The sequence below is a fragment of the Schistocerca serialis genome, chromosome 8 (genome assembly GCF_023864345.2).
Source record: "Schistocerca serialis cubense isolate TAMUIC-IGC-003099 chromosome 8, iqSchSeri2.2, whole genome shotgun sequence".
Lineage (NCBI taxonomy): Eukaryota > Metazoa > Arthropoda > Insecta > Orthoptera > Acrididae > Schistocerca > Schistocerca serialis.
The window spans coordinates 307389146-307510342 of NC_064645.1; the positions used below are offsets into that span (position 1 = coordinate 307389146).

General features: G+C 40.9%; 1 protein-coding gene across 3 annotated transcripts; it reads right to left on the reverse strand.

The window, feature by feature from the left end:
* Window positions 1-222: 222 nt before the first annotated feature.
* Window positions 223-98737, reverse strand: LOC126416324 (vacuolar protein sorting-associated protein 35). Of its 3 annotated transcripts, XM_050083990.1 has the most exons (16): window positions 98263-98558; window positions 98119-98155; window positions 94401-94602; window positions 91868-91991; window positions 81651-81849; window positions 81214-81408; window positions 74271-74354; window positions 64885-65097; window positions 58160-58308; window positions 40599-40806; window positions 26134-26243; window positions 24498-24666; window positions 19579-19758; window positions 18941-19180; window positions 6920-7063; window positions 223-2075 (listed from the first exon to the last, which is right to left on the reverse strand). In XM_050083990.1, the coding sequence occupies exons 2-16, from the start codon at window positions 98125-98127 to the stop codon at window positions 1896-1898; spliced, it is 2406 nt and encodes an 801-aa protein (XP_049939947.1). In that variant the 5' UTR covers window positions 98128-98155; window positions 98263-98558; the 3' UTR covers window positions 223-1895. The 3 variants fall into 3 exon arrangements, with proteins under 3 accessions (XP_049939947.1, XP_049939946.1, XP_049939945.1); XM_050083989.1 differs by lacking the exons at window positions 98119-98155; window positions 98263-98558 and adding an exon at window positions 98600-98737; XM_050083988.1 differs by lacking the exon at window positions 98263-98558 and having other exon boundaries at window positions 98119-98224.
* Window positions 98738-121197: the final 22460 nt, after the last annotated feature.

Here is a 121197-nt window from a genome sequence, read left to right on the forward strand (position 1 = left end):
AAAAGGCAAGACTGAAAAGGCACTAATGAGAGATGCACCATAATTTTGAGCTGATTATTTCACATGGAAATAAGACTTTAAGTGAAACTTATTTAAAATATGGGGAAAATTGGGGAAAAAAAGCTGCACATTTCGTAGGAAATTTATGTCCCAATTAGATCCTTGGGATAAGCAAATGCAAATAATGTAACTTCAAAGGGGGGGAGGGGGGGGGGGGAGACGTGAGCATACAATTGTCTAAGGCATATAAACTGCCATTGGAAGCAGTATTCTATGATACTGTTTTGATTAACAAATATGCATTTACTGCTGACATCCACTTTACATTAGATTTAAAGTTTGGCAAGAATCATTCACATGCACACAATTAAGTTTCCAATGGCAAGATGATGTGCTTTTTGACATATGAACATAATCAAAAGGGAAACAATATGATCAACAGAACATTTTGCAGGACACATCACGAAACCTTACATTTACAGTGACTTAATAGGTAAGAATTAAGTGTGTGTGTGTGTGTGTGTGTGTGTGTGTGTGTGTGTGTGTGTGTCAAAATTTAAAAATCCTACAATCTGCTCTAAAACTCAAATCCCATTTAAATTCTTTCATAATAAGTCACCTAAATGAAGAAATCGTTAGTTCTGCAGCATATATAGACTTCTTTAATTGATAATTTTTCATATAGCGTGCCACAAATGTAGGCAGTGACTTCACTATCACCTGATTGCAAAGGTAATTTCTGCTCATGTGAAGAAGAGGCTTTGACAACCCCAGGAAAATTTGGTAAGAAGTTTTAATGTATTTTAACAAGGGAAAAATTTAATTGTTAATATCCCACTCAGTCACATGAATTATCAGCTAAGGTCAAGTGATATGGATAAGGATTGTTGTCAATACACTTTGAAGAACATATAATGTGAAAATGTTGATATAATTAGAATGACATTACACAAAATAAAATGACTGTCCAAACTGTATTAATTGAATCACAGTAATAATACTAATGCCACTGCTAAGAAATAAATGAGTATGATAACAGTGTTGAAACCCATGCATGAAGCTGCCAGACCCACATATGTGCAACCCCCCTCCCCCACTACACACACCTGTGCATGTTGATTGGTTTTTATTTATCTTATGTTTTGAGATTCCTTGGCTTCACAACAGATTTCTTTCTTATCCACATAGACTTTGTCCATATATATTTTTGAGGACTGCAGTGTGGAAAACTTCTGCACCAATTGTAATTAGAGCTTTTGCTTGTTAAACAGGAACTAGAGTGTTCTCTAGACCCCTGACTAGATTTCTGACATACATTAACGAGATAAAGAATCACAATGTTAAAGATATTTTGCACGAATTTTAGCAGAAATTTGAAATCACATCACATTATCAGTCAGAGCATTGCTAATCACTGTGATTCAGCTCAGTTACTCTTATCACCAATTGTGCAATCAGAAAAAGACTTACAAGATTTTTTATGCAGGTTTCGCTGTTGTTTAATCCTTCATGATGAGGAAGTTCAACTTTAACAATAATTATCGACAACTGTAAAAATACCTTCCCACATCAACAAAAGTTAAGCATCATTCCATAAACACAACACCATCAGTTTCAAAGTTTCACAGACAGACATATTCTAATATTACCAAAACAATACACAGTTGTGTGTCACTGATCAGGCCATGGAATTTTGTACTTGACAGTTGCTAGGAAGTTTATTATGAGACAGCAGAAACAAATCTGTTGGAGATTGTATCACACCAACATTGCACCATCAATGATAACATCTCCAAAGCAAATATTTGTATACACGTTATCCACCAAGTCAAATCAATTACCAATGGAGACCTATAACAGCATGTTCAGACAATCAATATGCCACCCAAAATGAACTAGATAGCTAGTCCCTCGTAAGAGGGACCATCAGATTCAGGAGATTCTAGTCGCATGCGAAGGTGATCTAATGTATTGCTGAGGTGTTTTGTTATCTGGTCAGTTTCTTCACTAGCTTCTAGATTTGGCAGTTCCTCACTGATCTTTGCAATTAGTTGATTCAGCATTGTCACAGTAACCTGAAACAAAGAGTCACTTGGTAAATTATGTTTTCACCAATCCTCACCCTCATAGTTAACAAAAAGCAAACCAAATCCCTCATACAAGCTCTATTCAGAAAATAATGGAACTATTTTCCAGATGATGTTATTAATTTTACAGATTATTGGTCCTTCTCCTCTTCAAAGTCCTCCCATCACCTGTTTATACACTTAACCTAGTGATGTTGCCATTTCATGAAGCAGTCCTCGACAGCTTTATTCGAGATGGCCTGAGAGATCTGCGATGAATTTGCTTTGACATCCTCAATACGCTGAAAACAGTGGCCTTTCAGCACTGATTTTAATTTCAGAAAGAAGAAGAAATGACAAGGACCTAGGTATGGGAAGTGAGGCCAAGGACCTAGGTATGGGAAGTGAGGCCAAGGACCTAGGTATGGGAAGTGAGGCCAAGGACCTAGGTATGGGAAGTGAGGCCAAGGACCTAGGTATGGGAAGTGAGGCCAAGGACCTAGGTATGGGAAGAGAGGCCAAGGACCTAGGTATGGGAAGTGAGGCCAAGGACCTAGGTATGGGAAGTCTTGAAACTCATTTGCACAACTGCATGCAACATAGATCACCATCTCCACAAGCTTATTTCAGAAGATGTAATATTTCTGTAGTAGTTTTCCCCAGTTCGATGCAAAATTTTATGTTGCACCATTGCTCCAGAAAATCACACATTTGAAACAACTCCACGAACACATAAAATGATGCACTCAAATAATGATATCAGGAAAACTAAATGAGGTAATAACACATTGTTATAAAAGAGGTAATGTGCAAGGTAGTGTTGCCAACCGTATATCACTAAGTATCTCTATTGGCATGCATTTCAAAATGTTCAGTTATTTTCTTTATAGACCTCATAAGCGTTGTGCATAGTAAAATAATTTATTAATGATTTGGTTCAGCTGTATTGCAACAGAGAGGTCCCGATAAACTCTCATTCCTTCACCCCTGGCCAATGGAAGTAAAAGTATTCTAGACCCACAAAAAAATTTCAGACTTTTTTCCTTTTTTGGGTGGGGGTTTACTTATGATTATACAGTGGAGTCTTGTTAGCACATCCCTTCCCTTCCTCATAGTATTTTCATTTTTGGAAGTCCCAGTCCCAATTGAATTAAACACACATCAAAATATCTTGTTTATACATTCTCTCTCCCCACTTAGCACATTAAAATTTGGTGGTATCGGTCCTGTTTGGCTATTGCAACTTTTTCCGCAGAGTGTTTGGAAGTGGACATTTGCAGCTGAGGGGTGAAGAAATGTGTGGGGAGAGACAGCATATTCAGTGCCGGCAACTTTGTGTGTCCTACAGTTTTGGTGTTTGGTGTAGTAGTACTAGTAGTGGCGTAAGGAAGTAGTTTGTATAGGATGACAATAGAATGACTTCCAATACTACCAACAAGTGCTGGCTGGAGGCAGGGGCAAGTTGTAGAGGCCAAACAAGAAACTATTTATTAACATGTAACTCAGTCACTGGTGTTCTTTGTTCATATTTAGCATTTAACTATCAGCCTGTGATTCCTTTCTGTACCGACGTGGACAGAAAGACAGTGAGATAGTTAACTGAAGGAAAGTGCAACATTATTTAGGAAGTGACAAAAAATTCTCTTCATGTGAAGCATGTTGATATTGCACGAGACTTTTACTGAGCAAACAAAAAATGATTGACGCAATATGTTTGGAAGGAGGAAATGGCTAACAAACACGAGCGTACGATGGCAGTTTCCAGAACTGGAAAATGTGCTACTGAAGTGGATAAAAGAAGCTCATGCCTTGAGAGTATTTCGACTGATGGTACTGAAGTTCATGCTACAGCAATATATCTGGCACAAAATCTGGGACTCTCAGATTTCAAAGCATCCAATGGTTGGATCGAGAGTTTGAAGAACTGAGACAATTTACCTTTTAAATGTGTTTTGTGTGAGGCTTGAAGTGTAAATACACTGTTCAGTCATGGAAAACTAATCTTCCACATCAATCATTGAAACGTACAGTCCCAGTGATGTTTTTAATTCAGATGAAATGGTTTTTTTTGTCACTTTCTGCCTGACAAAAATAAATAAATAGAGTTCAGAGGCGAGAAATGTCACAGGGGAAAATTTAGTAAAGAGAAACAGTCTTATCATGTTGTAATGAAAGTGGAACATAAAAGCTGGTGCCTCTAATTGGAAAGGTGAAGAGTGCACAATGTGAAAAACTGTGTGGACATTTCAGTGTAACTATACATTTACCCATGCTTTCATATTAAAGACAACTACATTCGAACTATTCATGCATGCAAGGCTGGGTGTTGGAAATAAGGAAATCATTCTTTTTACTGATTAGTGTGCAGTGCATCACCAAGATATGTTGTACCTGTGTAATATAAATGTAGAGTTTTTTCCTCCTAACTGTACGAGTCACCTTCAGACACTCGACCAAGGCAGTATAAAATGACAAACAAAAATACAAGAAGATTTATGTACACAGGAATTTGGCCTGTTTTCATATTACAATGAGAAAGGTAATGATCTTGGACACCATGCATTTTGTAAGACATGGGATTCCGTACAATAGAGCACAGTCTCAAGTTGTTTCAAAAAGGCTGGCTTTCATTTGGTACTTACAGAAGACATCACGCCAGAAAATGAAGGAATTGCTGCTGAACAGTGACAGCAAATAATGGGGCAACAACAAAACAAACACTGATTACCTTAGTTTTGATGCATATGTTTGTGACAAAGGTGTGGCCACCTGTCAGTCCATGATAACTGATTAAGTCTTGAAGAAACAGATGGCAGAGAAACAACAAGAAAGTGAATATGTGGAAGAACCAGAAACATTGCCAGTTTCTACACTATCGAAAGCTACTGAAGCAATGGACTTAATTAGGCATTACATGCCAAGTTCTGAAGTCAACAGAAGTGATGACTATATTAACTACAAAATTAACTACAATATTAAAATTAGGACAAAAGATACAGTCAACTATTGATATGTTCTTCAAACCTTTGTGACGACAGGACTATGTACTGTAAGATGTACAATATACCGATAGTTTGTTTTAAATGGCAACCCCTATTCAAATACCAGTAGAGATTTACTAATGTAACTATGATGCTAAATGAACACATTAGAATACAGAAGCATAAATTTAGAAAATATGGTGACTTTTGCTGAATCCAATATGTCAGATTTGTATATTTCTGCCACCAACTGGAATGCGCTAGTCATATGACACAAGAAACTCGCCTCTAGCCTACAGAGTAAACTCGCCTCTAGCCTACAGAGTGCAAACCTGCCTGGTAACATGATATTTAACTTTATTAATGAAGTTGGAACATGTTTAAATTGTTGTTTCAAAATATGTATAATAAGGGTATGGCAGTTATGTGTCTATTCTTAAAAGTTTTTTCTGTGACTGATATAGTGACTTATAGTAGCTTTAAAATTTTAGTAAACCATTCTCAAAAAGATCCTTACCTAAGGGCTGCAAGTGCTGATAAAAATAAATACTGTATTTTAAAACGGTAACATTCTTCAGCCAACTGGCACTAGTCCTTTGTGCTGGGAAAATATTACATTAACCTCTTCCCAGAATTAGGAATGAGTGTTAGCTGCTTGAAGAATGTGCCCTTTTGAAGCTGCTCATTTGTATTGTTCATGGTAGAGCCTAGGCAGGGTCCTTTATTAGATTTGTTATACTAATGTTTAAATTATATTCAGTCACTTCACTTGTCGAAGAAAAAAAACTGTGTGTGGATATGTTACTCACCATAACTTAGTTATACGTATCTAGTAACATTGGTGTAAACTCGTCCCCGCTTCATGAATAAATATAAACATCACATTCCAGGTTTGTATTCTGGACTCTAGAGGCTACGCTCTCATGTTACATGACTTCCCTGCATTTCAGTTGGTTGATGGCAGACATTTGTGTGTCCAACATGGATTTAGCCAGTGCTTTCAGATTTTTGTTCCGTGCATACTAATGTGGTAATTATGAGAATTTCTGGGTGTGATTTTCTGAACATATTTCAGAAAGGTGTATTCTGAATTATAATTTTTTGAGTTAGCTCATATCCTCAATTATGGGACCTTTAATTCTGCATTCTCACAGTCGAAAAAATCAAATCATTACAAATTACATATTTTTCAGAAGTATGTTCTGCCACTTATGACATTCAATATCTGGCATCCCTTCAAAAATGTGCATTAAGATTCCACTGTACTATAAAATTACATTTGCAACACACATTCTTTCTGAGACAACTGTAAAATAAAACTCAACTGACACAATAAATGAGCAAATTGCTATGGCTAATGGGGTCATTAAGTTTGCCTGTAATCAGTAACACAGAAATGTTCCAATGCTCAGCTCAAACCTGTTGTTTAACTTTGTTACAGCAACTTGAGAAACAATGCACCAAGTTGGTAGTCTCACTGAACCTGTTACTTTCACCAACACTCTTTGTAGATTGTTCAGATAGCTTTCAAGACCTTTTCATAAGTGTCTTATTGAAAGAAAACTGGTTGAGATTTGTGACATAACTGCTGCAACCCTGTACTTACTTGGTACAGATTGCTGTCTTTGACATGTGTGTGTGATATTCATTCGTGACAAGTCAGTTTATGATAGAAACTTGCTTGGTATCGGTATTACTTCTCTGTATGTCCTAACCCCCCCCCACCCCCTCTCCCAATGGTTTCACTGTTTTTCCTTGCTGAACGTATGCACAAGGAGGGCCACAAAGGTATAATGCTTAAAAATAAAAATTCTAATCTGGCAGTACAAGATTATATGTCAAAATATTATTTGAGAATTTTTATGGTGGTACCTGTTCACATCCCTTCTCATAGAAGTATATGTAATGATTGAGCAATTCAACAAAGAGCTGCATCTGAACCAATGGATCCATGCACTGACTGCTGATCCGAACACCTTTCTTCAGGCATTCCAAAACACGCCTTTCATCATGAATCTGAAAGTAAAGAGTTATTTTAGCTGAATTACAGGAAAATTATAAGAAAATATCTAGATTTTTTTCTGTGGCAAGCACAATCCAAATTCCTTTCCCAATTATTTTCAAACAGCAGCAGCTAGTTCTCCAGCTTTGTTCTTAGGGCAACATTTTTTATGACATGTATGAAATTACATTGCCATCATGAACAAAGTGTTGACACACACACACACACACACACACACACACACACACACACACACACACACACACACACACACACAAAATCAGATTCACTTGAAAAAATTACAAAATTATGGGATAGAATTGTTTGGCTAGTTTGTGTATCTTAATACAAAGATCTTTGCCTTCCTTTGTCCTCACAGTGGGTAGGTGTGTCTCATTCTAGGGTCTGAGTGAACTGCCTTTACTTTTTTTTCCCCTCCACAAGGAAGGCACTAATGGTTCCAAATAGATTATATAGGGTGCCTGCATTAAACATACAATAATATAAAATGTAATAACTTCAAATGTAATTGAGATTCATTGGCAGTTTGTTTGTTTTCTGTGTTTGCTTGCGGCAGCTGATACTGGCTGCACATGTAACTACTTTGCTTCACATAAGGGCGTCTGTAGTCATGTAAACTTCACAGCAGCAGGTGTTCTGTGTGCTTTCTCTTGCAGAGGTAACATCTATTACACGGACACAATCCTTGGCACAAGTACTGGTTGCAACCAACTGGCAATGTTCACATTTATATGGCAATCAAGAAATAGGACAAGCAGCTTCGGGGAAACTGGAGGTTTGCTCTCGATGGGGAGAGGTAGTCCATCAATTACATGGCCCCCTTGAAGTTCAGACATTATCCCAATGTGTGTGTGTGTGTGTGTGTGTGTGTGTGTGTGTGTGTGTGTGCAGCTAGCATTCTAACATTACCTCTGTAACATTTGGAACAGTTTCAACTGAAGTTGGTAAACATGCGACTTAATACCAGGAGACAGTTACCATGTAGGTAATACACACCTATTTGTGAAGATGGAAGGGGGGGGGGGAGTGGGAATGTAGTAATATGTAGGCAACATTCTGGGGTGTCTGAAACAACTAAAATTAAACTTTGACTTATGAAATGGAAAATAAATTGTTATGGTAAGATGTCTCAGTGCTCTTAGGGGTGGGATGCAGTGGTGCATGTGAAGCAGGTGAAATGCAAAAACGTTCAGAAACAAATTATGGGGTTGTTGTTGTTGTTGTTGTTGTAGTTGTAGGAGGTAGGGTAGGACTCATAGGAGATGTGGGTAGGGAAGGATAGTGGATGAAATTTCAAAATAACTGATATTAGTAATAAATCCACAACTTCTCATGTCACTGGGCTGTTTAGCAATCATTCTCATGACATTTGTGATGGTGTGGATAGAGTATAATATAAAAACAAACAAACTGTGGTAAAACTTGCTGCGAAACGCAAAGGTCCCGAGTTCGAGTCTCGGTCGGGCACACAGTTTTAATCTGCCAGGAAGTTTCATATCAGCGCACACTCCGCTGCAGAGTGAAAATCTCATTCGAGAAACTAAGTATTAGTGTTGCATCCATAAAATTTGCATATTGATCCTGATGACAAATTGTCTACACAGTTAGGTAGTGGTATTGGATGAGGGTGGGATGGGCCAGCTGACATTTAAAGCATAAATTGTGACATGCATGGGGCACTTTCAACTGAATTTTGTACACATGTCAATATGTAGAGAAACATTCAGTTTATGACATGCCTAACACCAAACGACGTGGGGGTGGCAAAGTGGTGACATGGAAAAATAACTGAAAATGAGTGATATTAATATGTCACGTCTATAACCTTCAAGGTCATTGGTTGCATTTTGATAGTTCCAATGACATTTCATCCCTACTGACAGGGCAGGTATAGTGGGGGTGACATGTCAAAATAATCTAAATTAGAGGTGAATCTGAAGTTTTTGAGGCTGCTAGCTGGTTTGACGAAAGCAGGGACATTGTGATACGTAACCGAACCGTCAGTTAGTTAGTTACAGAAGACAAGTGAAATTCTCAAACCAGGAACTCTTAATTAGTGAAATGGTGGCAAAATAACATGAAGTAAGGGAGTATTTTTGTGAATATCCAGGGAAAAAATGTGTGTATAGAAACAGGTGGTGGTTTGTAATGAGAATTTCTGAAGAAAAATTAGAAACAGTTCCACCTGTGAATTTTGTTGTCTTTATACCACACAGTCGTAAAATTACATACAAGGATGGCACTGATTAAGAAAATGGAGATACAAATGTGAGAAATGACAAGAAGGGGAAAAAAAGAAAGTACTGGTGACAATTACAAACGTGTGCATTGAATCAATCAGTTTAACGAGAGAGTCCTTGCAAAGACGTGGAATGCAGAAGAATAACTATAGAAAACTGATTGTTGGAAATATTTAAGTTGCAGGGGCCATAATAATACAGAAATTGTTGAGTGCAGCTTATATAGGCACGAATACTGATTTCTACAAATTCACTTACTCTGTTTATGAGATTTGAGACAGACTCATGGTTTGATATACAACAATGGATAAATAGAAATATTAAGGAGGAGGGAAGTTGAACCCAGTCCATGCACTAATTCATAGGTGGTGAGGCGTAGCGCCTTCGCTTCGCTCCTGTCACTTGTTAGGACGATACCGTTATCGGTATGAGTCATCGACAGATGTCACCAGCTGACATGGACCTGAGTTACAGAGCTGCACGTAGTTGTATTAGTAGGCGGCAGAGGTCATTAGTTGATGGACATTGATAGCAGCCGTAGTCAAAACAATGTTGTAAAGTTATGTCTGACTAATATTTAATGTATTTGCATAATTATAATTGTTTTATATGTGTAGTAATTAGCAGTTTGTGTGTGTGTTGTATGAGTGAAGAAAAACAGAAGTAAATGAAAATTGTTTTGTTTGTTCACGAAGTACCAGCTAAACTATACAGGGGATTTACTATAATTAAATGTGCAGTCAGTTTATGGTACTAATAAATCGTGAGTAGAACACAAATTCATCGGTAATTTCGGAAGGAGTAATTTTATATTTGATACTTTTCTAAATTTATTTATTTAGCAATTGCCATAGAAAGAAATGTTTTACTATGATTGGTCATTGAAGTAAAGCACAGGTTAGCGCGGTATAATACTACAACCTGATTGCTGTTTGTGATATCAGCCAATCAGAAAAATGCAGGCTCGTGCCAATGTATGCTGGGAACAAAGCCTTTGGTGTGATCTAGGAAAAGTTGGGGCTGAGGGTTCAAACTAGTAACATCTCATTGAAAGCAGTTCCGACGAAAGTACTGTATATCGTGGAAAAATGCTAATTACGAGTTCGCGAAGTAGTACAAAGTGTATTTAAGTGAACGGTATAGTGAAAGTCATGTGGAATTTCTGACGGAATATCAAAATTATTGCTTTGGCGTGTTGTGCGATCTAAGACTGGAACAGGTATTACGTGTAGAGCAGAGTGCACAACATTTGAGTGAGCATTTTCATAACTAAACGATCTAGTGAACTCTATTAACTTCGGTAACGGGTGTAAATACCATAAAGTGTGTGATTGTGGTGTGCATGGAAGCTTTACATTGTGTAGACACTTAGTACAGACTTGGCAGTATTAACTGTGATCTTTATCGTAAAAATACACCTGAAAAATTTACATTGCCAAGTTAAAACTTTTATTTCAGTAGCTGGCCACATCCCATTTATCGGACAATTCTATGTATGTTGCGACCTGCAGTAGACAGTAGTGGTCTAGTATTTTCTACTACAGCTTTTAGCTAGACAAATGAACATTGCTGGACATTGGCAGGGCGGTAAAAGGAAACGTGCCGCGCCGCAGTGGGAATTGCTAGAACTTTAAACATGCGATGAAGTCAAGTAGGTATGTTTTGTTGGTCACATTTGTTGGGGTTGGTAAGTGATTTTGATACATGCATGCCAATCAAGTTATGTATGCACTTAAATTCTACATCATTAAACTAGATTTAACAGTTCATGTGTGTACTGCCAGTTAACAGTGTCCAGTAGATACACTATTTCAGTGATCAGACATGTGGCCATTGTCAGGTGTTCTGATGAAATGACCCCGTGGGGGCAGAAGACTGACTATTGTACTATCCCCTTGTGGATCGCACTGTTTGCCCATGAGCACGCACTGACAGGGCATTGTGGCTGCGGCAGCATGCAAGTGGGCATCCCACCTGCCGTGGCTGCCAGCTCATGTCGGCACCTCATCCACTGTGGCTGCCAGTTCCTTATGTCTGCTGAGTGTTTTCTTAATCAGACCAAGTGCTGGTTGCCAAGCCTTGCTGAGACTTTACCTGCATTCTCAGTTGACAAGATTGTCTGTGGTGCATACTGCAATGGTCTCTCTAATCATGCTGCCTAGTATTTCAAAGTTTATGTTCAAATCCTGGTGTGTGTGTGTGTGTGTGTGTGTGTGTGTGTGTGTGTGTGTGTGTGTTTTCTGCTGCACGAATCTTGGACAAACAGTGCTCTGTGACTGCCAACTTGTTGGGATACATCAGCTGAGTGTGCTGCTGGTGTTCCTGGCATTGATCTTCAACATCCACACCCATACTCTGCAAACCACCACAACTTGCACAGCCGCCATTCCATTCACACACGGAGCATGGGAAGAATTATTGTTTTAATGCCTCTGCGCACGCTGTAATTATTCTAATCTTGTCCTCATGATCTCTATGTGAGTGAATGTAGAGTAATCATTTACAGTCAGTTCTTGAAACTTTGTTAGTAGACTTTCTCGGGATAGTTTACATTACCTTCAAGAGCCTGATTACTGTGACTCTCTCCCACAGGTCATATCAACCTGTGATCATTTGTGCCGCCTTTCTCAGTATATGTTCAATATCCCCCACTTGTCCTTTTTTCTACAGGTCTACACATCTGAGAAATATTGTAGAATGGGTCACACAAGTGATTTGGAAGCAATATCCACTGTAGACTGACTGCACTTACACACTATTCTAACTGTAAATCGAAGTCTACCACTAAGCCTACATGATCATTCCATTGCATATCCCTATGAAGTATTACACCCAGGTATTTGTACGAGTTGGCCAATTCCAACTGTAACTCACTGATATTGTAGTCATAGGATACTACAGTTTGTTTTGATTTGTGAACAATTTTTCATTTCTCAACATTTAAAGCAAGTTGCCAATCTTTGCACCACTTTGAAAACTTATTAAGATCTGACTGAAAATTTATGCAGCTTCTGTCAGACAGTACTTCATTACAGATAACTCATCTCCAAAAAGTGTGAGTTACTATTAATATTGTCTGCAAGGTCATTAATATACAACATGAAAAGCAAGGGTCCCAACACACTTCCCTGGGGGACACTCTAACTTACTTCTATATCAGACGAGGACACTCTATCCAAAATTTTAGTTCCTGTCTCATTCTTTAGGGGCTGAACACTAACTTTGGTGCTACTGACAGCCTTTACATACGACCAGAATTTCTTTGGGTTCTGCGAAGGATCACTTGACAATATTCTGCTACGGCAGTCATTGAAGGCATCACGTATTGCTCTCTTGACAGCCAAACATGTTCCATTCAGCATATATCTATCTATAGCCCTAACGTTTTGTTTTAGATCTATTATGCAGTAATCTCTGTTTCTTTAGAAGCTTCTTTACAGTAACTGTATAGTATGAAGGTTCCCTTCCATTATGAACTGTTCTACTGGGTATGCATCTATCGAATGCATAGTCAACTATTCTTTTAAACTTGAGCCAGAGTTCCTCTATAGCCTCCTGACCTGTGCTGAAAGTTTCAAGTTTCTTATTAAGATACGACACTACCGATTTTTTATCTAGTTTACTGTTTGTTTGGGTTGTCCTTTGTACTCTGGTAATCATTGTTGCCATAACTGTGTCATGGTCACTGGTAACAGTTTCAATATGGACATACTCAAAGACATCAGTTGTATTTGTTGCCATTAGATCCATGATGAGAAATGAAAAAGCAAGTATATGGAGATAAGTCAGATGAAAATAGATAGTTGGGTAAAAAGTAAGTAAATTGCTTATTATTTCAAAAGTTATCACCTTAAATATTAATACATTTATCCCATTATCAGAGACAACTGTCACTACAATGTTTGTGGTTTCGTAGAGAACCCTGATTGTACCCAGAAATCAGTGCCTACGAATACCTTTCTTCAGGGCTCTAAAAATGTGGAAATCACATGTGGAGAGATCGTGACTGTATGGAGGATGTGTTAAGGTTTCTGAGCAAAACTTCTGCACTGTAAGCTTGGCAACTTTTAGGTGGGTATTATCCTGCAACAGAATGGTGCCATCCCTCAACATTCCTGGGCCTTTTGTACTTGATGGCATGCATAATTTTTTTTTTTTTGCAAAGTGTCCATGTACCTCTGTGTGTTAATTGTGGCATTTTGTTCGACACAGTCAATGTGCAGAGCGCACTCTTGCATTCACAGGAAAAGGTCACCATAACTTTCCTGGGCCTTGTGTGCCTGCTGTTTGAATTACACTGCAGAAGTTTCACTGGGAAGCCCTTACACAAAACCCAATCCACACAGTCCTGATCTCTTCTCTCCCCATCAAATTTCCATATTTTCTGGAGCCCTGAGTTATGATATTCACTGCCATCAATTTTCTTTGGACAAAGAGGTGCATGGCTGGGTACAATCACAGTTCTGTAGGCAGCCGCAAACTTTTTCAACTGGCCATTTCATCTCACAGAGGAATAAATGTGTTAACAGTTATGGCAATTACTTTTGAAATAACAAACAGTTTACTAACTTAATTTTTTTCAAACTGTTGCATTTCACTTGACTGTCCCATTATAGGTTTCTATGAGCAACAAATTTCTTTTCTGAAAGCAGTTTGGTTTTACTTGGTATTCCAATATACCTTGTTATTCCCCATTCTTTTGGATACAAAACCCTATTTTACAGCATAATCTTTGTTCAATGTGACCGCCTCATGCCACCTTACTGGGAGGGCCGGTATGTTCACATGATACCATTCTACTCGTTGACGTCAGAGCTAATGTCTTGCTGCATCAATAAGCTCCCCACCATTCACAGGAGATTTTACAGTTTTGCACGACCTTGTTGCGATGATGAGAGGCACCTCACCCAATGACTCACTGTGCTTTTGTTCACTGCCAGGTCTCTGAAGACATTTTGCAAGCACCTATGAATATATGCAATGGTCTAGTTTTCTATCAAAATGAACTCAATGACAGCTCTCTGATTAGAACGCATCTCCATTAGAAGGCTACATATAGCATTGCCACGTATTGTGAACTTCGTGAAACTCTAGGGGCTGTGTACTGTTCCACAATGTCCCACAGCAAATTCTATGTTTTTCAACTGGAACTAGCTGGGGGGGGGGGGGGAAGTTGCATGACTTATTGAGTGGCCCTTTTACAGTTAAACTGTGCTCAAATTGGCAAGTGTAACTTAATTGTTAGTAATGATCTGAAAGGTGTGTTCAATGCCAATAAAGGGGACTGTGTTATAATGGGCTACCTTCAAAATCGCTAGCAGTTTGAGGTAAAATTGCACCGGCGGAAAAATGTCCAAGGAAAGACTCACTGTACTGCAGTGTGGAAACATGTTACATGAAATGGAGAAGCCACTGGTGACTGTAAAGATGGTAAAACAGCATTGTTTCAAAAACGTATACCACCCAATAGTAACATTATCAAATGTGAAATTCATTTGGTTCCCTTCAGGTTCAACCAGAGGGTTATTTACATGTGTCATTATAGGCGATTACTGTTGTGTTCTCTTATTCTTGGTGTTGAAGAAGGTGAAAGTGCATTTACTCTTGCACAGTCAGTTTCTGTCCTGGATGCAGTAAATTGGATTGGCTTGGCAGTAAACGAAATAAAACCCCAAACTGTCGCCAAGTACTTCAACAAAGCGGGGTTTGGGGGTCACGAACAAGACGCTTCTGTGGCCATCAAAGTTCAAGAAAATGCAGCAGCAATTGCTGAATTAATGAAAATGTGAAACATTTCATGTAGTGCAGACGATTACATGTGAAGTGGTGACTCTCAACTCACTTCACATTAGCTTCAGCAACAGATTTAATAGAAATTTGTAATGCAGAGGATGATGATGATGAAACAAAGGAAGAAGAAGAGGAGCAAAATGATATCCATAGAAAAATAATATGCCTGAAGAAGCCATTGCATGCATAAACAACGTTATGCAATTTGCAGCAAACACAAATTCTCCCAACATATTGGAACTATTGTATGGTGCAAAAAATTGCATAGAACAAACAATTTTGAACAGGAAATTAAAACAAGTTTCCCTACTTGATATGTGGCAAAAAAGAGTGAAATGTAAGGGAATAATATGTATGTACATACAGTAAGAAATGGATTTAAAGTTCAAGTAAAAATATACAGGGCTATTACAAATGATTGAAGCGATTTCATAAATTCACTGTAGCTCCATTCATTGACATATGGTCACGACACACTACAGATACGTAGAAAAACTCATAAATTTTTGTTCGGCTGAAGCCGCACTTCAGGTTTCTGCCGCCAGAGCGCTCGAGAGCGCAGTGAGACAAAATGGCGACAGGAGCCGAGAAAGCGTATGTTGTGCTTGAAATGCACTCCCATCAGTCAGTCATAACAGTGCAACGACACTTCAGGACGAAGTTCAACAAAGATCCACCAACTGCTAACTCCATTCGGCGATGGTATGCGCAGTTTAAAGCTTCTGGATGCCTCTAAGGCGAAATCAACGGGTCGGCCTGCAGTGAGCGAAGAAACGGTTGAACGCGCGCGGGCAAGTTTCACGCGTAGCCCGCGGAAGTCGACGAATAAAGCAAGCAGGGAGCTAAAAGTACCACAGCCGACGGTTTGGAAAATCTTACGGAAAAGGCTAAAGCAGAAGCCTTACCGTTTACAATTGCTACAAGCCCTGACACCCGATGACCAAGTCAAACGCTTTGAATTTTCGGCGCGGTTGCAACAGCTCATGGAGGAGGATGCGTTCAGTGCGAAACTTGTTTTCAGTGATGAAGCAACATTTTTTCTTAATGGTGAAGCGAACAGACACAATGTGCGAATCTGGGCGGTAGAAAATCCTCACGCATTCGTGCAGCAAATTCGCAATTCACCAAAAGTTAACGTGTTTTGTGCAATCTCACGGTTTGAAGTTTACGGCCGCTTTTTCTTCTGCGAAAAAAACGTTACAGGACACGTGTATCTGGACGTGCTGGAAAATCGGCTCATGCCACAACTGGAGACCGACAGCGCCGACTTCATCTTTCAACAGGATGGTGTTCCACTGCACTTCCATCATGATGTTCGGCATTTCTTAAACAGGAGATTGGAAAACCGATGGATTGGTCGTGGTGGAGATCATGATCAGCAATTCATGTCATGGCCTTCACGCTCTCCCGACATAACCCCATGCGATTTCTTTCTGTGGGGTTATGTGAAAGATTCAGTGTTTAAACCACCTCTACCAAGAAACGTGCCAGAACTGCAAGCTCGCATCAACGATGCTTTCGAACTCATTGATGGGGACATGTTGCGCTGCGTGTGGGAGGAACTTGATTATCAGCTTGATGTCTGCCGAATCACTAAAGGGGCACATATCGAACATTTGCGAATGCCTAAAAAAACTTTTTGAGTTTTTATATGTGTGTGCAAAGCATTGTGAAAATATCTCAAATAATAAAGTTATTGTAGAGCTGTGAAATCGCTTCAATCGTTTGTAATAACCCTGTAGAAATGCCGTGTTATTCGTTAATTAGTGCCATGTTATTTATTAATTAGTGCAATAGTCTAGTGTTTTATTGTCCAATATACATTAAATGAACATTTACTGTGCTGGAGTGAAGGTACATAAATACAGTAAATGCATAATTAAAAATTATGGCAACAACAGGTGAGAGTGGGACTCCCTGCATACCAGTATCAGGTTCAGTATGGGCACTAGGCAGAGGTATGACCACCATTCCTGGACCTCAAGGTCAAGAGAAGAGCAAATGGCACTGTGAACCACAGTTTGTACTGCAAGCAAATACACACCGACCTGTACCTACATGCAGAAGACTGCCAAACACCCTGTGCAGTACACAATGTGTGCACCATCTCAATTACACACTGTCTCCCCCAGGAACTGGAATACCTCAGAATGGTCTTCTGGAAAAACATTTACAAGTAACAGCAGATGAGGCACATTCTGTACCCTACCACTATAGTATGGAGGAGGAGGCAACCACAGTCTTTACACTGTACACCAGCACACTATCAGGAAAATTTGAAACCAACTAAAAATGCACAAAGTAAAAATTGTCCTTTGCCCACCTAATAAAACACTGGTATTTCTGGGGAGTATGAAAGATGACGCCTGTTTATGGAAGGCTATGTATAGCAGATTCAATGCCAATGTGGCAAGACGTATACTGGGCAAACAGTGCACAACATCCAAGACTGTTGCCGAGAACACCAGTGGCACACTATACCAATGTATCCTACACAGTTGGCAGTCACAACACACTTTTTGTCAAAGACATCAGATGATGTAATACAAACACATCCGGATTTTAGCACAAACTCTTAAATACTGGGACAGCATAATTGAAGAGCCATCAATGCATGCATCAGGTACAATCTTACTGACCTGGAATGTGGCTATAGTCACAGAAAGGCTTGGGAACCAACACTGGGCCTTATTATGAAGACACTCAGCAAACACAAAATGGCAGCCAGGCAGCCTACATCCAAGTGGCCACAGTCATCACACCCCATCAACTTATACCCTCATATGGAGTGGGAAGAGTTTTCCAAGTTGGCTGTGCATCCCCATGAGGCCAGTTCAACAATGCACCTGACAACAGTGGACTGTTTGATCAACAAACACAAGAGTGAAAATGAAGAATCACAGAAAAACTTAGGTCTTGGCTGTAAAGTAAACATGTATTACAGTGGCACATACAGACTGCTTCACCTTGATGAACCATGTCAAACTGTGTGACAGTCTGATGAACATATACAGTCATCATAAAATCCTTGTGTACTAGAAATCCTTGTGTACTAGGTCAAAGTGAAATTTTGTGGGAGAGTCATATCTTTTGGTACTTTGGTCTTGGTTCATTGCGGTCTTTTGATCCTTATCCAACCAATACTTTCACGCTATTGGCTAATGTTCACCTTCACATGCAGTGATATTCTGTCTTTCAAGCTACTGCACTTTTTATGGCTTCTGGGTTATGTGCTGCCCCCACCCCAAATAGGGAAAAACACACCCTCACACACATTCACAACTCACAGACATATGGCCATTGCCTCCAGGCACTGGAGATAGTGACCCTGAAATGGTGGCTTGATATTTTAGCAGTCTTTTTCATTTTGCCTGCCTGTGACTTGACACAATGTCTATGTGGAGAGAAAAAATATAAACAATAGATGAATCAATAATACCATTACCAGTGATTTATCATGGCCTGCTTTATCAAGAACACAAAAGAACTGTAATTTGGCATCTGACATTAAATGTAGGCAGTATGCCAATCACTTAGATTGCATTTTTAATGAGTTCTTGTCCATAATAGTGTGCAGCTAATCACACAACTTGAGCAAAGGGTCTTAACTATTCTGGAATCATGTGATATTGTGTATATTGTGACAGCAAAACTAGTTATACACAGTTCTGAATTTCATGTCCCTCAGTAGAAACAATTTTTCTAATACAGAAATTCCTCGTTAATCTTAATAGGAGAATTATAATGCCTGTACCATTTTCAGTGACAACAATTCTGTTTCATAGTGGTTTACACTTAGTGTTTAAGGAACAAAGCCATCAAAGCAAGGCATGTACTTACCTCCTTGCCACCAGTTGCGAGGCTCTTTCCAGACCAAAAGAGATGCGCACACGTGGCAACACCACGACACTGGTCTGGCTTCTTCAGCAGTTTAGAAGCTGCAAGTGCACACTGTGTCCGTAACGGTTCATGACTCTCTTCACTAAAACAGGAAGTCTGCTCCACAGTTGCTACAATCAGTGTTATAGCTGCCAACTGGGCTTTGCTGTCCGAGATTTCATCCTCATACAGTGAGAATGCCTATGAGAGAGAGACAGAGAGAGAGAGAGCATAAGTGAAAGTCAGAGAGAGTGAGTGTGTGTGGGTGCGCGCGTGTGCGCGCGCATTACCACCGTACTTTCTTCAAAGCATTTAAACACTGTCAGCAGAGGTGCACCATATGAAAACATGTTTTAATATATCTACAGATGAAGGTTGTATGGAATTAACCAATGGACAACCCCAAACAGGAATATTTCTTTGATATATTTCTTGACAAGTTATGAATGAAGCATCTGATCATTTTGAATACATGTACAGTACATTTGTGTCTGTTCTTTATGGTGATGCTGAAGTTAACAACTGGATTCGCACTGAGTAATGGAGGTTACACACACAATAAAATGTATATGTCACTGTATTACTATGCAGCTGGTTACCTGAGACATAAATTCATATGCAACTGTTTCATGATTATCAAAACCCACACGACCAACAGCCAAAGCTCCCTGTAGGAAAAGTCTTAGTGGCAACTCAGCCAAATCAGCTTTCATAAGAGCACTGATAGTCTGATGGCAGAACTGGAAGATTTTTTGACATTTCTTCTCCCACATGTCATCCTGCAAATGAAATGTGTTGTACTTAGTGGACTAAGTTGAAATACTTATCTAATCACATCATCAGTAATACAATAAGAGGAAAACAGTACATATTACACATGTGATATGTATTCTGTTTAATTTCTCTTTTAAGTCAGTGAGCATAATTTTTGTATTGAATGATAGAAATACTATAGGAATATGATATCAGAAATGCATTTTAGTGTTAGAAAATTACCCCCGTTCAGGTTACACAACAGCGAGGGGAGCAGAATATCTGATACAAAATGAATACTTACATACTTCATTTGGCTAGTCTGGAAGTAAAATGATGAAAACCAGTTTGAGATACCTTACATCTTAACAATAAAAAACTTAATCAATCTGATGTGGTGACCTGGGTAGGATTCCACACCCATGATCGAGAAGAACAGCTGTACGGCATGCCATACTAATCGCAAGACGCCAGTACTGGCAGAGGCCCTCACTCTTGGATGCGCACGCAGCTGCTCTGTAGTGCACTCTACCAGCTGACGGAACTGCTTAAAGAGCCAGACTCACCATCTGATGTGTACTTTAGCCAATGTGGCCTGGACTAGTAGGGCTGCAACTCTGTGGCAAGTATTTTTATTGTACTAACATACCTGAAGTAATAATGTCCTGTGTTCTTTATTATCTGTATTCTTGTAGCCAGAACACATTGACAGTGGGTAGGATCATTTTGCACAAGTTACATTGTGCCTTTGCTTTTTTTCATTTGGTTGTGAGATTTTTCTTGTGGTGACAATGAAAGCTCTGCATCGAACACTGGTGCAAAAACAGATAGAACTTCATATGGTCCTGTAACAGGTTGTGCTGACATTGCTCTCTTCCCCTTCGTCAGCAGCTACCTTTCCTCCAGTGTTCACACCGTTAGGTGAGGTGGCAGAAGATTGGGAAGCATACGAACACCGCCCATGACAATATTTACACTCCTTTCACATTGACAAACGTGGATGTATGTCGTGCACTGTTCTTGTCCTGGATTTTTGCTGCCTTGCATCAGGTGTTGCAGCTGTTACAGGAAGTTTAGTCGTCGTCGTTTGAAAATTTATGCTTGTTGTTGTCTTCATATTATTGCCGCACACACATTGTGGGTACTAGGTTAAATTTTACCAATGCAAAAAATGGCCCCATCAGTCTTATCATGCCTGGGCGACTCTCCATGGCCTTAGTCGCAAGTGCCATTTTGTCATGTCCGAGTCAAAATACCTGTATGCAGTCAACGTGATTTGAGATGGTATGAAACACTCTGCTCTGGATAAGTAAGTCTGGCAATAGGCCCTCCAATTAGAAAACATTTCCCTTGACGAGGTGTTGCCCATTATCCAGTTGTATGAGGTCCTCTCACGCTGCTGGTCGGAAGTTGGAAACATGGTGTGGCAGCACATGATGGCCTGGCTGCATCCAATGTGTCCGGGGAGACTATGTAGTGGTGGTGCAAGCCAGCCGATCCAGCAGCTTCCACACAGCATGTTAACAGCATTCCAGCCACTGCTCCCTGTTGTCGTCATGTGCATCATTTTACTCCCAACATGATAGATCAGAGTCACCAGTGTTGGGCTGTCTGTCATGCAGGAAAAAAGGCCACATTGCAGTAGTAGATGTAGATGTAGTCTGCCAATCAACAGCACAGAACGCAGTATCAGACAACATGGATATCCAGAAAATGTCATTGTCACGACCGGTTCTCAATCAGGCATCAACAAGCTTTTTATCTTGAAGTTTTGATTCTCTCACAACTGTGTCTGCAGGTGAACACCAGCATGACAGTTCCCCTGCTTAATGCACAAGCATATTCAGACCTTGGCTCTCCTGTGCTGTCGCCGGTAAATGGCTGCCTACTTGGATATGGTAAGCAGCAAATCCCCTACTTGGTCAGTTCACAGCTCAAAAAAATGTTACCTATAGATTGGTAACTTGGCCTTTACCTTTATTGTTGTTTATAATACCTTTCAGACCTTTGGCTTTTCAGTCATGGACTCCATGCAGTTTGTATCTGCTGACATTCCCTATCAATCATTGGAATTTCTGTGCTTTGAATTTCAGGATATTTTGTGGAAGGCCTAGGGTGCACCACAGACTTTAAAAAAGCAGTCCGCTTGTCCTAGATTTTTTCATGCTTGGCAGATTCCGATAGCTGTTCACGTCCAAGTCAAGGCAGAGTTGGACTGGCTGACATCTCTCAGGATTGTGGTTTCTATTTCCTCTAGTGAATGGGCCACATCCCTTGTTATGATGAAACCCTTGGGTAAACTGCAACTTCGCAGTGATTGTAAGGTCACTGGGCCATGACTCTGGGTTACAATCTACAGAAGTCTTTATGGACCTGACTAATCCATCGTCGTTTCTTGGAATTGCCTATTAGCACTGGTTCATTTCTGGGGCATCCATCATTGTGTGCCCTCTCTACCTTCTTCTCCTCAAGCATGCTTCCTCTGTATGACCTCCGGCGTGCAACTAGGCCTTTTCTATGCTGAAGGACCGCCTCAGGTCGGCACTGAATCTAGCTACTTCTGATCGCAAACCATTATTTGGGTGAAGGATTCCTTACAGCACCAACTGGGGGTTGTCCTTGCCCGTTGGAATGCCGATGGCTCTGAGCAGCCACTGGTGTTCGCATCCAAAACTCTCAGTCAACAACAGGTACATTACTCTCAGGGCGAGATAGAAGCTCTGGCCATTTTGTATGCAGTCACTGATTTTCACATATTATTCTGTGGCACCAAATTCCAAGTCATTATGGGCCACAAGATGTTAGTTTTGTTAATCAATCCATCAGCTCGAGTCCCTGATAAGGTGGCCCACAGGTTGGAGCAGTGGGCACTGTTCCTCTCCAAATACCACTATGACATCCATTTTCGCCCCAAATGGGCACCATTGCCAATGCGGGCAGCTTATCCAGGCTGCCTGATGGCCGGGAATTGCTCTCCCCTTTTGCCTCCGAGGCCTCTGCAGATGCGGGCACCATCCATACATTGCGGCTGTCCAATCCTGACCTGGGTTATCAGCAATGCTCCGCCCCCAAAGGGGGATGGGTGTAGTGACCCACGTACGATTCCACACCCGTGATCTCCAGGCGCGCAGCTGTATGGTGTGTCACAGATGTGGCAAGACACTAGCATCGAGCTGGTGACTTATAGAGTTGGGCCTACCAACTCTGCGCACAGTCTTATGTGTACTTCAGCCGATGTGACTAGGACTAATAGGGCAGCCACTCCATGGCAATTTTTTTCTTTTTCTGTACTAATATACTTGAAGTAATAAAGTGTTTGTTATTATCTGTGTGTTCTTGTAGCCAGAACAGTGCACAGGACAATTTCTCAGCAAATGCCTGAATTTAAAAATATTAAGTGTCAAAAACAAGATTCCTCAAGACAGTTAAAAACAGACATAGTTGCTGGCTACTACTGATAGATATCTTTAAAAATAAAAGTTACAGCACTATTCTAGATATTTTTAAGCTATGACACTCTTCCTTAGAGAGGAGTGAGGAAGACAAAAGCTAGAATAGCGTGTGTACTTTTGTGTGTGTCTATCAGCAATAACCAATATTTAATAATACTAGTTTAGAATTGATACATACATCAAATTTTATATAGTTATTAGAATTGATACACACTTCAAATTTTATATAGTTATTAGGTGCATTTTCCCTTAGTGACACTTTTAAAGCAGACCACTTTTTCTTACCATATGATGTATATAACAAATAGTGTTGCTTATTGTTCCTACAAAGACAACTATTGTAGCATACACTTTGTTTCTAGTATTCTGTCCCACAAGAAAAGGTGAAACTGTAAAGACGATGTCTTTCTGCTAGTTTCATGGGGATACATTAAACGAACTTGTAGAAGCTTCTTCAAACAAGTTATCTCTACCGAAATGTAAAGTGTACTGCTGAAGAAACCACATTTTAACGGCAGAGGCTCAATTCACAGGACAAACCCCTACTTAAAAAATCATTATCCGCAGCTGCTCCTATTGTGCAACATCCATTGTAGTTGTTAAACGTGAAACACTACAAACATTGACAATATAATCACAACTACTATGAAAATGCAATGGCCAGAAAAGATTAAAAATATTCACTACCAGATCGAATATAACTGACTAACAGTATGTGGTGTAGCTCCTTTATTCCCTGATCTCCAAGTACAAGTCGAACTTCCTCCATCAGAAATAAATAGTGTTTATGACAATAGCACAAGCTTTGGAGTTCAGCAACTTACTAGGATTGACAGAGATCTTACCACATGACTCATTAAGCATACTATTAACTCTCAACACTGCAGCTGAACAGAGATGTTTGTTCATCTTACGATCTTAAGATCAAAGCAAAGAGAATCAACAAGCACCCACGAACTCAAATATTTGGTTGCAGACCAAAAGGTGTCCTATTGTATGTGGAAAGCCTTAAATTGGCTAAGAACAGGAGTGTCATGAACCTGATAATGGTTGCAAATGTGGCAAAGAACACTCGAAGGTTCATCTCCTTGCCTGCCTCAAGTGAATGACAGGTGCAGAACTGGAGATTTAGCCCTGGAAAATGACGGTGCAAAGCTAAGTTAAGAAGCACTGGGGTGGTGCTATTTAGTTTGTTATTTATGGACTTGGAAGATAAGTAATAGTTTAGTTATATTTGGAGTCTATCAGTTTAGCCTGTTGATAACCACATTCACATTTCTCTTTAAAATGAGAGTTTTGCTGTCAGAACCCACCTGGTCCTTGATGGCCCTGTACTTAAAAGCGAGCTGGTAAGCCTGAAACACTATTGGTGGCAGAGTGTACTTGATCCTTCTGTTTCCACCTGCTCCAAAGTGTTTCCGTGCAGTGCTTAGGATGAGGTACTGCTGATCAGGAGTGTCAGAACGCAGGTGGTGTATAAATCTGCCAAACACAACACATACATTGGAACATTTTTGAATCAGTTCACAATTAATACATAACTTCTCTCTCTCTCTAAATATACCTATTAGATCACAATTTCATGCTTTGTTAGTAATAAACAAATGCCTTAATTAACCTTAAAGTAAAATGACTGCAATCTTTGCAGAGGTTTCCTTACACGTTACTCTTTGTGGAAATTTCAGTAGTAGGATTTTCAACACGGAATTGGAAGGTAACTACAGGGCATTAGTATTTATATATGATTACACCGATTGTAACAGCCCATATGAATCCTCATATGAATCAGGAGCTATAACATCAGATAACAGTTCAAAATCAGAAATAAATATGGTTGCCTTATGGATAGTGATCTGCAGCTTGCAAGGTGGCTAGTGAGTTATGAAAAAAGATCAGAATGAAAGTGACAGACATGGAACATGGTATTATAGCTGGAATGAAATCATGGGTTTACTTTAATATCACCCAATCATCTGCGATTAGCCAAAGAGTATAATGTCACAACACTAAAGTGTGTGTCACATCAGAAGTTAGCCCAGTTTTGATACATTCTGCTCATCCCCCTCTACGAATCCCCAGCAGCCAAGCCAGATGGCTTATGGGGAACAGCACTAAATGGTGATAAATGCCCTCCTTCACACTGTGACACAGCCATACTTCAGTGGCGACACACACACACACACACACACACACACACACACACACACACACAAGGTCTCTCTCCTGTAAGTCACCAGGTGTATTTTCTATGGTGTTTTGGCAGATATTTGCAATTTAGTTTTTGCATTGTGTAGTGGGAGTCAGCTCAAACAATTAGTGCTCATCACATCATTTATGTGACACCCGGTGACAACAAGGCTTTGGTTTGGTTACCTATTACAAACAAAATTATTTTTAAATTGAAATTTTATGTGACCATTCGATAGAGCACTCCCAAATTAGTCTAGTTCGACATTTGTTTTATCAATATGTATTAACTGTGACAGTAAAATATGAAGAATAAACAGCAATCCAGCAGTGACTCAGTAGTGCTGGATGCTTGGCGGTAGCAGCCAGCGCGATTCGTTTTTTATCGCCCCTTTTAACACACACAAAATTAATATCGAACCACAATAATGTGGACCACCCTATCAAATGGGCACATAAAATTCTGCTTGCAAAATCATTTTGTTTGTAATGGTAAACAAATCAATGCTTTCCATGAAATGCCTTTTGATGTGACATATAGTAAAACCAATCATTTTACAGATAAGAATTGCTTGGTTGAAAACTATTTCTGAGCTTGGCTGCTTAGCACCTCCTTGCTCCGTAATATGTGGAAAAAATTAAGTCTCAAAATTCATCATCATTGAATAACATTAATCCAAAATTGTGTTCTCTGTAATTAAGATTCATTCACAAACACAAATTTTGGTTTTAAATTATATGACACAGGGACATTCTACACACCTTCCAAGAAGTCCTTGTTCTTCTGCAAAGTCCTCTGGGTCATCTTCAGCTGCAGGCTGGTCTGGCTGATCTTGGACCAGTGGCGAAATCATTGCTAATACAGCATCCACCTGGAAATCAACCAAGTATTAAAAATGATTTCATGAAGTTTATTAAAAGTGGAAAAATCACCTTCATTATCCTCATCACTTCCCCAACTCCAGTTGCCTCAGTGTGGTGCACAAGCTGCAGCTATTTCTTGTTCTGGCTACATAATTTTTGGTCCACAACACATTCCCACTTTTTCATTCTGATGTGTCTACCTAACATTTCCTTGCCTTTCCTCTTGATCTTTTACCCAGTGCTTCTGCATTAAAGTTGCATCACTGCATTCTTCATTTTTACCAGTGACCATACCATAGCACTTTTCTGTAATATCTAAACTAAACCCCTCCTGCACTGGCCATGAAAGCCCAAAGGTACCAACTGGCTGCCGTGTCACCCTCAGCCCACAGGCATCACTGGATGTGGATATGGAGGGGCATGTGGTCAGCACACCGCTCGCCCGGCCGTATGTCAGTTTCCGAGACCAGAACCGCTACTTCTCATCAAGTAGCTTCTCAGTTTGCCTCACAAGGGCTGTGTGCACCCCGCTTGCCAACAGCGCTCGGCAGACCAGGTGGTCACCCCAAGTGCTAGCCCAGCCTGACAGCGCTTAACTTTGGTGATCTGAGGGAACCGGAGTTACCACTGTGGCAAGGCTGTTGGCTTTCTATAATATTAGTAATTGGCACTTTGATGTCAGATTCATTTCTGTTTATTTCATTTTGCAACCTATCTTAGTCGTCTTGCAAATTTACCAACAGGAGGGTACACTTTTCCAAATCCGCAGGTCAAAATTGGTACAAAGTAATTGTGAATATGGTTAATTTAGCTAGTATTTTGCTATCCCACAGTAGCTTTCTCATTTGGATGTGGAACTGCAATGCCTTTAGTGTCCTGTTGTGTATTTCCTGTCCTGCTATATTGTTCATGGATAAAACACTCTCCAGATATCTGGAGATGGGAGACAATTCCAACTAGTTCCATCTAAAATGTATTTGAAGTTGTTCCTTCTCTTCTGACTACCATTTCTACTCTCTTAGTTTTTATTAATTTAAGCCCAAACTCTCAGAACTGGTTATTTTCAAGAAATCAGTCACTCTTGTAATCGTACTTCAGATATTCTCCATATGAGATCATTTGCATGTACCAGGATATTACATTTGCCATAACTTTTGTTATTGGATTTAATGATTTGGTCCATAACTAGCATAAACATTAGTGATAACGCACTTTCTTGTTGAGCTCAGCTCCTATGTTTCAAACCAATCAGATATTCACTCTGAACACAGCTGTACCATTTTTAGCTCATCTTATTAATCATGAAGATTGGCACATTTACATTTAATAGGAATTTTCACATTGATGTACCTTCACTCACAATGCGCGCGATAAAGAGGATGCCCTTCTGTACAATTCACAGGCTCACTAAAGAGGCCACCTGGCCACCTGGTATACTCTAGTGAGCTGCCAAAAAAACAGAATTATTTAAGCATATCGCAAACGAGTACTCTGCCTATTCTGTAACCTACATTACTGCTGTCCGGTCAATGTATTTGGTGCTACGCACACCCTGTCCTTTATTGTATCTTACATGTTGCTCTATAAAGCACTATGCACCATAGATAAGTCTTTGTTCTTGCTATAGCAAACTTGGCGACAAGTGAGGTATACATTTTTCTCCGCCAGTTAGTGTCAGTGCTAAGTCACCTGACAAACATCTCGGGAAGAAATACTCCAATATATTGTTGCCCAGCAGCAAGCTTCCGTGGAACAACTACAGGCTCTAGCCACTGCTCTCACTCAAGTAGCATCTGCGTATTCATGGCAGGTTACTTTCCTGTTAGAGCACTTGCATATGATGAATCAGAAGACTGGGACGCCTACAAGACACTGTTCCGTCAACATTTCCTGGTTTTTAGCGTGCACAATGCAAACCTATGTAGGGCTTTCTTCCTTCCTTTCTTTCCTGGCTTTCACTGTGGATTATAAGTTGTTGGGCCACCAAGTACCCTTGCAAGAACTGGCCAGCTTATTATTTGATGAAATGTGCAAGCTTCTCTCGACCTATTACTGTGACAGAATGCATATCACTCAATGCAAGTAGAATTTTACCATTGTCAGAAGCCCAAACCAATCTTTCAAACCCTGCACTGCAGAATTTCATGGGTCGAGCCATCGCTGTAAATTTGTCAGTAATATCCGTCACGAATCCTACTCTGATCACAAGGTGCGTGATTAAGTGTCACAGTCTGCAGGTGATCAGATCGCTGGGTGGGGGGAGATATTGGAAGTTGCTCAGTCAACCCCTATTAGGCACGCTGCAAGGGTTCAGGATGACAGGAAAACCACTGCAGCAATAAAACCTCGACTCAGTATCGCATGGGGCAGAGTCGGTTATGGCAACAGCAGCAACAGAGCCGCCGCAAGAGCAGCCGCATGGCCCCCCTGCCATCTTGCCCATACTGCTTCGTCCAACATAAGCATGCTGCATACCCTAAGTGTCGAAAGAGAGGCCCCATTGTGTCGACAGAACAGAGAGGCCCCATTGTGTCGACAGAACAGAGAGGCCACATTGTGTCGACAGAACAGAGAGGCCACATTGTGTCGACAGAACAGAGAGGCCACATTGTGTCGACAGAACAGAGGGGCCACATTGTGTCGACAGAGAGGCCACATTGTGTCAGTGTGTAACTCCTTTTCAAAGCTGCCAGACACAGTAGTGCCAATGGACATAAACTGTAAGCCAACAACTGTTTCCCAAAACAAATTGTTTATTCACTTCTGTGTGTTTAATAAACCTCTAAAAATGCAACAGGACACAAGAGCTTTAGTAAACACACACCGCAGTGACTTTAGCAAACGCACAAACATATGTGGACTTGGGCTCCCCTTGCCTCACACAGGTTCCATGGAAATTGGTTAGCTACAATAAACAGTAATTCTGATCCTAGGTCAGTTCTCCACTCCTGTCTCTTAAAAATCTGTTGTTCGCCCTCTCACCTTCCTTGTTGTGGATTCTACCCATACTACACACATGTTCATGTTAGATGCATTTAACGCTTTCAGTTCTCCATTGTTGAAGAGGTAAATTTAGTGTCAGATCAAGTTCCATATCAGCAACTGGAGTCCCTACACTATGAGTTTTCTTCTCTATTTTCCCCTGGATGCAGTTGTGCTATCGTTTTTCAAGCCCACATTACCATTAAGTTTTTAGTTTGTTTTGGTGTGGCAGGCAGCTGTCACGTCATGCAATTTTGTCATAGCCGAATTACACTATTTGATGTCACTCAATGTCATTTGGCCTGTTTCTCCCAGTAAATTAGCTACACCACTGTTCATCGCTAAGCAGGCGACAGGTAACCTCCACCTCTGTGGCGACTTAAGTTTCACGATTAATGCACAGCCTGTGCAATACCCCTTGCCCCGTCCTGACGAATTGCTCACAAAATTATCAGCTGGCCACTACTTTTCAAGACTGATTTGTCAAAAGCGTACCTCCAGTTCCCCTTGTATGAGGCCACTAGGTACCTTCTCATTGTCAATAAACCTTTCATCCTATACCAATATCAGTGCTTGCTTTTGGCATCATCAGTGCATTCACAATTTTTCAGCATATTTTTAGAACAGCTTACAGCCTCTGTGCCCGGCTGCATCAATTACTTCGATGATATTGTTTCGTATTCTTCCGCCAAAGACCACCTTAGAAATCTCCAATAGTTTTTTTTCTGTTTTGCAGTCTGCAGATCTAGTGGATTCTTGCCAAATCTCAATTTTTTCAGCTGTCAATGGAGTACCTAGGTTTTCGAGGTTTCTTGCACAATGATCAAGCCATTGCATCACCTAGTTGATGAAATTGAGGCTGTGCTGTGGCCGACCTCGGTTAAGGAACTGCAGGCATTTCTACTTTAAGTTACATACTACCAAGAGTTTTACTGGACACATCCGCCGTTGCTTGGCCCCCTGCACGTGCTTTTGTATAAAAATGCTTTTTCCTGGTCCTCAGCTTGTGGCCAAGCGTTCGCTTTGATTAAATCTAATCTTCAATCTGTTCCGGGTCTGGTCACTTTTCACCCGGCTCAGCATCTTGTGCTAGCTACAGATGCCTCTCAGCATGGTCTTGGCGTGGGGTTGCTGCACTAATTGCAGGTGGGTCTGAATGACCCGTTGCTTACACTTCTAAGAGCTTTAAATCCTGTTCAACAGCGGAATTCTCAGATTGGAAAGGACGCTTTATCGACTGTGTTCACCCTCAAGAAAGTTCACATCATCTTGTATGATTCTACGTTCCATTTAAACACACATCACAAGCCGTTGGTTGCTCTTTCTAACCCTTCTACTTCCTTGCTGGACAAGGGAGCGCATTGTCTGCAGCGGTGGGCTCTCTTCCTCTCCCGTTATCATCATCAGATCCATTACTGGCCGATGCCTTATCTCACCTTCCAGTTGGACTGGACACACCATTTGATCAGGATGAGTTGCTTTGTTTCTATTTAGATACTGAGAACCACAACATGGTCGATGGTCTTCCTGTCACTGGTGTGATGCTAGGATCTTGTCATGGATTCTGTACTTAGTCAGGTCTCTCTTTTGTGCAGCATGGTTGGCCAGAAAAAACCCCGGGCTGTGCCTTGGATGACATGCATAATTATTTCTCCCTCCAGCACTGCCTTTCTGAGTTTGATATATGTGTGTGTGTGTGTGTGTGTTTTTATTTTTATTTTTTTTATTTTTGTTTGCTATGGAGAGCGCTGCTCCCCAGGTTGCGATTCCCACTTCCTTACGCCATAACACATTGCAGCTTCTGAATTTTGGTCATTGGGGAACCTCTTGCACCAAACTTTTGGCCTGTTGGCATATGTATTGGCCTGGCATAAATGGGGACATAATGCGGCTTATCGCCACTTGCAGTCACTGTGTTCAGCAACAGATGGCTCCGCTGGTGTCTTTTTTTCCCCCGTCTGATGCCGCAGTGCCTGTGGGAGCATCTAAATGTCTTGCTGGGCCCTTCCTAAATCAGTATTGGCTCATTGTGGTGGATGCCTACTTCAAATTTCCCCCCCTCCCCCCCCAAGTGGCACGTTGTCCATCCACATCCCCAGCAGCCACTATTTCGGCCCTGTCTAAGATTTTTGCAGCTGAGGGTCTTCTGTATATCGTGGTTACCGACAATAGCTCCCAGTTTGTTTCTAGAGAAGTTCCATTTTTTTTGTCGGACTAGTGGTGTTCGCCATCTCACAGCTCCCCCGTTTCATCTTCAATCTAATTGTGAGGCCAAAAGCATGTTTCACATGTTTAAAACTCAAATGAGGAAGTATGTATCCAGGAAGTCCCCTGAAGCTGCTTAAGACCATTTTTTTGAGTTCATACCATTTTACACCGGTGGGGGACAAGAGCCCACCAGGATTGTTATGTGGACAACCACCTTGCACCCTCCTTCACCTACCGCACCTGAAACTGTGTCTGCTGGCTCTGCGACTGTTCCATCCGGATGCACCTGCCTTGGCTTGCAGTTTTGACCTCTGCTCATACATGGTTCCTGCCATCATCGAGCATCGCCGGGGCCGGCGTCTATGCATTGTCCACACTCGATGGGTGGACATCCCATCATTTTGAGCAGCTGTGACCACAGATGGCGGGGTCTCTTCTGGAAGGCCCACCACTGCCGATGACTGTTCCTGTCTGGTTCGCGTGGCAGCAGGGGTCTCAGCTTGGCAGAATGCTGTCTGGGGTTCCTGCCTCTGCCCCCACTTCTTGACTGCCATTGCCAATGCAGCTGCAGCCACCTCTGCTGCTGGGTTCTGTGCGGCTGTTGTCTCTGACGCAATGATACCTGTTGCTGACCACTAACCTCAATGAGGACATCGCAATGGAGACGCTGTCCCCGGTCCTGTCCTATGGACTCTCATGAGTAGGGGGCTGATATGCCGAACTGCCCCCTCATTTCAACCTGCACTCGCCAATGACTGCCCAACACATGCTGCAACAGCCGTCGTCATCAGGTGATGAAATGGATGTCAGTGCCATCATTGGTGTTTTCCGTGACTCGTAATCCCAGTGTTGTGAGAGATCAGTGTTTTTTTTCCTTCACTGTACCAGTGCTTTTTTGGTACAAGTGCTTTTTCAGTGCCATTGCTTTTTTCCTGCACCGTGCCTTTTTCCTGTACCATATAGTCTATCCCATGTATTTTTCTGTGCCTAGTGTTCTTATGAATACATGTGGTTTTCCCACCCCATAGGAGGAGGAGGAGTGATGTACCTTCCTTTGCGATGCATGTGATTTTAGAGATTGGGCTTCCATACAGTTCACAAGCCCGCTTACAGAGGCTACATGGGTTGGCCCCCTGGCACATTCTGGTGAACCGCTGAAGAAACAGTATTATTTAAGCAATTGCAAATGACTGCTCAGCCTGGTCTGTAACCTGTGTCACTGCTGTCAAGTCAACGTGTTCTGTGGTATGCACAACCTGTACTTCACTGTATCTTACGTGTTGCTCTATGAAGTACAATGCCACATAAATAGTGTTTGTTCTTGCTGGAATATTTCTTCCATCCTTAATTTCCATAATTTTTCTAGTGCAAGTATATATCCAAATCCTGTTCTTGACTAGTTTATATACTAACTGGAAATGTAAGTGAAGGCAGGTCAGCAGATCCATCCTCTGTGGGTCTCTCAAGAGTGAGCAGCCGAGTCCCCAATAATTCTACCCTCCCCCCACCTCACAACAAGAAACTAAAAAGTTGTTTCACAAAGTTATACCAACACTTCCACAGCGTACTTCATAAATCAGTGGCGATGCAGTGCGCAGACATTTTCTGCAATAATACATTTACATTGCATAGAAAAAGAACTAAGTTACTAATGCAAGAAATGCATATGGACAGAATCTGCATAAATCTCTGCACAATGCTCCAGGTTGGAGGAGGAAATTGATTCTTAGTTATCCTGTTCAGTAGTTTTAACTTTCTTCCAGAAAAGATGACTTCTCATAACACCAGCATTGCTTGTTTTTCAGTTTACAGGCACACTATACCTCACCTGCATTTCCTGACCAGTTTCTCTTACATGAGTAGACAAAGTAAGTTTACTGTGCTTGTGTTTATATGGTGGAGTCTATTAAGTTTGCTTTCATCTTCCATGTAAAAAAATTTGCTTGCTATGTGTGGTATTCTTCAAAGTGCACAGGCAAACATAAAAACAGCTGACACAATAATCTTGGAAGATACACAGTTGATAAGAGTATGACATTTAGGTTTTCCATCTTCTGTCAAATTCTGTAGTGTGACTGAGGAAATGGTATTTCATAAACTCCCTATCTTCAACAATGGAAAATCCAGGATGGATAAAACAATATTATGAAAAGGTTAGCTGCTACTTGCCATAGGCACAACAAAAAGATGGTCAGAAAATTATCTTTCTGCCAAAAAGGCCTTCCTTGGAGACAGAACATACATACACACTCACTCGAATGCAATGCATACACATATGACCACAGTCTTTGGCTGTTGAGGTCACACCTGTGTGTGTGTGTGTGTGTGTGTGTGTGTGTGTGTGTGTGTGTGTGTGTGTGTGTGTGTGTTCTGTCTCTAACGAAGACCTTATTGGCCGAAAGCTCATCTTCTGACAGTCTCTTTGTTGTGCCTAAGTGCAACTATGGTGAGTAGCAACTATCCTTTTCATAATATTGATACACTCTATGTTCATGGACCACATTTCCGAGAAAAAAGAAAAGTGAAAAGAAGCTGATGTCTGTATCCTATGCCCTCATTATTCCCATTGTCCCCTATCACCCATATCTTCTAAGCTACATGCTGACATTGTCTTCATTCACACGAAGTTTGGATGAAAAAACTAGTGAATTTACTTGCTGGTTTGGGATTAAGTGATATTTATCACGAAGCTGAACAGCAATCTAACTTCCGCAGCAATCCAGCCTCAGTTCTCCCATCATCTAGAGAGTTTCACAAGCTTAAATTGGCTCAATCTGCAACAGCAGTAGGTCAACAATATACAGCAATATATTCCAGCCTGAAATTTCCACAATAGTAAGTCACCTAGGTGTTATGGAATGTCAGATGTTTAAACATCTGACAGCTAATCCACTACAGCAGATTACTGTTCAAGCTTTTAAAACTGATCAGACCCATTCCTCAAGATGTATTAATGCCCAGTTTGTAAGATATGCTGTTGATGTATGGGACGTGGCTCCACTCAATGTAGCACATACTACACATATAAGCAATTCCTTAATGGAAGATATTTATGCAGTCTACCATTAACACAATTAATGGTGAGAGAAATGCAGTAACCTTCCTGCCATTCATAAAGTCACCACTAAGTGACTACAACATGGTGTAAACAGCTTTACAGTACGCCAGCAGCAAATTGCCATGTTTAACAATGCAATACTGTCCCCACTAACATAAGATAGGTCACGATCATCATCACATTTACAAATTAACACTTCTCGGTAATTCTTTATAGGAACATATTTTACGTAAAGACTCACTCAATAATTGCTCAACTTACTCAATCAACTGAAAATAATTCTACTATGTAAACAAAAGCACAGATAAGTCATTTTGTCCACTCAAGTAAGGGAACTGGCTAGGAAGGTACAGTCTATAAACTGAGGAACAAGCAGTTCTGGTGGCGGGAAAGTCATCTTTCTGAGAAGAATACCACAATTATCATTCCCCTTTACCAATGTAGTGCAGTGCGCAGATTTTAGTTGGGCTGCAGCCTCCGGAGATAATGGCTCTGTGTGCGTTTTCTCTATTTCGGAAGTACTTCGTCCAAAAGCTCAAAATTTTGGCAGTCTTTTTCATTGTACCTGTCTGTGACTCAACATCTCATCTACATGGTGAGTAGCAATCTAACTAGTGCTTTCCACTGATCCATTTACCTTTCTTGCTTTAGTGTCATTAGTAGCTCATATCTGTATCCCATGTAGTGATAATGCATTTTGTGGAAAATAAACAATCCCTGGGCTTGTTCTGGACACTATACTGCCTTTAATTTACAAGGAGCACTGTGGTAGTGTTGGCAATGGCTTTGCCGCATTGGATACACCGGTTCATGTCAGATTACCGAAGTTAAGTGCTGTCGGGTGTGGCTGACACTTGGATGGGTGACCATCTGGGCCACCATGCGCTGTTGCCATTTTTCGAGGTGCACTCAGCCTCCTGATGCCAATTGAGGAGCTACTTGACTGAATAGTAGTGGCTCCGAACAAAGAAAACCATCATAACGGCTGGGGAGAGCAGTGTGCTACCCACACGGCCCTTGTATCCGTATCCTCAGCTGAGGATATGGTGGTCAGATGGTCCCGAAGGGCAACTTGTGGCCTGACGACGGATGGAGTACTGTGGTAGTGTTGGTATAAGTTTGTGAAATACCCTGTGCCTGCTTGCTGTTAATTTGGAGGGGGGGGGGGGGGGAGGAGGAGGATGATTGTGGATTCGGTAGCTCTGTCTTCAGTTACAGAACCACAAAGGAGATACGAGCATGACCACAATCTGGTGACCTGCCTTACTTCACACTTCCAGCCTCCAACCCCACTCCCTCCCCTCCACCCTCATACATCCTCAGTATACAATTATCCCTCAAAATGGATCTCCAACTAGATGTCGCACACACATTTAAAGAAATAGTATCGACAGAAACTGAGAGATTTACACCAAATAAATTAACAAACGTCGGAGCTGATAGCCCTTGGTACACAAAATGAGTCGGAACACTGTTGCAGAAACAAAAAAAGCATGCCAAATTTAAATGAATGCAAAATCTCCAACACTGGTGATCTTTTACAGAAGCTTTAAATTTAGTGCAGGCGCCATTACGAGATGCTTATAACATTTTCCACAATGAAATGGTCTCAAATACTGCCAGAAAATCCAAAGAGACTCTGGTCCTATATACAGTACGCTTGTGGCAACACACAATCAATGCTTTCTCTGTGCAATAGCAATGGAAATACTACTGACAACTGTGCAGCCAAAGCAGAGTTACTAAACACAGCCTTCTGAAATTCCTTCACCGAAGACAATGAAGTAAATATTCCAGAATTCAAATCAAGAACAGCTGCAAACATCAGTAACTTAGAAGTAGATACCCTCAGAGTAGTGAATCAATTTAAATCACTTAATAACCAGTTATGTTCCTTTCAGAACATGCTGATGCAATTACTTAATAATCATATACAACCACTGATAATAATCATATACAACCACTGATAATAATCATATACAACCACTGACTCGACGAAAGATCCATACCCAAAGGCTGGAAAGTTGCACAGGTCACCCCAGTATTCAAGAAAGGTAGGAATAATCCACTAAATTAGAGGCCCACATCATTAACATTGATGTGCAGCAGGATTTTGGAACATATATTGTGTTCAAGCATTATGAATTACCTTGAAGAGAACGCTCTACTGACATAGACATACAGTCAACGTGGATTTAGAGTCATCGTTCTTGTGAAACAAAAGTAGCTCTTTACACACATGAAGTGTTGAGAGCTATTGGCAAGGTATTTCAAACTGATTCCATATTTCTATATTTCCAGAAGGCTTTTGACACTGCACCACACAAGTGGCTTGTAGTGAAACTGCTTTCTTATGGAATATCGTCTCAGTTATGTGAATAGATTTGTGATTTTCTGTCAGCGAGGTCACTGTTTGTAGTAATTGATAAAGTAATCAAGTGGAACAGAAGTGATTCCTGGCATTCCCCAAGGTAGTGTTATATGCCCTCTTGTTTATTGCGTAATAAAGTCATCAGAAGATCAAAACAAATCACAAAACAATTAAGAAAAGATATCTGCACGGTGCGGAAATTGGCAATTGACCCTAAATAATGAAAATTGTGTGGTCATCCACATGAGTGCTAAAAGAAATCCTTTTAAGTTTGGTTACACAATAAATCACTCAAATCTAAAGGCTGTAAATTGAACTCAATGCCAAGGAATTAGAATTACGAACAACTTAAATTGGAAAGAAGACATAGAAAATGTTGTGGAGAAAACAAACCAAAGACTGCGTTTTATTGGCAGAACAGTTAGAGGATGCAGATCTACTAAAGAGACCATACACACTACACTCGGCCCTCTTGTTTTGAGTACTGTTGTGCGGTCTGGGTCACTTGCCCGATAGGATTAATGGAGTATATCGAGAAAGTTCAGAGAAGAGCAGCACATTTTATATTATCGTGAAACAGGGGACATGATACAGGATTTGCTATGGACAGTTGAAAAACTAAGGTATTTTGTTGAGCCAGAACCTTCTCATGAAATTTCTATCACAAACTTTCTCCTCTGAATTCAAAAATATTTTGTCGGCGCCAGCATACATAGGGAGAAACAATCATCATAATAAAATGAGGGAAATCAGAGCTCGCACAGAAGGACACAGGTGTCTGTTTTGTTCAGGATTGGAATAATAGAGAATTATTGTGAAGGTGTTTTGATGAACACACTGCCAGACACTTAAGAGCGATTTGCAGAGTATCCATGTAGATGTGGATGTAACCCACTTCATTTACCAAAACACATTAATATCATACTGTTAAGTGCCATTTTTAATACTCTGCATTTTTTAATCCCTTGCACAAACCATTAGTGCAAGAGAAAAAAATGAATAGGATCTTTCTTGTAGGAAATTTAGTGTAGTTTAACTTTGTTCTGGTATATGTTTTCACTAGGGGCTGTGGCTGTTAAGTTATTAATGAAAAACATAAAAAAGTTATTCAAACACCCGCCCCTGCATCAGTAAGCACTTTCAGTATGTTGTTCATTGCTCTCTCTCTCTCTCTCTCTCTCTCTCTCTCTCTCTCTCTCTCCCCCCCTCCCCCCCCCCCCCCCTCCCTCCCTCCTGCCACAATACAGAATTTTACAACTACACAATTTATTTCTCCTATTCGACCTTTTTTGGTCTTCACTGACTGGACTCCATAGGCTGTTAGCATTTTTCCCTCTAAACTTTTCGAAGTTTTCCAAAAACTGGTGAATCCCACAAAAAGCAGCAATTTATTCTTCTAGCCGGTTGTCTACTGCGCTATACCCAACATTTTGCTTCGCTTAACTGCAATCCATTGTTTTTTCTATGAAGATGATAACTTCAGTGAATATCTTGAACATAATGGGGGAAGAGGCTGATAGATCTGTAATGTTTTCTGTCTTATCTGTCTTGTACAGGAGAACAAATACAGCATTGCCCAGGACTGGAGAGTTATCTTCTTCTCAGACATTCTGTAAACAATTTTGCATGTTCCTTTTTTGTTATTGTCCTTCTGTTCTACAGAAATGCAGTCATCTGTAGGTATCTTTTCTACCTTGTATATTAGATGCATCATATGTCATTACATATGAAATTTCAGTATTAACTATCAATGCTTCCGGTTCATCTCTTAAACTATACAAACATTTAAAGATATATTTGAATTCATGTATAGTTTTCTCTCTGTTGTTGGTGATTTATCCATCAGCTTAAATGATGAAATGTGATGTAAAGCCTACATAGTTTCCTATTTTCTTTCCTCCACACTACTATTGTTCTCAATTGTTTCTCTTCCCAAATTTTCATTTATCTTCTACATTCTCAAATACTTTCTGTATTATTATACTGAATTAGTTATTACCTGCAAGAGGTAACTACAGTAAAACACTACATAACTACTACTTACTGAAAAATACAAACCCTTAATACACCCATTAAAAAAACTTTTGCATCACCCTGGTTCCCAGAACTCCTGAAGTTAGACGTTGACTGTGGATATTGTATCACAGACACAGTCCCTTTGACTGTTCAGAGATGTCACCCACCCAAAGATGTAAACAACCATGCATGCGCAGCGTTTATTAGACGGAGGGTGTCCGACAGCTAATCAGTTGCAGTCATTCCACAAGGAAGGAGGTACACGGCTTGGGTTATCTGTAGTTCAACCATGCCTAGATGGTCAATACTGAGGTTCAATCATGTCCGCATTGTTACTTTGTGCCAGGAAGGGCTCTTAACAAGGGAAGTTTCCAGGTGTCTCTGAGTGAACCAAAGCGATGTTCGGACAGGGAGGAGATACAGAGAGAGAGAGCAAATGTCGATGACATGCCTCGCTCAGGCCGCCCAAGGGCTACTACAGCAGTCTATGATCGCTACCTACGGATTATGGCTCAGAGGAACCCTGACAGCAATGCCACCATGTTGAATAATGCTTTTTGTGCAGCCACAGGATGACGTGTTGATTCAAACTGTGTGCAATAGGCTGCGTGATGCGCAAACTTCACTCCCGGTGTCCATGGCGAAGTCCATCTTTTCGTCCACGACGCCATACAGCGCGGTACAGATGGGCCCATCAACATGGTGCATGGACTGTTCAGGATTGGCATCACGTTCTCTTCAGTGATGAGTGTCGCATATGCCTTCAACCAGACAATCGTCGGAGAAGTGTTTGGAGGCAACCCGATCTGGCTGAACGCCTGAGGCACAATGTCCAGCAGTAGGATGGAGGTTCCCTGCTGTTTTGGGGTGCCATTATGTAGGGCCGACATACGTCGCTGGTGGTCATGGAAGGTGTCATAATGGCTGTACGATACGTGAATGCCATCCTCCGACCGATAGTGCAACCATATTGGCAGCATATTGGCGAGATATTCGTCTTCATGGACAACAATTTGCGCCCCCATCGTGCATATCTTGTGGACGACTTCCTTCAGGATAATGACATCGCTCGACTAGAGTGGCCAGCACGTTTTCCAGACATGAACCCTATCGAACATGCCCGGGTTAGATTGAAGAGAGCTGTTTATGGACGACGTGACTCACCAACCACTCGGAGGGATCTATGCCGAATCGCCATTGAGGAGTGGGACAATCTGGACCAACAGTGCCTTGATGAACTTGTGGATAGTATGTCATGACGAACATCCATCAATGCTAGAGGACATGCTACTGGGTATTAGAGGTAAGGGTGTGTACAGCAAACTGGACCACCACCTCTGAAGGTCTCACTGTATGGTGGTACAACATGCAATAAATGGTTTTCATGAGCAATAAAAAGGGCGGAAATGATGTTTATGTTGATATCTATTCCAATTTTCTGTACAGGTTCCAGAATTCTCAGAACCGAGGTGATGCAAAACTTTTTTTTGATGTGTGCACAATTATTAAAGATCATTATGAATTATGGTGTCATACTCTAACAAAAACAAATGGAATTTTTTTTAGCTCGATTACTGTTTTGCTTACCAGGTACCTTTCTTACATATGACTATCAGTTTTAGTATGGATAATTTCTTGTACACTGTTGACAAAAATTAATAAAACGATTTACAGTATTACTTCTACAAACTACTTAACGTGTTGTTAAGACTTGTAATACTTGCAGACCTGTTCCTGATTGGAGACATAGGTCTCATTTTCCAGAGCATTGCTGACAATATAGGCTGCAAGCGATTTACGGCCATGATAGTCAAAGTGTTCCAGTACAGATGGGTAGTTCTCCAGTTGCAATACTGTTAGCAAGTTACTGTAATGGTCCACTGGAATCTTCATCAGTCTTGTCAGTTCACGAGCAAGAGGTGTGTTGTATTCAATCCTGGCAACATGATAAATGGATAAATATTGAACTATTATACAACTACTATGCACAGTATTCCAACATTAATTCTTAATTCCAAATCTAACCCTATTTTAAATACAAGTACCTCAACTGGCATCTTTGCCAAAAATTAAATGGTTCATGTTTATTAAGCAATTCAGTGTCACTCAAATGCCAAATAATAAGAGGGCTGAAATAATACGAGGGCTGTTCAATAAAGAATGATCATAATTTTTTTATGGTCATAATTTCTCGCACTAAAATTTAATTGTATGATATTCTGTGCAACAAACATGCCATAGTAGTTTCATTGTTGGGAGTCCTGGTCCCACCTGTGAGAGGCAGGCAGGGTCAGTCATGTTCAGTATTATCTGTCGCTGTAATGTAGGTAACATGCGTGGAACAATAGGTGGCTTTGAAATTCTGCTTTCATGTCAACATATCTTCAGATGAGGCCTATACAATGTTACAAGAGGCTTATGGAGAGTGTTCTTCCCCACAGCAAAGCTGAAGGTGGTTTAAAATGTTTAAAGATGGGAGACAATCAATTTCAAAGTAAGGTGGGTGCTCCACTTACTGCTCTTACAGAAGAAAACATCAACAACACTGCTGCTGTCATTGCGAGAGAGGATCGATGAATTACCTTAAGATACATTTCATTGGGTGCCACCCACATGTTGCTGACAGAAAAATTACACAACACGTGTTTGTGTGCGATGGGTTCTAAGACAGTTGATTTCCGAACAAAAAGACATTCGCGTGCAGGTCTGCATACAGTTAAAGTTGATGTTAGACGAAGATCCGGAGTTTCTTTCAAATGTACTCACTGCTTACATCATTTTGATCCTGAGAGCAAACAGCAAAGGCCAGTGTGGAAATCTCCATCACCAACCCCAAAAAAGCAAAAGTAGTTGTTTCTGCTGGGAAAGTTACGGTAATCTCATTCTTTGACATTCATGGAATGGTTTATCAGCATTTATACCTGCACACACACACACACACACACACACACACACACACACACAAACACACACACACACATATATATATATATCAGTAACTGGACAATACTACAGGGATGTCCTGAAAACATTGCAAGTCCATATCAGGCGCAAAAGACCACATTTATGTGACACAGGCTGGATGCTGTATTGCAATAATGTGTGGCCGCATATTGCCAATGTTGTTGCTGAATATCTTGCAAAAATAAATGTAAAGTGCAGCCCTTCCCTCCCTATAGTCCAGATTTAGCCCCATATGACTTTTCTATTCCCTAAGACGAAGAAATGCCTTCGTGGGAGGGATTATCAATCATCAGAAGCAGTGGTGAAGACTGCGGAGGTGATTTTGAAGGACCTCTCAAAAGATGGTTTCCAGCATGTATTAGAAGACTGGCAGAAACAGTGGGACAAGTGCATTGCATTCATGGGAGACTACTTTGAGAAGGACCATCAAAATTATGAGGATGAGCAAAGGTACATTGTCAAAAATAATTATGATCATTCTTTATTGAAGAGCCCTCTAATATTAATTGGTGAAGACCTGTATCGAAATTTCCTTATAGAGCAGCAGCACTTTCTTTGACCACACACCATGCATATATATGTCAGCCTGAAGACAAAAAGTAGTAAAGAGAACAGGAAATCTATTTATGCTTTCAACTTGTCTTAGAAAATCTGTCCTTGTGTAGTTTATAGATAACATTCCTTACTCTCTTTCGAAATATATACTTCTCTGATACTGAAATCCTTAAGGTCATCAGAGGTCCCACACCAAAGAAATAGTGAAATATTACTTTCGAAATGCCTACCTTATAAATTTAGTTCAATACTGACTAATAGTTAACTTTCCTCTGTCCAGAATAACAACAAAAAGTCCAGAGCACAACTGTCTACAGTCACATATTTGGCAACTTTGAGAAATTTCTTACATGTATTCAGAACACAATTGATAAGAGGGGGAAATAAAGGTTCAAAGAATGCTATCAGTTAAGTACATCTACACAAAATTGAGAAAAATTTAATAACTGATTGAAACTTGATTCTATAATTGTAGCAATGACTTTTTTTTGGTTGGTTGGTGTGTGTGTGTGTGTGTGTGTGTGTGTGTGTGTGTGTGTGTGTGTGTGGCGGGGGGAGGGAGGGAGAACACAGCAACAGCTCATATGTGGCTGATTTGTGTGTGTGGCACATAGGAACACACAACTCATAACATTTAATTAGCTGTTACACTGCCACATTTTTCACCATACTTTCCAGTGAGAGAGAGAGAGAGAGAGAGAGAGAGAGAGAGAGAGAGAGAGAGAGAGAGAGAGAGAGGAGCAGTAGCTGTCTGTTACATGCATGTATATGCCACAAATCAATAATCTGCATAGTGCATTCAGTCAGTCAGGGTTAAGTAGTGGACATGCGACCATAGTGTGTCAGTGTTGTTGAGTCACAAATCACAATGGAGCAACCATCTCTAAACCAGAATGGTTTGAAGAAGATAAAAGTGTTTTTGACTCCCGAACAAAATCAATGCAATCACGCATACTGTGAGGTGATTGAAACACAGAATGTAAACTGTTCTTTCCTGGAAAAATCATCTTGGGTAACAAGACTCAATGTTATCCACACAGACTGCTACAAAATGACAAAACTGCAGAGTCACATGAAAGATCAATGACAGCCAAGCTTATGTGACATGCGAGTTAAATAACATCCCAAAGAAAGTCTTTTCTGACAGTTAAACACAGTTGTATGAATGTTCTGTGCACTTTGCTAAAGTTGGCGAGACTATACAGAACACCTTAAGCAGTGAGACTACGACCTTAACTTTTATCCATATTTCATTAATGAAATCTCAAAAGCTTCTGGACTGACGGGGTAGATTAGGTCAAGTGCCTAAGAGGAATACAGTGAGTCTTTTTCAAACAAAATTCTTTTCTTGAACAATGGAAAATGGAATAATGACAATTTTACGAAAAGGATAGTTGCTACTCACCATATAGCAAAGATGCCGAGTCACTGATAGGCACAACGAAAAGACTATCAAACAAAGCTTTCAGCCAAATAAGCCTTCTCCAGCAGAATTAATAAAACACACACACACACACACACACACACACACACACACAGTGGGCATTGTGTGAGTTCCATTTGCCTGTTTGGTCAAAAGCTTTGTTTGACATCTTTTTGTTGCGCCTATCTGCGACTTAGAATCTCTGGTATATGGAAATAATTTTATTATATATTTTCAGCCTCTTGTATAACAGGGCTGGCCAATGCTATCTGTCTCAGCGTTGCTAGGTATAGCATGACATGTAATTTAGTACTCTGGCGTGACCTTTTTTCCATCAGAGCAGCTGTCTTCAGGCCGGCAGATTCACGATGTCAGTTAAGTTTTCCCTTTGCTATTTGTTTGTGGTATGAAGTATGCTTGTAGGGCCAGTGGATGTTTGCACAAAAAGAGGCAGTCTAGCAATCTATCACCTGGCAGTCTAGCAATTAATTGTCAGAAGCCTTTAAAAATGAATGGGAACAACAGACAAGAGGAATGAGAATTCTCAATATAAACAATCACGTAAGCGACAGGTACTGCAGATTTGCTATGGAATGGTATTGATGAGAATTCTCAATACACATTATACAATCATGTAAGCGTCACATACCGCAGATTCGCTATGGAATGATATGACAATACCATACAGAAAAAAATTTAAAGATTAAGTTGACAGTTAAAAAGCAAAAATTTATGAAGTGCAACTGACAGGATTCACTATTTAGTATATCAAGAAGCATTTTGTACTAAATTTGCAGATATGCAGCGTGTTAAGGTATTGGTTGTATGAACAAATTCCTGAAGTCGTTTTCATTATTCCACTGCGAGTTTCAACATTTTTTGATGGAACCGAACAAAGTGTATGAAGACTATATATTACAACAAAGTACGTTGGTGAAGTCGGATGGGCATGTCTGGAGAAAAGGAGTGCAAGAATGAAAATTAGAACATCTGGAGTGGCTTGCAGATGGTGCATTTCAAGGAATTTGACTGCACATTTCCCACAGTAGACAAAAGTTATAGAAGGAACATGTTTTGATAAACACAGTCCAGTTCCATAAGCTCACTTCTGTTAAATAAAATTCGAGGTTGGAAGAATTCATTGTGGCACTGAAAGAATTACACTGATAGTTTCCTAATCATTTTGAGGACACACTCTGTCTTACATTTATTTTTGAGCTGTTTTCAAGACAGCTTTCGATTTCAAGTGGAAACACTCCTGTGGATGAGCACATGTAACTGACTGACCTGCAAGGTAGAGCTAATTTCTGTTTTAATGACAAATCCTCTTACGCTAAAACTGTCTAGGATGTCCACATTGCTTTCCTCAGGTAGAGTTTCTAAGTCTCCATACTAACATTGCAAAAGTACTACAATATTTAGATTGACATATCTGTGTGTAATACCATTTTTCGATTACGAAAGTATGTCACGATTACAGGGCAACTTGAATGCGAAAATCTGAAACTGTCCAAATCAATCCGTATGCCAACAGTTTGTACCAGATAAAAATTATATTGTCTCCAGTGCGCCAAAAATAATTAAATAATACTTAAAATTTGTTTTGTGTGTAATCTGTGTTGTTGTGAAATGTGAAATACAAAACCAAGTCATAAGCTGTGCGACTGCACTGCCATTTAAATGTGATAAGTTCACAGTTTACCAATCTCCTGCTCAGACAGCGCATTGTTGCAATGGGGGAAACATGCAGCACAGCTCTGTGCTATGGCACTCGTTCCAGGGCACAGCTTGCGAGCTGACACCTTGAGCAACCCTGATGTACAATGTGCAATGTAATGGCTTTCTTTTTCAGAAAAATCTATCGCTATAAGCTACAATTAAGGAGACACTATTCCTATCCTATATATTGTCGCAGAAGCAGCTGAGTAACACCGTGATGTAGTGGTTATGATACTAAACTGTTGCATGGAGGGTTGTGAGTTCAATACTCATCTGGACTGTACAATTTTAATTTCTATATTCAGTTCAAGTACATTCTAGAAGTATCCGCAAATGTCAAGCATCATTGTACTGGAATGTTCTGCAGCCATATATATACTGTACGTGTTCTGGCCGGAGGCAGTTTGCTCCGCGCTCTTTTATGTGTGAGTGCTGAATAAACTTTCGTAAAGGGAAGTTAGTGTTTGTCGTTCATCAAATTACACCTTCTACATGACATCACATTCTGTTGGAGATACTGGATATTGGAACTTGTGATAGCGCACATTATCGATGACACAGTGGCTCCCATCAGGCCATGACAGAGCCGTCGTTTACGTGGCGAGAAACCCAAGTTCGAGCCATATTCAACAGATCGCAATCTATCAGAGACAGGAGAAGGAGAAGGTGGAGAAGAAGAAGAAGAAGAAGAAGAAGAAGAAGAAGAGGACATTATGATGACAGCAACTGTGTGCCACCACATCAGACATCCTTCTGGGTTCTCTGGTGTTGATGGCCAAGAAAGTGGCTGAAGGTATATGAGAGTGTAGCCAAATTTAACAAATGGGATGACACTGAGTTTGGCTAACATATTTTTCTACTTAGAGGGCACTGCCAAGCAATGGTATGAGAACAATGAGGAGAAGTTCACAAGCTGGGAAGTATTCCAGGCAAAACTGAAAAGTACTTCGGAGACACACAACAACAGAAGTGCAAGGCTGAAGATAGATTAAAGTGCAAGGCACAGCGTCCAGGAGAAATGATAGCATCCTACATTCAAGATGTCTTGGAGCTGTGTAAAATGTGGATCCTAGAATGGAGGAGGAAGATAAGGTTGCACATCTCATGAAGGGTGCTGCTGAGGACATGTATCAAGCCCTAATCCTGAAGGGGGTTTTAACAGCAGACAACTTCATAAAATGGTGCCAGTATATCAAGACAATGCATCAAAAAAGAATTCATGCAGGAAGTTTGAACGGATTCCAAATGTCGTATCTATGTCTGTGATGGAGGAAGTAACTGATTTCACAAGTGTTATTCGTCAGATAGTGAGAGAGGTCATCAACACGCTGATCAAGGTCTCCATCACCGTTTAGAAGCTCCATCTGATCATCTAGCCGCCACAGCCTGGGAAACTAAAGGGTGCAACCTTCCTCGGAGGTGAGGCCGCCAAAGAGAAAACTCCTCCCCCGTCGATCACTACAAAAATGATAGGAAACTATGTCGATATTCTCATGGAAGGCCGACCAGGCCAAGCTCTTGTGGACCGTATTCGTCGACAACGAAACATCTCTGCTGAAGGTGGCTAATGGGAAATATGTAAAACCTACAGGAAGATGTACCATTCGCTTGGGTATAAGTGGCCATACACAGCCCTTAGAATTCATCGTCTTACAAGAGTGTGGTCATGATGTCATTCTCAGATGAGACTGTTTGAAAGCTTCTCAGGCAATTATAGACTGTGGTCGCTCGAAGAATTCTCCTAGACGAGATGAGATACTGTGGACAGGAAGACGTGCATCCGTGTGTATGGAGACTATGTGTGCTGGATGAAGTGATCATTTCTGCAGTCAACACTAGAAAGGTACCTGTCATGTACCATGCCATGCATCAACCCATGGATCTTTTAGTGGAATGTAAGAGAAGCATACCACTGTAGGATAACTTGGTCATCCCAGCCTCTGTTGTCTCGTTTAAGAACGGATTCATTGAATTGTGGATAGTTAACTGTCGCTGAAAACCGCAGATGCATGTGCGTAGCAATTCTGAGCCGTTAATTACAGAACAGCTGAGCATCATAGAAACCTCCCATGCCGAGTCTGTGCGTGAAATGAGCGCTACCACTACGAGACAATATCTTATAGCTCGACTATCACCAGATCTCCCTAAGGAACAACAGAAGAAGCTACTTGCCATTCTTCAAGAGTTCTCTGAATGCTTCAATCCACAGGTGAAGAGCAAATTAGACGAATCGACTATGAAGCACCGGATTAGCATTGGAGACCATCAAACTATAAGTCAGAGAGCATACAGTGTGTCAACAATGGAATGTTGAATAATTCGCGACGAGGTAAAGAAAATGATGAAGAATGACATCATTCAGCCTTCGCAGAACCCATGGTCATGACCAGTGGTTCTCGTCAGGAAGGAGGATGGCCGTTGGCACTTTTGTGTTGATTACAGGAAGCTTAATAAGATAACTAAAAAGGACGTTTACCCTCTTCCACGAATTGATGATACACTAGATTGTCTGAAGCGGGCTAAGTTTTTCTCAACCATGGACATGTACCCGGATACTCGCAGATTGAAGTAGATGAGGCTGATTGAGAAAACTGCATTCATCACCCCTGAGGGCCTGTATGAGTTTAAGGTAATGCTGTTTGGTTTGTGTAATGCACTAGCAACTTTTGAACGGATGATAGATAATCTTCTAAGTCACCTGAAATGGACAATGTGTTTTCGTTATTTAGATGACATTATAGTGTTCTCAGAGACATTTGATGAACACACAAAAAGACTGAGGGCCGTTCTTAAGTGTCTCCAACATGGTGGACTGAAACTTAATCCAAGAAAGTGTCTCTGTGGAGTAAAAGAAATCAAAATACTTGGACACCTTGTGTCAAATGAAGGTGTGTGGCCAGACCCAGAAAAGGTGAGATTTATTACGGAATTTCCTATTCCTACAAGTATTAGAGATGTGAGAAGCTTCCTTGGATTATGTTCTTATTACCGTTGTTTTATCAAAGACTTTTGTATCAAAGCCAGACCCCTCCAAGAGTTGTTAAAAGCTGATGCTAAATTTATCTGGGGTGATGCTCAACAAGATTCTTTCGATGTGCTGCGAAAAGCTCTGACGATTGACCCTGTACTTGGTCTGTATAATGAGAGAGCACCTACAGAACTACACACAGATGCCAGTGGGTATGGGGTCGGTGCTGTTCTGGTGCAAATTTCAGATGGAAAAGAGAAGTTTATAGCCTGTGCTTCTAGGACACTTAGAAAAGCCGAGAGAAATTACTCAACTACAGAAAGAGAATGTCTTGCTGTGATCTGGGCCATGTGCAAATTTCGACAGTATCTCAATGGAAGGTCATTCACTGTTGTTACAGACCATCACATTCACTTTGTTGGTTGACAAGTCTTAAGGATCCAACAGGACAACTTGGCAGGGGAGCACTACATCTTCAAGAGTATGACATTACCATAGCGTACAAAAGTGAAAGAAAACACCAAGATGCCGACTGTCTCTCGAGAAACCTTGTGCAAGACTTTGATGAAGATAGTGACTGTCTCGCTGCACTCCAGGATCTCTCTGCTGAGCAGGAGGAGGACGCCAAGATATCTCAAATTATGCTTCTTAAATTGGTCAGAGAATGTGAAAAGGCAATTTAAGGTAGTCAATGTATTACTTTGAAAGAAAAACTTTGATCTATTTGGCAAGAAGTGGCTACCAGTGATTCCTAAACATATGCGCTTAGATGTTTTACAGAAATTCCATGACACAACTGAGGCCGGACATTTAGGATTTATTAAGACATATGATAGGATTTGCTAGAAATTTTTCTGGCCAGGTATTTAGGAGTGTCCGTCACTTTGTGTCGCACTGTTGAGCGTGCCAGAGGAGAAAGGTAGTTCCTCAGAAACCACCCGGCCGATCATACCAATTCCACCAGCCAAAACGCCTTTCCAGCATGTTGGGATTGACCTCCTCGGACGATTTCCCACGTCTGCTAGTGATAATAGCTGGATTATTGTTTGCACTGATTACCTGACACGCTACACCATTACAAAAACCATAAAACCATCCTTGTGTGAAGTCCTGCATGGCAGAGAGCAGAAATGAAATGGCAGATACTGCTGCATGGGTATTTTATGCACGGGTAACTATTCCGCTGGAGGCAGAAGTATCTTCGCAGTATGGAAGCTCAATGGATTCTGGTAAGTGCACATGTAAATTTGCTTAATTATTGTAATGCAATGTACGCCAACCAAATTGTAGGATGCAGGACCTCAATATTATATTATGATTCTACCAGATTATTTTGATCTTTCTTTGATGGTGTACCATTCTCTCCTGGAGTGGTGTTGTATTAAAGTGGAATCAGAGTTTAATATAGCAGCACAGTGCATGAACAAATGCATAACAGGTAAGGGTAGGGAAGGTTAAGAGATCGAGCATGTGTGTCTGAAACGAGTATTCAATACTCACCATCAAAAGGTAGGTCTGTGTTGTCACTCAGTCATGCACACCTTTTAGTCCTCTGCTTAATATGTCTGGAAGTTTGAACTTCTTACATTGCATGTTACGGTTTCACAATGCTCATCCAAAAATGGCACATTGACTATGAACTGTCTGCAAGATAATGAGGTACTCCAGTGGCCAGCAAGATCCCAACCTCTGTCCATGATACAACATGTGTGGGTCCAGCTTGGATGCAGTATCGAGTGCCAGTATCCAGAATACCAATAATATCCAGAATACCAACAATCAGTTGCAACAGCTGTGGGCCAACTTGTCTCAGAAGAGGTTACAACAGCTTTACAACACCCTACTGAACTGAATCATTGCATGCATCCAGGCAAGAGTGGGTGCAACGTCATTCTGCTAATCCTACTGAGAACTGAATGAGTGACTTCATGATTATGAGACTAATTTGCCACACAATAAGCTACTGGTAGGTCTGTTAAAATGTTGAAAATGTTGTAGACTTCAAAGCACTCCAAGTTCTTCAAATATTCAAAGGCAGTTTTTTTAAGTCTGAGAAGTTCATTCTGCTGCTTTAGGTTATTTATCTCAAAATGTTGATATTCAGATTTTATAAGTATGAAGAAAATCGAAGAGGGCGAGTCTGCATGGTCCCTTTGTCAGCAGGGCACTCTGTAGGCACTAAGGTGGGTAGGAAAGGGATCGGTTGAGATGGCAGTTGGTGAACTTCAGTAGTCACAGGGAGGCGGTAGTGCCATTTCCGAAGATGGTACCAATCCGTCTGTACTGTATGACATCGCATCTGTCAGGATCTGCAGTGTATTGCTTAATTCGCATTCCTATGAAATGGAAATTTGATCCATCCTTGGATTATTCTGGCCTTAAATGTTTTGCAAATATAAGGGCACACTGCAAATAGCGGCAGCAAGAAGTTTCATCTTCCAAAGCCAGTGGCAGTGATACTGTTAAAAGCTTGAAAATCATAGATCAACTAAAAACAAAAAAAATTATTTAGTCTTGTTCTTTATTTAGTTACAGTGACTGACCCACTTACATTTATGACAGAAACTAACACTTGTTTGCTCAAAGAAAAGTTTACCCTGTCCACAAGAGACAGAGGCAGAAGGTGAACACCAATGGTGTTCAGAAGTATTAGTTCATACTAAGTCATCCACAACAGCAATGAGATTACAGAAAAATGACAAGTGAGTATGGAGAAGGTAAGTCAAACACAAAATTAATTCTGGATGACTTGTCTCTTATTGGCAAGTCTGTTAGCTACATTTCAAAGAGGAATCTCAAGAAACTTGCTGCTAGAATCTTGTGAAAAAGGATGAAACACTTATATTGAATAGAAGATACGATGACTGCAAACTGATGCATTTCATAACACTGTATTCTACACTACACTGAACATACATACTTTGTCAAATACCATCTCATTACATTTTCATACAAGTAATTGCTGTCATCTGACAGCAAACATTTACATTACTGTTATTGTTGAACTTTATGATATTACTAACTGATCACAGTTCATGTGCGCTGATTAAATGCAAAGAGAAAGTGCATCTGATGGGCATTAAGATGGCAGTTTGAACTTTATGCCACTCCTGCTACATCAGTTTGGCAGCGATACAAAAAATTTGCTCATCAACATAATTTATGACCTGGGAACAAACATAACTGCAGGCAGTATCAACAAGAGACATGAAAGTTTTTTTAGGGCAATTCCATGACTCGTCAACTGTTACATTCACCAATCTCAACATCCAGGAAAATTATATGCAACAATTTATTGGGGACGCTACACATGGCAATTCGTGCACAAGCATACAACTAATGATCCGATAAAGAAGGAAACATTATTTGAAATTTTATGGCCATTTTTTAATACGGTGCAGTTTGCCATAACAAATTATTATTAGTCATGCAGAGCCATTTTACATCTACATATGGGGAGGCAACATACTCAATGCTCAAATATATGTCTCCGAGAAATCATGCACTGTCGGGTAAAGGTTTCTGCCGTTTCTGACTGCGGAGCGTGATTCATTTTTGCCGAGAGAACTATGACAATAAAAAGAAATGTTGGCCTCATAGCATGACACATGACAGAGGAGAAGGGTTGGTTGGTTGGTTGGTTTGGGGAGTAAAGGGACCAAACTATGGAGTCATCAGTCCGTTTTTCCTCATTAAAATAGGTCTCAAGTTAAAAACAGTCCCAAAAGAAGTCATGGAAAGTTAAAGGCATAAAACTAACTTCAAATCACACTGAAAGACAAAATGACAGCAGCTAACAGAAAGGAAAAAGTACTGAAAGATACCGAAAAAATATAGCAGATGGCCTGCATTGGTTGATCACAAAAATGAAAAAGGATGAGCCAGCCACCATGCAACACACTAAAATCTCAAGCCTTAAAGACAACACTGGAGGAAAACAGATCCCACATCACTAAAACTTTATGGTGGAAGATCGATCGGAAATCAGTCTCCAGCAGGCCAATTCCCAGAGTTGGTTTACCAGTAGCCTGTTTTGCCAGGCTACGAGCAAGTTTATTACTCGGGATCCTGACATGTCCTGGGGTCTAAATGAAGGTCACCAAACGTCCACTACTGCTGAGGACATAAAAGTGTCTGCTGGATACTCATTACCAAATGACTGTGACAGAAGCATGACGAAGGACCATGCACGAGCGGATATGCTCAAGAGCGCACAACTCTGCATTGAAGACACTACAGCCAATCAGAAAGGAGCACTGTTCAGTATGTCCAACATGAGCGTAAGCAAAGGTAAGTCCGGTGACCATGGAGGTGCATGTAAGTGGACCCGCAGGAGAGGCGGTAGAGGGAAAGTGTCTAGTTAAGTGACATGACACTGACTGCAAGAGGATTCCCTGTTTTGGGACACCATTGCGGGAGATGGATCGCTGTATTAGGGAAAAGGAGATAGTAACTTGGATGGTGAGGCAAACTATGAATGTGGAAGGTATATTTTGCAAGCAGTAGTTGCCACCAGAATCGCAATGGAGTAACGCCAGCTTACAGGAGTGGGCTGTTCACTGGGCTCGTTCAGAAAGCTCCTGTCGCAAGCAAAAGTCCATAGTAGTGAATAGGGTCTGGCAGCCGCAGCATGGAGGGCAATGCTGAACCATACACCAGGCTCCCGTAGTCCAGATGGGACTGCTCAAGGGCTTTGTACAGCTGCAGCAGTGTAGAGCGATCAGCACCCTAGTTGGTGTAGATCAGGCGTTGAATAGTATTAAGATGCCACTAGCAGTTTTCCTTAAGCTGACAAAGATGGGGAAGTTGGTGTCAAAGACCAGTTCCAAAAAGCAGTAAGTCTCCACTACAAAAATAGTTGGTCATCGAGGTAAAGTTCTGGATGGGGTGGACAGTACGACGATGACAGAAGTGCATGCAGCAAGTCTTGGCGGCCGAAAATCTAAAGCTGTGAGTGAGGGCCAACAACTGTGCCTTTCGTATGGGTCCTTGCAGCCGGCATTCAGCCACCCCAATAGAAGAGGACCAGAAGTCAGCATACAGGTGGTGAGATACTGAGGACCCACTGCTAGTGCAAAACCATTAACGGCAGTTAAAAAGAGGGGGGGGGACACTAAGGACAGAATGCTGCAGGACATCATTCTCTTGGATATGGGGTGCACTGTGGGAAGCATGGAAGCATTGACACGAACTCTGAAAGTGCAGAGTGACAAGAAGGAGCAGGCCCTGGAGACCCCTCTCATGCAGAGTAATGAGGATGTGGTGTTGCCAAGTGGTATCGTAGGCCTTCATCAGGTCAAAAAAGATTGCAATAAGGTGTTGTTGCTAGGAAAAGCTGATCGAATGGCAGACTCCAGGTGGACCAAGTTGTCGGTGGTGGAGAACCCTTGTCGAAAACTGCACTGGGATGGAGCCAGGAGGCTCTGAGACTCAAGGAGCCAACACAACTGCTGGCTCGCCATTCGTTCAAGCAGCTTGCACAAAATGTTGATGAGGCTGATAGGACTATAGCTAACCACATCTAGTGTGTCCTTACCAGGCTTTAGCACTGCAATACTTTCCCGCCATTGCGATGGGAATTCACCATCACTCCAGATGTGGCTGAAGATGGCAAGGAGGTGGTGTTGGTAATCTGCTGACAGATGTTTAATCATTTGGTAATGGTTGTGGTCTGGGCCAGGGCATGAGTCTAGACAATCGACAAGGGCACTGAGAAATTACCACTCACTGAAGGGAGCATTATATGGCCCAGGGGGGTGGTGTGTAGTGTAAGAGAGGTGTTTTAGTTCCACCCGCTGTTTGAGGAGACAAAAGGTGGAGCAGCGATTCTCAGACACAGAGATGGAAGCTTTATGTTCAGCAAGACGCTTTGCGATTACGTCTGGATTGGCTGATACAGCTCCAGGTATGAAAATTCCAGGTACAACTGCAGGGGTCTGATAGCCGTAAAGGCATTGGAGCTTGGTCCAAACCTGGGAAGGAGAGGTTCGTGTGCAAATGGTGGAGATGTATCTTTCCCAACACTCCTGCTTCCGCTGTTTGATGAGTAGGCCAACCTAGGTGCAGACTTGTTTGTAGGCAATGAGGTTCTCCACCGACGGGTGGCCCTTATGACATTGCAGGGCCTGCCTACAGTCTCTAATGGCCGCAGTGATTTCCGGCAGCCACCAAGGCACCGACTCCCACAGGTGGAGGGGGGGCAACCTGAGAAACAAGGTATTGCCAATTCAGCTGTGGCAACAATTGTGGTAGTGATGGTGTGGATCGCTTCATCGATGTTGCCATGCAAAGGAGATTCAATGGTGGATGGTGGTAGTGGAGGTGAAAGCGCCCCACTCAGCCTTGGGAAAAGCCCATCTGGGCAAGCATCCAGATGAGTGACACTGGGATACGGACAGGAAGAGTTGAAAGTGGTCACTACCACACAAGTCGTCGTGAGCTCTCCAGTGGATAGATGGGAGAATACCAGGTCTGCAAATCAAGAGATCAATGGCTGAGTATGTGCCATGTGCAACACTGAAATGTGTGAGAGCACCTATACTTAGGAGGCAAAGGTCGAGCTGAGTTAGTAGGTGCTCGACATCTTTATCATGGCCAGTAACCTTGGTTCCCCACCCCCACAAAGGGCTATGGGTGTTAAAATCACAAAGATGTAGCGAAGGTGGGGGGGAGTTGGGAAATTACTGTAGCTAATACATGGGAGGGCACTTCACCATCTGGAGGGCAGTAGATGTTACAGATGGTTATTTCCTGCGTCATCCTCACCCTGACAGCCACATCTTCTAAAGGTATTTGAAGGGGCACACAGGTTTTCTACAGACAGACTACTCCCAATAGCCACGAAGGGTGGGGTCCACATTGCGGGAAACCAGGTTTTCTGAAGGACAATGCAGGTGTAACGCTCAAGAGTTGTAGTTAATTCAGCCAGGTGGGAGAAAAAACTGCTGCAGTTCCACTGGAGGATGACACTTTCTGTAGCTGGGGAGAGCATCAAGTGACAAAGGAAACAGTTTATGCCTTAGCATCACCTGCTGCCATCGGCTGAGTATTTGTATCCATTTCCATTGTGGATGAAGCATCAGCGAGATCCAGGTTCTCAGGCGATCGTAAAATCTCCACCTCATCCTCAGACGCAGAACTGGTATGGAGTGGTGGTGTTGGGGCCACCGGAGGGTCCTGTTTCTTAGCAGACTACTATTTCATCTGCTTGCTCTCTCACTTCTTGTTAGAAGCTTGCTGGGAGGGTTTCTCCGAAGTAGCTTCAGGTACAGAGGAAGACGCCTTTCGTCCAGCAGCTCATGGCTCCTTCAGCTACTGGCGAGTGTCCTCTTTGGCATTAGTGGAGACCTTGGAAGGGAGAGTCCCAAGGGACCTCTTCCATGTGAGAGTAGCTGGTGGAGGCTGTGGCCTCTCTGGCACTTAGGGGGTTATTGCTCCAGAAGCAGGTGCTTTGGGGACAATGGAAGAAGAGGTGCCTCCAACAACCAAGGGGACGGTTGTATTTGGGCAGCCCAGAGGGCCCACTGTGCAAGACAGATATGTAAGAACTACCACCGCAAGTGAGGGTGAAGTCAGCGTAGTTGCAGCATACATAGATGTCAAGCGAATGGTGTGCAACCATTCAAATTTACGTTTAGTCTCTTGGTAAGTCAGCCGGTCCAGGGTCTTTTTCTCCATAATTTTCCGCTCCTTATGGAGTACTGTGTAGTTTAGTGAGCAGAGGGGTGGTGCTCTCCACAGTTGACACAAGTGGGAGGAGGTGCACATGGAGTATTTGGATGTAGTGGACGTCCGCAGTCTCTACATGTGGTGCTGGAATTGCAGTAGGAAGACGTGCCTGAATTTCCAGCCCTTAAAGCACCATACAGGAAGAGGAGCGTATGCTTTTACTTCACATTGGTATAGCATCACCTTGTCCTTTTCAGTGTGAAAGGCCAAGATGAAGGCACATGTAGCAACCCTATTGTCTTCAGGTCTCTATAGATGTGCCAGATGAAGTAAACACCCTGCCGTTCTAAATTGGCACAGAGCTTGTTGTCAGACTGCAAGAGAAGGTTGCAATGGAAAATAATCCCCTGGATCATGTTAAAAGCTTTTATGGGGGTGACAGACATAGGAATACCATCCAGCTGGTCACAGGCGAGCAATGCCCAGTACTGGGCTGGAAATGCTGTCTGAATGAGGACTGCCTCATTTCTCTTTTTCGACAGCGCAGCCACTTCCCCAAACTCATCCTCCAGGTGTTTGACAAAAAAGAGTGGCTTTGTAGCTGGAAAGGAGTCCTCATCCTTTCTGCTGCAGACTGAATACCTTGGCAAATAAGGCTCGCTCTCTTCCATAGTTCTACGTTGCTCCCATGGTGTGGCTAGGGAGGGGAACGGTTTGAGGTCATTTCTCAGTATTAAATTCGACTTTCCCTTTTTTGGACACATTTGGTCCCCAGTAAAAGATAACTTAATCCACTTCATTGTGGGTCATCTGTCCTGATACCCCCCATTCCAATCAGGGGCTCTCCCCACAGGAGCCACTCAGCCACAGCAAAGGCCATCTGGTGTGATAGCCATTGCTGGGAGTTCTGGTGCCCCAAGAAGATTAGTATCTACTCCTAGGCATGCATGGGGAGTATGCAGCTCAGGCATCAGCAATGTAATAATTGTGTTGCCAGGGGGCTACCACCTAATGGGTACATGATGGCCCCACAACGACGGACTGGCTGCAGCTGGATATTAGGTGCCGAGACATCCAATATTGTCATGGGGGTGAAAGATCAGCGGACGATGAAAGTAGATTATGTATGCTGTAAGGCACCCTTGCCCGGATAACTGGATTGCAGATAGAATTGCAAATCCAGGACAATATCAGGTGCAGAAGGTCTAATTGCACACTGGATATATGGTGCCCCAAGTAAGGCATCCTTCCACAAATGACCCGCACTTCGGATAACTTTGAAAGGTGTGTAGATCAAACCTTAAAAGGGAGGCCATAACTGATTAGGCCAAAAAATGGGAGACTCCTTTTAGTCACCTCTTGCGGCAAGCAAGAATACCTCGAGCCTATCCTAAGCTCGCACCCGCAGAGGGCCAAGGGAGAAGGGACAGCAGTTCAGTTCATTCTCCGAAAAGATAATGCTTCACTAAATCCGAATGATAGAATGGTCATACTTTAATTGCAACCAGCACCACCACAACGCCTTTCCATTTGTCAGATCTCTCATGTGTGGTAACTTTATGCTGAATTTTTATGAAGACAGAATTTGCATCCTTCAACAGCCATTAACTTTGTCAGGGCTCAGGAAACAAATCAGAATAGCTACCACATCCAGTGCCTTTGTCAAGGCTGAGGAAGCAAATCAGAACAGCTAGCAAAAACATCCAAACATAACTATTTAGGTGTGCCTGGTACAAACAGAATCACTGGCTGCACATCGGTTGCATTACAATTGAGACTGTCTTTTGGTGCAAATCAGTCTAATAATTTCAAAATTTGAATCTTTGTTGTGTATTAAGCTGATATTTTTACTATTAGTCTTGGCTGAGATATAATGATATGAAAGTATTAAATAATTTGTTATCACTCTTTACTTCACAATTAAGCATCTTATTAAACAATGGAATACGAAACCTACATGACACCATATGCTGCATTTGCACCATTACTCACCTATCAATACCAAGCCTCTGGAATATTTGTACAGTAGTGAGCAGCACCTTGTCTACATAGTCCACCCTGTCAGGGTAGCACTTGTGAGCCAGGTTCACAAGTGATACTTGCAAGGATATTATGTCAGCTGCTGGCATGTCCTGGCGGCACTGTAAATACAATATATGCTTCAGGACTATCTGAACACTTAGGACACACATATAAAACTTACAAACAACAAGAATCATACAAACGTCTTATGTCAATCACAAACTGCTCTGAACAAGAAGCTTTTTTGTCAAAACCTCCATTTTTCTAGGAAAATAACTTTTCAATGACAATTATTTGAGGTGATGCAAATAAGAAAATCATGTGCGAAGAACTATAGTGCATGATAGTATGTCTTGTAAATCTTCCCAAGTTAAACATCTAATTTTTTGCATGGGGATGCTGACTTAAGTTCTCAGGATGACAGAGGGGAGGACAAGGAGACATGCAAGGGGCACAGTTGCATGTTTGTGGACTTGGAGTTAATTTTACAAGCACACTGGAGTTAGTATGTTTAATATTACAGTTATCTGGAACAAACTGTGTGTAAATCAAACAACATTGGGCAACAGGGATCAACCAAATGAGGCAGCGCAGTTGTCATGTCATGAGCTCATATTCGGGAGGATGGAGTTTGCTCTGCCTGGCGATCCAGATTAAGATTTTCCTAAATCACTTCTAGCTATTTATTTTCATAGTAATTAATGACAAATCCTAAGTAGGTAGGTAGTTTGGTGTAGTGCCTCTAGATGTTCAGAGAGAACATGTGCGTTTTTAAAACAGAGCGAGAGACCATTCGCAGAAATCAGATACTCTTAAGAACATTGTTTACCATTTCTTCTGTTGATTTATGTATGTTTGGAATGATTAACTAATTCTGCATTTGTGTCTTGGACGAAAGGTCACTTACATATATGGGAAACAATATGGGACCTAAGACTTAGCCTTCTGGAGCTCAGTAAGTGATTTCTCTCTTGTCAGAAGAATCTCCCCAGCTATACATTACATTGTTGAATTATTAAGTTCAACTTATTGCATTCTTTTAGTTATGTCTGGCATTATCCTTTGGTTGCCTATACCATAAATGGCCTAACACATTAGTTTATCTACAAGAATATTGTGATTCAGGGAGTGAGACGTCTTACATAGGTCACAGAAAATACCAACCATTCCTATTTTGTTATTTAGTGCTCATACAACTTGAGGAATCAATGCGCAAAATGGCATTTTCAGTTGAGCAACGCTTCTGAAATCCAAATTTTGATTTACTGAGGAAATCATTGTTGCCCAGGTAGGATTCTATTCTAGAATACATAGCCTTCTCAAAAATTTTGGAAAATATTGTCAGTAGTGAAATAGGTTGGTAGTTGTTGACATCTCCCCTATCACCTTTCTTGTAGAGGGCTTTAACAGTGGCATACTTCCATCTCTCTGGCATAACATTAGATATTACATTTAAGACAGGACTTGTTATATGGGAACAAATCTTTAGTACTGTGTTTGTAATATTATCAATACAAGATGAACTTTTATTTTTGAGAGTGTGTGTATATTATTTTCAGGAGGCGGAATTTGTGACACATTCATATGACTGAATTTTATGAGGTATGCTGTTCAACATATTGCTTTGATTTTTCTCTTTAACAGTTTGTCCCCACATTTTCTACTACGTTTAATAAACGCTTATTAAACATATCTGCTACCTGTGTGTAATTATTTTTAGTCCATCCATTTAAATAAATAGTGACAAAATTCTGTACTGTGATCTTCCATTCTGTCTTTCATTTTACTGCATTCCTTCTAGACAAAGTCTGTTCTTGGAGTCAGGGATTTCTGATATAATGTGCATGTTCCTTCTTTTTTAAATAACTTTTTTTATTGCTTTTTAGTAGTTTTTGTAGTGTGAAGCTACTGCAAGGTCTCTACACATTCTTGTCAACAGACAGATTTCCCTTTTCCTTTCACAAGATACTTTAAACCCTCAAGTGATCCATGGTTTTGTACATGGCTTTTTAATGCCCCTTCTGATTAGTTTATGCAGAAAGCCAATTTTAAACAATGATATGAATTTATCATTGAACAGATCAAATTTTATGTCAGCCTTTGGTTCATTATAAATTTCATTCCAGGTCATCTCTTGTAAACTATTCTTAAAATCATTTATTATAGTAGATTTCTACTGAGGAGTGTCAATACCCATAATGCAGTAGATTATTTAACCTAACTAACTTTGCATCATGATCAGAGATGGTATTGTTAAACAGTATACAGTTATTTTCCTACTCTGGGCTTCATCCCTGGAAACATTATCAATTAGGATCCTATTACCTTCATCCACCTGCATTGAAAACCTAATTAATGAGATTAAATGTTATCCAAATAAGGTTTCTAGATAGTTTCTCCTATCTGAATACCATAAAAAACTTATATTGAAATCACCACAGACCATTAATTGCATGCTGCAGTTTGACTGATAGGTTAGTAAGAAATTGTTATGCATCTTCAACAGCTGAAAAAATACTTAGTAACAAAAGTGAAATATTTTACAGTAATTAATACAAAAGCATACACTTGTCTGTGCTGAAACTACAAGATCTACCTGTTTCAATGTTTTTGAGCTTGTGTTCTGTCTTTGTGTAAGTAAAAACTCCTCCCTTCCCATATTAATTCTACGTATGATCCTGAAATGTAAACATTTTATTTAACTTCTCAACTCTGTGCTTATGTGGCAGTCAATAGGCATAGGAGGTCATTGTTTCACAACTCTCTAAATTTCCCAAACAGATAAGAAACGCTTATACCTTATTACTCAATCCAGGTCATTGTTTCATAACTCTCTAAATTTCCCAAACAGATAAGAAACTCTTATACCTTTTTACTCAATCCTCTTTTATGGTGATGAAATAAGCTAACCTTACTTTTCCGTGCATTCTTCATTATTTTTCCTGCTCCACTTACTATTATAAGCTGATCCTCTTTGTCAAAACATTTAAGCAGTTTCCCTATGTCCTCTGTTACCTGGCTAAGATAGCACATAGCTTCACAATACTTGTGACCTGGTACCCTGTTCCATCTGGCCTACATCCTTGTCATGGCTACTACCTATCAACAACTCTCTCTTCTTCCTGCTCTCTTTGGTACCAACCTACACACAGTATTTTTACTAGAAGCCTGCTGCATGCTTCCATGATCTACAGCCGAATGAGACTTTTCCCCTCCTGCTTCATGTAAGAATTCACTGTTATTAGCTACTATAAGCTCAAACATACTTTTACCATTTCCCCTTTCAACATAACTAGTAAAAAATTCAAACACAGGGTGTGCCCAGAAAGCAATGTGTCTGATTTTTTTGGGACACTATTATACGCCGTAGAGTGCTTGGGCTGGTTCAGGAGGGTAAGGAGGACCCTTAGCTTTCCAGCAGTAAGCCACTAAATTGCCTCTGTGCTCTTGGAGGGTTAGGATGGCTTCTTCCGAGAACTTCTACATGTCGAACTTAAGATCACGAAAGCTTTACAGCAACACTATGAGACAAGTTTTGCAGGAGGATCAAAAATAGCTACAGGTTGCCCAGCTGTTTAGAGGCGGCCAGCATGAGGTCGTTGACAATTTCCGTCCAGGGCACCCGTCAACATCATTTGACTCGCATGCAACGGTTACTGACTTCAGAGTGAATGAGTGTTCGTTTGATGTTGAAATTATTTTGACTTGCCGAAAATGGCTGTTCATGAGATTGTATCAGATGACTTGGCCATGTGGAAGTTTTGCGCAAAACTTGTGCCCAGAGTTTTGACTGATGCGTTAAAGCAATACCAAGTGGAGGTGTGTGAAGAACCTGTGCAGCTCTGTGAAGATGATCCTAATTTCCTGGACAATGCAATCATTGGGGATGAGTCAGAGGTCTTTCAGTAAATACTGGAGGAAGTTTATACACGTTTATACACAACTTAGTTAAAAATAGTTTTCATCATTTCAAGCCTGTGTAGCTGAACAACTGTCATAAAACAAAGATAGTATGGCATTAAAACTTGGTAACTGACACAACCAATATTTGTTTGTGTCTGTTACTAAGTTTAAATGGCATAATGCCATTGTTATATGACCACTGTTCAATTGTACTGGCCACAAATCATGAAAAGCTATTTTTAACCGTCATGTACCATTGTTAACATTGTAAGAAACATTTTAACATGGTGTAAATCTGTAATGGGCATGAACACTAATAATGACTGTTTTATGGTCTGAAGATGACTAAATTGACTAAATAAACATGATTTCATATGCAATCTTGTCTTTATTGGTTTTCAGTCCCTAATGTAAAACATGAGTATATCAATTTCAGATTAAAACACTTACATAAAAAGGTTAAGGCTATGTAAAACTGTAATGTTTCAAAATGTGTTGAGTGTTGCACACTTCAATGACAAGATTACAGACCAGTAACATTTTACCAAAAAATACCTTACTGTAATACTTACCAACTGCTAACAGTAATAAATGCAGTCATAGGCTGAAATGTTGGGGGAAAAGGTAGCAGAGGAATGATCGACAAGTTGCACAGAGAAGGCCTGTGTGTGTTGTGGTGTAAGTTTTTAAGTAGCTCTTCCTTTCTAATAGTGATGAAAGCATCATGTAAATGTTCGTCCAATTTAAATGGCAGACATTACAAGAGAGACATTGTGTAACACACTGTTTATCACTGCTTAAATCTGAAGAATGTACATTCCTGGAAGAGGCAACCAATATATTGCTTCATACTACATATAAGAGTGATGGATCAAGAAGTAATGCCTTCTGTGTCATAAAAAGTTAAATAATGACCCTATAAAAGCAGAATTAGTACAAATCATAGTGTACACATTTGCGCCATCATTGAACCCAGTCATAAAAACCAGTTTGGAAAAATCTACCGTTTTGCTTGTTGACCCATGATTTTAAAAACCCAGGTTTTGCTGTTGATTATGAACTATAACACTTCTAAAGGTTATACTCATTACAATGTCGACACATACATTTAAACAATCTTTCTTCCTACGCTTCATACATGTATGGAATGGGAAGCTGCTTTAATAACTTTTCAGCTCATTAGCTTCATTATATTTGAAAGGTCAATAGACAATACATGAAAAATATTTTGTGAAATGTATGTACCACTAACACTAAATAAGAAAGATATGTACAAAGGTTCTACAAAAACACTGCAGTTCAACAAACACACTACTACCTCAAAGTCAAAACAAAAAATAAGAATAAAAAGGACTGTGATTTCTCACATGTTTGTGGATAATTTCTGATGCAGAATGAAGTCAGACTTGCTCCCCTCCTCCATTTTATGAATATATTTCAGCTTCCACCATATATCACATACCTCCAGATATATACGTCAAAATGGTTGAACTTTTGTGAAGACCAGGCTTCCAGAGGACAACAAAGACATAAGAGAGGAACATATGACAGTCTGCCATACCTGAATGTGCATAATGTAGCTTTCTTTAAGGTTTAGGTATTCGTCCATTTTCGAGTTAGTACATTCTATTCCTGGAGTGATTCTGAAAAGTCTGCAAAATATGCATCTTTGACTGCTATAGTCTTTCCACTGAATTCAATATTTGTCCATCTATAAATTTCTTTACATGTAGAAAAAGGTAGAAAGTAGAAGGCGCAAAATCTGGTGAATAATGTTGATGTTCCAATTTCAAACAGTCAGTATATCCATTGTTGAAGTGCATTTTATTGTCTTGATAAAATATGAATTTTTCCTCTTTCTTTTGTAACTTAGTCCCCTTTAAATGTGTGTATTCATATAATTTGTCTAGACGTTTTTTGTAGTATCTGCCACTAAATGTTTAATTCTTTGCAAGGTAATCAATGCAACAAACTTTTTGCACCCCAGGAAATGATGGCCATAAACTTTTTGGTGTATTTAACAATTTTGGGACTCATTTTGTATGAGGTTACCACACAACTTATTACACATGTAAAATGTGCAGTGCTGCTCCTGATATCCTAGAGAGTCACCTATTTCAAACACCTCTTATCACCAGCTGTCCAATGCCATATTGTGCATTTCTCAATGTTTTTATTTATTGTGACAGTTTAGGGACATCCTTCACACAGATCATTTTTAAGCAAAAATTCCATGTTGAATTCAAATGTACATTTTGGAAGTGATTAAATACAAGGAATGGGCTGTTTACACAGCTTGTGAATGAATTTACATTGGCAATCAAGTGTCCAAAACAAAGAATTCTACGATGATGCATTACAGTATTTTAGTTCATCCTTTTAAACGAAACACACAGAATACAACTATTTTATTAAGTTGTATGAATGGAACAATTCTGCTGATCAAGTTGAGACTTGACTTACGTTATTGCAAAACATGTACCAACACAATGGAAACAAAATTCCATTCAGGTCAACACCTTCTCTGTGCTAGACTGAGAAATTTCCAGCTCACCCATGCAGCTTAACACTAGCACCTAGTACATAGCAAGATAAGGGAAACACATTGACCTAAAGGGAATATACTGTAATTAGCAGATAATTCTATTTTCTTTTTGACAAATTATCATTTACACAAAATACCTCTAAAATTTTCAGTTGTAGGCTACTTCTTATTGCAGATATGATTTAAAACAGCAAACTAAAATAATCTCTTTGTGATATTTAAGTATGTTTCAATACACAATACTGACCTGTATGATAGTTGCAACCTGATCAGAGAACACATCAAATAGCTGCACATCATTGGGCAATGCAGCCTCTCCTTCACTCGCACGTTGTGAGAACGTTGATAATCTGTCAATCAGTGATATTATAATATTCTTTACATTAACACCTGGCTGGAGTTCTGCACAAGATTTGAGGAACGGGTGCAGAGTTTGAAGGTGAAACTCATCTGGAAACACCTAATAAATACAAAGCGATGAATTAGTGCTTGCACAAGGATGCTGACTCAGATTTTGATACCAAGTGACGGGGTAACATGGAAACATGTTAAAAAGGTATAAGTGTTATGGTATCGACGTCAGTCAAACGTACGTACGTACGTGTGTGTGTGTGTGTGTGTGTGTGTGTGTGTGTGTGTGTGTGTGTGTGTGTGTGCGCGCGTGCGCGCGCATTTATAAATTGGTTAATGTGCTTATAAATGCGTATACACAAAAAATATATATAAATAAATATGCACAACATTTAAATACTTTGTCAGCTAAACTTATCTGTAGTAATATGGCTGCACCTAGAAGACAAGTTACAAAAAGGCAAACCTATAGTATAAACATAGAGAAAGTTTTGAGAATTTTGATTGGCGTACACTCTTTGGAATTTTAAAGGCACCAGGGGTAATATATAGGGAACAAAAGGTTACTTACAGTTCGTACAGAAACCAGACGGCAGTTATGAGAGCTGAACAGGAAATGGAAGCAGTGGCTGAGAAGGGGGCCAATGTTATTCAACCCATATGTTGAGCAAGTAGTAAAGGAAACCATAGAAAAATTTGATTAAGGTTAAGGGAGAAGAAATAAAAGCTTTTCCCCAATGACATTGTCATTCTGTCAGAGAGAGCAAAGGACTGAATAGCAGCTGAATGGAATGGAGACTGTCTTACAAGGAAGATATAATGTTCATTAAATACAACATCATAATTCAAAAACAGCCTGTTTTGAGCTATAAATACCAGTGTAATAGGCCTTCCATGCACTTTTAACTGGTAGAATGTCATAACCCGTAATTCAAGAATGTAGCCACAGAGGACAGCTGTGTGGTTTTTACCCTTCCTTTCTTTGCATACCACTTGAGTTTTTGGTCTTGGCACTGTGTGGAATATGTGCTACTGTGGTTAATAAAAAGTGACCTATTTCGAGCCATGACACCATTGTTATGAGGTAGGTAAGTATGTTATGTCGTAGAATTTTGCATGCATAACACATTATTTAGACACAGTGCAATATGGACTGTAAGTCTGCCCATATTATACAAAATATGACATTCTTGCCCCCAGGAAACATATTTTATTTGTACTATTTCAACTTTTGACATTATTCCTACAAATTACAGAAATAATTTTAGGTATAAATTTAATACTTACTACTATTATGCTGCTTTAGTGACAAAGAAGTCTTATTAAATGTCATTGGATTATTTTTAGTTACGACATTGTTGCTACAATTGGTTGCATCCAGTGCTGGGATAGGTCAAGATTATTTATTTTTCGATCTCTGTAGAACATCATCATCTCATGATAGAGTGCTGATTCAGCTAGCCCTTACTGATATTAAATTAAGAGAAACAACAGAACTTCATCTTCTAGTTTTTTGTATTCTGAAGATTGCAACAACTTGCTTTGTGACAAAATGTATTCTCCCAAAGATGAGTGTGGAAATAATAGTGATGATGGTTCTGACATTGCTACTGATGTGGCTGGAAATCTTTGTAAGAGAAGCCTTTTGAAAAAAAGGAAGAAATGTTGGACAGGCATACAAAACACTCGCACAAAGTAAAGGTGTGACCCCAGAGGGGCATTAAAGCAGGATGTAAAGAAAATTGCAAGCTTCAGTACTCATCAAAGTGCAGTAATGAGTGCAAACTGCAACTGTCTTTGGCATACTGATCATTAGGTGATAAAGAACTCCAGAGGCAATTCATTGCCAGTTCAATGGAGCATATTGTTCCTAGATTTTGCTATACTCATTTTGTAGGCAACGGAACTCCACAAAAACTTAGTATGGCATTTTATTTTTCCCTGAATAGTGAACATGTTTGTGTTTGTAAAATGTGTGTGTGTGTGTGTTTTTCTTTAGACACTTAAGATATCAATGGTCAGTCAGTCCCAAACAGTTTTGGAGGAACATAATAATGTTGTGGAGACTTTTTAAGCTGGATCAGAGGAAAACATGGCAAACAGAAAACACTGTATCCAGGTATGTACACAAGTAAACTGTAGCATTTTGAAGCTATTCCTAAAATTAAAAGCCAATACACCTGAGTTAATACTTCAAGGCATTTTATAGATGGAAGTAGGTTACTTGCTGATATTCACTGAGATTATATTGCAATCTGAGAAGCAAAAATGGAGCCATATTGATGTTATGCAGTGTTTCATCACATATTTTTATATAAGATTATAATTTGTCTCTTTTTGTGTCTATGTAGGCTCTATGTGTAACGTGCACATTGCCTACGAGAAGTCTGATTATCAAGGAAAGAAACTGCTGAAAGTGAACTATGATGGATGTTTGGATGAGAATAGTTTGTCCACAGCAAAATAGAAAAATGATAAAGAAAACTTCCGTGGTACAGGGGCAGTATATGACATCCAGACTGCTGCATAGTTGCCAAAGGGAGACGTTTCTGCATTTTATTTGTGAGCTCAAGACAATGCATATGACTGCTGTGTTCGGTATGAGCCCAATAGTCATTGTGGAGTGAATGATAGAAAGCTGTATTGTTATGCAGTTCTTTTTCTTGGAATAAAATCCATAACCCACAAAGATCTTATAAAAGTTGACACGCAGAATGAAGGAGGCTCATCTTGCTCTTTGACCGAGACAAGTGAAGCGCCAATCGAGAGCTGGACCATCTATACCACACCACTGAATGGTTTATAGCTGCTATTTGAGCTGCTAAGAAACAGGGCAAATCTTTTATGTGTACAAATTACGTAACAAGAATTTTTTATGATGTGAAACACGTTGCTTCTGTGGTCAGTTCTCTTAAGCTGAAATATTTGAAAGTGACAGATGTGAAAGTTATCAGAGTTACCACAAATTGTTCACTTTGTGTTTTTTTAAGAATTCCTACAGCAAATATTTACAAGCAGTAACTGTGTTGTGAAAAGAAAGACTTAGTTTCTATGAAGAAAGAATGCCTTCAGGATTTATTGGCAAAGAAATTTATCTGAAAGACTTACACACACTTTTAGATGTCTTCATAAAAAAAGTGATATGTTAACAAGCAATGAAATCATCTTCAAATTACTGATGATGGTCATTTCTGAAAGTATTTGTATGGAGTGTAGCCATGTATGGAAGTGAAACATGGACGATAAATAGTTTGGACAAGAAGAGAACAGAAGCTTTTGAAATGTGGTGTTACAGAAGAATGCTGAAGATAAGATGGGTAGATCACATAACTAATGAGGAGGTATTGAATACAACAGGAGAGAAGAAAAATATGTGGCACAACTTGACTAGAAGAAGGGATCGGTTGGTAGGGCACATTCCGAGGCATCAAGGAATCACCCAATTTAGTATTGGAGGGCAGCGTGGAGGGTAAAAATCATAGAGGAGACCAAGAGATGAATACACTAAACAGGTTCAGAAGGATGTAGGTTGCAGTAGGTACTGGGAGATGATGAAGCTTGCACAGGATAGAGTAGCATGGAGAGCTGCATCAAACCAGTCTTTGGACTGAAGACCACAACAACAACAACGGTATACGGCTGATGCTTATGTTTTGTTGCACTTGATGGTACTATTTCACTGTGTAACATTTCATCGTGGCCTTTCCCTTATTTTATTTTGTTTGTGTAACGAGACATGGACATTGGTGACAACTATCACCAACATTAATTTGTGACAAGAATGCCACATTTCGATTTGGGTTGTACATTAAGCAAAATTTTTGTAACAACAATGACAAAAGTGTGCATGTGGGCTACTTCATAAATTCAATACTCATTATTACTGCAATAGTTTATATTGTCAAATAGTCAAACTTGGTACTTGCATATATATGTCTTGAAATGACAGCCCTTGATAAACTTTCAAATGCTCTTTCTTAAAAATGACTGTTCTGAGTTATGACAATGAATTAAATGAGCAATAAGAGACCAAAACATACAAAACAAGGGCAGTGGAATATAGCTGAATTAAATCGGATGAAGCTGAGAGACATTAGGAAATGATACACTAAAACTAGTAGATGAGTTTTGATATTTGGTCAGTAAAAAACTGATGGTGCCTGAAGTAGACACAATATATGGTGCAATGTAGGTTGGCAATGGCAAGAAAAGTGTTTCTAAAGAAGAGAAATTTGTTAACACTGGATACAAATTTAAGTGCTAGAAAGCACTTTCTGAAAGCACCTGTCTGAAAGCACCTGTCTGGAATGCAGCCTTCTATGGAAGTGAAATGTAGACAAGATGCAGTTCAGACAAGAGAATAGAAGCTTGTGAAATACGAAGAATGATGATTAAATGGGTAGAATGAATAACAAATGAGATGGTACGGAATCAAATTGGGGAAAAAAGAAATCTGCGGCACACCTTGACAAAAAAAAGGGATAAGTTGATGGAACACATCTTGAGGGATCAAGAAATAGCCAATTTGGTAATGGAGGGAAGTGTCCAGATTAAATATTGTAGAGGGAGACCAAGGCCTGAATACACCATGAAGGTTCAAAAAGAGGTAGTCTACAGCAGTTGTGCAAAGGTGAAGAGGTTTGCACAGGATAGATAGCATGTAGAGAGTTGCATCAAACTAGACTTTGGACTGAAGACCACAGCATGTTCGAATTAACTTTTTAAGTCTCTCTCCCTTTGTATTAAGAATAACATATGTAAATGATATGTGGCTGAAACAACTAACTATTCTCAGTCTTAAATATAGTATTTTATGCAAAACTATTTGTTAGCACCATGAGAAAGATAATACTGGCAAAGGGCGAGCACCACAGTGGGGAAAGACATCCACTAATAAATGAGGTCAACAATTATAGATAAAGCATTCCAATATTTGGTGTCTGCATATATACAAGTGTTCATAATAAATTATGAATCACTACCAACAAAAACCTTAATCTACACTCCAGTTCTCCTCTGGCTATTTAATCTCAAAGGTCAAGGTCATATGGAGATTTAATGTTCCAAAAGCAGAGCGGACATCTGCATTATCTCTTCTGTACACAGTTAATTCTCTCTATACAAGGCATTATTTTCCCAGAACCGATCGCGGTCCTCTGGTTTGGAGCCGAGTGGAAGGCTTAAACCAGAGGCTCAGGCGATTCTGCGGAGATCTGGGGTGCAAATTTCTCGACCTCTGCTATCGGGTGGAGAAATGTAGGGTCCCCCTGAATAGGTCAGGCGTGCACTACACACCGGAAGCAGCTACAAGGGTAGCGGAGTACGTGTGGAATGCACATGGTTTTTTTTTTAGGTTAGATACTTCCCTCCCTAGGCCCGACAAGACGCCTCCTGAGACGCGGCAAGGTAGGAGTAGGCAAAATGCAACAGGGAATAACAATATTAATGTGCTAATAGTAAACTGCAGGAGCGTTTACAGAAAGGTCCCAGAACTGCTCTCATTAATAAACGGTCACAACGCCCATATAGTACTAGGGACAGAAAGTTGGCTGAAACCAGACGTAAACAGTAATGAAATCCTAAACTCAGATTGGAATGTATACCGCAGAGACAGGCTGGACAGTGAAGGGGAAGGCGTGTATATAGCGATAAGAAGTGCAATAGTATCGAAGGAAATTGACGGAGATCCGAAATGTGAAATGATTTGGGTGAAGGTCACGGTTAAAGCAGGCTCAGACATGGTAATTGGATGTCTCTATAGGCCCCCTGGCTCAGCAGCTGTTGTGGCTGAGCACCTGAAGGATAATTTGGAAAATATTTCCCCACCATGTTATAGTTCTGGGTGGAGATTTTAATTTGCCGGATATAGACTGGGAGACTCAGACGTTCATAACGGGTGGCAGGGACAAAGAATCCAGTGAAATTTTTTTAAGTGCTTTATCTGAAAACTACCTTGAGCAGTTAAACAGAGAACCGACTCGTGGCGATAACATATTAGACCTTCTGGTGACAAACAGACCCGAACTATTTGAAAAAGTTAATGCAGAACAGGGAATCAGCAATCATAAAGTGGTTACGGCATCGATGATTTCAGCCGTAAATAGGAATATTAAAAAGGGTAGGAAGATTTTTCTGTTAAGAAAAAGTGACAAAAAGCAGATTTCAGAGTACCTGTTGTCTCAACACAAAAGTTTTGTCTCAAGTACAGATAGCGTTGAGGATCAGTGGACAAAGTTCAAAACAGTCGTACATAATGCGTTAGATGAGTATGTGCCAAGCAAGATCGTAAGAGATGGAAAAGAGCCACCGTGGTACAACAACCGAGTTAGAAAACTGCTGCGGAAGCAAAGGGAACTTCACAGCAAACATAAACACAGCCAAAGCCTTGCAGACAAACAAAAATTACGCGAAGCGAAATGTAGTGTGAGGAGGGCTATGCGAGAGGCGTTCGATGAATTCGAAAGTAAAGTTCTATGTACTGACTTGGCAGAAAATCGTAAGAAATTTTGGTCTTATGTCAAAGCGGTAGGTGGGTCAAAACAAAACGTCCAGACACTCTGTGACCAAAATGGTACTGAAACAGAGGATGACAGACTAAAGGCCGAAATACTAAATGTCTTTTTCCAAAGTTGTTTCACAGAGGAAGATTGCACTGTAGTTCCTTCTCTAGATTGTCGCACAGATGACAAAATGGTAGATATCGAAATAGACGACAGAGGGATAGAGAAACAATTAAAATCGCTCAAAAGAGGAAAGGCCTCTGGACCTGATGGGATACCAGTTCAATTTTACACAGAGTACGCGAAGGAACTTGCCCCCCTTCTTGCAGCGGTGTACCGTAGGTCTCTAGAAGAGCGTAGCGTTCCAAAGGATTAGAAAAGGGCACAGGTCATCCCCATTTTCAATAAGGGACGTCGAGCAGATGTGCAGAACTATAGACCTATATCTCTAACGTCGATCAGTTGTAGAATTTTGGAACACGTATTGTGTTCGAGTATAATGACTTTTCTGGAGACAAGAAATCTACTCTGTAGGAATCAGCATGGGTTTCGAAAAAGACGGTCATGTGAAACCCAGCTCGCACTATTCGTCCACGAGACTCAGAGGGCCATAGACACGGGTTCACAGGTGGATGCCGTGTTTCTTGACTTCCACAAGGCGTTCGATACAGTTCCCCACAGTCGTTTAATGAACAAAGTAAGAGCATATGGACTATCAGACCAATTGTGTGATTGGATTGAGGAGTTCCTAGATAACAGGATGCAGCATGTCATTCTCAATGGAGAGAAATCTTCCGAAATAAGAGTGATTTCAGGTGTGCCGCAGGGGAGTGTCATAGGACCGTTGCTATTCACAATATACGTAAATGACCTTGTGGATGACATCGGAAGTTCACTGAGGCTTTTTGCGGATGATGCTGTAGTGTATCGAGAGGTTGTAACAATGGAAAATTGTACTGAAATGCAGGAGGATCTGCAGCGAATTGACGCATGGTGCAGGGAATGGCAATTGAATCTCAATGTAGACAAGTGTAATGTGCTGCGAATACACAGAAAGATAGATCCTTTATCATTTAGCTACAAAATAGCAGGTCAGCAACTGGAACAGTTAATACCATAAATTATCTGGGAGTACGCATTAGGAGTGATTTAAAATGGAATGATCATATAATGTTGATCGTCGGTAAAGCAGATGCCAGACTGAGATTCATTGGAAGAATCCTAAGGAAATGCAATCCGAAAACAAAGGAAGTAGGTTACAGTACGCTTGTTCGCCCACTGCTTGAATACTGCTCAGCAGTGTGGGATCCGTACCAGATAGGGTTGATAGAAGATATAGAGAAGATCCAACGGAGAGCAGTGCGCTTCGTTACAGGATCATTTAGTAATCGCGAAAGCGTTACGGAGATGATAGATAAACTCCAGTGGAAGACTCTGCAGGAGAGACGCTCAGTATCTCGGTACGGGCTTTTGTCAAAGTTTTGAGAACATACCTTCACCGAAGAGTCGAGCAGTATATTGTTCCCTCCTACGTATATCTCGCGAAGAGACCATGAGGATAAAATCAGAGAGATTAGAGCCCACACAGAGGCATACCGACAATCCTTCTTTCCACGAACAATACGAGACTGGAATAGAAGGGAGAACCGATAGAGGTACTCAAGGTACCCTCCGCCACACACCGTCAGGTGGCTTGCGGAGTATGGATGTAGATGTAGATGTAGATTATTTACAACTAAAGATTTTAATGTCACAGGATGATCACCAAGGAGCTATTGTGGGAGCCCTATATGGCAGAGATTTTAAAGCTTAGTTACAGCTATTGGATTCACCACAGCAATGGTAACTTACACAGAAGTGTTATGTTCCATAGTAAAGCTCTAAAAAAAACTATTATTGTTACCCAAAGCATAATAAATTGGTGACTGCACTGACATACACTTTAACATGTCAAAATATATCTAAAAACAAAGATGATATGACTTACCAAACGAAAGCACTGGCAGGTTGATAGACACACAAACAAACACAAACAAACAAACACAAACATACACACAAAATTCAAGCTTTCACAACCAACGGTTGCTTCATCAGGAAAGAGGGAAGGAGAGGGAAAGACGAAAGGATGTGGGTTTTAAGGGAGAGGGAAGGAGTCATTCCAATCCCAGGAGCGGAAAGACTTACCTTAGGGGGAAAAAAGGACAGGTATACACTCGCGCACACACACACCCATATCCAACCGCACATACACAGACACAACCAGACATTTGTAAAGGCAAAGAGTTCAGGCCGAAACTCTTTGCCTTTACAAATGTCTGCTTGTGTCTGTGTATGTGTGGATGGATATGTGTGTTTGTGCGCGCGCGTGTGTGCGTGAGTGTATGCCTGTTCTTTTTTCCCCCTAAGGTAAGTCTTTCCGCTCCTGGGATTGGAATGACTCCTTACCCTCTCCCTTAAAACCCACATCCTTTCGTATTTCCCTCTCCTTCCCTCTTTCCTGATGAAGCAACCGTTGGTTGCGAAAGATTGAATTTTGTGTGTACGTTTGTGTGTCTATCAACCTGCCAGCACTTTCCTTTGGTAAGTCACATCATCTTTGTTTTTAGATATATTTTTCCCACGTGGAATGTTTCCCCCTATTATATTAACATGTCGAAAGTTACAATTGGTTATTAAATTTTTATCAGAAGCATTAATATACTATTACGAACAGTAGAGATCTTCACAATTACCAAAATTAACTTTCCCATCTGGTCCTGTAGATTTAAGTGTTCATTCTTACCTGTATGATGCATTCCATCAGGTATTCCTGAGCAATAGCATCCCTACAACTAACAACTTGCTCGAGAATTCCTGGTAGCACAAGCTGAAACAGGAAAACACAAATATCAAGCATTTCTACATGTAAGTGTTATTTATATACAGTGATCTAAGTTTAAAAAGGTATGAGTAATAAACGTAACAATGATACATTCATTTAAAAAGGAAGAGTGAAGTCAAGAATTTATACAAATGTAGTATTTTACTGCAGAGTGATATGTACAGGGTATTTTGCACAAAGAAGAAGAAAAATTATGTTTACTGCTAATGCTATTACCACCACCACCACCACCACCACCACCACCACCACCACCGTTAGGTTAGGTTAGGTTAGGTTAGGTTAGGTTAGGCTAGGTTCCACCACCACCACCATCCCCGCCGCCGCCTTTGCTTTTAGAACTAGGGACAATCTAGTTAATTTTAGCATGACAATTAATAATAGTTGATAATTAAAAACAAGTATTTGTATATTTGCAGAAGGCTTTTGATATTGTGGAATGGATAAAATGCTTTCCACTCTTATGATACTGTCGTGTTAACTACAGGGATTTTGACTACTGTGTGCTTAGTGTTTGCAGCTCTCATGTCACATGCTGATGTTGGTTATTTGTTAATGTTGGTCGTCGTCAATTGAATGATTGGATACAATAACCAATGAGAATTGCTGAATCTAATTATTTCTTTCAGCAGAAGGTGCAAATTTATTACATTTGTTTTTGATATGGAGCGTGCCAGAATAATTTTTACTGATCTGGTTATTATAAATTTTAAGGTTGGTTACAGATTTTTGAATTTCTTTGTTGATTAGGGGGAGGAAAAAAAAACATATATATGACTGATTTGCAGTGAAGCTTGATGTCTAGGTTACATTGGAATATCAACAATATTATGAAAAGACAGACTGCTACTCGCCATAAAGATGATATGCTGAGTTGCAGACAGGCACAATGATAAAACTGTTACAAATAAACTATCGGCCCAAAGCCTTCTTCAGAAAAGAAACACACACACACACACACACACACACACAAACACACACACACACACACACACACACACACACACAAGCAAGCACATCTCTTACAAACATGACCACTATCTCCAGCCGCCTCGGCCAGAATGCATCTGATATGCATAAAATAGGAGTGATAATCTGGAGTGGGCAGAGAAGTGGGAGGGATAGCAGGGAACAGGTGAAAGGAGAGGAATCGGAGCTGCCTGGCAGAGCATGGGTGCACTGGCAGTGAGCTGCACTCAATGAGGGTGAGGGGAGGCAGCAAATTGTGGGAGGTGACAGGACAGAGGACAGGGAGGCCAGAAACTGTTGGATGGAGGGTGTCACATCCTATACCACCTCTGCTGCAATCATTGCTTAACTTTTTATATTGGTATGCCAACTTACTTAAATCTTGATAACCTGCCACTGTAGCAGCGGTAACCGATCTAACATTTGCGCCAGACACTTGTGTTATAAAGGTGTTGCCGATTGCTGTGCCGTGGTCTTCCTGTTTACATATCTCTGCATTTGAATATGCATGCCTATACCAGTTTCTTTGGTGCTTCAGTGTAGAAGTAACTGAACTACTATCCTCCTCTCCCAACCCCCACCCTTTCCCCCTCACATTTTGACGTAAGCTCATTTGGTCTTCCATTGTACATTCCCTATTTATTGAACTAGTTTCTGCTATTAAGAGAATCTCCTTCAAGCAGGGATATCTATCAAGTAACTTTATCTAGGATGAAGTCTAATCCTTTTAGAATTCATCATGAACTGATTCATTCATTACAATGTAACTTTCAGCTTAATCTACCAACCCATTCCCTTTGTATTTAAGTATACAGGAAATTTAGTACAAGCTGGTGTGGGGTTAAGCTAACAGTGACCAACAAAATATACAGTTTGTCAACAGTCTTCAGAACATTGTATTCCCCATACTAACTTGCATTACAGCTGTGTCAATTTGGGACTGAACATGCTGCCTGAATAAGTGCACTAAGTGAACATTACTGATGAGAGTCTCCAAACCTTTCAGTCATCTATAACCTTTGTCCTCCTCTTGGCCATTTGCTTCATCTCCATTTCATATATCTTCTTCGGAATCCTCTCGTTTTCCATTCTCTATAAGTGCCCATACCATCTTGGCCTTGGTGTTTCTATCCTGCTCTGCAGAGGTTCCTCTTTCACGGTTTCTCTTACCCTTTCATTCCTCATCCTCTCTCTTCTTGTTACTCCTTTCCAACTTCCAAGGAATCTCATTTCATATTCCTGCAATCTGCTTAGATCTCTCTCTTCACTAATCATTTTTCAGATGCGTAGGTCAAGTGTTGGGTCGTAGCAACTTTTATGTATTACTTCCTTTCTTTTTTAGTGGGATGTTTTTGTTCCAAACCAGACTCCTGAAACTTTGCAGAAATGCTTCTGCCTGTCTGCCATGTTCACTGATTTCTCTCTCATTTCTTCCATTGACCTGTATCACATGTTTGTTTATCTCCAATCCTTATTTTGCTAGTTGGTTTATCTTTCTTTCGCACTGTAATCAGGATCTTAACTTTGTTTATATTAAATTTCATTCCATACTGTCTCTCAGTATCTTCCCAAGTATCCAACTGTTCCTGAAACTTAACAACAACAACAACAACAACAACAACAACAACAACAACCACCACCACCACCACCACTAGTTTTCTCAGATCAAATCATCCACAAAACACTGCTTTAGTCTTGTTTTCTCCAGTTTTTTTTTCCTGAAACCTTATTCATTATATCATCTAAGAACACAATGAAGAGGAGAGGCAACAATGCTCTGCCCTGTTCCACACCACTTGTTTCCTGGAATAAATCTGGATTTGAATAATGTTCCCTAATAATGTTAAAATCTGCTGCATTCTTACTGTTTCAATTCTTGGAGGCTCTTCTCCAATGGACTCTCGCAACTTGCTAAACAAACTGTTAATGTTCCACATAGAGGTATCGCCATGTATTCTCTTGCGAATGGACCTTTTCACATTTGCATTTGCACTCCTTTCCAAACTTTCCCCACAGCATCCAACTGTATCACCTTCCTTTATGCCTGAAAGGCACAGAGTCTGTATTCTTGCTTCTAAACCAGTGATGACTATTAAATATGTTTCAACTATTGGAGATGTCTCCACAAGGCGCTCATTAGCCAACCTGTTACAGTCATTCTGATGAAACCACTAGCTAAAAGTTTGTGCTGTACCCCACAATGCACGAGAGCCTAATTTTCCCGTTACTCACTTGAGGTAATATTTTATAGTAGTTTTGCACTAAATAAGTAAGAGAAACTAAGCTGTGTAAACATACCAACAGTTTCACTGTAACTACTCACAGCAATCCTTTATAGGAATAAACAAACTGTACGGATAATCACAGGGGAAAAAACACCAATTTTCAGCAAAGAAATGCTGGCACACATTATAGAATTCACAGGTTCTCCAAGTAACGAAATGTGTGCTGAAATGTACAAACACAAACCAATAACTGCACTCTGAAGAAGCTCAGGCAAAGGCAATATTCACTTACCTGAAATATCACAAAACTAGAGACATAACAATCTTGCACACAATATCAAATCCTTGCAAACATTACGAAGGGTAGGCAAACTTTTAACCACTATCTTAAGAAATGAAAGTTGTTTTATTAATTTTTTGTTTGTTAACAGGTACATGTCTGTAGCCTTGGTACACATTAAAATCACCACACCACAGGCGTCATTAGAGGGGCAAAAACGAAATGATACAGCACATCAATATATAAATCAATAATTCATTTTTTGCATATGAAAGTCCACGCTGAGTTGGCTGAAGTGCACAGAAATCATGCTTCACCATATGACACAGTGGTTATGTGATGCAGATGCTTCCATTATGGTCAATTAAATCTGAATCATCACAATGATGATCCTGGTACTTCAAGATTGGCTTATTGCATTAAAGCGATAGTGGAAAAAGTGAAAATCAGTCATAGATCAGTATTTTGCACAATATTTTGAACACAACAAAGATCGTTACCCCCTTGGTTCTAAACCTGTCCGGACCTGCTCAAAACACCTGCCAAACTTAGGCAGCAGTTACCTAATTACCAAAGCACATGTTGGGGGTGTCAATACGACTCTGCAGAAAGCCAACTGCAGAAGCATGTGAGGCAAAGACCCAACCATAATTGGGTAAGGTGTTGCTGAACGTTTCCTGGGACTGTCATGGTTTCGTAGGATGTTAAGATGATGTGTCGGAGGCAGCTGTCCAAGGGGCGTTTTTGCTCCAAGATAATACCCCACCCCTCATTCTGAGCAGGGCAGTCACATATGCTGCATATTTGGGCTCTAAACTTTTGCCTCAACCCTTTATTTTCTTGACATGGCACCTATACCTGGTCCGCTGAAATATATCATTTGACAGCTCGCATGTAGTAGATTATACTGCGATCGTGAAATTGCAATAGCTGCCACCGCACATGCCCATGGCTGACAGCTCTGAAGCATGTTTTGTAAATGTAGGTTACAATCAACATATATATAAGCCATCACATAATAATGTACGTATACATAATGACAACAAAGAATATTTTTCCAACAATGGAGAGAATGACTACAGAGAAAGCATTTGACAGTACACAAAACTAGGAAATAAACAACACCCAAAGTTAATAACAATGTCTGAGACATCGTTCCAAATTGTAACCATAATAGCTGCACATGAAATGTTGTATAACAATGTAAACCTAAGCATACGAAAGACTACTCTATTCACAATTGTAGAATGAAATAAAGAAAAAGATGTACAGCATTCTTGGTTGCAGAGAGAGACAGACTTAATTCTGTATACATTTACACTCACCAGTTTACCAAGTCAATGGCTCATCCAGTTCTCTTCCACTACCAACTGAATTTTTCACTGCCAGTATTTGGCTGGCAAGGGGAGGAAAGGCAGTGGCCTGAAGTTCCTGATCAAAAGACTTTCTGCCAATTTCCTGGTTTAAATACCAAACCTCTCCACAGTGTGCCTCAAAGTGAGAGCATCTGACACTGCTGATAGTGATCTGTCAGTCGGATGGAGATGTGCAGCATGGTGGACCCCCTTGTGCTATTTGCGAGGGGTAGGAGGCAATGTGCAGGCACAGGGTTCTGCCCTCTCCCTTCCCTCACATCATCATCCAACACAAAACAGTAGTACACCCCCCCCCCCCCCTCCCCCCACACACACACCCCTAGTTTTACAAATACTGTAATGGAGCACGTTGTAAATAAATAAACAAAAGTTATCATCGGAAACAGCACCAACACTACCATTGTGGTTATTCATCAAGAGAAATCATTAACTGTTCATTCTAATTCAGAATTCTACCTATGGTCTGTGCTTTTCTAATAAGTTTACTAACAAAGTCTACATTTTTGCCCATGAGGTGGTGCCTACGGAAGCAAAACCTGATGTAATAGCCTTTCTACTTCCGTTATGGTAATAGACTTGTTATTATTTCTAATTTAAGTCTTAACATCACTCCAATCGGATTGAAATGGGAGTGATAAGGTGGTAGACGAATTACAATATGACCTCCTTTCCTTGCAATTTCATCTACAACATATACACATATCACAGGCTTATTTTGTTTTACAAGTGAAAATAACAGCAGCTTTGTCATGTTCATGTCGGCAGCAATGTCTCTTGCCTGCAACCACGGCAGCATAGTTTCCTTGTTGTCACAAGTTGTTGGAGTTTTGTCTAATATCACAGAATGGTAAAGTGCATTATCTATTACAACCATTGCTGTAACATTAAGAACCACTGGAGAAATAGTGGATGGTCCATATCTTCCTGGTAGTTACAGGTTTTTCTCGATCGAAAGTCTAAAAGGGCTTCACGCATAAAACCGCAAAGAACCTGCATGGGCCACAACTTATCTGGCTCTTCTTCCCATTAGCTGATGACCACTGCTATTCAGAGAATCACCTATCCAGCACTTATCAACTGCTTCTCCAGCTTGGGCGCAGGTTTCATCTAACTGCATGTATACCCTTCCCAACAATTTTATGTACGGAAATACTACAAGCCGCAATAACACAAGCTTTTTTGAGCAAAAGTTTCTGTCCAGCTAATTATTTTAAGCGACTGCTCCACTTTTTAGTTCTTTGATTGAGTCCTAGAGTTTTTGAGGTATGCTCTAAACCTTTATCAGCAGGAACTGATATATGGCCCTGAAAATAAATTTCTTTTTCTTGCTCGTAAAACTCCTGCATCCTTCATAGCAATTCCCAAGCATGACTAATGCCACAAATGGTAATAAACAAACAGTAGTTGAAGTGGTAAGATAACACGACTATATAGAAGCAGGCAGTTGCACACTAACGCACAATGTTTACACAGAAGCTGGCAACATGATAGTGTTGATGCCAAAACCAGATTTTGTAGCTGGGCTGTAATTGGTTCAGAAGACACAGTGCCTCACGTTTCTCATCTGTTTGTCAACCATACTGCCAACCCACGGTGCATATGTAGTGACTATGAAGTGACATGTTTCAGTGGTTCAGGTTTTTTTTTAATTTTTGACTTCTTCCTCTTTTGTCAGATAAAGAAACCACTGAGTGGCAGGCATTTTCAAAATCATGACAGGTGGTTTTTGAGGTGGAACATTTCCTGAACAGGCCAAACCAAAACTTCTATAAACAAGGTCTCCACCAAGCCATCCACCATTCGGAAAAATGTATTGAAATTAAGGGTGAATGTGTAGGGAAGGATTAAAGCATTACCACATTTCATATTGACTGATTTCAGATGAGTAAAACTTTATGGCAACCCTGATAATTTATAAATATTTTCTGGGACTTTGTGCATTATAAACTAGTTCTTATAAATTTTGTTAATAAGATGTTCTCACAGTGATGCCTTACCTTGCGGTACTTATCAAGGTTGACTGTCTCCAGTTGTGAAAGGCGCACAAGGTTTGTCCCAACCAAAATTCTTAACTCCTCACGTTCCTTTTCTCGCCTCTCTCTATCCCTTGAATGTCCTTGATGTTGCATACGCACCCACAGTTTATTCATCTCAGCAAAGTTCATTAATACAAAATCAATTGAGTCTCGCACCTATAAATGCATCACAATTTCATGTTACTAAATATTACACAGTTCATATAAATAGGAAGTAGAAATTTACTTGTCTTCAGAATGAGCTAATTAGCAACAGAGTCACAGAAAACAAACATTTATTTACAAAAGTCCTTAACTGTCAGGAGAAAGTGTGTGTGTGTGTGTGTGTGTGTGTGTGTGTGTGTGTGTGTGTGTGTGTGTGTGTGTGTGTGTGTGTGTGTGTTCGTTCTCACTCTTACCGTTCCCTCAGCTTCATCATCTACGTCTGCAACATCGGGCAGCACATTACGTGTACACTGCAAAAGATAGTTGCGAAGGAAGAGACCACGTAGGGGATGCTGCACCCCGCGGCACATCTCAACCAAATCACGCAATAAATCACGCTTGCGGCATGTGCCAGTCTTTATGTAAACAAGACCTACAGTAATCAGCAGATACCTGAAACAGTATTTCCATTTCAGGGTTTCATCACTGGCAATAATATTATACCTGCAAGCCAATTACAACTTTTATACACTACAGTAAATAAATAATACAATCACTATAACTATTCTTTCTTTGACAGATAAATATCTACACCGATGTCAATGCTATTGCTGCTAAAAACCTATGTTGTATAATCTACGACACAGTCAAATGAAAATGAGACAGACAAAAAGAGTAAGTAAACTATTTATTGTTTCAAGAGTAATTGCCAAAACTGTTAATACGTTTATCCAATTGTGAGACAAGATGATCAGTGTCTGCATGGAAAAATGTTTGTAGTTGCCCACAGAATCCTGACTGTATGCAGGTGTTCATCTTTTCAGGGCTCTAAAAATTTGGAAATCGCATGGGGAGAGATTGAGACTGTATGGAGGATGTGTAAGAGCTTTTCAGCTTCTGCAGTGCACTCTAAACAACATTAGGGCAGGCCACATGTCGTCAAGGTTGTTTTGACTACACTGCTGAAGTTTCAGTGGGAGGTCCTTACACATCTTCCATACACTCCCAATCGGCCCCTGTGTGATTTCCATATTTTTGGAGCCCTCCAGAAAAACATCTGTGGCCTCATACTATTCAAGAGTCATCCTGTGGTATTTAATAACCAACATGATTGCCTGTGTCCATCACAGCACTGGTCTCATGGGCCTCTTGAGGAAAATGGTATATAAAAAGTTTAAACACTAGGGCTGCAGACCTTGAGGTCAATGGCTAAAAAATTATCGAAGTTACGAACTGAAATGAGTGGGGAAGAAATTACTCAGTATTTAAAGGTCAAGTTTAGAGTTGCACCATGAATTGTTAGTGGCATTACAGTCACCCAGTAAAAGGGAGTGGGGGTGTAGCAGGGAGATCAACACTATGATCTCACAGTATGAAATCTATTCCTTAAGAGGGAGGCAGAGTTTCTTTTTGTTATGGTTTTAGGGCGCAAAACTGTTACGATCATTAGCGCCCGGTCTGTGACTTAGGAAAAGGTATACACTCGCGCACACACACACATGTCCATCCACACATATATATATACTTGTGTCTGCATATGTGTGAATGGATACGTTTGTGTGTGCGAGTGTATACCTGTCCTTTTTTCCCGCTAAGGTAAGTCTTTCTGCTCCCGGGATTGGAATGACTCCTTACCCTCTCCCTTAAAACCCATATCCTTTCGTCTTTCCCCCTCTTTCCTGATGAAGCAACTGTGGGTTGCGAAAGCTTGAAATTTTGTGTGTGTGGTTTTTTTATTGTGTCTATCTACCAGCACTTTCCCATTTGGTAAGTCACAGAATCTTTGTTTTTAATACATTTTTCCCATGTGGAATGTTTCAACGGTTGCTTTATCAGGAAAGAGGGAAGGAGAGGGAAAGACGAAAGGATGTGGGTTTTAAGGGAGAGGGTAAGGAGTCATTCCAATCCCGGGAGCGGAAAGACTTACCTTAGGGGAAAAAAAGGACAGGTACACACTCGCACACACACCCGTATCCAACCGCACATACACAGACACAACCAGACATTTGTAAAGGCAAAGAGTTCAGGCCGAAACTCTTTGCCTTTACAAATGTCTGCTTGTGTCTGTGTATGTGCAGTTGGATATGGGTGTGTGTGCGAGTGTATGCCTGTCCTTTTTTCCCCCTAAGGTAAGTCTTTCTGCTCCCGGGATTGGAATGACTCCTTACCCTCTCCCTTAAAACCCACATCCTTTCGTCTTTCCCTCTCCTTCCCTTTTCCCTGACGAAGCAACCGGGAGTTATGAAAGCTCGAAATTTTGTGTGCGTGTGTTTTTTTGTGTCTATCTACCAGCGCTTTCCCGTTTGGTAAGTCATGGAATCTGTATTTTTAATATATTTTTCCCACGTGGAGCTGACAGTTGTTTTTGTCTCTATTTGTAGCTAATTAAGGAGATGTACTGGGCTTATATTCTTCCATGTTAAAGTAAGTTGACTGATCTGATGATATTGCTGGGCCCATATGATCACTAACAGGGTTTAGCTCAATACTTTCTACTGGGATTCATTTGCCATGGTGCCACCCAATTTGATCATGTACCTTCCCCCTAGATTGCCACCCTACCCAGGCAATGGTCACCTGACAAGGAGGTCATTGTCCCAGGTCCCAAACAACATACAACACACACTCCTGCAAATTCACAGTGACATATCAGCTCAGGCACCGATGGTGTGTTTCCTGGTAATCATGAGACTACCACAGTGTGGATCACCCAAAATGCAGACCACTGGTTACCGTCCTGGACATGGGTGACCTCCCACATGTGGCCCACACTACTAAGAGGTCAAACCTTGTAATGGAGGAGCCATTTGTAAATGAACTGAAAGGAGTACAGGATTCAACAAAATGGCAAAGCTAGCTGAAAGCAAGCACTGGAGGTAGGGCCGAGTCGACATCGAACAGAGCATCCTGTGGAGGTTAAGTTGAAGGGGAAAAAAATAATCAGAATAATACTGTCACACAGGAAGAGGTAAAATACTGCAATGACTTGGGGCTCCACACTTGCCACACATGTATTCGCAAAAAGAGATGTGAAACCATATTCAGGGTGTGTCCAGAAAGCAATGTTTTTCTTTTTTTTTTTTCTTTTTTGTGATTCCACTATATGCTACAGAGCAGTCAGACTGGTTGGGGAGCGTGAGATGGGGGTTGGGGCGACCCTTAGCTTTCCAGCAGTAGGTCACTTAATTGCCTCCATGCTTCTTCTGTGAGCCTCCATGGAGTGGTCACGTCAACTCACGATGTAGAAAACTTCAGAGCTCTTCTAGGCGATAAAAATCTTGAATTCTTGGTGCTCCACAGCTTTCAGATATTTATTACAATATATCTTCTACACACCACATGAACTGCACTAGAAATGTTTTATATAAAAACTAGTTTTCAGGTTTATAACGCATCGTCAGTGGCATACTATGCACTTCTATACCAGTGACACGCTTGTCAGTTAATTCAACAGGATCTGAAATATGCCCTATAACATTGTACACAGTTTGTGTAGACTGCTAGACAAGTGCATAATATGCAACTGATGATGGGTTATAAATCCAAAAACTGGTTTTGGCAAATAAAACATTTTTAGTGCAGCTCATGATGATAGGAGATGACTTAATAATCATGCAATAAAGCTTAGCGAGAAGCTCAACGAGACACTGCTGGAAAGTTTGGAATGCTTAAAGAAGACTGAAGCAAAGCCTACGTGACCAGGATTAATGTGACAATGATGCTACAGCAGCCCTACAGATCCAACCTGTCCCCGACAGACTTTTTTTTGTTGGCTGAAAAGGAATATCAAAAGAAAGCCTCTCAAGTTGGTATATAACGTGTAAGCTACTCTGAGCACACCCCAGTTGAGGAGTTCCACAAAGCTTACAATACATGGAAATCATGCTGGCAAAAATATTAAAATATTTTACTGCAGAAAAATCACGCCACACTTCAAAGAATTTGAAGTTGTTTAACATATCTGGAGAGGGGGGGGGGGGGGGGGGGGAGTGATACATTACTTTAAGACAAACCCTGTGTAAATGAAAAATGTGAATAAATATAAGCTCGCTGCCTGTCACACTATAATGAAACAGACCTTTCTGCTCCATTTTGATTACATACGACTGAAACCAACAGCAAGATTTTTCCCTAGTTCCTTAATGGTGTAATTATTGTAGTACACAATAATAAAATCATAAAAAAGATTCCAAATGATAGCAGCTTTTATAAATACTCTCTACTGCAAAAAATACATCAGATATAGTCACAATTGTTGACGCATTCCTAAAGCTGGGCTGTAAATGTGACCTCTTTTCTTTTTAAATGTCAATTAACACAATACTATCTCTTATTAAGACATTTGAAAATGCAAGTAACTCAGATTCTTCCACTTAGCCATCTATATCTCATTGTTATTTCCTGTCACAAAATCTCATAACTTCCTATTTAAGACTCTCTCTAAAACAGATCTACCAGAATACATTACATGAATGTCCAAATGTGCTGCTCACAAAGTTATATAAAATTATGACTGGGTGTGTGTAAGAGAAGTTCTCAAAGACTTTTCTTGAATGAGCTCTTCTGTCATAACTGGGGAAGCTCTGGATAGGCTTAGGAACAGCAGTGCAAATGAGAGGCCAGAAGTAACATTTCTATACTGATTGAAAAACTAGCTACTAGGAAGAGGCCTTTACAGAAGAACTGTCATCCTAAGCACACCATTAGCTTTAAGTTCCTCTCTGGGGGACACCACCTTGACGAAGCACTGTCCATGCGGGTGGAGAGGCTTGCGTATCCGCGGGATGCTGAGGTCTATGCCGAAAGTAGAGGACCTATTGCCGGAAAGGCCTCAGCCGATGGATCAGACGAAGAGTGTCCCACAACATCCCTTCTTCCCTATCCACTCCTAGTCCTACCCTATTCCCTGACCCAACCCAAGGTGTGATGCGATCCCTGCCGAGGGGTGCGTGGCACATAGGAAGATGTGTCGCAAACGGAGCCTCAGGGATACCTGGTGACCTCCCTGAGTAATTAGGCTTACTCCGCGTGGGGTACTCGTGGTGTGGACCTTCTAGATCCCCAAATCTCGTGGGACCGACATGGACACGATTACAGAAAAAGAAACTGAGGGGCACATTGAGACCTCAGATACCCAAACATCGGGGACTGAACCGATGGAAAGCACTTCCACAACTGAATCAGGGTCTAGATCTGAGCCAGAAGTGGGAACAGTAACCGAGAAGCTAGACCAGATTAAGATCAAAGGTTTGTCTGGGGCCCAAAGGAGGAAGCTACTCAGGGAACAGAGGGAAAAGGAAGGAAAAGAATGGCTTCCTAAACACAAATGGAGGGAAGTAAAGGGACTAGAACCCAAGGCCCCCAGGAAAAAAACTATCTCAGGTTGAAGGGGACACGCAGAGCCCCACAATGTCAAAGACAGGTAGTAAGCGGATACGGGAAGAATCAAAGGCTCCCTCCTCCCTGGATAAGCGAGTCCAGAAAAAACTGAGGCAAGAAATAGGGAAACAGACCTATAGTACTGCAGTCTCGGTTTTTAGGATGGCAGTTATCCAGGAAGGTTATCCACTGGTGGCCATTACCTTGCAGCAGGAGGAACTAGTACAGATGGCCCTCTTTGAAAAGATTGGGCAGAGGGGAAGGGGGGGGGGGGGGGGGGAAGCTGGCCCAGATCCCAACTTCAGGAGGGTCTATCTAGACAGTGGTGCACTCATTTTCGTCTGTGAGGGGCGCACACAGAAGAATGGCTTAAGGACAAGGTGCCAATGATATCCCCGTGGGAAGATGCGAAGCTGCTGTTCAAAACGGCAGCAGAGCTTCTTAAGACCGCAAAGATATCATTATGGGTACCTAAGATTCTGTTCGGGAAAATAGGGGCCCAGAACCCAAAAGTCCCGACAGAAGAGTGGAGAGTGATTAACAAGAAGGTTGCTCCAGGAGGACGAACCCTGGTGATGGTGGTTGGTGAGAAGTCCCTGAAGGTGATGTGGGAGCAGGACGTGAAACTGTTTTTAGGGTTCTCGCAGGTCACCCTCAGGGTTCTCAAAGATGGCAGTAAGACGGAGCCTGGAGGTGCTGCAGATTAATCTGCAGCACAGTAAAGGGGCCTCTGCTGCCCTGAGCCGCTGCATGGAGAGACAAAGGGGGTGTATCGGGCCTCTGAGGCACTGGAGGTAAGCTGATCTATGCTAGAAATCTAAGAAACTCCAGAACATGCATCTATGTAAGAAACTGCATTTCTTTCATGCCAATGATGGATTTCTGCTCTAGGGACTTAGTGACCATCACAATGCAGCAATGTGAGGAAGGTATCACAAGGGAAATTGTCTTGGCCTCAGCATACCTTCCTTACGAAGACAGTTCTCCCCCTCCCTTGGAGGTGAGGAGACTGGTAGAGACTTGCCATCGGCAAGGTGACCAACTGCTGGTGGGGTGCGACGCCAATTCCCACAATCTAGTGTGGGGCAGCAAGGACACCAACAGTAGAGGTGAGTACCTTCTTGAATTCCTCTTCGCTATTAAGTTAGAGGTCCTGAATAGGGGCAATGAATCTACATTTAGGAATAGCAGAAGGGAAGTAGTAAGTGACATAACATTTGGTTCCATGACGATGGGTAGCTATGCCAAACAATGGCATGTGGTGTTGGAGCCATCCTCATCGGACCACATGTACATTAAATTCAAGGTTGAAATGGGAATCAGGCAGACCATGATTTATAGAAATCCCAGGAAAACAGACTGGGAGACATACAGGAGAGACCTTGACTTAGGCTTATCGGAAATTAAAACCACGATAAGGAAGCCAATAGAATTTAAGGAAGTAACGAGGCTGTTACCTCTGCCACAGTGGCCTCATATCAGGATAACTGCACAATCACCAGGAAGTGCACAAATAGGAGTGTTCCTTGGTGGAATAACACATTGGAAACAGGTACAGAGACTGTTTAATATTGCGAGACGCAAAGGACAATGGGCTAAATATCGTGAGGCCATTGTCAGTTACAACCTTGCAATAAGACAAGCAAAGGAGGGATCCTGGAAGGCATTCTGTGAGGAAGTGGAAGGCACGGCTGCACAAGCCAGACTTCACAAGATTCTCACTAGAGTACCAACTAACCCTGGAGGTACGTTGAGGAAGGAGGATGGAGAGACAGCACATGAGACACTGGAATTGCTCCTCAAAACTCACTTTCCTCAATATGCTCTGCCGGCTAACACAGACCAGTATGTGACCCCAGAGAGACAACAGTTCTCACACATTCGAAGAGAGGACTGGGAATCGGCCAAGGAGTGTGTGAACTTCAACAAAATCCAGTGCGCAGTGGGAACATTCCAGCTGTTCAAGTCACCTGGCCCAGATGGAATTTTTCCAGCTCTCCTGCAACAGGCAGGAAGAAATTTTGTAAGAATCCTATGCAGGCTATTTAGCTTAGCAGTAGGAATCATTCCCAATGTTTGGAGGGCAGTAAAGGTTGTCTTCATTCCAAAGCCAGGGAGAATTGATCATACCAAGGCCAAGGATACGAGACCAATCAGTCTGTCCTCCCCCATTCTCAAATCACTGGAAAAACTGGTTAATGTATACGTTGGGGAGACGAGGCTATGTAGGGTCCCTCTACACCTGAACCAACATGCATACCAACCAGGTAAATCATGTGAAACAGCTCTCCACCAACTCGTCGGGAAGGTGGAAAAAGCACTTCACTTCCAAGAAATAGCCCTCTGCATCTTCCTGGATATAGAGGGGAGGTCTTTCGCAACACGACCTTCGATTCCATGGTAAGGGCAGCAGAGGTGCATGATCTGGGGACCACTATATGGAGGTGGACCAGGGCCATGCTTAGTGGAAGGAAGGTAGAGGCTACCATGTTGAATGAAAAGATGGTATTAAGACCACTAGAGGCTGCCCACAAGGAGGAGTTTTGTCCCCTCTATTGTGGAATCTAGTGGTGAACGAATTCACTGAGGAACTAGATTCCAGACAGTGCTTCTGCCAAGGATACGCAGATGACCTTGTCATGGTAATACTTGGCAAATTCACTGACACAGTTAGGAATATGGCACGAGGAGGGTTGGACATTGCGCAAAAATGGTGCATTAAACAGGATCTGAGAGTTAATCCTAAGAAGACTGTCGTGGTGCCTTTTACGAAGAGACATATTCAGCGTGCAAGTTGGAATCTAAAGCTCTTCGATGAAACTCTGAAATATCTAGGGGTAACCTTGGATGAGAAGCTAACTTGGACCCCTCATATTAAGAGTATCTGCTCCAAGGCAAAAAGCACTTTAGTGGGTACTAGGAGGGCTTGTGGCAAAAACTGGGGCTTAAGCCCCAGGGGTATGCACTGGATATACACCACAGTGGTTAGAGCTAGGATTTCCTATGAGGCCATAGTGTGGTGGAAGAAGGTAGAACAGCAGGTTGCTGCTAAAGAGCTTGCTAAGGTGCAGAGATTGGCCTGCTTAGCCATAAAAGGCGGAATTAGCAGCACACCAACCACTGGAATGGAAGCCATGCTGGACATGCCTCCACTTCACCTTTGGGTTAAGATGGAGGCAGCAGCTGGGGCATACAGACTTAAAACTGGCCAAAACTGGGTCTCATTTGGATATCCAGAATCACACACTAACATAGTGAGGTAAATATAGGTATGGGTGGGGAAATGCCCGTTGATTATATAATAGCTCCTAACTGCTTTGACAAGCCTTACAATATAATAATTGGAAGTAGGGAGCAGTGGGAGAAAACAGTTCGACACTGTACGGTGGACATCGTTTGGTTCACCGATGTGTTGAAAACAGATCAAGGCGTTGGGGCAGGGTTGTACGGGGTTCAGCCAAGACTGGAGAGCAGCATCTCTCTAGGGAAACTGGCCTCTGTATTCCAAGCCGAAATTACTGCAATCAGGGCATGTGTGGAGGAGAATATGAGTAGGTGCTACAATGATCATAGCATCTACATCTATTCAGACAGCCAGGCAGCCCTGAAATCACTGGCAGCTCCTGCAACAAGCTCTAAGATTGTCGCAGATTGCCACAGGGCTCTGGTGGAGCTAGGGGGAAGCAATAGGGTGTACCTAGTGTGGGTCCCTGGCCACTCAGGGATCTGTGGCAATGATTAAGCCAATAAATTGGCTAGTATGGGGGCAACAACTCCATTTATTGGACCGGAACCTGTCTTGACAATCACCAAGGCTATGATCAAATTAGAACTACGGAACTGGCTTAGGAAACAGCACGTAGCATATTGGACCAAGGTCCATAAACAAAAACATGGTAAGGTAATGATGCCCAAGCCATGTTTTAAAAGAAGCTCTGTAATCCTGGGATTGAACAGGAAAGAGATCAAACTCATGACTGGACTGATGACCGGCCACGGGAACTTCAAAAAACACCTGCTCACTTGGGTATAATGGAAGAGGACTCTAAATGTAGGATCTGTGATGAGGGTGAAGAAACTGCATCACACCTAATCTTTGAATGCATGGCATTGGAGAGTAAAAGATACAGAATCTTCGGGACAACTAGACCTGAAGAAACTGTGTCTAACAAAAACTGGTAAAGGGTCTCCTTGCACTATTTAAGGGCACTGGTTGGCTTCACTAGATATACAGGGAGCGATACCGCACAATAAACCTAGTTTCGGTGCGGGCAGTGGTGGGTTAGACCTAAGCTGTTTTAGATCTCCTGATCAAATCAAATCAGCTTTAAGTTACAGGCATGCCAGGAGGAAAGTCACAAGTTATTAACATATTTAAGTCCATTGCAAGATTTAGTCAATAATAGAGGAGCTGGAAGCATAATGAAAATTCAGTATTAGCGATGGTGGAATAAGAAATTTTACAAAGTTAGTGCACAAAGTAAGTGGTAACTTGGTAGACAACTTCTCAGACTCGTTGTCACAGCGCATATATACTCAATGTCTTTATTAGCAGCAAACAGTGACACAGGTTCATTTAATCAGCAAATATAAAGTATAATGATTATGCGTGACATTAAACATATTGCTTTGGTATTAGTCCATTCTATTTATAAATGTAAGTTCACTATGTATCTAAATATTCTTGAAGAATTATAGCAACACTTGTTTCCCGTATACAGCAAACAAAAAAGGGACAAAAGAATGCCATGTCCATAACAAAAATCCTCATTCAGACAACAAATTGGAAAGGCATGAAATGTTGCAATAGGAAACTGTTTAACGATTAGATTATCAAAATTTAAACTGCAAAACCTAATTTTTAACCTGTTCCTCTCCTCCCTCCTCTCCAGTGTAAACATTTCACTACTGCTACAGAAAAACAAACTTAATCTTAATCACATGAAACATGTCTGTGGTCGTTATGTCCAACTTTTAAAACTACTACTGATTTAAGGAAAACAAATTTCACCATTACCAGCTCTTTTTTTCGCCCACCATTAAAAACAATTGTTAGAGGTAGTTGACAAAAGTATTACAAATTGATACTTACAACCTAGGAACAATATTGCCTGCATACTGCACCAGTTCATAGAGATCTGCAACTTTTCGACCCTTTTGAAACTCATCCAGGAGGTAGAGCTCTAGGTGACGTAATTCATCTGTGATTGACATATCTACACATTCATTGTCAAGGTGTCTACAAATGAACTACCGGCATAAACAGCTGTAACAAGTGAAAAGCAGTTGCTAGGGCAGGGCTCAACACCTAGCAGACCCACATGAACCTGAAATGTAATTCTCCTGTCAGAGCATGCTGGCAGTTTCCCCACCCTGGTAACAGACTAATCTGTAGCATGGCCCAAAATCTACGTTAGCTTGGAGCATGTCCCTTTGGTTGTGAACATGTGTGAAGGCATGTAATGTGACTATGAACTACAGGCTGTGGTAACAGATTGATCTACGGTGTAACTAGGATACATTAGCTCCATTAGTTAATGGAATTTTTGTTATAGAAAAACAGAAGGTAAATTCAGAAAAGTTTTTATTGCATAACTAGACAAATTAGCGCATTTTATGAGCTATATACTGCACATCAACTGTGAAAATGAGTTTATATGACAAGACCACTAGTATGGAGCAAAGGTTGGATTGGTGTAGGAGGAGAAGGAAATTGGTTGAGTCCTTTCAGTGCCACCATTACAGCATTAGTCATTTCGAGAAACAAAGAAAAACATAAATCTGGGTGTCCAGACAGAGATTTGAACCTCTCCCAGATTGGAGTCCACTGTCTTACCACTGTGGCATCTCACTTGGTGGTTAGATTGGAAAGTAGCAAACTGGTTATGAGTTGGCAAAGCCAACATGTGCAAATACAAGTTAAAAGTTTCTGTCACAGACTTATTTGCAGCATAGGCCAAGATGCTTATTTTATGTTCTTTCCTTTATAAATAACAAACACGATAAAATCAGGAAAGCCGAACTATTTAAACAGAGAAATATCCAACATCAGCACATTATGTGGGGGTACCCAGAAGAAACTGAACTAATTTTATGGAGGGAAGAGCTTCTGTAATACCGCATTTTGCAGAGTGAACATTCCAGAGTCTGTACGCAAGTAGGTCAGGACTAGTTTTGGCAGAGTTTATAGTGGCAAGTTTTTTGTGCAATTGTCATTTTTGCAATGGCTTATTTTAGTAAACAGCATCGGGTCGTGAAATTCTGTTTTCTGCTTTGGAAAAAAATGGAACAGAAACTCTTGAAACGTTAAAAGTGGCATACAATGAAGATGCTATGGGAAAAACTCAAGTGTCTGAGTGGTTTTCCCATTTAAAAAATAGTGAAATGTTAACTGATGACAAACCTCATTATGGTCGTCCTTGCCCTGCCCAAACATATGAAAATGTTGAAAACATTCATGCAATCATCAACAGAGGATGACAATGGACCACTGAAGAAATTGTGGAGCTGTTGGGAGTGACGGAGTTTAGTGCAGCGAATTGCGAAAGAATATTCAGGAACAAAAAGGACGGCTGTTTAATTCAAGCCATGACTGCTGAACAAAAACAGAGTTGCATGAAAACATGCTATGCTTTGAAAGAAGAGGCCTGAAATCATCCAAACATTTTTTAAAAAATTATAACAGGTCATGAAACTTGCTGCTATACTTACAATCCTGAATCAAAGCAACAATAAAGTCGGTGGAAGAAGTTCACCTCACCCCTAGAAAGAGTGTCAGGTGAAACCTAACATTAAGCAATACTGATTTATTTTTTCAATCTGAGGAGTCATCCATTCAGAGTTTGTTCCGCAGGATCATACAGTAAACCAGGCTCTCTCTACATGGAAGTTTTGAAAAGACTGTGCAACAGTGTGCAGTGGAAGCACCTTTATTTGTGGCAGTTGGGTGACTGGTTTTTCCATCACAATGCCCCTGCTCACACAGCCATATCTACATGACATTCTTGACCAAAAATGGCATGACCCCTGTTCCTCCCCCCACCCATACTCACCAGACCTTGCAGTTTTTTCTTTGTGTCCTTGAACAAAGAGAGACATAGAAGTAAAGTTATTTGACGATGTTGCTGAGGTGAAGAAAGGAACGATGGAGACCCTGACAAGCATCACAAAAGATGAATGTAAACAATATTTTAAAACATGTAATAAAAGATTAGACACATGTATTATTGGGAGTGGAGAGTACTTTGAAGGGATTGATGGTTTATGCTCCAAATGTGAATAAATAAGTTAATAACAAAAAAATAAGTTCAGTTTCTTTTGGGCAACCTTTGTATACATTCAAGGCTTAAGAGACGGGTGAGGGCAGCAAACAGGCGAGGCATGCTTGGGAGTGTAGAGCTAAAGTTTGTAATGTGTGTAGAAATTAATATTGGCCCAAGGGAGGCACACAGGTTATTTGCCCAAGGAAAAACTCTTGTAACATCCACACACAATAAACTTGGTTTCTCTGATTTTTCTACATAATAAGAGAAGGCTAGAGTGAAGTTCACATAGTAATTGATATTCTGGCATTACGATACTGAACACACACTACAGTATAGATATATAATATAAGTAAAGGATACAAAGTTCATAATAGCTCTTCGGTGACAGCAACGACGTTCTCAGTTCACCGAGCATAGTGGATGCATGCTTTAGCCCATCCATGAGCTTGTTCTTATCTAGGCAGCGCTTCATCTGGAAGGCCTGCACCTTGACCACACCAAGAGCCTCATCCAGCAGCTTCTCCTGCTCCTCCACAGGAGAAAGCTGCACTGGGCTGGTTGGCTGCAACAAGGAGATAACAGATGGGGGCAATGCATCACAACACGCAGAACATTGATATATAAACAACATATTTCAATGAGGTGACTTCAAAAAGTGAGTTACAGATTATTACACTATGCCAAGTAAATTTTACTGAATTCTGCACTACACTTCAAAGCCATACACCGTTTTTCAAGTCACCAAGTTTCTTTAAACATCAGTTGGAATGTTCTACCAATCACTCAATTCCTCGACACTAGAAATCCACTCCTTGGTCACGAAGACATTCGTGAGCTGCTGTGTGAATGTCCTCATCACTGCAAAATCATTCATCCCAGATGTTCCTTCAGCTTGCTGAAAATATGGAAATTGTATGGGGCAATATCCTCATTCCTTCTCAGTTAGCATTAGCCTTATCTGTGTATCCTTGGTCAAACTGTTGGTATAATTACACTATAACTGGACATGACATTGTATTTGGACCATATGCTGCCAGGATTTCATGCTGAATCTGTATGCAGTTTAGACATTTTATCCACAAAAAGCTGGGTATGCCACAAAGCTGAACGCAGAGGCACATTTGAAGGTCGTCAGGAAGGATGTTGGGAGGAGGGGAGGAGGGAAGGAGGGGGGGGGGGGGGGGAGGAGGGAGGGGCAGGGGCAGCAGTAGTTCCAATGAGGGAGCAAGGGTGGAGTACAAGATAGGTAAAAGTTTACTGTGTGGTATTCACAATCTGTGTATCTTTATCTACGATCCACAAGCTACCTCGCAGTGTGTGGCAAAGGGTACTTTGTGTACCACAGCACTTCCTCCATTTCCTGTTGCAGTCTCTGACAATTTGCGGAAGAATGATTGCCAGTAAGCCTGTGTGTGAGGTCGAATCCCTCTAATTTTACCTTCACAGCCTTTTCATAAGATATGCATAGGAGGAAGGAATATAGCTTTTGACTCTTCTACGAACATACATGCTTAGAACTTTTAACAATAAACCACACTGTGATGCAGAATGCCTCTCTTGCAGCTTCTGGGACTGGTGTTAGTTGATTCAGCTCTATGATGCTTTTGTATTTACTAAAAGAACCTGTAACAAAATGTGTTGTTCTTCTTTGAATTTCCCTCTATCAGTTCTATCGGATAAAATACTGACAAGCAATATTCAAGTATTTGTAGAGCGAATGTTTTGTAAGCTACTTCCCCTGTTGACGGGCTACACTCCATGAGGATTCTTACAATTAATTTGTGATTATTTTTATGTAATCGTTCCACACCAAATCTGTACGCATCTACTCCTACATATTTTATGGAAGTAACTGCTTCTAGTGATTGTTCTTTAATTTTGTAATCATAAATAAAATTGCATCTTTCTGCCTACATATATGCAATACATTACATTTGCTTTACGTTGGGGGTCAACTGTCACTCCCTGCAGATCTTCCTGCATTTTAAAACAATTTTCTAGCACTGTGTCTCCTCTGTGTGAAACAGCCTAATCTGCGGAATGCTTCATGGAACTTCTGACATTATCTACTAGATCTCATGCATGTTGTGAAAAGGAATGGTCCACTATGACGCCCCTGGAGCATACCCGAAGCTACCTTTACTTCTGAAGACATATCTCCATTCAGAATGACATGCTGGGTAATGGTTGCTAGAAACTGTTCAATCCAGTCACACAACTGGGCAGATATTCCCATAACCTTGTATTTTGTTCATTAGGCACCATGTGCAAGTGTATTGAAGGCATTCGATAAATCAAGGTACACGAAATCTAATTGGGAACCTGTATCTACTGATTACTGGGTCTTAAGATTGAATAGAGCAAGCTGAAGTTCATGCGATTGTTGATTTTGGAACCCATTGTGGTTCCTTTGGCCTCCAGAAATGCCATAATACGCAAACACAAAACATGTTCCAAAATTCTAACACTGACCAATGTCACGTGATACAGACCTACAATTTTGTGCATCTGCGAACCTTCTTGAAAACGGTAATGACCTGTGCTTTTTTTTTCTAATCATCAGGAACACTTCACTCCTCTGAGACAAATTATTTTGCATATCTTATGCAGAATCATACTGGTATCCCATCAGGTCCAGTGGCCTTCCCTGTTGAGCTATTTCAGTTGATTTTCTAAGCAGTTGTCACTTATTTTGATAGCAGCCATTTTGTCATTTGTTTAAAGGAGTCGCTATAGCATGATCTTCCTCTGTGAAACAGTGCTGAAAAAATGTTTAGTATTTCAACCTTTTTTGTATTGTCTTGCATTTCAATTCCATCATGGTCACAGAGGCCTGAATAGATGGATTCAATCCATTTAGTCATTTAACAAATAAACAAAATTCTTAGGGTTTTCTGTCACAGAGAATTTTACTTTCAAATTTGGTGAACTCTTCACACATGGCCATCCTTATATTAATTCTGGTTTTGTTTGTCTGTGAGACTCTGGCTATGTTTGAGTTTTCAGTGAAGTTCTCTTTGCTTTTGTAGCAGTTTCCTAAGACAGCTGTCTAACCACAGCACGTCTTTTCCATCCCTCACAACTCCACTCGGCAAATGCCTAGGCCTATCTAAAGTGTATGGTACAATGCTCTTCTATTTTGTTCATTGATATTCAACATAATTAGTGCTGGAGATGAACTTTTCCTGCTGACCAGTTAGGCAATCCAAAACCTGTTTCTTCTCGCTCCTGCTATCTTCTTGAAGTCTGTATTTGTCCTAAAGAACAGCTGCATCATAGTTTGCAGTTGGAGGTAGCCAATGGGAGGATGGTAATTGAGTAGCCAACAAGCTCTTAACCAGACATCACCTATGTGTGGGGGAAAAAAAAAAAACAGAAATCTTTTGCATCCTGAGAACACCCCTTCATTCACCTGCTCTTGAAATTTTTTATATGAGTATGTAATACTTCTGCATTTACTTGTAAATGTTGTAAAAGTTATTGATGTCTGATAGATAATACATAGTTTGGGTCGTGATGAACTGTTGTATTGCCCAAGGTCTATGTAGGTCTGATGGTAATAGTTTTATTTACACAAAATAGGGTTTATTCCCACATGGACTCCTAAAACTTTCCATTAAAAACTTATCCTTATTTATTCCTGTGACAAAAAGCACTTGATAACATCTCAACATCACTGAATATTGAGAATCAACTGCTGCTTTGAAATCTTAATTATCCACAATTAATCATTGCAGCTATATCAACAGTGAACTGCAGAAATAGTCAATGACATATTCCATATTTTGTTTTGGCACACATTATGAAACGTCAATTCTGCTGATACTACAGTTTTTATTATTCTAAACATTCATATGAGGACGCCTTATATATATGAGAGGGAGGGGAAGAGAAGTTGTTGACAGTAACATTAAAAAGCCTACTGGAGTGATTTTAAATATTTTCCAGCAACTACAATAATTACTTTGTTGACAATTTTGGTTCTGCAAGATATTCAAATGTCATTCAAGTTACTTGTTCTACAACTTAATGTACGGTTCAAAGCATGAATATGATTTCCAGTGTCCTTTGTACGCACCTTGAACATATCTGGTTTTAACTTTGTGTTCTGGTTTCTGAAAGGTGACAAAATCATCAATAACACTACCAAAAATAATGTACTAAATTGTATAACAGCACGTGATAAATGGTATGCATTTGTTTCTTTTTTTTCGTTTACAACCTTGAAAGAAGAGACGTCCAGTACCGGTGACACACATAACACTAGAGCGACCGTCTCGGCCTACGAGGCAATGCTAAAACTCTATTTAAATCGGTAAAACGGGAAAACTAGCTGTTCTGTGTGAAGGAATAGTAAAACAATTTTCTCTATCGCCAAACTCGGGAACATAACCTAGATGACATAAATAATACTAAACATCAAATGAAATGCACCACGAACGTTCGATGTGCAGAAACTGTTGTGCACTATAAATCTACTGTACGCTAAGATCACAAGCGAACTGTTGTCAAATAGCAACAAACATGCAGACCTGCTGCACTAGCAGAGTTACACCTACCATTTTCCTCCCATCAACACCACGCAATTGACGTAACATGGAAGACGAACTCAAATGTACATTTCTATGTCAAATATCTGTTACTCAAATGTAGCATCGTATAAGAACATATCATTGTAATTAACCTTTATCATCTTACTTCCTTATGATTGGTAAATCTGATAAGTGTGTACGATAGAAGCTGAAATGACTCCGCCTCGAAATAGACGCGCGTAATTCGAACAACATACGGTTTCTAATCGAAACAAATTGACATAAATAGCTGTACAAAGGTAAGTATTTTTAACCTAAAATATTTCGTACCGTATATTAGTAACACAAATCTCTTTGTTGCATGTTATTATACGTTAAAATGAAAAACACCGATATAGACTTTGCTGGTCGTTCTATATAATGTTAAGAATTTAATTCAAGAGCAGGTGAGATTTTATTTATAGTTATTTTTTAGATCCGTGGATGCTCGACATGAGTTTGTCGCCAGGATGTAGAACATTTTTATGGATGTACTGGTATGAGCTTTCAGAAACTCACTAGGAATTTCCAGCACTGAACAATCAGAACCATAACTAAAAGACAAGAGACAGAGATGATTTTCACAGGCATACCTCTAAAAGAGCTCTCTACCAAAACAGTGTTCATTATATACCCAAAATACTTTTTAGTACATTGAATGCTACAATAAAGAAAATTTAAATGTTCATAAATTCAAGATAGAGCTAAAACAATTATTAATAATGCATAGCTTTTATAACATGGAAGAATATCAGAATGTGAAAAAGTATAATTATTTTGTTATACTGGTGTAAGATGATTGTATTTATATGTAAGTTTGTAAATAACTCTAATATAAGAAATTTTATTGTAATTAGCCCTGGCTATGAATTGACACATCCATACAACAGATGAATGACGAGACTAAATGAATTGAATGGAACCATATGGTATTGGAATAGTTATATGCTTGCTCCTTTCTGTGTCATACTGAAATTTTAATATTTTTGTGAAAATCATATTTACTTTTTGTATCATGATCATAATATGCACTGTTGATTTTGTAAGTGGTGCAATTCTTGTTGGCAAAGTATGCAAGTGGAAAAACATACTTACATGTTATGATGTGGATCCCCAGCTTCTGTAAGAACATCGAGGGTGAACACCACCAATAACTTTGATGACCTGTTCTGTGTAATAAAGACTTAATTTGCTTTTGACTGGTTACCCCAGAATGGTATGTCATAAGTGAATGGAAATCTCCAAGGTATGAAGCTTTGAGTATTTCCAAGTCACAAATAAGTGCAATAGACAAAAAAGCAAATGCTGTCGAATTCAGTTTTGGTCAAAGATGTGAATTGATCCGTTAGGGTTATTATTAATAAGTAAGCCCAGGAATTTGGAAGACTTAACTCTAAATATTTCTTCATCACCACATTTTATTTTTATCTTCTTGTTTTATATGTACTGTGTGCAACTGAATGATGCTTACATTGAGAGACAGACTGTTTGAAATGAACGAGTCTAGAGTTTCTTTGAATATAGTGGTCACAATGTTTTCTATGATGCATTTGGATCCTTTGTTAATCATAATGTTTCTGTTCATCTGTGAATAAGGTGAACTGTTTTCTTGGCTCATACACTATGGCAGATCAGTGATAAGGATTAAGAGTAGTAAGGGGCCAACAGCACTGAGCCCTGCTAATGCTATTACTGTACTGTTCCCTGAAGGCATAATTACAGTAATTTCCATATAGGTCATTCCCTGACAAGTCAACCAGAGGTACTCACCTAACATATCCAATTTTGTTAAAACTTTTACAATAGCTGCAGGCACATTTCCAAGGAAGTTCTATAATGTTTTAGCTCAACACATGTTTCACTTTTGACATCGCAGCCATTAGTTTGGAAGTTACTAAGCCAATGTGCATATTATTGTAAATAAATGATCATGCTTAACAATACTTTATAAGATGACTATTGCAGTATGAAATATGTAAACACTGACGAATTCAATGAAGTAGCATATTTTTCCACAATTGCTGCTCAAAGTGGGCAGCCCACTGCACGAATGCCATCTCAGTTTCAACCATTGATATTTCCAGCCTAAAAATATTTTTATATCACTATATTGTTTTTTATCAATGAAGTTGATGTAAGACCACATGATACACTACTGGCCATTAAAATTGCTGCACCACGAAGATGACATGCTACAGATGCGAAATTTAACTGACAGGAAGAAGATGCTGTGATATGCAAATGATTAGCTTTTCAGAGTATTCACACAAAGTTGGTTCCAGTGGCGACACCTACTACGTGCTGACATGAGGAAAGTTTCCAACTGATTTCTCTTACACAAACAGCAGTTGACTGGCGTTGCCTGGTGAAACGTTGTTGTGATGCCTCGTGTAAAGAGGATAAATGCATACCATCACGTTTCAGACTTTGATAAAGGTCGGATTGTAGCCTATCGCAATTGTGGTTTATCGTACCGCGACATTGCTGCTCGCGTTGGTTGAGAATATGGAATCAGGGGGTTCGTGAGGGTAATACAGAATGCCGTGCTGGATCCCAACAGCCTTGTATCACTAGCAGTTGAGATGACAGGCATCCTATCCGCATGACTGTAATGGATTGTGCAGCCACATCTCCATCCCTGAGTCAAGAGATGGGGACTTTTGCAAGACAACAACCATCTGCACAAACAGTTTGACAACGTTTGTAGCAGCATGGACTATCAGCTCGGAGACCATAGCTGCGGTTACCCTTGACGCTGCATCACAGACAGGAGCGCCTGCGATGGTGTATTCAACGACAAACCTGGGTGCACGAATGGCAAAACGTCATTTTTTCAGATGAATCCAGGTTCTGTTTACAGCATCATGATGGTCGCATCCGTGTTTGGCGACATCGCGGTTAATGCACATTGGAAGCATGCATTCGTCATCGCCTTACTGGCGTATCACCCGGCATGATGGTATGGGGTGCCATTGGTTACACGTCTTGGTCACCTCTTGTTCGTGTTGATGGCACTTTGAACAGTGGATGTTACATTTCAGATGTGTTATGACCCGTGGCTCTTCGCTTCATTCGATCCCTGCGAAACCCTACATTTCAGCAGGATAATGCACAACCACATCTTGCAGGTCCTGTACGGGCCTTTCTGGATACAGAAAATGTTTGACTGCTGCCCTGGCCAGCACATTTTCCAGATCTCTCACCAATTGAAAACATCTGGTCAATGGTGGCCGAGCAACTGGCTTGTCACAATACTGTGGTGTCACTGCCAGACACCACACTTGCTAGGTGGTAGTTTTAAATTGGCCGCGGTCCATTAGTGCATGTCGGACCCGCGTGTCGCCACTGTGTGATCGCAGACCAAGCGCCACCACAAGGCAGGTCTCGAGATACAGACTAGCACTCGCCCCAGTTGTACGGACGACGTAGCTAGTGACTATACTGACGAAGCCTCGCTCCTTTGCCGAGCCGATAGTTAGAATAGCCTTCAGCTAAGTCAATGGCTACGACCTAGCAAGGCGCCATTAGTAACATTGCATGTATCTAAAGAGTCTCACTTGTATCGCCACAATCTCCAGATGTACCAAAAGGATGGATTAAAGTTAAGTATTCCAGAAGCTACGTACTTTTCTTTATAGCATTCATTACGTATCCTGTTTCAGACCTCACGCCATCCTGCTTTAGCTTAGCGCGTGCCTTTCGGCTTCCTCTCATTGTGTCTAGGCTGTCTTGTCTAGACACAACAAATACATCAGTCACTACTCTTGATGAACTGTGGTATCGTGTTGAAGCTGCATGGGCAGCTGTACCTGTACACGCCATCCAAGCTCTGTTTGACGCAATGCCCGGGCGTATCAAGGCTGTTATTACGGCCAGAGGTGGTTGTTCTGGGTACTGATTTCTCAGGATCTATGCACTCAAATTGAGTGAAAATGTAATCACATGTCAGTTCTAGTATAATATATTTGTCCAATGAATACCCGTTTATCATCTGCATTTCTTCTTGGTGTAGCAATTTTAATGGCCAGTAGTGTAAGTATTAAGTTTCAAGCTTGTTTAGTTTATGAGATATTTGGATGACTGGGAACACCAATCCATGAAGTAACAGTACTGCTGGTCACCCGTGGTGTCACACAGGAAACTGTTTGACCTACATTCAGTCTCATGACCATGCCATGTTCAGTTACTTTTCCAGTGCTGGTTCATATTGTCAATAAATATGTTATGCAGAATATCTAGATCGAGTGATTATTCATTGTAATTGTCTCCTATACTCTGTTTATGAATCCCAACGATTGTTGTCGTTAGTAAATTTCAACATTCAGGGCTACTGCGCAACAACAATGGTGCTGAAATGCCCACATTGTGCTGCACAATTTTCACTTGTGGACAATGTTTCTCAAGCCATGTTATAACACACCTCATGAAGCTCGTGTGATAAAATGTGACAGTGATGGTCTCCTGAACAGTGCTTCATTAATGCATAACACTAATGAACAATGGAAGATCACAAACAATGTACTTTACGTTCTCACACAGGAAGCTGTTCCCTTTGCAAATCTGACTTCACCTTGTTGTGTTGTGGTTTTCAGCCCAAAGACTGGTTTGATACAGCTCTCCATGCTTCTCTATCCTGTGGATAGAGTAGCATAGCTACTCATCTCTGAGTAGCTACTGCAACCTACATCCTTCATGTTAGTATTCATTTCTTGGTCTCCCTCTATGATTTTTACCCTCCACGGTTCCCTGCAGTACTAAATTGGTGATCCCTTGATGCCTCATAGTGTGTTCTACCAACCAATCCCTTCTTCTAGTCAAGCTGTGCCACAAATTCCTCTTCTTCACAGTTCTATTCAGTTCCTCCTCATTAGTTATGTCATCTACCCATCGAATCTTCAGCATTCTTCTGTAGCACCACATTTCAAAAGCTTCTATTCTCTTCTTGTCTACACTGTTTATCATCCATGTTTCACATCCATACATGACTACACTCCATACAAATACTTTCTGAAAAGCCTTTTCTGACATTTGAATCTATACTCAAGGTTAACAAATTTCTCTTATTCAGAAATGCTTTCCTTACCATCATCAGTCTACATTTTATATCCTCCCTACTTCAACCATTCATAGTTATTTTGCGGCCCAAATTGCAAAACTCATCTACTACTTTATGTATCTAATTCCATCAGCATCACCTGATTTAATTTGACTACATTCCATTATCCTCATTTTGCTCTTGTTGTTATTCATCTTATAGCCTCCTTTTAAGATACTGCCCATTCAGTTCAACTGTTCTTCCAAGTTCTTTGCTGTCTCTGGCAGAATTACAATTTCATCAGGAAACCTCAAGGTTTTTATTTCTTCTCCCTGGGTTTTAATTCCTACTCCATATTTTTCTTTGGTTTCCTTTACTGCTTGTTCAATGCACAAGTTGAATAACACCGTGGACAGCCTACAACCCTGTCTCACTCCCTTCTCAACCATTGCTTCCCTTTTTTGTCCCTCGACCCTTATAACTACCTCCTGGTTTCTGAACAAATTATAAGTAGCCTTTTGTTCCTTGTATTTTACTGCTGCCACCTATCGAATTTGAAAGAGAGTATTCCAGTCAACATTGTCAAAAGCTTTCTCTACGTCGGCAATTGCTATAAAGTCAGGTTTGCCTTTCCTTAACTTCTTTTCTAAGATAAGTTGTAGGGTAGTATTGCGTCACGCGTTCCAACATTTCTACAGGATCCAAAACGATCTTCCCCGAGGTCAGCTTCTACCAGTTTTTCCATTCATCTGTAAAGATTTCATGTTAGTATTTTGCAACCATGACTTATTAAACTGATAGTTCGGTAATTGTCACACCTCTCAACACCTGCTTTCTTGGAGTTGGAATTATTATATTCTTCTTGAAGTCTGATGGTATTTTCCCTGTCTCATACATCTTTCCCAACAGATGTAAGAGTTTGCTCATGGCTGGCTCTCCCAAGGCTATCAGTAGTTCTAATGGAATGTTGTCTACTCCCAGGGATTTGTTTCTGCTTAGGCCTTTTAGTGCTCTGTCAAATTCTTCACGCAGTGTCATATCTCCCACCTCATTTTCATTTATGTCCTCTTCCACTTCCATAATATTGCCCTCAAGTACATCGTTCTTGTATAGAACCTGTACATACTCCTTCCACCATTCGGCTTTCCCTTCTTTGCTTAGGACTGGTTTACCATCAGAGCTCTTGATATTCGTACAAATGGTTCTCTTTTCTCCAAAGGTCTCTTTAGTTTTTCTGTAGGTGGCATCTGTCTTACTCCTTGTGATATATGCTTATACAACTGTACATTTGTCCCCTAGCAATTCCTGCGTAGCCATTTTGCACTTTCTGCCGATCTCATTTTTGAGACTTTTGTATTCCTTTTTGCCTGCTTCATTTACTGCATTTTTATATTTTTCTCCTTTCATCAATTATATTTAATATTTCTTGTGTTACCACAGGATTTCTGCTAACCCTCATCTTTTTACCTACTTGATCCTCTGCTGCTTTCACTATTTCGTCTCTCAAAGCTACCTATTTTTTTCTACTGTATTCCTTTCTACCCTGTTCTTGCCTGTCACTCTGTCTGAAATTCTCTACAACCTCTAGTTCTTTCAGTTTATCCAGGTCCCATCTCCTTAAATTCCTACCTTCTTGCAGTTTCTTCAGTTTTAATCTACAGTTCATAACCAATAAATTGTGGTCAGAGTCCTCACCTGCCCCTGGAAATGTCTTACAATTTAAAACCTGGTTCCTGAATCTCTGTCTTACCAATATATAATCAATCTGAAACCTTCTGGTGTTGCCAGGTCTCTTCCACATATACACTTTCTTTCACGACTCTTAAACCAAGTGTTAGTGATAATTAAGTTATGCTCTGTGCAAAATTCTACCAGGTGGCTCCCTCTTTCATTCCTTACCCCCAGTCCATATTCACCTACTACTTTTCCTTCTCTTTATTTTCTTGCTACAGAATTTCAGTCCCCCATGACTATTATATTTTCATCTCATTTAACTATATGAATAATTTATTTTATCTCACCATACATTTCTTCAATCTCTTCATCATCTACAGAGCTACTTGGCATATAAACTTGTACTACTGTGGTATGTGTGGTCTTCGTGTCTATCTTGGCATTAATAATGTGTTTACTATGCTGTTCATGGTAGCTTATCCATGTACCTATTTTTTAAATTCATTATTAAACCTACTCATGCATTACACCTATTTGATTTTGTATTTATAACCCTGTATTCACTTGACCAGAAATCCTATTCCTCCTGAAATTCCCACTATATCTAACTTTAACCTATCCATTCCCTTTTTAAGTTTTCGAACCTACCTGCCTGATTAGGGGATCTGACATTCCACGCTCCGATCTGTTAAAGGCCAGTTTTGTTTCTCCTGGTAACAGCATCCTCCTGAGTAGTCCCAGCCTGGAGATCAGAATGGGGGACTATTTTACCTCTATAATATTTTACCCAATAGGATGCCATCATCATTTAACACACAGTAAAGCTGATTGCCCTCGCGAAAAATTACAGCTGTAGTTTCCCCTTGTTTTCAGCCGTTTGCAGTACCAGCACAGCAAGGTAGACTTGGTTGATGTTACAAGGGCATTTCAGTCAATCATCCAGATAGTTGCCCCTGCAACTACTGAATAGACTGCTGCTCCTATTCAGGAACCCCATGTTTGTCTGGTCTCTCAACAGATACCGCTCCATTGTGGTTGCATCTACGGTATGGCTATCTGTATCACTGAGGCCTGCAAGCCTTCCCACCAATGGCAAGGTCCATTCTTCATGGGGGGGGGGGGGGGGTGTTTCGCCCTAAACACGGCGTAATCCAGCCAGTTGGATTCGTGCTTAATCACTTTTGAAAAGACAACCATGCCATGTCAACAATGGCACCAAATTCATCACTTTATTAAGTTACTTTGGGGAACATGTGGACGTAATAAGTGACGTCTTCATTACCCCCTCCCAGTAGATAACAAATACAAGATAGTGAAAGCTGCACTACTCTGCTGCTTCATCCACTCCCTGGAGGATCAAATCTATCACATCATTTATGACAATGTTTTAAGTGACAAGACCCTGTTGCTACTATGGTGATGCCTCCACATACCGATTGACATCTATCTTGTGCCCGACCACACGTTATGTACTCTGTGGGTCGTGAAACTCCCGACACTAATACGACAGGCGATAGTCGCCCGTGAACATGAATCACAGGATGCACATCTTAAACTTGCTGATCAAATACATTTGATCATACAACACAGACAACAATACCAGTGAGTATGACTTGCAACTTCAACAGCAGCACAGGCAATGACCTGGCAACTATGAGCCCAGCTGATCCCCTCCTCCTGACTTCCGCTGACAGTGACGTCACCACACTTGGCTGAGGTGAAGACCTTAGCGACCTGCTGTGCCTTGTCTGCTCCTGCACTGAGCAGTCAACAGCATTATGTCAGAGCCTCTGCAACATGCTGCCAATCATGCCGTGCCTGTGCAGTATCATTTTTGTTGACACTGTGCATGCTGATTCTGCCCACAACTGGCATCCTGTAAGAAGTTTTCCAACTACTCACACATTTCGGTGGAAGCTGACGGGACTGTGCAAGATTTTGAAGTTACTTCAGTACCAAAAATGGGCAACAACAGCGCAAACCTGCTCTGCTGCTTCCACAATAGCAAACTTTTTGTACGTGACCACCTCAGTGACCGATTATACCACATCGACATGAACTCAGATGTCAACACTTTGCCACCTGCATTGCCCTGCCCTGTGCAGCTGCTACAGGGGCGTGGCCGACAGCACCTGCAGCAGAGCAAGTGCTGGCCATGAGAGTTAGCACGCTGTTAGTCAGGTCTGTAACCATGTGAAAGTGCCGTAGAAAGGCTGTATCAATAACTGGTTCTGCATCCACGATAATAAAAGGCCGTTGTCTCCGACGCCCTCGCTGGTGCCACTGATGTTGACCACTGACATCGACGAGGATGTCACTATGTAGATGCCGTCCCTAGTCCTATGCTGTGGCCTCTCATGAGAGGGGGGGGGATGGAGAACCAAACTGCTTCCTCATCACTTCCGCCGCTGCTACCTGCCTGTCCCATGCTGCAGCAACTGTTATTGTCAGGCAATGAAATGGATGTCAGTGCCATCATTGGTGTGTTTTCCGTGACCCATAATCTCAGTACCTTGTGGAATCAGTGCTGCTGTTCCCCCCCCCCCCCCCCCCCCCCCCCCCCCCACAGTATCAGGGCTCTTTCGGTACCAGTGCTTTTTCTGTACCAATGCTTTCTTTCTGTATCAGTGCTCCTTTTCTATAGCAGTGCTTTTTTTCTGTATCATGCTGTTTTCTGTACCATGCATCTTTTCTATACCATGTATTTTTCTGTGCTTAGTGGTTTTATATATGCATGTGGTTTTTCTAGCCCTGGAAGGGAGGAGAGATGTACCTTCACTCATTTCACAGATCAAGTGTCCATACAGTTCATAGGCCCACTTATAGAGGCCACCTGGGTTAGCCTTCTGGCACACTCTGTTGAGCCACCAAAGAAACAGTATTATACAAGTGATCGCAAACAAGTGCTCAGCCTGTTCTGTAACTTGTATTACTATTGTCCAGTCAGTGTGTTCAGTGCTATGCACAACCTCTACTTCATTGTACCTTGTGTGTTTCTCTAAGACATACTACATTCCATAAATCATGTTTGTTCTTGTTATAACAATTAGGTGGGAACCAAAAATTGGCTTATTTATTATGGAATGACTCACATACTGTTCTCTTAATTCAGTCTAAAAAAGTTAAAACAGAGCACAGAGAAACCATCATAGTTTGTACATAGAAATGAATTATATTAAATTTTTATTTTTAGTGATATTTGTTGTGTGAAACTACTGTTTATTTAATATAACATATAGTGGTTAATTACTTCTTGTAGCAGTAAACTGCAAACTGAGAAGAGGAACATCTACATCATTTATTTGTTCGAAGTCGAGACAATATGAATAATCAAAGAACCTATACAGCACACAAAATATATGTTGGTGAATCATGAAACTAGTCACAAACACTTTTTAAAATCCTTTTATTTCAGAACCATGGGCTTTAAACTTATTTTTGGCTGATTGCATTATTCACCAACAGTCATAACATCTGTGGAGTTCACAAGAGCCAGCCAGTGTGGATGAAATAACACATAAAATGTAGCTGACATTTTACTGCCCAAATATTAATTTTCATATGTGTGTGCATAATTCTAAAACTAGTCTTCTGTTGGGTGCTTTCAGATAACACAATACATTAAATATGATGTCCTGCAATGTTGGGTGCATGGTCTGCTCCTGTTCTTGGCACACAGAAATCATTTGCTAAGCAAACTGTAATGTTTGCTATGACACAGGCATCCTGATAAAGGGGCAATCACTTTTGTACCTGGGAAGGACGTGTTTTTCCTCTTTACAAGCATGCCTGTATCATCAGCAAACATTAAAGTTTTCTTGGAAAAACATTTCAATATGCCAAGAACAGGAGTGGACTATGCATTGATCTTTGCAAGACATCATATTTCATGTATTGTGTTAGAAGAATAATGGAACAGGCTTATATGGGGATCACAACAAACAGCTTAATTCCTTATTATTAAAAAGAGTTGTGGGCACTCCATGATAATAACAAATTTGTAGGTGGTTGTATGAGACCAAGCGTGAACGATCTCTGATAGACAGTTCATGTAATGGTTTCAAGCAGTGCATATGTAACTCTGTTGTACCAACTTTGTGAGAATAAATTGTATACTCTTTTGGATATGGTTGTTATTATTGTACATCCTACATTGGTGACCTATGACAACCATGTCTGCAATCAGTTCAGGACATCTACAGTTGCATGCTTACAATACTGCTGTTGTGTCCCCATCGTGCTGTACATTTCATGCTTCTGGGCAGCAGTTCTCACACTACGATACCCATTGTTAAGCACAACATCCCTCATGCATCTCAAGTTATCAAAAGTGATAATGACACGGTTCATGACAGTGCTCTGACAGTGAACAGTTGTACAGAACAATGGGGTTCTTCAGACAACGTGTTCTGTGATTTTGCAATGGACTCTGTGCCACTCACAAATGTGGCTACTTCCAAGCCACAACAATCAGCCCAGTTGTATTCACATTCGCTCGCATTCTCTGAGGTGTCTTCCAAGTCGTGTGCAAATCCATCCACTGTGAACCTGTTGCAGCCCATTGCATAGTATTCCGTGTCACCTATAGTGCATCAAGTCATGTCACATACAGAAACAGTTGCACAGCTGTTCTTCTTCTATGGATGTTGCTATGGCAACCTACTAAACTGCGGACTCATCTAAGCTGTCACTCTTTTGGAGAGACCAACCAAGCCTGTGGTCCACCACTGTGGAAAGCATTTTTGCTTCACATGAAGTCATCCACAACAACACAAAATCTGTCACACTGCTTAGTCATTTGGATGAACATGCAGATTCAATCAGTGATATCATCTGTGCCTCTCACTTGGACAATAAATATGAGACTGGTAAAACAGCACTCTTTCACTGCCTCACCTGCTCCCTGGAGGAACAGTTACATTACATTATCTACAGTGAATATTTAAAGTATAGGGCTCCATCATAACTATGGCATCAGTTAAATATTAAATTGATTCCCATTCACATGCTATGGGCATTATGGGTTGTCAAGTTTCTCCCGCAAGTTCAACTGCCCATGGTTGCCCATGAGCAAGAGCCACTAGATACCCACCTCAAACTTGGGAACTTGTGGATAGAATATTTTCCATCATTCAACATTGATAATGTGTAAATAATGCAGACAGCAATGACACAACTGACTTCCCAGCTATCACATGATGAGCTGATCTCCTGCTACCTCTGCCAAACTAGATGTCACTGCTGACGGACAGAGCGATGACCTATGCACCACCACAAAAATCCCCATTCACATACTAACTATGCCACAGTTGCACCTGTGCAGAACCACTTTAGCTGGTACCACACATGATTTGGTGACTTCCCACAACTGTTGATCACCACTTGGCTTCCCAAACTTGATGCACTGTTCGCAGGAGTTGCACTGAACTGAGTAGGATATCTAAACTACCTAGACACTTGCATCAATGACATTGGCTATGTCAAGATGACAACAAGCACTTCATTCTTGACTGCATTAGTGGCCAATGCTTCCTTTCTGGCTCCAGCTCAGAAGCCATTACTTTGCTACCCTTGTATCCATCAACAACATCTACCTGCTCGGTCCTGCATGCTGGATCTGCATTTTGATGACATTTTCACATGGACATTCATAGTTGCCGATGTTCTTGGGCCAGTATTTTGTGCAGACATCCTCTGACACTTCTGTTTGGTTCTGATCTGCATGGTTGCATTTTGGCTCACATTGCTAGGGTCCGCCCTGTCACAGGCATCATTAGTCAAGCCTCCTCAGTGGCCCAGCACAACAAAGCCACCCACTTTACGCAATGGCTTTGATCACTCAGTAGAATTCCCAATGGCCACTGGTACTTTTAGCACTGTCTTCACGCTACTCATCACATTCAGAAACTACAGCAGCTCTATTTCGACTTGCACATGGTGAATATCCATCCGCTACGTGAAAATGATGCCATCCAGCCCAGAATTCATGAAGCTGAAGAGGAATTCCAAGTGGCCCAGTGTCGCTTCAATCAAATTTGCCATCCATCTCCATTCAGTTCTGACATACTCCCTGTCTCTCTGCACCGACCTGACTCTAAAGCTCTTTCACCATGTGTGGATACATCTACAGCATTGCCACCATCTGCCACACTTTTCACTCATCTGCCCTCTGACGTGTCTTTGTGCCCTTCTCTACAAGACTGGTTTGTACAGTGCATTACTAAAAAATGAATGATTCATAAGGTCATCAATACGCCTGGCTCCTTTTGCATCACAGACTATGTAGGCTATCACTGTATCTACTCAGGATCGCTAAGACAGCTGTAGACACATTCTTACAAAATGGCAGCTTGTGGCCCTATGACACATCCTGGGCTCCACCCATAAAATTAGTTCCTAAAAGAGAGAGATCTGTCAGGCTGTGTGGTGATTACAGAGTTCTGAATCATCATACTATACTGGACAGCTAACTAGTCCTCAACATCCAGGACTTCACTCATTATCTGGTGGATGCCTCTGTGTTTAGTGTGACTGACCACAAGAAAGTATACCTGCAAATCTGTAAGTGCCAGGATGATGTCCACAAAATGGCTGTTGTCACATCTTTTGGCTTCTTTGAGTTTATGTTTATGCCATAAAGTCTGCTCAAACATGGCAGTGCTTTTGGTGGTGTGCTATTCCAAGTTCCCATTTTGTTACACTTGCTTTGATGATATCATTTTTTCACTGGAGAAAGACTCCCATAACATGCATTTCAAGTTTTTAACGTTCTCTCTAATAGCAGAGTTGTAATCAATGAATGAAAATGCCAACACTGACAAAGGGGAGCCAATTTCCTTGGCCACATTGTAAGCAACTCTGGCTTTCTCCCTACGCCACAGCGCATAGAGACCATTCAACAACTGCTGACACCTCAGGACTACCAGGAACGACATTGGTTCTTAAGCATGGTAAATTTTTATTGAAGCCATCTTCCACAAGCAGCTTCACTTCAGGTGCCACTCACTCAAGCCCTCATCAGGAAGACTAAATTTGTCTACCACCTCCACCCAATTCTGATACACCCTTTGTCTCTCATAAGGTCACTAATATGCCTGGCTCCTGTTGCTATTGAAGAAGAATGATTGCATACCCCTCTCTGATGGCTATTGGTAGATTCTATTGGCGCTATTATTAAAGACTGCCTCATCTGATCTTTTACTTTCATGCGCCCACTCCTAGAGGTCCAGCTCATCAAAACGTGAATGCAAGCAACTCAGCCATTGGTGCAGCCCTGCAATAAAAGGTGGAAGGTATTCAACAGCCACTCCATTTTTTCTCTCTCACAAGCTTTCACCTTTGCATTGCAATTCGTCAGCACATAATCCAGAGTTACTAGCAGTTTACAAAGCTGTATGTTACTATCAGAAAGACATTGAGGGGATGCCCTCTGATTATTTACACGGACCACCAACTGCTCGCAGACTTTATCCAAAACGCACCAAAGGACTCTTGCCCCAGTGGTTTTGAAGCTTAAATTATGTCACATAGTTCACCACCAATGAACATCATCTGAAAGGTGTGGAAAATGTTATGGCAGATTACCTCTCACACATCAGCACCATGTTATCCTGCTTTGACTACGAACAGTTTGTGGAAGTGCGACAGCAGGACCAACGATTACAGGCTTTTCTTTGTGACTCCTTCATGAACCTACAGATCAAACTTTGGCCTATTCCAGGAGTGCCCTGTCTGATCCTCTGTGACATCCTGCAGAAACAAACATGCCTTCTTGTTCCTTAATCATTTCACGATGTCATCTTTAATGCGTTACAAACTTGATACACCACAGTGTACATATGACTGTGCACCTAGTGACACACCATTTTTTATAGCCTAATGTGAAGAATGATTGCAAGCTTAGGATTCATTCAAGTGTTCCATGCCAAAGGAGCACGGTATCACAGAACACTGAAAGGATGTTTCCAGCAGGTGCACATCAATCTTGTGACACCACTATCCCTCTGTGATGGCTACTAGTACATTCTGTTGGTGGTTGCCCACATCACTCGATGGGTAGGAGATGTCCCACTTAAGGGTATTGATGCCAAATCCGCTGCCAAAGCCTTTACTGACATGCAACTTTCATGCTTCAATTGCCTCACATCCATAATGACTGACCAAGGTCGGCAGTTTGAACTGGCACTTTTCCTCAGGTTGTGCACCTTGATTGGTGCCAGTCAAATTAAAATGACAAAATATTATTAACAGAGCAACAGGCTCATAAAGTGGTGGCATAGCACCTTAGACACGGCTGTCATGTGCTACTGTGGCCTCTGGACAGATGCACTTCCATAGGTTCTTCTGGGATCACATATGGTTCACAAAAGCGGCCTGGGAGCTTTGCAGCATTCAGATGGCCAAACCAAGGATGGCTCTGTCACTTGTCACATTAAGAGAACTGTTACAACACTTGTAATCTCCCCCTCCTTCCTTCTTCCATCAGCTGTCCACATTAAATAATGCCCAGTCCAAGTAATTAATAAAAAAAAAAAAGCACTCCGTCTTCAGGCCACGAGTGGCCTACTGGGACCATCCGGCCACCGTGTCATCCTCAGAGGAGGATGCGGATAGGAGGGGCGTGGGGTCAGCGCACCGCTCTCCCGGGCGTTATGATGGTAGTCTTGACCGAAGCCGCTACTATTCGGTTGAGTAGCTCCTCAATTGGCATCACGAGGCTGAGTGCACCCCGAAAAATGGCAACAGTGCATGGTGGCTGGATGGTCACCCATCTAAGTGCCGGCCACGCCCAACAGCGCATAACTTTGGTGAACTCACGGGAACCGGTGTACCCACTGCGGCAAGGCCGTTGCCAAGTAATTAATAAGCAAAGTCATTTATGGAGATTTGAGAGGAACGAAGATTACAATAAACTTTCAAGTTTACTTAGCTTGTCATGTTGAGACGACTCCAGTTCTTTTTGTCTAGGGGTCTTATTCTTGAAGCTGAAACTCTAACATCAGGTCCTCATGCTTGGTCTGAACTAAATAAATTGGAAGATTGTTGTTACAGAATTTTTTATGTAATTTTCCATTGATTTTCTCACATTTAGTATACCATACAGTATTTTGATTTTTCATATTAACAAAGCCAAAATTACATTGTTCACACCTCAATACAACAATACATCCAATCACATCAGAGGCAAGCTTACCACTACTCTCTCACTCTGTGGAAATAACAACATTCCAAAGGGTTTACAATTTTTCTTAACAAATGAATTCCTACTAATTTTTGTTACATTATTAATTTCAACTATTATTTCATAAATGAATTCAGAAATAAATATAGTAAACTGTACAGAATTGTGTAATTAATAATTGAAATTTTAAGTGTGCAAATAATTTGTAATTTCAAATGTTTAAAAAAGAAATTTAACTTTACATTCAGAACTAGTACTTATCAGTTATAACATCAAAACTATAATATTTTAGCTTGAAATATAACATATTGTGTATAAAATTATATGAAAGTTTTCAGCAAAGCAATTGAGATATTACTGATCTGTCCAAGATTTGAAAAATAATGTTGGTATCGACAGCTACTATTGAGGAAAAGTAATTCTAGAGGAGGATGTCCTGTTACACACTACACGATGTTGACACCACATCTCTCGCTTCCCAACTCTCCGATGATGGTCTCCTCACCACCATGATCCCCGCCTGCCCTCTTCAGATAACGCATTTCCACTAGCGCCCCAGTGACCTCTGTACCACCCCTCCGACATTCAACACCACTGTACAGTCATGCTTCCGCCATCCTCACTGCATGCCAGTGCATCTTCATGACTGTCACCTGTAACCCATGTGGTGTACACTCTCTCCCTGTGCTGCTGAGCTCACAGGAGATGACAACGTGCCAGTCACATCTACATGGTGCTCTGATGACCTCTACACTGATTTAGTACAGGAGTGTCCCATGGCCAAACTTATTGGGAGCATTGCGCAGTGGTCACAACACCCTCTTCCCATTTAATGGGGGTGTGTGAAAGTTACCCTGATTCCATCTTTCACATGTCTGCGGACATTTCTGAATGGAGTACCCGGCCTGTTTGCATCTTGATGCTGTGGCTTCCTACAAAACCACTGAATGAAATCCTGAGAGCCACATCAATAACATATGACCTTTGTGTTAAAAACTACTCGCTTCTCTAATGGCCTAACCACCAAGTCAATTTCAGACAAAGCTGCTGCAGTTGCTACTGCTTCTTCCAAAGTTTTTGGAAATTCCATGTGCACTTTTTACAAAATCTCAGCTGGTAGATCCCTGAGAAATGCATCAAGCACCCATTGTTCTGTATCCTGTAGAACAGCCTTTTTGGCATGATCATTGTCATCAGTTTGTATGATTTAACACTGATTTTCTGATATGGACTAAAACAATTTTCTACCTTCCGCTTGTTTTGGGAACTATACCATTGAGTTGTTCATATTAATACCAAGAAGCATTCTTTATTCTGTTATGATCTACTAACCCTTCCTGAAATCCCATGAAGCCCTGGGAATCCCACACCTTTGCATTGCTCATTACACATGTTCTGGCATCTTCTACTAATTTTAAATATGCCATATTTGACAACTGCTCACTACTCCAGTTTCCTAGCTTCACTGCTGTATGTAAATTTTCAAAACAGAAGTAAACGTTTGCCCCAGATTTACCCAAAAATGAGGCAATACCAGCTTCAAGGATGGGTGGAGACATGCTAGAAGTTGGCCATTCCCTTCTTTCACTCTTTAAACAATCTGTTTCCTTATGCACAACCTCATTATCAGCCTGAACTTTAGCTACCTCATTCAGAAATACTGAACTAGCAACTGGGTTGTTACTTTCTCATTGACAGCTTTTTTTGCTTATATTGCCACCACAGGGGTACAATAACCCCCCCTCCCCCTCCAAAAAAAAAAAAGAAAGAAAAAAACCAACCTGATTGGCCCAAACAAAGCTTACTTGAAAACTTGTGCTGACTGCCACTGTTGCTGCAACCTTTTCATTTCTGCCCTCTACAGATCCACCATAATGGCTCCAGCAGTTGTTCTAGCACCAAGAGAAACAGGTTGTTATTATGGAAGGTGAGGGTTAATGGTCCCTTCTGTAGAATTGTGGATTTTTCTACAATGTAGGCAGGCAATCTGTTGTCAAAACTCTTCATTAACATTCATACATGCAGTATAAATCAGTGCATCTGCAATATCACAGACAGTAGATGACTGACAATGAAGAGCTAGCACCCAAGGTTTGGTGGGCAAGCTTAGCAGGACTACCTTGTGCTGTGAACATGCAACTGCATGCTGGAGAGTAATAGTGATTGGTGACCTGGGGTTCTGGCAGTAAGGGGGTAGTTGCTGCTTCACGGCTTGGAGATGGCAAATGTACCTGTGGCATATGACCTGTGACGACTGGCACTGGCTGTACATCATAATAGAGCCCAGCTGTGTTGATGACAATCGGCTGGCCATGGAGATTTAAGTAGTATGGCCCAGTGCTGAGTTTGTGGAAGAGCCAAGTTTTAGTGTTGCCTGGAAACATTTGGAACACAGACTGATGGCAGGTGTATGGCTGTTGTCATGCAGTAGTCAGTCAAACAGATACACAGGCACAGCAGTTAACAAAGTGTCAGTGTCTACTGACTGTGGCTGCAATCTGGTTACAGTTCTGGGCTGCTTCCATGCTGCTAGAGCTTTGAGCAGCTTCAGGGATAACATCGGTGGAGAGGTGGCAAAGTAACTGGGTCACACATTTGTCTTAGTATGTTAGGCTATAGGCAATATACTGGAGCTATTAATCAACTTCTTTCTGTGGGAGCACAGTAATTAACTTCAATTGAGAGTCCAATGTCAGTAGGTTTCTGGATTTTAAGTAACATACTGAAGATGCGTGTCTGAAAGTGGGGGGAGGGGGGGGGAGGTATGGGGAGGGGGGGAGGTAGTCATTGTTAGCATAGAGATTGACGTACAAGGGGACCAAGGCTTCTCATAACCATTGATTTCATCCGAATATATGGTATATGAATGGCTTGGCCAGAAATGAAAATGACAGAAGCGGGAGCTCCAGGTGAGAGAGCAGAATGGGGCTCTCTGTGGAAATCACAGACTTCGAATGTGGTCGGGTGATTGGGTGTCACTTGTGTCACACGTCTGTATGCGAGATTTCCACACTCCTAAACATCCATAGGTCCACTGTTACCAATGTGATAGTGACTTGGAAACGTGAAGATACACATACAGCACAAATGCATACAGGCCGACCTCATCTGTCGACTGACAGAGACCGCCGACAGTTGAAAAGGGTCGTAATGTGTAGTAGGCAGACATCTATCCAGACCATCACACTGGAATTCCAAACTGCATCAGGATCCACTGCAGTACTATGACAGTTAGGTGGGAGGTGAGAAAACTTGGATTTCATGGTCGAGCAGCTGCTCATAAGCCACTCGCCATGCTGGTAAATGCCAAATAACGCTTCGCTTGGTGTAAGGAGCATAAACATTGGGCGACTGAACAGTGGAAAAATGTTGTGTGGAGTGATGAATCATGGTACACAATGTGGTGATCCGATAGCAGGGTGTGGGTATGAACGTCATCTGCCAGTGTGTGTAGTGCCAACAGTAAAATTCGGAGGTGGTGGTGTTATGCTGCAGTCCTGTTTTTCATGGAGGGGGTTTGCACCCCTTGCTGTTTTGCATGGTGGCACTATCACAATACAGGCCTGCATTGATGTTTTAAGCACCTTCTTGTTTCCCACTGTTGAAGAGCAATTAAGGGATGGTTATTGCATCTTTCAATATGATTGAGCACCTGTTCATAATTCATGGCCTGTGGCAGAGTGGTTACATGACAGTACCATCCCTGTAATGGACTGGGCTGCACAGATCCTGACCTGAATCCTAAAGAACACCTTTGGGATGTTTTGGAATGCCAACTTCGTGCCGGGCCTCACCGACCAACATCGATGCCTCCTCCTTAGTGCAACACTCCATGAAGAATGGGGTGCATTCCCCAAGAAATCTTCCAGCACCTGATTGAACATATGGCTGCAAGAGTGGAAGCTGTCATCAGGGCTAAGTGTGGCCAAATACCAAATTGAATTCCGGTGTTACTGATGGAGGGTGCCATGAACTTGTGAGTCACTTTCAGCAAGGTGTCCAGATACTTTTGATCACATAGTGTATGTTCAGTATTCCCTGTTAGTCCTGTTTGGTATGGGTCCCATAAATTTGAGCAATATTCTAGAATGGATCACATGAGTGACCTTTAGGGAATCTCTTTTATACACTCTTTCGATTTCCCTAGTATTCTACCAGTTAACTGAAGCTACCACGTATTTTATCCACAATGCCTATGCAATCATTCCATTTCATATCCCTACAAAGTGTTACATCCTGGTATTTGTTTGAGTTGGCCGATTCCAACTGTGACTCGTTGATATCACAGTAAAAGGATACTAAATTTTTTCATTTTGTGAAATGCACAATTTTACATTTCTGAAAAATTAAAGCAAATTGCCAGTCTCTGCACCGCTTTTAAATCTTATCAAGATCAGACTGAATAATTATGCAGCTTCTTTTGGATAGTACTTCATTAGAGGTAACTGTATCATCTGGAAAAGTCTGAAGTTACTATTAATATTGTCTGCAAGTTCATTAATGTACAGCATGAACAGCAAGGGTCCCAACACACTTCTCTGGGGACACTCAAAGTTACTTTTGCATCTGATGATGACTTTCCATCAAGACAACCTGCTGCATCCTCCTTACCAAAAAATCCTCAATCCAGTCATAAATTTCACTTGATACACCATATCATCATACTGTCATGAGTCAAATGCTTTTCAGAAATCAAGAAATACTGCATATGCCCTGTCTTAATCCAAAGCTTTCATCATGTCTTGTGAGAAAAGTGAGTTGGGTTTTGCATGATCAGTCTGTGCTGGTTGACATGGAGGGGGCCATTCTGTTCAGGAGACAACCTTGTGTTTGAACTCAGAATACGTTCTTAGATCCTACAACAAATCAAGGTCAAGGATATTGGGATTGGTTCACAACCCTTCTACATCTACATCATACTCCACAAGCCACCTAATGGTGTGTGCTGGAGGGTACTTTCTGTACCACCATCTGATCTTTCCAACCCTGTTACCCTTGCGAATAGTGCGTGGGAAGAATGACTGTCGGTAAGCCTCTGTATTGGCTGTAATTTCTCGAATTTTCTCCTCATGGTCAATATACGAGATGTGTGTGGGGGGAAGTAATATGTTGTCTGACTCCTCCTGAAAAGTGCTGTCTTGAAATTTCAACAGTAAATCTCTCTGTGATGCACAATGCCTCTCTTGTAACGTCTGCCAGTGGAGTTTGTTCAGCATCTCCGTAATGCACTCTCGCCAGCTAAACAATCCCATGACGAAACGCGTCACTCTTTGTTGGATATCCTCAATCTCCTGTAGCAGCGTACCTGATAGGGATCCCATATAGATGAACAATACTCAAGAATCGGGCAAACAAGTGCCTTATAAACCATTTCTTTTATGGATGAGCTACGTTTCCTTAAGAGCCTTCTGATGAATCTGAGTCCAGTGTCTGCTTTTCCCACTATCTGTTCTTGTCAATAGGTGTGACCTGTGTTTTCTTCCAACTACTGGGCATGATTTTTTGTTCAGGGGTGTTCATGATGACACTGCAAATAACTTTGTAAGAAGGACTGTAATTAAAAGGTACCTGACTTTATTTTGCATTGGTTTCTTTTTACCTTTGAGCAGCTGTTGGCAGCTGCAAGTGAACAATAAGTTCCCAGTGCAGGTAAAATTGGCCCATCATGAGTGAATAAGAAATCACATCCCAAGGAGGGTACATCAAACTACATTTCATTGTACATCACTAGTTATCCTTGCCAATATTTGGCAAAATGATGCATTGTGCATGGTTTCCTGCCAAACTTTTTATAAATGTAAACCAAGTTTGTCTTTCTATGTAAATTTTAATTTAACAATGTAATTATAAAAATGCATTATCATAACAAGTGCAAGATGCTGGGACAATTACTGCTAACTCTGTTTTTGTGATGGATATCACTGCAGCACATGTGAATCATCAACTGTAAAATAGTAAAAGTATCCAATTTTATACTGAACTTCTCATGTACACATTACAGTTTCTTCTTGTAAATTTATTTTGTCTCATATTTTCCTTTGCCTTTCCTTTTCATTTCTTTTATGGAACTATTAACAAATACCAGATACTGGACATTATTTTGGTTTATTTGCAGTGTATGTCACATGAAAATTGAATATACAAACGTTTAAACACAGTGACTCAACACCATGACCTTTGGGTTACTGTTCCCTTCTGTATACTTTCCATTGCACCAACCTGTTCACTATAACTATGTTGCTGCTGTGGTCAACAGTCCGAAGAAAGTGTAGTTCTGCACACTACTCTGTTGTGTGCAAGTCTCTTCATCTCTGAATAAGTACTGCAACATACGTCCTTTTTGAACCTTATTAGTGAATTCATCTCGTGGTCTTTCTCTACAGTTTTTAGGCCCCCCCCCCTCCCTGCCCCCCACACTCACACATACACTTCCCTACAGTACTGCATTGTTGATCCCTTGATGTCCTAGAATGTGTCCCATCAATTAGTCTTTCCTTTTAGACATATTATGCCACAGATTTCTTATCTACTCAATTCCATTCAGCACCTCCTCATTGGTTACATGATCTACCAATCTAATCTTAAGCAGTCTTCTGTAGCATCACATTTTAGAAGCTTCTATTCTCTTCTTTTCTGAAATGTTTATTGTACATATTTCACTTCTATAAAAGACTACACTCCCTACACTACCAGAAA

What these genes read in the sequence shown, in the direction of transcription:
- LOC126416324 (XM_050083988.1), bottom strand. Translation starts at nt 98,175, where the DNA reads ATGATTTTGTCACCTTTCAGAAACCAGAACACAAAGTTAAAACCAGAT. An exon ending in GAAGAGCTATTATGAACTTT is followed by an intron (nt 91,992 to 94,400) that starts GTATCCTTTACT and finishes ATGAATGTGTAG; the next exon opens with ATATGTCAATCACAGATGAA. An exon ending in GAACAAGGACTTCTTGGAAG is followed by an intron (nt 24,667 to 26,133) that starts GTGTGTAGAATG and finishes TGTGTTTGGCAG; the next exon opens with ATTTATACACCACCTGCGTT.